This window comes from Pholis gunnellus, assembly GCF_910591455.1.
Source record: "Pholis gunnellus genome assembly, chromosome: 18".
Classification (NCBI taxonomy): domain Eukaryota; kingdom Metazoa; phylum Chordata; class Actinopteri; order Perciformes; family Pholidae; genus Pholis; species Pholis gunnellus.
Window position 1 is genome coordinate 14,287,296 of NC_136545.1, and position 121,340 is coordinate 14,408,635.

The 121,340-nt window shown below is 42.1% G+C and overlaps 6 protein-coding genes across 15 annotated transcripts in view; 5 read left to right on the forward strand and 1 right to left on the reverse strand.

Moving 5' to 3' along the window:
- Window positions 1-5,515, forward strand: part of lhx3 (LIM homeobox 3) — a gene marked incomplete at both ends in the record, with an annotated part of 7,229 nt that extends 1,714 nt beyond the window's left edge. The window contains 5 exons of the mRNA XM_079178452.1: window positions 683-854; window positions 1,012-1,214; window positions 2,909-3,060; window positions 4,132-4,303; window positions 5,082-5,515. Coding sequence (XP_079034578.1) covers window positions 683-854; window positions 1,012-1,214; window positions 2,909-3,060; window positions 4,132-4,303; window positions 5,082-5,515 — 1,133 coding nt within the window. The remainder of the gene's footprint in view (window positions 1-682; window positions 855-1,011; window positions 1,215-2,908; window positions 3,061-4,131; window positions 4,304-5,081) is intronic.
- A 31,317-nt stretch (window positions 5,516-36,832) lies between these two features.
- tmem250 (transmembrane protein 250) lies at window positions 36,833-38,600 on the forward strand. 3 transcript variants are annotated; one of them, XM_079179528.1, is made up of 2 exons: window positions 36,833-36,966; window positions 37,284-38,600. In XM_079179528.1, exon 2 carries the CDS (start codon window positions 37,453-37,455, stop codon window positions 37,870-37,872), a length of 420 nt encoding a protein of 139 aa, XP_079035654.1. In that variant the 5' UTR covers window positions 36,833-36,966; window positions 37,284-37,452; the 3' UTR covers window positions 37,873-38,600. The 3 variants fall into 3 exon arrangements, with proteins under 3 accessions (XP_079035654.1, XP_079035652.1, XP_079035653.1); XM_079179526.1 differs by having other exon boundaries at window positions 36,834-37,043; XM_079179527.1 differs by having other exon boundaries at window positions 36,834-36,995.
- A 2,995-nt stretch (window positions 38,601-41,595) lies between these two features.
- On the forward strand, window positions 41,596-65,748 carry nacc2 (NACC family member 2). The gene is made up of 7 exons (XM_079179493.1): window positions 41,596-41,749; window positions 59,324-59,507; window positions 59,605-60,369; window positions 61,952-62,128; window positions 63,571-63,676; window positions 63,921-64,018; window positions 64,120-65,748. The coding sequence occupies exons 2-7, from the start codon at window positions 59,396-59,398 to the stop codon at window positions 64,650-64,652; spliced, it is 1,791 nt and encodes a 596-aa protein (XP_079035619.1). The 5' UTR covers window positions 41,596-41,749; window positions 59,324-59,395; the 3' UTR covers window positions 64,653-65,748.
- Window positions 65,749-70,729: 4,981 nt separating this feature from the next.
- nup214 (nucleoporin 214) lies at window positions 70,730-93,011 on the forward strand. 8 transcript variants are annotated; one of them, XM_079179062.1, is made up of 37 exons: window positions 70,730-70,882; window positions 71,646-71,841; window positions 71,929-72,083; window positions 72,485-72,683; window positions 72,764-72,834; window positions 72,948-73,011; window positions 73,175-73,278; window positions 73,922-74,028; window positions 74,155-74,224; window positions 74,669-74,792; window positions 76,290-76,448; window positions 76,851-77,286; window positions 77,392-77,528; window positions 77,642-77,730; window positions 78,133-78,216; window positions 78,466-78,615; window positions 78,790-78,948; window positions 79,058-79,161; window positions 79,254-79,433; window positions 79,855-79,943; window positions 80,037-80,123; window positions 80,295-80,612; window positions 80,768-80,935; window positions 81,325-81,433; window positions 82,975-83,038; window positions 83,334-83,378; window positions 83,685-83,754; window positions 84,387-84,471; window positions 84,780-84,832; window positions 85,232-86,758; window positions 87,567-87,634; window positions 87,733-87,919; window positions 88,063-88,215; window positions 89,310-89,496; window positions 90,426-90,649; window positions 91,013-91,046; window positions 92,192-93,011. In XM_079179062.1, exons 1-37 carry the CDS (start codon window positions 70,841-70,843, stop codon window positions 92,226-92,228), a joined length of 6,135 nt encoding a protein of 2,044 aa, XP_079035188.1. In that variant the 5' UTR covers window positions 70,730-70,840; the 3' UTR covers window positions 92,229-93,011. The 8 variants fall into 8 exon arrangements, with proteins under 8 accessions (XP_079035188.1, XP_079035190.1, XP_079035191.1 ...); XM_079179064.1 differs by having other exon boundaries at window positions 87,736-87,919; XM_079179065.1 differs by having other exon boundaries at window positions 85,232-86,752.
- Window positions 93,012-105,291: 12,280 nt separating this feature from the next.
- On the reverse strand, window positions 105,292-110,803 carry fam78ab (family with sequence similarity 78 member Ab). The gene is made up of 2 exons (XM_079179614.1): window positions 110,408-110,803; window positions 105,292-106,015 (listed from the first exon to the last, which is right to left on the reverse strand). Exons 1-2 carry the CDS (start codon window positions 110,731-110,733, stop codon window positions 105,490-105,492), a joined length of 852 nt encoding a protein of 283 aa, XP_079035740.1. The 5' UTR covers window positions 110,734-110,803; the 3' UTR covers window positions 105,292-105,489.
- A 1,976-nt stretch (window positions 110,804-112,779) lies between these two features.
- On the forward strand, window positions 112,780-118,857 carry LOC306710871 (inactive phospholipid phosphatase 7-like). The gene is made up of 3 exons (XM_079179583.1): window positions 112,780-113,008; window positions 113,168-113,916; window positions 117,155-118,857. Exons 2-3 carry the CDS (start codon window positions 113,436-113,438, stop codon window positions 117,541-117,543), a joined length of 870 nt encoding a protein of 289 aa, XP_079035709.1. The 5' UTR covers window positions 112,780-113,008; window positions 113,168-113,435; the 3' UTR covers window positions 117,544-118,857.
- The last annotated feature ends 2,483 nt before the right edge of the window (window positions 118,858-121,340 follow it).

Consider the following 121,340-nt stretch of genomic DNA (forward strand, 5'->3'; position numbering starts at 1 on the left):
TAATTAGGTGCCTGAGTTTGGACAATGTGTTTTTAGGCCGACTAGAAATAAATGAATATCCTAATAGGGATATCAAAGTCCCTTCACAAACACGTGGGAATTGTCACTAACAGGCCCATGTAGGTGCACGTTCTATGACACCACTGTCATTTCTTTACTATTTATTTATGTTGTGTATGTGTGTGTTCATACTGTGCAATGCAATTGTATTTATAGTGGTATTTGGTTATTTTACTGCATTTGGGGAATACATTGATTTTGAGGTATATCTGAAACTAAAAGAGTGATGATGATGTAATGATGAAGGCGAAGGTAGAAAAGGTCTTACATGCTATTTATGAAAAACAAGACAATATAATTTGATCTCCTATTGAAAATTATATATTATTTTAAAATCGTAAAAAATACGACCAAATAGTCAACTATTTAAAACGCAAAAAAAGGAGAAAAATAAGAAATGGACAAAAAAACGGAATCATTCGTTTATTCACGCTGCTGATATTTATTCCAGCTAGTGTAACGTCTCCTCTACTTAATTAAACGTGTGTACATGAACATAAAGTGTGCACACAGTAAGAACAATAAGCAGGTTTAGTTGTCACTCTGCGTGTTTCCCTCACGCCATTTCTCAAAGCTATAGTCGACTAAAATGTTTTTGGTGACTCCATCGTGTCTCCTGCAGAAATCCCAGTATGTGCAGGCTGCAATCAACACATCGTGGACCGCTTCATCCTCAAAGTGCTGGATCGCCACTGGCACAGCAAGTGCTTGAAATGCAGCGACTGTCAGGCGCAACTGTCGGAGAAGTGCTTCAGCAGAGGCGACAGCGTCTACTGCAAAGAGGATTTCTTCAAGTGAGTAGCTTTCAAAAATATCTCAGGGACCATTTCAACCATTTCCCTTCGTAATTTCCTTTAGTAGAGCTATGGTTGTTCCTCCAAATATATTCAGACTCCAATGGTGTTTAGACAGTTATTATGTATTGATGGAAACCGTCTGATTTCCCAAAAGGAGATTCGGGACCAAATGCGCAGCCTGTCAGCAGGGGATCCCGCCCACACAGGTGGTGAGGAGAGCGCAGGACTTTGTCTACCACCTGCACTGTTTTGCCTGCATCGTGTGCAAAAGGCAACTGGCCACGGGCGACGAGTACTATCTGATGGAGGACAGCAGGCTGGTGTGTAAGGCCGACTACGAGACCGCGAAGCAGAGAGGTGAGCTGCACAATGACTGCCTCAACATCTCTATTGGTGGCCTGGAAACGGATCCTAACTCTGGATGTTATATGATACGTTTGTCTGCAGACATGTTTTTAAGTGCCTGCTTTGAGTTGTGCGTTTGACGTGACAATGAGGTCACCCATAAACTCTGACCCACCTGTGCTAATTGCGTCGTTTCCCGCAACCCAATCGATAGCAAACTGCGTAAAGTGGAGGCCTGGATGTTTCCACTTGCACTCTGCGGCTTGAAGGAATCAGCTTTCAATAACTCTTTTTATCGTGTGGGCCTTCATGGGTAGAGACAGAAAAAAAGAGGTGTGTGTGTGTGTGTGTGTGTGTGTGTGTGTGTGTGTGTGTGTGTGTGTGTGTGTGTGTGTGTGTGTGAGAGAGAGAGAAAGAGAGAGAGAGAGAGAGAGAGAGAGAGAGAGAGAGAGAGAGAAAGAGAGAGAGAGAGAGAAATTGAGAAAATAATATTGATTATGTGTAGTTACGTTACAGTTGCAAACTCTCATCAGGTATAATAACTTATTTAAATATCAAATGCTTTTAAATGCATACATGAAGGCATTTATTATTTTCATTAAATTCAAAATTTGCAATAAATTTACACTGTGGTTTCTTGCTTTTATTCATGTGTACTAAAGCAGCAAGAAAGTCTGGGAAAAAAGAGAATCTTCATGTATTACTCATTGACAAATTAACATTATTACAATTTCAAGTCACATCATTGAAAATGCATCAAAGCACTTATGCTTTACGATCATATTTTAGCTACTTACCCCAAAATAACTCTTGTATATTTTGTTAGTAATAATTATTCAAATAGATCATTTTCTTAAAGGGAAATTACACAAATGTTTTTAAGAAGTAAAGCCATATTATCAAAAATATATTACTACTAAAAACACATAATAATATCTGGTATTTATACTTTTTATACTTTAACATGTGTTGTTTGTGTTGTTTCCTCCAACACTATTTTATGCACAAAATATTTTCATTAGATACCCTGATTATATCAACCAATGCCACAATCATTTCCCAGCATGCTCTGCTCCTGATAGGGCCAACTGGTCCGGTCAAGTTTTATCTCCCCATCTGTTTGTTTGAATATACTGGCCGACATCAAGTGTTGATTTACGCAGCAACTTAACGCAAGTTTTCACTAAAAACACACACGTTTATTTTACTAATGAGAGGTCGCAATTACTTGGGCAGCATCCATTTGGATGATGGTTTTGTATTTTGCTGTGCTGGCCAACAGATGTGCAGACATGATGCAATTATGCACAGGATGCCAGGTTTTGGTTTATAGGCAGAGGGGAATTTATCCATTTATGGTAAATTAAAAAAGTTGTATATTATACAAGCTTGTTCCCTTTTTCGGTTGCTGTGAATATGTGTTTCTCTCAAAGATGTTCATGATACTGACCCAAAATATATCCGCATAAAAAAATTGTTGATAGTAATATTTTTAATCATCATACATATTTTGTTGTGTACAAGTATAATAGCAGCCATAAATGCTGCCACATTTACTGTTCCTATTTATTGTTAATTTAAGTATTGCAACATGTAACAACTTTTCTTGAGACCTCAGGCCTGGAACATAACAAAAATGGACAGCTTTGAGGCAAAATAACTGTGTCGCACTGGCTTACATTTTGTGATGTCAATTCATTTTTCAGAAGCAGACTCTACTGCAAAAAGGCCACGAACTACCATCACTGCTAAACAGCTGGAAACACTGAAGAACGCTTACAATAACTCTCCCAAACCTGCCCGTCACGTCCGGGAGCAGCTATCGTCAGAGACGGGCCTGGACATGCGGGTTGTGCAGGTAAAGTGTATTATTATCCATTAAGGGCTATTCCATTAGTGTCCTGACTTCATTATCGAGGGACAATTGTGGCTGAACTGGCACAAGCCTACTGTACGCATAAGTGTGTGTGTTCGGGGGGAATTTACGGCTAGATGGAGTGAAATGAAGTCCAAGTGAAAGTCAGCATGGTTTAAGTGCAAGCTCGTTAACAATGCTCAGAGGGCCCCTCGCATATTGTCTGCTGCTGAGGAGCCTCACGCCGGTTGCTAGGTGGTGGTCATATATATTGTTTTATTTGCAAGGACAAAAGTAGAGACGGAAGCCACTAAAATGCTGCTCATTATTCAGTGAAAGAGAAGGGGTGAAGCGGGTTCACTTAGGGCGGAATATCATTAAGGAGAATGTAAAACTGCTTTTTGTACTTGTGACTGAAATGGATTAATTTTGTGCGCAAGATAAAGAATAATAAGAAATGGGACATTTGCTCATTTTGTATCCGATTTCAGCGAGGTTAGTTGAAGTTTATGACTCTCTGTTTATGTTTTCCAAGGATAAAATAGTATAAATCAGATCAAAAGTGGAAATAGAAAACTTTGAATGATTTAAACCAGTGGCACTCCAACCTGTCTGCTCCCAGGGGTGAGGAAAACTTGTAGCTGTAGTGAAGTTAATTAAATGCCTGATAAATCTATTGTAGGGGACCCTGTTCCCAGGATTACTGGTCAGTGTCACTGTTTCAGTCTTCCACTTGGAGTCACAAAGGTGGGAAGCCGCGTCCCGACAGTCCTTGAACATTCATTTTGTTTAATGCATTAAAGCATAATATGTGCATCAAGGAAAGAGCAGAGGACTTTATATGTAGAGGACTTTGACTCAGGCATGATGACTAAACATTGTGTGCTACAGTCCTCAAGACCGAGAGGAATATGTAAATGAGGTGAATAAAGGTGCCGGGAAACACTGTGTCAAAGATGAATTTATCAGTTTTTATTTTAATTTTATACTCAACCCTAATTGTTCCTACTGTGGTAAGCAGTCAAATGCATGTCTAATAAGTCACCAAAGCCATCTCGTCTTTTCACCCTCCAGGTTTGGTTTCAGAACAGGCGAGCTAAAGAGAAAAGGCTGAAGAAAGATGCCGGTCGGCAGAGGTGGGGGCAGTATTTCCGCAACATGAAGAGGTCACGAGGAAGCTCCAAATCCGACAAGGACAGCATTCAGGAGGAGGGCATGGACAGTGATGCCGAGGTGTCTTTTACAGGTACAGAGTCAACAGCATGAAATGAATAGAGTGGGCACTTTTTCCACAGGAGACATTTGACTTGTCATAATAAGAAAACCAGACAGTGAGCCAGCATGCACGATACCAGGACCCTGAAACTGAAGCACTTGTTCTTTTCCTACGATGACTATTATCTGTAGGGAAAACACAAATAAAAAATGGAAAAAAGACTTTATTCCATTTAGGTGTGTCATGGCCGGGAGTTTTATCTCCTAATGCAAAAACATATTTACCATTTTTCCATGGTTGATAATCTCAAACAGACAGTTTGGACATTAATATGTTCTGCCATTTATGCACGTCTGTGTGAAATGTGTGGTTCCAGAAGCTTGTAGTGACTTCTCATAGTGTTAGTTCATGGATGTTTAGCTGGTGAATTACTGTAGCTGGTAAGCTAACTGCTAACACGTTAGCATCCCGGGAGCCTTGCAGTCACAATATTTCTTCGGACTTCTTTTCATTGTCCCTGCGTTTATGCCACCTTGACATTTTGCTCCTGGCTTTGTTCACTATTTCATTAAATAAAGGAGATGTTGAGGAGGGGATAAATCTAGCCAAGCTAACAAAGCAAGCATCTTAGCTCAGTCACTAAAGAACAATACATTTACAAACTGCAGTTAATTTGAAAGAAAAGAGACGGTATGAAAGGAATATACAATAAATGAATGTTTCCATTGTTGACGACTACAGTTTTAGTGAATGCCATGCAATCTGAATAACAAATATCACCTCTGTCCATCGTGTCCTTGTTGCACAGATGAACCACCCATGTCAGAGCTTGGCCTCACTAATGGCATCTACAGCAGCCTGAGTGAGTCCTCTCCAGCCATGGGGGGCCGCCAAGGGGGCAACAACCACAGCTCCTTCCCCCTGGAGCACGGCGTTCTTCCCTCTCAAGACCAGTTCCACGACATCCGCTCCAACAGCCCCTACGGCCTTCCTCAGTCGCCAGGGTCGCTTCAGGCGCTACCCAGACACCAGCCTCTCGTCTCCAGCTTGGTCTACCCCGACTCCGGCCTTTCTATCATGACCCAGGGCAGCGGGCCCGGGATCAACCCTGGTGTGAGGGGCTCCATGAGTGCCGCCAACGGCCCCAGCTCGGACCTCTCGACTGGCAGCAGCGGAGGATACCCAGACTTTCCTGCCAGTCCTGCATCCTGGTTAGATGAAGTGGACCACGGACAGTTTTAATTGGTCAACGACAAGAAATTTGACTTTTTCTGGGGGGGGAGGGGGGAGTTTTGTGTCACACATGACAGTGATTGTGCAAAGGAATAGACTGCTGTCCTTATCTGGGATCTGGATGGAAGGAGGGAGGAAAAGGTCCTTCATTAAAAGCACTTGGCCTAACAATTGTCCTTCAGAAGTAAAACCATCGTATGTAAAGCAAGAAAGCTGTCAAAGATGTTCAATTTCCAGATACCACTATAAGCTTTTTCAAACATTGAGACTCAATCATTTGGATTTTCACCAACTCCCCCTCTTTATTCTCATCTCTTTGTTTTCTACACTGTGTTCAGGTGCAGAATTCAGTTCAGAGTCTTTAAATGTCTGGTTGTTGCCAAATGTCTATATATATATATATATATATAATGGTTTATCATTGTGGAGACTTTATTTTTATACAAACCCCTTCCTGGACATAAATAGGAACCCGGATATGAGGACTTTGTACATTCTTAAACAGGGATATAGGCAAAAATGTAGATGTTGTCTTAAATGGTACCTAGGGGTCCAATTACTTCTATGCATTTGTGTGTTCTCAGATGTATCTTGTTCGTTTCGTTCTACCGAAAACAACCCCAAGGATGAACTTGCTGTAGCACCCGGGGTCTGATGTATATGTTTGTTTATGTGGAAAATGTTTTATGTCTTATTTATTCCCTCTGGTAATGATGACGATGATTCCTGATTAAATGGCAGGACTTTAATAAATTTGTCACCCAAATCAACAATGGAGTTTTATCCTTTTTGGTTGGACTAGTGGTCTGAAAACAGTGGTTAAAGAACCATGATACATTTCAAAGTAATTTATACAACTAGAAATGTCTTGTCAAAGTCAACAAACGTGAGCCAGGTCATCCTTGACATTTATCTCATACCTTATATCTTACATTTATATTTTCTTACAGATCTACAGCATATCACAGCACTGAGAGTGAAACCAGAGCAAACCCCAATGTTCTGGCTGTGTCTGCAAATTGAGTATCTGGCTAACTACCAACACTGTATCAGGGGTTCAACAGCTCTTTAGTGGAGAAATGTGATGCAGACAGAGAGTCAACCCATCAATTCAGAGATTACTGGGTCTTGTTTGCCCAAATGCCCCTATGGGAAAGGAATCTCCAATCCATTAGCAAAGAAGGGATCAAGTGCCCCTTGTGAATTTCCTCATTTGTTTAGTTATTCAAAGTCAGGTTCAATTAAGGAGATTAAACCGTATATGTGTAGGTAAGTGCATGAATGTGTGTGTGTGTGTGTGTGTGTGTGTGTGTGTGTGTGTGTGTGTGTGAGAGTGTGCGAGTGCAATTGCATGTCTATTTATTTGCCTCTATGATGGCTTGTGTTATGAATGCTTTGCATGATTGTCGGTGATTTTCAACTGATATATTGTAAACCTTTTACTTTCTTTAAAATGTGTTTGTTTATTTATTTGTAGAGTGTCTCCTAAACCGAGACTAAAGACTGTTTGTGCGACTACAATTTCAACTGAATTATATTAAATATCACATTTTTATACTTTGAACAACCAAAAGTGGAAAGTAACTGAGAACATTTACCCAAGTACTGTACTTACGTGCACTTTTGAACTAGTTGTACTTTACTGACACTAAGTATTTTTATTTTATGCCATTACGTTCCATTTACTGCATATTTGGGGGTAATACTGTACTCCACCACATTTATCTGACAGTTATAGTTATTAGTTACTTTGTAGATACAAAACATGATCAACAAATAACATGAGATACATTAGTATAGAATAAACTATCAAGTGGAATGTAAAGTATTTAAAATGTGCCTGCATTGTCCAGCAACAATAATATGTTGTTCAGACATGAATGCATCAACTATTAGAATCTAACGCTCTGAATGGGACATTTTTCATTTTGAGAATTTGTACTTTTGATACTTTATTGTGAGTATATTTGCCAATAGTCCTGCTTCTGTACTTTTTCTAATGTAGGAAATATAAAACTCCAAAAAACAATAGTGCAAAATCCGACGATTGTGAAGAAAGTTTCTTTTTGTCTTTATGTTCTGACAGTTATAGACAAAGCTTTCAGCAAATGTATGCTGTTGCATGCTTACTGTGTTTCGTTATGCATGAATGTCTGTCAGCATGAATGTGCAGCTTTTTGTGCAGCCATACGTGAAGCTTGAAATGCACGAAGGTGACAGCCAGCTGTCCTCAAACCTTTTGTTTTGGTGTACAACCTCCAACTTCCTCCACCGTTAATGGCCGCCCGCTCTGCTCCTCAGGTTCCCAGAACAAGAAAAGGAACACCAGACAGGATATCCAGCCGAATCCTCCCAGCTGAGTGGCAGGTATCATTGTTGCCTCGCTTAAGCGACAGGTGTGTAACTTGATCCAAGGAGAGTTTGGCGAAGACAGCAAGGGGGTGAGAGTGAAGTGTCAAAGGCTGTGTTAATCTCCTAGATACCCACCGTGTTCAGTGTACTAAACTGTTTGTATTTGGGGTTAGACAGGCTGATTTGTAGACATATACGCAAAAGGATACACGACACTTATAGAGCTTTTTATGAGTCTTTGAATTTGTTGACCACATGGAATTGAAAAGAAAAACGCAGCGGACAAGCTCTGTCACACAGCAGGTGTGAGATTTTGGTGGCCAATGGATGAACTCTTCTAAGCAAACATCTGGGATTACCCCGCCCCACTCTTTCAGATTGAGTTGGAAATCCATCGTTTTCTGAGTAAAGAATTAGATTAAGTTGGGTATGCAATTAGTCAGATGGGTTGTGGGTAAGAAGAAGGTGAGAAAAAGACAACAACATGAATGTAGGGGAGCGTCACAATAATTACGTAAATGGTGGGAAAACTATGTGAGAATAAAAGCTCTCCTTCCTGGTGGTGAAGAGTAAAGCTGCTGAAGGTGAGGATGCTGAGAGATGCACAATACAAGCGTGATCCTATGTCTAATATAATGGCATTTGCGAGGGTTATTGAAAGCAATTACATGTGCAGAGACAAAGTTAGCAAAAACTGTACCTGGTTGTGGACGCGATTAGAGGTCTGAATTAAAAAACATCTGAAAGCCAAATGCTTCCTGACTTCAAGTACGGCATTATTTCTACAAGGAGCACAGCACTTTTGAGATACTGAGCATTCATTTTTTTCACATCCCACATTTATAATCTGATAATAAATAGGGAATAAATAGAGACAGGATTATCTGAAAATCTTTGAATTAAATAACTAATCTACTTCTGATCCTTTAAGGTGTTTCAGTGGGAGACAATGAATGTGATTTAATGGTAAACTCTTTAAAGCAGTTGTGCAGCACATATCAATTGCATTACAGTAAAGATAGCATTTGTTAATATCACAGCAGACTACTGTCATAGAATTGAGTAGAATTGTTTTCACATTTAAACTGTGCATCGTGTCATTGGAAGATTACTTTTATTTACGTCAAATCAAGCAGGCAAAAACATTGTTTTTTCATGCACTGGTCAATTTTGAGAGTTTGGGATAATTTGTTTTTGCAGAACATGGAGTCTTTCAGACAGTGGAAAGAAAACATCCAACAAACACATTTAGGTATTTATTTTATTAGAGTTTGGCAATTTGTGGCTGCAGATTTCTCCTGATTTCATCAAAAGTTAACATTCGACAAATTCCACATTTGCATGTTGAAACATAAAATTCCAGAAAACTTGTAATACAAAAACAAATGTTTGTCATAATGTAAGTAATCAACTGAAGAGGTTTCATGGTGATATGTATTAGTTAAATTGTACACATGCTTCACCTTAAGTGACGACAAATATATATTAAAGGCCATTTTCTCTAAATGAGGTTATTCTCATGCTCTGAGCCAGAAATCTCCACTTCAGTAGCACTTACACACACCAATTCCAGTCTATATTCTAAGGGGTTTTTGCAGAGCGGTTTGTTCATATATCATTCACACCCTGATTTATATAACCCTATATTCCTAAAACCATTTTTTATGGCTTTTGACAATATCCTCGGATTTATGGAGTTGGAGATATCCAAAAGTCCCTTCATAAAAACCTTTGTCTCCAAAATGTTAAACAAGAATCTTGAACTTGGCTTTGTCCAATGGTCATATTTCTCTTCCCGCAAATCTATGTGATAAGATAATGTGTCATTTGCATATTCAACAATGACATTTTAGAAAGCTTTTAATAGAAAAAATAATTGTCTTAAATGATCAACAGGGGAAGTTTCAAGGTGATATCTATTAGTTACATTCTTGATTTTTTACCTTATTTAACTTTAGGGTCTTTCGTTTTGTCTTTGTCTAAAGCCCCGTAGCTATATATCTATACTCCAACGCCACAAATAGGCCACACATTTAGCAAACATAGTTTTTCTTATGAATCAGTGTGTCTTCGTTGTTTGCTGAAATGTTAGTCTTTAATATGCACAAAAATGAGAACATAGAAAAATAATATAATTAGTACTTCAATAATTATTTGAATGTTTCACCAAAATCTTATTAGGTATCTCATCACATGAAGAGATATAGTTACCTCTTTGCACAGCAAACAACATTACTGCAAGTTTGTGATGGGATTAGCAATAGAAATCTACCGTGCACTTTTTGAAATATTTAATCTTTACATTTGGACAACTCAATATTTCTAAAAGCACATAAATCTAAAGTTAAGACCTCTGCTTAAATCTACAGCGTATGTTCAGATGATATCAGATATAGTAGAAATTGTATATTTTGAGTTTAGATTATTTTAGAAAACAAGTGGTCTGCATGTATTGAAATGACTACTGTGAGATTTCAGATTTTAAAGTACAGCATGTCATGAGTGTATTAATGATATTTAAATTGATTACAGTAAACATGGTTTTTATGTTTCTAAATTACAAGACAAAAATGAAAATAGATTCCTCATAAAATCACCAGTGCTGACAGTATAACAATTAGTCAATATAAACGGCAGGGTATAAATCACGAAATATAAATTAAAATCCCAATGATTGTTGAGGTTGCCTATTTCTTTGCCGCTCTGTTAAACTGTTGCTTTTGACTGTCCTTTCTGTAAAGGACTCTTAGCCTGGCAGCATGCCTGGTGTCTATCTCACACACACACACACACACACACACACACACACACACATACACACACACACACACAAGCCCCCCAGCCCCATGTCAGATGGTGCTGAGTAAATCAGGTCTGACAATAACACCTCCCTTGGGTCCCACACATCACAGCTACAATTCAGACCTAATGGAGCGGCAACGGAGGGGAGGCCGCTTGGTGCGTGAATTTGTGTGTGTGTGCGTGTGTGTGTGTGTGTGTGTGTGTGTGTGTGTGCCTAATATATGCACGGATGCATGGAAGCAGCGTTTTATTTGGGGATCTCTGGAGGAAGGGAGGGATGTGGGAGAGAGAAGACGAGGAGCACAGTGGATTATCTGCGGTACAGATATCAATCAATTATGGCAACTTGTTAATGAATAAGATCCTGCAGTGGTTGGGGCTTTTTGGTTGTATAGAGAGGCAGATATGGGAAAGGAAAAGGTCCACTTAAAACTAAGAGAGACTAAGAAATAGAATATCTGAATTGGGATTATATTTTTCCAAGAAACTATCGGAAAAAAGTAAAATTTTCCTAATAACAACACAAACAAACTTAGCTTAAAAGCTGCTTAAAACTGAATGTAATCGACTGTGGAGTTAAAGAAAGAAAACTCACAACAGAGTGTCTCCAAGATGGCGCACACACAGAGTCAAACAAACTGCAAACACAGCACTGACCAACATGATACTTTTGTTTATGCTGTGTAGATTAATGGCAGCAGCAGCATTAAAGCAATCTAACTAATCAACACGGTCATTAGCGTGTGTTTTTACTGACAACTTTAATCAAATCTATCACGGCTCCACCTCTCCATCACCCGCCGGCCGCATAATTATCTCTTCATTTCATTCTTAGACGGGAATGCAATATCTGGTAATCTGTCTGGAATGGTTGACTGAAATGCATCCAGGGACATTCATATTAGAAATGTATCGGCTAATGTATCACTCGGCGCTTCTTCTCACTGCTGGCATGTAGATGTTTGTCATTTTTTATGCAATCTTCGTAGCAATTCATCCGGGCTTTACCCTGGAAGTGCTCATGAGAAGCATACTGATTTTCAGGTAGCATGTTTGTTCAAGTATCATCATTAACAGCTGCTTTACAGTTTCATTTGATGTGTATGTCAACCCACCAAACTGCATGAAAAGTTGACAGAATTCTAACAATTATTATTTTTTATGATCAAGTGTATCTTTATCATCAATTACAGTATGGATTGGATGAAATAAAAATGAACATAAAAAAACAGTCCATTTTTAATATCAGAAAGCAAAGAACGCAGCTATTTTGCATTTTGACACCGTTTTGATAAATGACTAAAACAAATGATTATCCAATCAGGATTTAATTAATTTTCCACGGATCAACTGAATAATTGAGTAATCATTTCAGCATTAATTGTTTTTTTATAGGTGATAAATCTTCCTTCTACAATTCGGTTGATTTATCGCAAACAAATTCTAACAAAACAAAAAGATTTAGCCGCTTGCTGTGGACAAACCTGTGTGTTCACAGCCACTGGCAGACATGTTATTAGAAAAATGTAAATACTGACGCTTTAAACATATTTGCGCTGGATTTTGCCTTCTTATTACTGTTGTCAGGATTCATAACAGACCTTGTTTGTATTTGCCTCACAGTGGGATAATCACCCGTTTTCTCATTAGGAGCCTTGGCTCAGCAAAGGGCCATCTTGGGGCCTTTCGGCATCTATGAGGTGTTAACAGCTCCCCACGGGAGGCTGTCTGGCTCTCACATAACCCTCGACCTCCCCGCCCACGAATGCAACACTCACCAAACCACTCAGACTCACAGATGGTCGCTATACCAGCAGCCATAGCGCTTTTCAATTATCGCTACGCCCGGGAAGGGCCATTGCTCAGCTGTCACCGCTCAGAGCCACAGCGGGTCGGGGAGGAGCCAGGGAGACATGGGAGATTGAGAATTCCTGCATCCAAAAGTTGGAAAACCCAAAGAACGGATAAGTATTTTTGGGAACACACATGATCATTGCTTCCAACAGAAATCCAACCAGCAATGCACTGTTTGACAACGATCATCAAAGAGGGTCTCACTGGTACAGTCTGCTCTGATCTCGGGCTGAAGGAGGTGATAAATCACTTAGTATAATTGTTGTTTTGAAGCCAGCAGTTGAAGTGGCAAAGGAAGGAAGAGGGTAGTCGAAAGCGCTCGCGGCTCACTTTTGTTGGCTGCATGAAATGGAGGGAGGGGAGACGAGGAGGGCAAGCCCGGCATGTTTGCTAGTTATAGAATATCGCTTCATAGCGGGGAAAAGAGGGGATATCAAGTTAGTGGGGCATTGTTTCCAGGTGGCTGTTTTCAGACGGACACATTTCTATTGGCTCTCAAAATGCATCACTTCATCTTATTTTCTTTTTGATACCTGTAATCTAGCAACCTGTCATCAGAGAGGTAACTTGATGGGCATAATGTCGAGCCAGTCAGAGTCAAACAAGTCGAGTGGCAAGAAGCAGGCTCATCCTTTGTGTGCACCATCCATCTACAATTAGGCAAAAGCATTTCAGAGCCTCTCCTAGTACGTCATTGGAGAAAAGAGAGATAGTGACTGGAAACTGATCAGAAAGGTCTCGAACAGTAACTGAGCCTGACAGCACCTCTAATGTTTAATCCATATTAAAAAAAACGGTAAACTAAGCTGTAGCTTCATATCTGGCAATTAGAAATGAGTCTTATCGATCTTCACATCTAACTCCCTGCAAAAAAAGCCAATCATTTCCAAAAATGTCCTCAAGCTTTTCTTAAAGCTTTTTGTGTCATAGCTGTCTCAAAAACGACCTAAAAGTGTAATAATGAAGCTATGTGAAAGTAGCAATAATGCTCTTCAGGTGATGCAATGCCTTGAGAAATGTGACCGCTCTCACCGGGATGCTCCGGTTCCCATTCAACACTTTACATCACCCCATATTGTGTATACTTTTCTTAATGTTTACACCTGCCGAGAAAACCAAGTGCATGTTCACTGACATTTTACAAATTAGAACGTCAATTTAGGGTTTTTCTTTTTACAACTTCCAAGTGTCTCCACCAGTTAGAGCTCACCTTATCTCCCCCCTGCTTATCCCTGTTGGGTTCAGCGAATGCGGGGGGGAAAATCAATGAGGCCAGAAACATGTGGCAGGAGTCAGGTCTTCTCTCATTAGGCCTGACAAAACAGGAAGACATCTGTCACAATATAAAGCAGCTGCAGGGCCACAGTTTACCTGTGATGTTCTACCGATTAGAGTTTATGGATTTATCCGTCTGTTTGTCATGGTTTTAACAGTGTTCAGGTGGATGGTGAGTTCCTTTTTGTGATCATATACAATTGCAGAATGCTTTCCACTTCACATCTAATCAATTAGTTATAATATATATAGTTTTATATAGAGTATTGTTTTATTTTTTAATATACTAATGGTATATTAAGATGTTCTAATGCTGTAATTTAAAGGTTTATATGATTTTTCTACATTTCTGAGTTGCGAGCATGTTGTAACCGTAGCACGTCTGTAAATTAATTCATTATCTGAACATGAGTGCCCAGGTTTCCATTTGACCGTTTCCAGCTCTGCTATTTGTCTTTCCCAGGGAGAAGAAGTAATCCTGCTTCAGCCCGAGCGCCCCCCCAAGGTCGCCGCCATCAGTCGAAAACAGTCAATCGAGGTTGGAACATTTGTCCCAGCCCCTCTCTCCCTCAACCCCGTTGTTTTCTTTCCTTTTTTTTTTTTTCATAATTCATGTCAAAGCATCTCTGGAGAGATGAGTGAGGGTGGTGTGTTGGGGTAGATGCTGGGGGGAGGGGGGGGGGGGGGATGGGTGGAGAGGACAAGGGGGTGGAGAGAGGGCACACACTTAATCCCTGGGTCAAGATGTATTTATTGAAGATTAATAACCGAGCGGCAATCTCATCATGCTCTCGATGATTTTATAATTTGGTTTCTGGGGGTAGGAGGGGGAACAGGGGGGGGGGGGGGGGGGGGGGGGATCAGGGACAAAAGCAAGAGGTTGAACGGCGAACTCTTGCAGGAGCAGAATACAGTACAGTGCTTGTGATTTAAAGCTTAGCTATTGTATCCGAAAAGGTTTATGTACTTTATGTGTTGCGCCTTGGAGCTTCATAGTTGATACACATTCATACAGAGCTGATCTCTTCTCAACCGTAGTGTAGTCTTTTCAAAAGACACTGCGTGTTTCCGCAGCACTGAAAGGAATATCTCCCAAAGTTAAACTACTATTTAACTTGTTGTAACCAAACCTTAAATGTATAAGACAGCATTATGCTCTCACCTTCTGTCCGGTGTTTGCAGTGTTACATCAACCAACTTCACGGATTGTGGAATAACCAGTATTTTCATCCACCCAGCCACCTTTGTTGTGTCTCTTTTTATTAAATAATACATTTTACAAAAGCTGTACTATAAATCCCAACTGACAAAACAATAACTATTCAACCACCTCGTGTTGAGGGGCAGATATAAGGGGTTTGAAGATGTATAATTACTTTTAGTGCGTAGTATTTCATGTCAGTGTAAAAATTCTTACATTTTACCAAGAATGAATAACTTTAAATGTAGATTATTATGTATCTGCTTCTATAATAAAAATAAAACAATATTACTGCCATACACTAATAAGATTATACATCCGTCTAGAGTGGAACAAGATATTTGTCTATGTGGAAGCTGCATCTCTTAATATTGCATATGTAGAGTGGCAGCATCCATCTCATTCAGTTAATGGATTTGTTGCCCACTTAGACCACAGACCACCAGAGAGCGAGCTGTAGAGAGGTTGAGGAAGAGACACCTTTTGTCACCAAGCAAAAGGAAAAGAAATGGTAAAAAGATAAATTTCAGCCCGGGGTAAAGGTTCAAGGTTCAAGGTGCAGTCTCCCATCCAAATTTATTTATACCCCTAATAATAATGAGTGGATTGAATAGATTGTTCGTCCCTGACCTTGGTGATCAGGCAAACCTTATGCCACTATATCAAAGCAGACAGGCAGACAAGTCTGCGGGATGTGACGGCTGCCGTCGTCGGCCCAGAGATAGAGGAAAGGATGGAAGGAAGGAAGGAAGGAAGGAAGGAAGGAGAGGTGGAGGGAGGGAGGTATGTAGAGCAGAAGCGATGAGAGGTGAAGGGGCACCGTGTTTGCATTTTGTATGGAATGAGGAGCGTGTGTGAAGGGCACCAAGGAAGGGCAAATGTGCTGTGCGTTTTTTTATTTTTGTGTATTTGCGTACCTGTGCATGTGGAAGTGTATGAATGTGTCTGTGCGTGTGTGTGTGTGTGTGTGTGTGTGTGTGTGTAAAAGACGCAGAAAAAGGAGGCCAGGAAATTCTTTGTGTCGACTAATTGCCTCTAACTTTATGTCAGACATATACAAAAGAAATATCATATCCTTTGAACATAATACAGTCCTAATGTTTGTTACATAAGAAAATTAATCTGTACGTAGTTTTTGGTTGATTTGGGGGGGGGGCTCAACAGGCTACAGTTTTTGTTAAGAGCTATTTCACTGGTTAAGAATACAGTATACAACCCTTAGCTTAGCCAACAAACTTACACAGTATGACTTGGGTAGTGGTTCAGTGTAAAAGCTGACTTTTTTGTGTATATCAGTTGAAAATATGATACTTACTTTTGCATAATCAAGTACAATTTTCCACTGAGAACAGGCTCTTATTGTAGTGCGTCCCACTAATTCCAACATCAAAACCCTTTTCCAACTTCCTCCTCCCACAAACTGAGTCCACCTTCCTCAACACATCCCTCCTGAGACCAGAGCGTCTCTTGAATCTCTGAAGCATTAGCTATCAAAGGGCCATCTCCAGCTACATTAAATGTATTTAGATCTTACAAAGTGCTCCCCCTTGAATCCATCATGTCTTTCAATGACTTAAGAAGCAAAAAAAAAATAATAAAGGAGGATGAGGGGGTGGCGAACAGGAGAAAAGGGAGCTCAGGGATTTACGGTGACAAAATGCTGGGGTCAGGCAGGGTGTGTGGCGGAGGTATTGATCAGTGAGGCATGCAGCGCACACGTGGCCCGAACCCTGACCCTTAAATAGCGAATGAATCTCAATGCAATAGACTGGAGTGTCTGGTACAGCTTACACACACACACCCACCACACAAATATATTTGTACAAATACACTCACGGTCTCGCTGCCATTGCTACTAAACAACACACCGCCCCAATCAATACCGGCAGAGCATGAATTCCACATTTAAAGATCGACAGATCCTGAATAAAAGAAAAGGTGTGCATCTGTGTATGTGCATTGATGTTAGCACGTGTGTGCAGTGTGCGTGCAATGTATACTTGTTTATACTTTATTAGAGAGAATATAAAAGATGCTGAGTAAAAAGAGAGTGGCATGACTATGTTTCCAGTTGCAGCTAAAGCTACATAACAAGGGCTTTTTTCACCATCCAAGAATTTTTCAAATGCCTAAAAAAAATCCAGAAAGGGCAAATGGGCACATCTCTAAACACAACAGGAGGAAAAACAACCTGTTCTCCCATTCCTGACACAGTTCAGTGCCTCACCCCCTGCAGGGGGGTGCTTCACAAACATGGAGAGAAAAAAGGTTAATGGGTAAAACAACAATGCAGGAAAAGATAAAATACTCAACCTCTAATTACACTAATTGAATGCAATCCACACAAGGACACATATGAGAATTATGGGATAAGCAGAGCAGCGTGCAGAGATATTAACCTGTATACACACACACCCAGACATGCAGAGTAGGAACAACACGCTGAAAGATTCATACACGAATGCAGGTAGAGAAACAGAGAAACTGATCAGGATACATTATTTTAGCTGAATTGATGAGAATGGGGAATGCACTACATTCATTTCTTATATGATTTCAGTTTGTCTGACAGATTTCTTTATAGCATGCTTTGTTTATTTTGCTGTTTTAGCACCATGTAAATATGCATCCCTCTTTGTTTTACTATGACATACAGTAGAGTACATGTCATAACAAACTATCATATAGAAAACACATAGCACATGTTTTTTTTTTAAATGGTACATTTTACAATATCCATGATTGTATATGGGGTTACTGGTATATATGTAAGTGCTGTTTTCAACAAACAACATAATACAATATACTTAACAAAATAAGGCATATTTCTAATCTTCATTTATGTTCCTCCTGAGGTTTATTGCGGTTGAGATCAGCCTCATTTCTACATTACTTAGAATATTACAAATTATTGGGATCTGACCTTTTCGATTCCGTCCCATATGTAGATTGCCTCCCTATATAAGTGTATGGTCAAATCTCCAAACAAAAACTGCTTGGATTACTCTAATGTCAATGAAAGGCTCTCCTCTTTATTTAATGCCTTAGCCCACTTTGCGTTTTTGTGATCTTGATGCTGACACACACTCACCCTCGACCCCGCACAATACGCACAGGCATGACACAAATAAGGCTTTACTTATAATCACTTCTTCTATCTTCTTAACCCCCCCCCCAACCACAAACAGTGCACGTGCCCACGCTCCCTCTCTCTCTCTCTCTCTCTCTCTCTCTCTCTCTCTCTCTCTCTCTCTCTCTCTCTCTCTCTCTCTCTCTCTCTCACACACACACACACACACATACATCCCACTCTCCAACAAACACAAAACCCTTTTACGTAATGAAATTACATAGAGTCATATGTTACACCGTCGACTAGAGTTATGGGTGCGTTTTACATAAAATTCACATCGGGGGCATTGTCCAGGATGCATGTGTGCATACGGATTTAGATTTTAGAGGGTATTAAAGAAATGAGTGGGGTGCCGTAAAAATGGGAAGGGGGGAAAAAATGAAAAAGCGGCCCAATTTCCTGTTCTATCATCTCAAATCCTGGCAGGCATAAATAAAATGAACACACACATACATGTTCTCTCTTGATCACCCTTATATACACACAAACACACGCACGCAAATAAAAAATAAAGACACAAGAAGTGTGCAAAAGGTAATTGTTTAAACTGCTTAAAAAAGGGTTATATTGTTAATTTATGCTTTGATTTTTTGCCAGGATTGTATTCAGTGTTTAAGATGAAGACACCTTTTCAATATGATGCCAGTCTCCACTGTTACACTATTTGAACGTGTGCTTTTCACACTTCTCTCCCCGTCTCTCCGTCCATCCAGAGCCATGATCACCAGGGGGCTCAGAGACAACGCCTGTGTCAGCCGAGGCCATCCTTAATCCAACATGGCTCGTTGGATTCCAACAAGCAAATCTGATATTTCTAAACACTGGATTATGCTTTTCTTTTATTACTGCTGGATCTGGAGGAGAGTTGTGGGGTTAGGGGGTAAGGCCGAACTGATAGGATTACCAGAAAAGCCTGTGGACTTAAATATGAAGGGAAGAATAATAATAAAAAATATATATATGTATGTGTTCATTAAGATGATGGCTGGATGAATAAAAGACAGGCTGAAAATACAGATAAAAGGTAAAAGTAGGTCTGACAGAATAATAATCCCCAAATAAGATCAAAAGCAGTTCAACAATGACAAAGAAGACACACTTGGTTACACACGGGGTGTGGAAACTTAGTGCACACACATCTCACATAAGCTCCCTAACAAAGAAATGTGCACAGGAGCTGAACCAAAGAAAATAAAACAAGTAAACACAAACACAGATAAACCATTGCTTGGGAATGTAGGGCAGACGCTGCGATGCTACAGATAACCTTGTCACGATGCAGCCCTCTGCTATTCCTGCTTGCGTATATTTTTTCCCATGTGTTCGCACCTTTATGGGCATAATAATACCATCACGTCTCGGTGTCATGGCGTGCTAAGAACAGCAACGAGGAGAGGCTGAGATAGAGAGAAAGAGGGAGCGAGACACTGATGTAGACTGTAAGATGCAGGGGAAGGGGGTAAAAATGACCTTGCTGGGAACAACAACAGCAACCCTTAATGTGTTGCATTACAAGATATGTGATAAAACACTTTTATGGGGAGGGCTGTAAATGCTGCGGTCTCATCCCGCACTGTGCCCACTAAACGGCCCATTTTGTCTGTGTGTGGGGGGGGGGGGGTTGGGTGTTCAGTGTCCAGTGATCCTGAAGGTGGGGGGGGGGGGGGGGGGCAGCACTGACTAATTGTCTTTGTTCTCACCTTGGTGCAGGTTCATTCTGGGCAAATTAATTTGTTGCCTCTCTAAAGTCATGCAAGCACTTGTATCTTATGTGTGCATCATTACTTTTAAGAGAATCTGTTTTCTCTTGAGGCATTTTAGCATAATGAGGCTGCTTTCTGCTGCACAGAGAGATGGAGCATATATGGGGCTTCTCAAGTTGGCTTGAAAAGGGTGTTTTTCATGTTTTTCTTTTCTGCTCTGTTTGTCTGTTGATTGAAGAGCTCCGAGACTATGAACTCACACTCAGCATTGCCCCCTGATGGATGGATCACTGAATAACAGCACATATATACTGAATACCAGTATTTATACACATATTTGTATACTTGTGTGTATGTGTGTGCGTGTGTGGATGTTCATTGCTTTGTCCTTAAAATGGCAGAAAATAAGGCAAATCACAATAACCGTAAAATTACCTGTTTTGTCCAAGCAACATTCAAAGCCCAAATACAACTGAGGAGCTGGAACTATATAATATTTGTTTTCTTTTTTGCTTCAAAAATATCTTGAAGGATTAATTCATTATTTATATGATTGTAATTTTTTTTTCTGTCAATTGACTAATTAATAAATGGAAACAAATTAGAAGTCATCTGTTAAAAAAATAGACATGGTTGTACAGTAACATGGCAGTTTGCTTTAAAGGCATCTATTCAAATTGATTATGACAAAAGCTGCAACACAACAGTGACTCATTGTATTTCCTTTTGGTCATATTCTCCACTCTCTCCACTTCAATAGTTTTATATCAAGTGCTAGAGAATCGGAGTTGTTCAAAGGCTTTCTGCAGTAAGTGCGCCAACATCAGCGCAAAACTAATCCCACCTCTGTTTTTCTTTCTCTCACTTATTCATGATGTTGTTCATCCTTTAGTTCTCTTAATGTTCTTGATCGTCATTCTCCTCGTACCCCACTTCCATACTTTTCGACCCTTTATTTTAGCATCTGAACAAATCTCGTCTTGTCATTTTCATTATGATTTTAGTCACCTTCTTGCCCGTTTGTGGACCCTGACACTCCTTCCGGCCCTCATTTCCAGGCAGTGTAGATGTTAGGCCAGGACTTATCGATCAGACTATAAATTACCCATGCATCACCTCTCCTCTCCTCATTGCGTGTCTCACAAGCCGTCTGAGACCTTATAGAGAGAAGAAGACAGGGGTGGGGATGAGGTATAGAGCGAGGAGGGAGAGAGAGTCTACAGCAAATTGTTAATTAAATACAAATCAATCCTCTGCCATTTATCAGGCCATGCATCCACCTCACCTTTAAGAGGGGGGTTGAGAAAGGTGGGGGGGGGGGGGGAGAGGGACGGGGAAAATCAATAAGGCGGACTGAGGGGAGGGATAAGTGTTTAATCCACCAATCAAACTATATCATGGCTATTATAGAGAGACAATTGGACATTATGGGGTGAAAAAGGTGGGTTCCCAGTTTAGCATCTATGTGAGAAAATGTTATCCATGCCCACTGGATTGTGACATGTCAAATATAATGATGTATTTTAACTTGAGAGCACTTATCAGACTTTGAAAGAACGCTTGGCAATTGCAGAGATAAACCAAAATCCATGTGAAGTGAGAGTGCAACACCATTTAATCAACAAACGTGTGTACTGTGGAATCATGTTGGAATGCAACACATTACTTCGTCATTCATAATGATGTGATTATTTTGTTCAGTAAAAAGTAGTGTAAGGGATTACAATTTGAAACGTATTCCTGTTGATTATTCACTCTGTTTTATCTCTTCCGTCTCCTGAGGGAACTAGTATTTGGCTCTTTTAGCTGATAAATGCTCCACTATGTTCCCCAGCTAGTTGTTAACTGTGTCCGTCTGCCATTTGGTGCTCAGCAGCAAGTGAACAGTGGGAATTTGTAAACTTCTTCATTAAAAACAGCTGCCCCCTCAAGCTGAAAATGAGAGCAGTGAGAGTGAGCCAAAACAGTAAAGCTGCAGGCTTTATTCTTATAATAAACACAAGTACAATTAATTGTCTCTGTGTGTGTAGGTGTGTGTGTGTGTGTGTGTGTGTGTCAGTAATGTGTTAATTATTTCAGTACTGGCTGACCAGAGAGACTCACCCAAAGTCCATAAATCAGTTTGGACTGAGAATAACAAGTCGTCTGACCCCCAAACTGTAAATCTGGACAAGAGTGCTAAAGTGAGCATGGGGCAGGAAAACGACCCTGATAGGAGTTTTAGCACGTTTACATTGACTGAATGTCTACCATAGTAGGTCATGCTGTGGTTAGAAAACAGCTGACTGATGTCAAGTTGGATCTGATGAAGCAGCAGAGAAGGTTTTCTTTTTATTTGAACTTTGTTGTGACCTTTGCCTGTTCCAACACAAAAATGCACGATGTAACTTTTGTCCACTGACTTGATTAATCCATAAACAATATGCTGATATTGTAATGCATGTTCAGCAATAAACAGCAAAATGTATTTATGGTTTATCATGATGAATTGGTTTGAAAATGGCTTTCAGGGCCTTGGCTGCAGAAAACAGCCATGAGTCCAAGCTCATTGTCCTTCTGCAGTTCGATAGACGGGACGTTGCTACACAAAGGTTTTGCCTTAAACCCCAAATTCAAAGAAATAACTGAGAACATGACCTTAAAGAGAGCTTCAACCCTTATCTTATCAGTATAATTTAAGGGTCATAATATAGAAACAATTGTCAAAACCAAGTTCAATACATAATCTTTCATTTGACGCCAACATCCACAAACCTTTTGTCATACTAGCATGCCTGATTGACCCAGAGCTATTTTAGAACACAGTTAAACCACGGGCAACGATCTCTTCTCCTTCCCTAAGAACCCTGGGAGCTTAACAATCAACCAACATCTGTCTGGAGCCCAGAGAAAGGCAGAGGCCCAGATGTCGGAGAGATTGGTCTTATGGGAGTAGGCTTCTTGGCCCCTTTACTGGGCAGCCCAGTTAGTGAACACGGATTAGAGTTACGACATGTCCTGGAGCCAAACATAGCCGGACTCTATCCTCAGATTTAAAGTATGCTGTCGTTAAAGTTTTCACTTCTTTGATGGAAAAAAAAAAGGAAAGATGAAGCATTCATGGCAAAGCATTTGGTGAAGTTCAGCCGAATTTCTTATAATCTAGTCAATGTTGTGTTCGGTGATGAACAGCAGTAGAACAATGTCCTTATCACAGACACATTAACAAGGTGTTCCAGATACAGAACAGTCAGGGTGATAAATAATCAGCCTGATTCATGATCTCTGCATAGACAAATATTTATCACAAATATTGCTCTTGGCCCACTGCCTCATTGCTGCCGATTCCAAGAATTCTTAAATCCTTGTATGTGTGTTTTTTAGTATGTAGTCTATGTCTCTGTATTTATTTTTCTTTCTTTTTTTATTTTTGAATGTGTCTTCCTGGGTGGGTGGCAGAGCTTGTTCCAGCCAGGCAGCCGGATTGTCGTGTATTAGTGTTGCTTCTGTTTCGCGGGCGTAATCCTCTCCACTGGAGCCTCGCCTCACTCCTAATCTGAGGCAAAATCTCTCCTGCAGATGGTTCTCTCCTTAAGCACCGCAAAAGAAGTGAGCTCATCCCTACATGTATCTCTCCTGTTATCTCTCAACTCTCTGATCCCTTTCTCCCAACATTACTCTCTCATTTCTCATCCCGACCACTTGATTTTCCACAGACCCATGAAGCACGGAGCACTTTCACGGTGTGCCTTCCGATGGTGTGAATGTGTCGTTAAAAACCCACACAGACTGCATGAACTGCAAGATTTCTCCAGCGTTTCTATCGATTGGGATTTTATTGTGCTCACCAAAGTAATCACTGACTTCTGGGAATGTGGCGACATTGCTTCAGTGAACTCAGGCAGGGCAAAAAAGTGGTGAGACAGGTTGTAAACAAGCCAAAACTTTTGCCAGAATATCTTAACCAATTTATTTGGGTCTAAAACCATAATGTATATCATGTGTAAGATGTACTTTTGGTAAATCCTTTGCCTATTCTGTATTTATGATGTTCAATGTGACTTTCATTCTTAGATTAAAAACAGCCTATATCAGTGCATGTTTCATCCAAATTACTAGAAAACACATGTTTTACATGCTTTTGAAAACCATGCATCTGAGTCTGAGAAATGTCAATGTACTTTTTCAGGCAGCCATTGGTACCCATTCCTTTTTGTGGAATATGAAAGTGAAGTACTCCATGAGTAACAGACTGCTGTGTGTTGTGCTACCATGGTGAAGGTTTTGTCTCACATTATTATGATAAGACATGCAGACTCACAATGTTCACTGTGATGGATTGCGCAACCCAAACAAGCTTTTTGAGTCATCTCATTGCTTTTCATACTGTTCAGAACAGACAATGTCTGCCTGGAATGCTGTGAAAATACATCTCAACTTGCTTTTACGATCTTTTAATCTATTTTCTCTCTTTCTTAAGGCTACTCTTAATTTCTACTTTGTTCACAAATGTGCCCAAACCTATATTATATAAAGGGTACATTAGAAGAATCTGAACAGCCTTTCTAAACTGTACGGCTACCATCATCCACCTCAATTAGAGAATCAACCAACCTCTCCCTGGAGGCCTTTTTACTTTTTCTTCCACTCCTCCCTGAACAGCCACACTAATAGTCCTTAGCTGATAGTCTCTGATAGGTAGTTCTCTCTAAATGCCGCACCAGGAGGGGCAAGGCAAAGAAGGGGATAAATAGTGAGGGGTGATGAACAATAATCCGAAGCAGGTTTCTATGGCAACAAGGAAATGAGAGCCCGGTATACAATGTGAAGGGAAAGCCATGAGGCCTGATGCGGTGATCAGCTGCTGTCAGGATGCCGGGGAGCGGGAAGTAAAGCTCTGGGTGCTGGAAATGGATTGCAGGGTGTGATTCACTGCAGCGAGAGAAGAGAAACCGGAGAGGGAGGGAGGAGGGGAGGAGGGGAGGAGGGGAGGGGGGGGGGGGGGGGGGGGGGGCAGGGGAGATGAGGGTTGCAGCACCATTTTTCACAGCAGACAAAAACATTTGCTGGGATATCAATTTGGAGCTGCGAAGCAGTCTTCCCCTCCTGCCCCATCATCCATCATCTTTTCGTGCTAACCACCACTTGGGCACTCCCCCCCCCCCACCCCCTCCTTTCTCTCCTCCACATGCACACTTACACACCCTCACCCTTTGTTTGCCTCACGACTACACAGGAACACATGAACACTTTCTGCAAGCCTCGTGCAATTAGACTGAACATACATGCATAAACACACACCGGATGCAATGCCAGGCCTGTCTCAAACTGGACATGAAGGCGTGACCCACAGATGCTGTGTGTGGGAAGAAAATGGTGTGTGGGAAGAAAATGCAAAGCAGAGCTGAAACGCAGCACCGAACGTGGTTGGGGTTGAGAAGGCGGGGCTGGACGCCCGTCTCCCCTAGTCTTCTCCCATTAGCGCCAGTAGGGGAGACCCCACCCTCCGGCTGCCCCCTTATTGGCACCTTTGCCTGCACCCCATCACTCATCTCCCAGCCATCATCCATCACCCATCGCGATCAATAGTAGGCCACGCATTCATCAGCCCCGGGGTGCTGATGGGAAAGAGGAGGGTCAGCGGGGGGAGAGATGGAGCGAGGGATCACATGGTACAGAGAGGGAGTAGAAAAAGAGGCGAGAATATTTGAAAGTGGGGGAAAAGGAGTAGAAAAGGAGAAATGAAGGAGGAGGAGTCATGTAGGAGAAAATGTGAGAATAAGAGCTACACTGAGAAGCCACAGAGGTGTACTGATGAAGCAGTAAGATGAGAGCAACATCTTTACTGCCATTTGGTGTCACCAAGAAGGAAATTAATATGTTTTTGGGAGTAAGATGTGAAAATACATAGAGGTACATTAAAATGTAAAAATAAACAATTATAGGAGTCTTGGGAAAGGATGAACGCCATTGCTGCAGCAATGATTAAAGAAGGCTTGTCTAATTTGCCACAGTCACATTTCCAGGTGACAGCGCTGAAGCCATCATAATGATAAGTGGTGGTTGTGCACATTGCTTCACTACGTGACAAGTGGCATAAAAAAAAAAAAACAGAAAGATCCTTTAAGGCAAAGAGAGAAATATAACTGAAGGGAGGTTTAATGTGCATGATTATACACACAAGCATACAAACATGCACACATACACATATATGGAACATAACGGCGCAATGTCCCTGTCAGTCATTCGGTGTTTGTCAGTTTCCGGCAAGGCTCTGCACTTTGTGCTGACAGCCCATAAGTTGTGCCGACACACACACACACACACACACACACAACCACACGCTGGCTCAGGCCTTTCCCTTCCTGACTGAAGGTGGACCGGAATAGATCGCACTTTAAGATGATGGATGCTCCCTCTGCCCAGAAAGGTTAGGGACGGGGCGATAAGTTACTGAGCACCACGTTCAGGGCGAGTCGTAGAGGTGGCCAACAAATATACAGTAATTGTGATTGCTTGACAGCTAGGACATGGACCTCTGTCATGGCTGGAGCACACCATGACGTATTTGGTGGGAAATGTATGAAAAAGGTGCAACATGGCATTTCGGAAATGCATATTCATTTATCATATAATTTATTTGTTTTAGCTAGCTATTTAGATTTGTTTTAAATGGCATCAGAGTTTATTGAATGAGGTAATATTGCTGCAGCCTCTTTAAGCATTTCTTCACCATATTATTTTATCAATAATATTGAATACAGATGCACACACACAGTAGCCACCAGTCCACCAGAAATACATCAAAACTAGAGCAGAGACTCTCAGGTGGAAACTAGAACCTTGAAAGCCAGGTGAGAGAGTGTGTTTATTGCAACCACTACCCCACTCTGCCCCATTGAGGCATCCACAAGGCAGACAAAAGAGCGGGGGGGATGGGGGGGGGGGGGGGGCAGAGAGAGCTGTGGGTTAGGTGACATGTCCAGAAGCCACACCACCACCAGCAGCACCACCAACCACCCGAAGTCATCCAGTCCCCAGGCCCTCTCTGTGTGTCAGATGTCGCTCTCAGGTTTCGAACCCCGGGCCTCCATCTACCGGATGCTCTCATTGGATTATTCAGGAGAGGCTAAACGCTCTTTGTAGCTTGCTGACTGGGACAAAACCCCACCTGGGCAGGATAAGCCACCACAAGCTCTTAAGCAAGTCTCCTCTTGTAGCACGAAAATGTTGTGACATCCTAGGAATTGCAGAGGGATTTATTTATCCTGGTAGGAGCCATTGCTTTGTGCGGAAATGTTGATTTTTGAACACCACAAAAAAGAAAATCGAGATTATTAAACAGAAAATAAAAAAAAAAGTTTTTTTATGAAGAAGTATATTTTCATATCTCAATGTGAGGAAACAAAAGGAAACAATAATTGACAAAGAAAAATATATCACAAGTATTGCTCACAAATATTGCGCTAAAGCACATGTGCTAAAAGCTAAAGCTAACACCAGGGATGTCCAGAGGAGCAGGAAACAACTGCAGGAAAGAAAAAGGAAGTGAATGTTGCCAGGACCGTTCCAGTTTTAAGCACATAACACAGAGTTTGATGTTACCTGTTTCTTCCTCTTTCTCCCGGTGATCTGACCTCTAGCACCTTACAGGCTGTCTGCTGCTCTTCCTTAATTAAATATTTCATTGTGAGCCCATCCATTGTCCTCATAGTTCACACAAACGCACACAAGACAACCAAGCAAAATACGTGCGCACGTGTGAAGGCGGACACTTGTGTATGTGCGTGCATGTGCGATGTCTCTGCGTGTGTCCCTGTGTAAAGGGAGACCAGTTGCAGATAATGGACGTCTGTGTTTAATATTGGAGGAGTTTGGATGGTAACCGCAAACCTGCAGACTTGGGGTCACCGTGTGTGAAGCTGGACACCTGATCTGCAGCACTGCTGAACACAGCTATTGTCAAAATGGCAGCCGGGAGGACTGATATCCTAAACCTGATTTTTGTTCCATTTGCTTCACTCACCGACACATTTTATGTGTGTTCCGTCCCGGAGCCAAAGGTGGAGATGGGAAATGTAGGAGAAAGGGGTGGACAGCTAAGCAGGAAGTAAACTGATAGCGGTGAAGGGTTCGTGGAGAAAAGGAGTCCCAAGAACGAGTGACGATGGAGCAGTCAGACGGGAATTCTGCAAAAAAACGAAAGACAGACGAGTCCCACTAGCTTCTGTAACTCCATGCAATACTTAATTGAATGTTCTTTCAAATTTGTATTATTGAAGTTAAATGATCAATATATTTATTTTAATATGGATGTGAAACAAGTGGCTCATATGACTCATTCACATACACAACTCTAAAGTTCCTCTGAGCCCCGAGCAGCTTTAAAGCATCTTTCAGGTCTTTGTTCTGGTGTCACAACTTACTTACACATCAGCATCATTTCCAGATGCAGCAAGAAGCTGTTCCTGGAAAAAAAAAAAAGCTCCAATAAACCCCCTGTCCTCTACCAGCCCACCACCGAACATCAGACAGACAAGGTTAGCAACTAGCTGTTGAACGTAGTGGAGCATTTATCTGCTAGAGACAGATATTTCTGGGAATGGGAGACCAGACCAGAGCCGTGAATGCTGAACTTGCATTAATCACGTTGACAGAAGCATAACTCCAAATGAATGCAAAGTTTGCTTTTTATGTGGTGGTTGCATAAATGTGCAACTGTTTGCTAACCTGTTCCCCATTTTAACTTTCTAAGATGATGATATGTCACCGTTGTGTTTTGGAGCTTGTTGCTCCCCCCCCCCCCCCCCCCCCCCCCCCCCCCCCCCAAAAAAAACAAGTCATGCAAAGTTTTGCTGTAATCTTTACTTTCTAAAACACCATTTCACTAACTGACTTGTCTAAACTAGCCATGGCCTCTCAATCACCCAATCACCCATTACTTCTGTCAAGCTAGAGAGATTGAAGTCAGATAATAAGAAAAGAAAAAAAAGGAGCTGACTAACAAACAAAAAAGGAAATAGAATTAGTTTAACAGGTACCCCCTTTTAATCCTTTCATTGGTGTGTTGATGGGAGTGATGCAATGAGGTGAGGTCACCTGCTTTCCTGACCCTCAACCTTTTGACCCCTGACACCATGTCGCTGGGAGCAGCGTGTGCAGGTATTCCTTTCTGGTGGCTCAGACGGATCTGGATCGGGCTGGTTAAAAGAAGAGTGGTACCCGAGCTGGGGTACTTTTGTACTTGCTGTATCATTAATGGGGCGCCGATAAAGATACGCAGATCTCCTGGCACTTTGCTAAAGAGTGGGAGACGGGCTTTGAAAACTGATGCGTTTATCTTGCGTTTTCAATCTAGGTCACGTTTTGGTTCACAACACATGTAGGTCTGGCTTCTTCTTTTTTTTAACTTTGAACTGATGCCTGTAATTGATAACAGTGAAAAGATGTTGACTGACAATTACAGTGTAGTGACGTTGTTTTAAGGAAAGGATCTGAAAATATCACACATAAAATACAAAATTTCTTAGGGAGTATGGTTTGAAAAAAATCCAACACGAACCCACTGACTCAGATGTCAGATCTCATGCACTCGTATTTTACTACTGTGATCCTGCATTAAAAATGTTCTCTTGAGCTGGTCAAGAGGGTTGACGGGGCAGCGCAGTCCAGGCGTAAATCAGCATAAGTGATCGGATAGATTTTTCTGTGTTAATGTAACGTAGCCCTGGCGTGCACAATAACTCAGACGAAGGGAGGGAGGGAGAGCGTGTCCAGCGTCCAGCCCTCTGTTTGCCAAACCAATGCGGTTGGGTCATCAAATCCACAATGTGATTGACCCATCAATTGACCCCTGCTGACCTCTCAGGCCAATCAGGCTAATGGCGGCTAGTGGTTCGAGCTTTAGCGCACTGGTATCCTTTCTCTTGCACTCCGTAAACACACACAAGCACAGACTGACGTCCAGTCCTCTCTCACACGCTAGGTTTCTAACCCATCTCCGTTTTTACTGCCTGTATTGGCACACCCTTCACTGAGGTACTCTCGTTAGCATTGACCTTTCTCTCTCTGCATGCTGGTTAAAATCAACAGGCCCCTTGATCACTTTTTAATACAATAACATGATAGGACTGCTTTGGATTTATGAATACCTTTTTGTCACACTTCTCAGTCATGTGTAAAATGTACAAAATACTACGTTTGGGACCACTTGTTTATATCAATCATTAAAATGCTGAATCACCATATTCCATCAAAACTTCCACAAGTGGATCAATATGTTTCTGCAGGCTGAATCTCCATAAATCAATGATATACTAAAATGCTGTGTGTGTGTGTGTGTGTGTGTGTGTGTGTGTGTGTGTGTGTGTGAGTGTGGGCGCACATGTGTGTGTGTGTGTGTGCAGATGGGAAGTGGCAGTGGGCTGTATTGATCAAATTCAGTATGTGTTAACTGTATCATGTTTCCACTTATTTGATGTAATGGTAGTGTATGGATCCTTAATTGACAAGAGGGTATACATCAGGGGTGATGTTCCAGACACTGTGGGGCGGACAGGTCAAACTCATGTGGGATAAAAAGAAGTTCACCAAACCCTCATAGGGCGTCTGTACCAAGGTTTTAAGTTTTTCATTTCCTAGACATGCCCATGTCACAGCGCCACGTCATACAATGGTACAGTAGCTGAGAGGTGCCGAATTCAGTGGATGTTCCTGTGCTGGGAGCAGCCAAAAAAGGACGAAAGACATCCATCATTTCTCACATTATATTACACAACATATATCAACCAAGTGTTGTTGAATATGTGACGTCACGGCAGAAGTCCTAATTTGATAAAAAGTGTTTACGTGACGGGTTTGTTGAGATGCAAAATGGATTTATGCTCAAAATGTTCTTGATTTTGGCCATTAGTAGTTCACCAGTACATTACTACGGGGAAAGTCACCTCAAAATGCACCATAACATATTCAGAATTTCCTCTTATATTTGAACTCTCATAAAAGAAACTCATCCTTAATTAAGAGATAAACTAAAATGAATCCGCATGTGTGACTTACCTAAAGTGAGCGCTTAAGAAAAACGCGTGTGCGACTTCATAAAAACATGTCCTCCATGTCACCTCCCAGGCTCTGTACATTAATATAGTTAAATAGCCACATTTCAAGAAGCAGCAATAAAAGACAAAATGGTTTAGTATTTCTTTGAAACTCATTGGTTCCCAACATTGTCATATTTTGACCTCAAAGAATATAATTTCACCCAAAAACGTTTGTGCACTTTAGCACTCTGCTAAAACAAGTTAAAAAGAAAAATGTCCAAAAACAGTTGGAACAATTGCTATCTGTTTCATGGATGTATGCTTATTTGTAGAAATAATCATCATAAGAATAAGAAATATAGGCTTCAACCAAGAGTAGAAAATAACAAGATAAATGTAATGATGGAGTTGATGGAGTTGGTTGATAACAAACTGCAATGTGAAAATGTGCTTGCACAGCAGTCTGGATGAGTGATGAGATTGTAGAAACCTTGTGCAATACTTCAGAAAAGCTTCCGGCATCACCTGTTTTTCACCGTACAATGAAAAATACCAGACAATATTCAGCCCACAACAAATCACTTCATAGTCTGTTTGTCACATAACTGTATGTATCATAGGGAGTGTTTTTTGTTTTTTTCAAAGAAAAGATGATTTTGACGCTGACTATGTGCAGACAAAGCCACCCAGCTGGGTCTATACACAAAGAATTATGTTGCATCAAAAGCAGTGATAAGGAACCTCTCTCTCTCTCTCTCTCTCTCTCTCTCTCTCTCTCTCTCTCTCTCTCTCTCTCTCTCGCTACAATATCCAACTGAAATAAATTGCACATCTTTTCCAAACAGAGCAATTTCTCCGCCATCTGTTCACCAACGTAAATCAGGGCTTGTTGATGTAAACCTCCTCCATCCTCAAACTCCCCCCAGTGACGACTGAATCAGGCCTAATCCCCCTAGTCTCCCCTGCCCTCTAAATCATCCCTGCATACTAATGGCTCTATGCAGATAGAATGGGTCTATATGCAAAATGCAAAACACAAAACCAATGATAGATTGGTGGCAGATTTTTTTTTTTTTATCAGTTTAACAAAATGGCAGCACAGTTAAGTTAAAAGGGACTTTAGATATCCTGATCCACGTAACCAAATCGGTCTTTTATTTCTCTTGGAGTAACCAAGTTAGTAGCACAATCCATAGTGGGTCTGTTTGAAAAGTGGCCAAAAAGAGTTTTCTTATTTCTTATTTGTTTGTTCTTATTTATTTCAAATTTGACTGAAACTCCTATAGTTGGTGACTGATGAAATATTCTGTTGTGTGCTAAAATGGCAAGTTGAGAGTGGATCTGGTGATGATCTTCATGATATGTGACGTGACATCTTGGAGATTCAAATGCAGCTTCACCACCCTCCTCACGCATGCAGATGTTTCCACAGATAATCGATAATCCAGCCTAACCCCCTTATGCCAAGGATTAACAATAGCCAGCCACAATCCAGCCGCATGTGGGACAAGAAGGAGAGACAAGATGAACCAAAAGGGGAGGATGTGTTATTTAATAGGTTACTATTTATAGGCAAAACCTGGAGGCAAAAAATGCAATGTTTAAATGAAAATATTGGATAAAATTCTTATATTTTAAACTTAAGCCTTTCCCCAAGGTGTCCTCAAAGCCCTAAAGAAAACTGTGAACTTATGTTTTTTTAAAATCAATTTAACACACTTGACTAAGCTGTTCAGCGGTTTGTGTAAAACAACCAGCAAAACTTTGAGCTATAATAGTTCAAAGCAACATCTGGCCAGATGAATACTTGGGATCTATGGAGCAACAGGAGCAGGTTTTAATGAAAACAGATGGCTTGACAGGATTATGAAACAAACACACACACACACACAGATGCATGCACTTCACAGACAGAAGAGATGATGAAACCACAAGAAAAAAAAACACTGAGGAAGATTGAAAGTGTTTGAACAGGCTTGGGGTGATTTCCTTAATAATTCAGCTTTATATAGCAAAGAAACTTGGAAGCAAATGTCTGACCCGACTGCCTGCATCATGATTTATTTTAATTCATTTAATTGGGTACTTAATTTGCTCTCCGAGGCTTGGCATCGTCTGCACACCTAAGTGGCCTGGAAATGGATCAGTGTTAGGCCCTTTTCTCATCTTTATTTTCTTCATTTTAATTTAAATAAAAAAGTTTCTCATTTATAATTTGATCCCTCTACGGAAAACACCTCTTCGAGACAAATAAAAGACGACAGAAAGCACATAAAACGGTAGAACACGCATATGTTTTCATGTGGCCAAAGTTTGTTCTGACAGGCTTAATGGATCTTTCTATAGGAGATCCATTGCTTCATAACGCAGCACAGCACAAACATGGCTTTGAAGAAACTTTCACTAATTAAAGTCTCCCTCATCTTATTAGCCCGGCTAATTGATTCAATTTGTCTTAGCTCAACTATTGGCTTTGACCTCTACTTAGTTAATGAATTAATTGATTTAGCCCAAGTGTATTTGGAGGAGTCAACGAGGATTTTGACATGTTGCCCCTTTAATCTTGCTTACTCCAGACACTCTATGGGTCATGACGGCAATGCATTGGCAAAGGTTTGAAAGGGTGGAGGCTGGATGGCCGTGGATCGCAATTGCCACTCCACAAGGCTACCGGTACAGAGCAGATTTGGCCTTCTGCAGTTTGTCAGTGCGTGAAGAAGCAGCCTTGGCGATGACATTTTAAAGGCACCATTCTTCAGCTGCTTTCAAACTTGGAAAGACACTTAAACCCGCACAGAGTCTGCTTTCCCTGACCAACCTCCACCTTCAGGAAGACGAGGCAATACTCCAAAGGTCTTCATGTTTTGGAGGGGAGTAATATGAGTCAATAATATTGCCGTAATGTATGATTACAACCAGTATACATCCTTTACAAGGGCACTTGGATGCCTAAATTGCTAGCATCGACTTTATTGGCATCGTTTTTCTTGATAATGATAAGAGACAGAGGAGCTTCCTCAGCTTGGATGCAGTTATTAACCAGATGAAGGGGAAAGGCAAAATCTAAACTTGGCACTATTTAGAAGCTTTAACAGTGCTGCATGTGTCCATTTATCAAAGACAGCAGAGCTGGATTTTGTTCAAAAGCGCCTATATAAGAAGGAAGAGATATAGCTTGGGGCCATGCACTTTAAATGTGCTGCTTCCTCATCAGAGCACGATTGGAAAGCACTGTTACATTTAGTGAAACCTGAACAAACAGCTCCCTCCTGTGGTGGAAAATCTAAATGTTTTCTCTAGTGTGCTCATCTCCAGGCCGACATCCCACAAGGGAAGTTTCATCCAACTGTTTCTCAAGAAAGAATAAAAATGCACTAAAACGTTTAAGACAATACAAACATGTGAAAAAGGGGAAAAATAACTTCGAAAAAATAACTCTTTAAATATTATGCACGGTATGATTGTTATTTATAGAGAAAACTTCTCCTGTTGTACAGCCTGTGTTCCATGTGAGCAGATTATGTCAGATCGCCGATTGTGAAACACCAATTTGGAACTTGGCATCGCAACTAAATTCAAACGTTGCTTTGTTCTGTTTCATCAATGAGCCTTGCAAATAGGTCAACTCATGTGATTTAGACTCATTAAAAAGAAACAGCTGATCTGTGTTGGACAGTAGGTTGTGTCTTGTCAGTTTTGAACAAACTTTTACAGATCATATACTTAAACTTGCGTGCTTTCACAATCAAAGTGTAACCAAATTAACAGCAACTTATCCTTCTACGTTTCCTCGGACCTTTCTGTTGTTTAAGATTTGTCCTCAACTGTTTTGGTTTAACATTTTTAATGCTCCGGTTTGAATTTCACTTGGCCAACATAAATGTGAACTCTTGTGGAGATCATTCTGATTCCTTGCCCTTTATCAACCAGTGTCCTTTTCTACTGGGCCAACATTACTTACAGTATCCTTGAGAAGGGGTAGTTCTTCACTATCCGACAAGCAAGGATAACCCTCAAGGTATTTTTTTTCTAAAAGACCACCATTAATCTTCTCACCAGAAAATACTGCAACCCATTACAAGAACACTTCTCTAGAGAGCTACGGAGGAAGACAGGCAGAGACGTTTCTTGCTTCAGCTGGGACAAGAAGGGCAACAAACTGCACTTCTCCCAAAAATCCAATTCAGAGCAAAGATATAAAAAAAAAAAAAGAAAAAAAAAAGGATTCCCGTTGAAAGAAAGTGTCCGAACCAAGTTACTGCTAAATGGGTGTGATAACTCAGCGATTTACAGTGTAAGGAAGCATTTTGTGAGTTTAAGATTACTAGGATCAGCAGTATCTGTATCTGAGATATCGAGTTTAAGAAGTTCTCAGTTTGGGATTTAGTGAGTTATGTTTGGTGTTGAAAACTGCAGTCTCAAAATAACAAAAAGTAACTTAAAAAGTAAAACCATACTGACGTTTTGCAAGCACTGGCACTGTGGCCACAGGTGGACAATGATTGAATAGTGATGTTAACTAGGCCATGAATAAGCTTTGATGGGATAACACATGATTTATTTGCAGATTGTTCCTTAAAATGAATAAGATATGGATGAGGCCATAATTAATGATCACGGTTCCTATAAATCCCCTGATGTAACTGTCTATTAATATAAAGAATGAAGAAGCTTTTTACTAAAGCAAGATTTCAGTGCCTCGGTCTAAGGTTGTTTGTCACAGTGATGGAATTGATAAGCCAAAAAGTTTATAAATAGGCTACATGATTACACGAGCAAATGAAAGAGAGTACTGTAAGCAGCTCTTCCAATGGATTCAACATAGGACCCCAAGCTTTAAAAAAAATCTTTATGAGAAAGCCTTCAAGGAGAATACTTAGAAAAATAAGCCACGCAAGATGGATCAACCATCCACAGTATGGCTGGTGTTAGGTGGGTGTTTTAGGCTGCAGCCAGTTACCACTTCATAGCTTTAAGGTTGACTAAGGTGGCAGTTGACACTTTGCTTTTAATGGGAATTTATCATTTAAAATAGTGGTGCAGAGTGAGCGCACTCTTGTGGACAGAATGCCCTCCATTTTATATACAGACATTTTACTTTATATGGTCCGAGCTGACTTCAGACTTTGGCCGCCACTCAAATTGTTATTTGATATATATGACCATAATGTGAAAGCAAAGTACACAGATTAATACATTCAGCCCCAGGAACAGTTTTATGAGTGTTTGTTGAAATATGATAAGGTTTGTTTTTCTTAGTTTGTATAATGCAGCTTTAAATTCCCAGCTAAGTGATCCAGCACACTATTAAAAACTGCCATAAACTCTTTTTTTCACTTTTATTTAAAGGCTGTATTATGATTTATCATCACCTGCTGCCACCCGGCTCGCTGACAGATAGCTGGCATGTAATCATTCGGCCAACCCATAAATCTGCACAATGAAGGTTACTTGATATACAGAGAGAGAGAGATGCTTCACACACTTGCGTGTAGACGCACTGTGCAACCTTGTGTGAGATTTACAGACTCATGACTACGGATGCACACATGACCTCTGTAGTGCAAGTCTTTTTGGGGGGGAAATAGAGGGGAAAAGTTACCCAGCCCTCTTACATAAATGTTGCAGATATGTGATTGCAGAAATTATGTTTTTCTTTTTTAAATACTGTGAATTTATTTATTTTTTCTTTATCATTTTCTGGTGTTTTAGTTTCTGAGTCGTGTGTATTTGTAGTCAATATTATATTGTGACATATTGATGAGACATGCAAATTAACTGCATATTATTATTGTTTTATGTCATTAAAGCTGTGGTAGAAAAATAGTTCCAAAAGGCCAAATGGTGGCGAAATCTACTCCAAAGCGAGCATCCTTCTTCAGGAGCACTTCCCCTTTAACTCGGCAGCTGTCGTCACAGCAGGATGACTCGTTTATTTCGCGACGCGACGCACACGCAACCCGGCTCGCCGTCGCTGCCTCACCTCCGCTGGCACGAAACAGTGCATCGTGGAAAAGAAAAAGACAGCAAATCCCGCCTGTTTATGTCACCAGCCCGCTGTCTATAATGTGAAACGATGCTCCAGTCGTCTGACACTCAAACGCCAGCTTTTTTTGTTTTTGGTGAGGAAGATGTCGTCGTAGTGTTGCATGTAAGATTACCATTGGTTCTGCACGATCACTTATTTCTAGACCACAATGTAAGTTCCTGGTTTTTGTAGGCAGGATATAGTGTGTGCTAGCTATGACTTAGCTATTAATACACATATTATTAGCTACATGCTCAGACAAGAGCTTACACCCATCTGTTAAAATATAGCGATACCCAACGTACGGGCCTGCATATTAGGTTTGCAACAATGTACTGTGCATGTGCGTGTGTTATGAATATATATATAAAAACATGAAGTGACAATGTAATTTTCTTGCTGCATTCAAAGGTCCCCACGTTGCTGACTAGATTTCACAGCAGACGGGCACTACAACCAGCTTCACCACATCCCTGGGCTCCTGCAAGAGCCACTCTTTGCTCCACAACCAAATGAAGCCAACGTCCTCCACCTGTCACTGGGACTCCTGTGCACTGTGCTGGGCTCCTGTAGCCCACCCATGCCGTTGATCCCCATCCCACGGCGGGTGCGCAGCTTCCATGGCCCCCACACCACCTGCATGCACTCGGCCTGCGGGTCGACGCACGCCTCCAAGCTAGTGCGCACCAAGTACAACAACTTTGACCTGTACCTGCGCTCCCGCTGCATGTACAGCTTCCTCCGCTTCCTCCTCTACTTCGGCTGCAGCCTGCTGACCTCTCTGCTCTGGGTGGCGCTCTCCATCCTCTTCTTCGTGCAGTACGTCAGCGTGCGCGTACTCCTGCGGCTGCAGTACAAGCTGTCCGTCATTCTGCTTTTGCTAGGGCACCGGCGCCTGGACTTTGGGGTGCTCAATGACCTGATCATCTACAGCATGCAGATCACCATGTTTCTGGTGGGGGGCCTCGGCTGGTGCTTCATGGTGTTCGTGGACATGTAGCGCCAGATGTGAACCACCGCAGGCGTCCGCATTTTGTGGTGTTATGGGACGACAGCTACCTTTCACGTGTCCCGTAGGACCGCTCTGTGTCACTGTCTGCTCGAGTCAAGAAGACCCCTTTTGACGTCAACTCAAAAAATCTTTTTGGTTTAGTTTCAGATATGATAGAACCCATTAAGAACCTCTGTAACAACTGTGTAGACAGTCCTTTTGAAATTGTTGGTCCTGTATAACTCGGAGAGAACCACCTGGCGGCTGAATATCAACACTGATGCATGAAGTCAGTCACGGGTCATCGTGTGGGACTCTCAAGAGACCGATAGGGTCACAATCGCTTCAATTTCAACTGTATTTTCGTGCCATTTGTAAACTGTTTTCACAAAATTTCTGAACCCTTGACTAGAAACTCATTTGTTTACGATAATGGAAAATGTCAATGTTGCATGTCAAAGTGACTGAACATATATGAATGATGTGCATCATGGCCGTCTGATGCAAGACATGTAATTTGTGCCAAAAATGCCACGCGCCGGGCCCCCCCCATTGGAAAAATATACCACGATTCCCAGGTTGCGATATATATATATATATATATATATACTACTATATCATGTAAACATACATGTACCACAGAGACTCAGTAACTTATGCCGGATAAAGTGACCAAAAAAACAAAAGTTGTCAACGGTTTGTGTAATGTGGTTTTGTGGAAATGGTGGGGAAGAACAAGTGACTACACATCAACTTTTGTTTTGTAAAGTTATTAAATGTATTTCCTGTTAATGAAATGTTTGGTGCTTTTGCAACGCATGGCCGAGTGAATGTGTTTACTGTGTTGGCCAACACCCATGATTGCATGCCTCGAGCTGTGTCACAAGAGTGTGTGACGGGTCAAATTGAATTTTGAGTGTGTCTTTAGGTCAAATGTTCCGTCAGTCACTCTCTTACACGTTGTTTTCAGAGCGCCTCTGACAGACTTCTCTGTTTAGCTTCCTCCAGCACGCAAACACCAGCCACGACTCTAGACCCCGCCGTGTCTGCCAAGCATAACAATGGCAATGGCTGTGTCCCAATCACCTTATATAGCCTCGCTTTTCACATGGCATTGGGTATGCTTACAGGGTCTAAGGAGGGCTGAGGCACTGAAAAAAAAAAAAAGCCTTTTAAACTTAACACGGCATAATTTACAAGGATAAGTGTGCCGTCATGTACAAGCATCACCTTTTAGGTTTCATCTGCTAGTGTGAAAAAAATGAGCAAAAGAATCTGGAAAGTATCTTTAGATGGGAGCTTTCGACACAGAGGCTGGTGGCCTGACTGCGACATGCTTATAACTGGTATGGCCTCGGGCTGTAATTAGATAATCAGGGGGTGGGGGGGGGGGGACAATAAGCTTTTGTTTTCGGAGGATCAACACATAATATGCCTCATGCTCTGAGCTGGGCCGATCCGACAGCCCAGTTACAACAGAGGAGCGCTAGAGAACATGAGTTGTCTTGTGATGTCAACATGGTGCAGAAGGTAGACGTGATGATTAAGTCGTGGCCTGCTCATTTTCAATTCTCCTTTTTTGTCCGAGAAGTCGATTGCTTACGTCTGAATGACTGGTCGGTTTCATTTTTTTCTTCTTATTTTTGTCCAGATCATTGATTGACGTTGACGCCTCTTTTGTGTTTGGTTATCTTTTGAAGTTCATGAAGCATGTCATGCCACGTCAACTTCATTCACCCAAAGTTTGATCTCCTGTGTCGCTGCGAGACCACGGTTGAGCGAACAAAATCCGCTGCCGTTTTATGAGGCCACAGTTACAGCTTTACAAGTGAAGCCGGACGGCAAGTCATGATGAAAAATCTTTAATTTCCTTGTAAACATTAATTAATTTGTAGTTACGCCACCGACCTACGTATAATTACATCATTATCAACTCGCTACCAAGTACCACAGACACATGATAGCCCATGTAAGGATGTTACAGCGCAACCATACACTGTCTAAATACCAAGAGGTACAATAAGTGCACTGTGAATTCTATCAGATGCCATCAGCACACTGTAAACCCATGTGGGAATATCACAGGACTACTTATCCTGGTACAGATGGGACTTTATTAGAAATTTCAACAAAACCTTTACACCGTGAGATGACAGAAAGTTACAGATGAGCTATAATATAATGTAACATAATACAATAAGGAGAGAGAGAGAAATAAAGATAATCCAGTGCCATCATGAATGAATCGCAACAAACTGGGATATGGCCTATAAGTTTACACAGGAATAACCACTACAGTGGGAAGTGACAAAATGCGTTTACTAAATTGGTTTGGCCACATACCAGGAAGTAAATCCATTTGATCATAATTTATAAAAGTAGTCGATTATGTGTTTTACTCAACATTTATCTGAAACGATTTGATTTGCAAAACAAATGATGAGCTAGTAAAGTACGATAGATTGCTGTATTGTTTAACCTCGATCACTCACGACAGTGGTCACATGATGATTAAGGAGTTAGGATAATTATGCAACTGTGGCATGTCTAAATATGTTCAGTTTGGCGAGTGGTTGCAATTTGGTTTCAAAGGGTCGCAGGCCAAAAAGTTGAGGGATACTGGTGAAAATACATGTTTTTCCTTTTCTTGTTTGCATGTTAGTTATAAAAAGCCCCAAAACTTGATAATTGATAATGAGCATCCCAAGCAGACAATTCTTCAAAAATGTGCCTTTCTTGATATGAAATATTTGCAATCACTAATGGATTTTAATATAAATGTTCCACCACTGGGTATAGTCTCTTGAGTATGTAAATGTATGTGGGTGCTACCCTGCCATGGACATGTAGGAAAGGTGAATCATGAGGTTGAAATATACAAAATACATTCAAATGTTTAATATAATGTCTAATATGTTTAATATAATGTATAATATAATAATATAATGTCATATAAACATTATAAATATATAATGTTGCATTATTTGTGATAACCATGGGGATCATGAAGAACTTCCTGCCACCGTGAAGTACAGTAGACCCGGTAGCAGTGATTTATTTAGTGAGCTGTGTCACTGTGGTGCCTGCAGTAAAGAAAAGTTGACTTGAGGTCACACCGCCGCCAGTTGGCGCTTACAATTTAGCAGAACAGCGCACATGCGCACCGCGTAGCGTGAGCTGTCATCACATTGGGACACGTGAGGTAACCACACATGTACATGTTCTTTAGGAGCACAACGAGCTCCTGTCTTACTCACAGCTGCATATGAGGCCCCTTAGTAAGTTGTCTTTTCGTGACATTATCACACCCAGCGTCGGCATCGGGTTTAACTCGCCGCGTGGGTGTTGGTACAGCACAGACAGAAGTCTGCACCTTTAAGCCCCGCAGAGTGCACCGAGTTCGCGTGTCCGTAAAGGCGGCACGATATGACCGAACGCCGCTGACGGTCCGTTTTGCCGCGTAGACTACAGTGTAGGCCTACCTACAGTAACCCGGGCAGGTCCTCCTAAAAAAAAAAAAAACACGTCTGCGGCTTTAAAAAGAACTCTTTACCGGGTGGTGCATGATGTCAGGCTGCATGCACTGTTCATGTGAGCGGCGTTCACTTCCTGCAAAGGGATAGGAGCGGGCAGAGAGACAAGAGAGAGTGGGATAGAGAGATGGGGGGGGAGAGAGAGCGAGAGAGAGACGAGCAGCCAAGATAGGACTGGAGTGATATAGAGTGAGCCAGCGGACGAGGGGGGAAACCGGGCCCTGCTGTTGTTGTCTGGGGTGTTTGTTTTTTTTTACACCCCGCAAACTTTACAGGTTATCCGAAGAGAGAAAAGCCTGCCACATCTGCGCCAGCTGACAGCCGCAGTTTATGGAATAGCGACATATTTTCGGGTAAATATATCCCCTTCTGTCTTGGCTTGATGTTTACAATGCCTGATTTGTGTGACGCATAGGTTTTCATTTTTATTTTACCGTGCATTATTCCCTCGCTGCTCCTTCTTTAGAGCCACGATAGGCAGCCGCACACCCCGACTATGTGCTGACATTACAGCATGGGAGTTAATTTAGGTGAAACTACCAGCTAAACTAAGTACGACTCCCGAACTTCCATGAAGTGATATCGCGAAACGTGAATGTTTCCACGCGGAGGATAATAGGTGTACCATGCGGTGCTAGAATAATTGAATCCGCTTTAAGGAGTAATATGTGTACCTCTTTACCGGCCAAACATTATTGTAGTCTAATTATAAAGCCGGGGCAGTACTTTTAAACTCTTAACCACAGGAAATAGCGGTGTCAGTAGTTGCAGCTGTATGAGTAGAGAAAGTGGCACGATATTATCGGTCTTGCGTCACGATGAAGCCAAAACAAAAAAAGAAAAAATCTCTCCGCCCATAAGGATCCATTGTAGTGCTATATGTTGCATTGTTGCGTCAAGGAATGGGCCTACTTTACAGGAATCAATTGAAGTTGCTGCTGCTGTCTGGGTCATTATTGCACAAGTGTAGTAATCACTATGCAGCTGGCTTCTTACATTCTCAACCGTAAGCATTTCCACGCATTCAATTGTCAACATTGTTATATATAAGGTATTTCTTTAAATTGTGGTTTCATCTTTAACATGTTTCCTACTGTACAAGAGACAAAACAAGACATGATGCAGGTTATAAAGTATTTGGGCTGTGAGGATTGTGAACCTAACAAATGTGGTTCATACACTTTACTGTTGCCAGCTATGTCAGCTGTTTACCTCACCTGAACCCTGCAGGAGTCATCTGAGAATACATGCAATCCCCCCCCCTCCCCTTTCTCCTGCATATACATACATGGGTGCAGTGTGTGTGTGTGTGTGTGTGTGTGTGTGTGTGTGTGTGTGTGTGTGTGTGTGTGTGTGTGTGTGTGTGTGTGTGGTTGTGTGTGTGTGGCTAGCCGGCATGCAACTTGTGGCAATTTTCTTCATTTCCTGTCACTTTCCTTCCCTCTCACACACACTCTCTCTCTCTCTGTCACCCTGCTTTTATTCGCTAGTCCGCCATCAAGCCGTGCGTTTATTCTCAATAAAAAAAAAAAAAAAAATCCAAAATATTTCCAACTTAGTTATGGTCTACACACCTTAATCTCTGTCATGTGGCTTCGACACAGACTGAGTGTGTAGCTTACAGTATATGTAGCATCCCGGTCCCCAGACAGGTGTCGCGCAGGTTGGACATTAAAACGACAGCTTGGCTTATGGCCTCGTATGAATCATTTAGGTAGCGTAGTGTGAAGTGTGTGTTGTTGGCGTTCCTCGCCATTTTACACTTTTGAGTCCCACTTCAGAGTGTTTGAGTGTTTTTAGTGCCCATCTGTCCCCTGTAGAAACATCATGTGGCATTACAAAGTGTATCGTACTTCCCTTTTGAATTACTGAAACCGTATGAATCCATAGGTGTGCCTGCCAGACTTAAGGCAACACAAAGGTAGCTTTTACAAGGTTGTTTACGATATCCCTCCCCCTTAAATACGGGGAAATCAGATTGGGCTGCCAAGCTTCTATCTTCAGTGTTTAACACAACATACATGGAAAATGTGGGACTTTTTTCTTTTTTTTTCCTCTTTCTCTCGAAACGGAGGCCTTCCAACGCCACTCGACTTTGACTTGGACGTCTGCCAAAGGGCTGTGATGGCTCTCAACAGCTGTATTTGTCTGTGTGTGCGTGTTTGCGTGTGTCGGTGAGTGTGTTAGCGCATGTGTGTGTGTGTGTGTGTGTGTGTGTGTGTGTGTGCTCTCGCTGTGTCCCGGGATGCCCTTCCTCCATAGGCCTCACATTATACAGCATTCCACAAGGGGGCCCGGGGCTGTGTGCAAGTGGGGAGTGTCAAGGAGAGAGAGAGAGAGAGAGAGAACGACAGCACAGTTTCAAATATAACTGATGCGGATACTGGCAGAGAAGGGTGAAAGAGGGAGAAAGTACAAAGGCTGCGAGAGACTTGCCTCATCTCTTGTTACAACCCCTGAATGAACTAGAATTGAGGTTGCCTCGACACATGAAAGGCATATTCAGGTTATACAAGCTATGATATTCTTAATTTCTGAGAACACAAATATTTGAGGACAACAATAACACACTTGGAACATTCAGAACCTGGAGTGTTTTTTCCCCTTCATTTGCTCTGCGTGTGTGTGTGTCTGCTTGGTGCACTTTTATCTGCACTCTATATGCGTGTATACTCATGTGGGGAGTGTGTTTATGTGTGTTTGATTTTCCTTTCCTGAGACAGTAATGAGTCATTGCTGATGGTATGCGATACAGTGCACCAGTCATGCATCATATTCTCATACATTCTTCTATCCACCATGTAGCACACAACTACTGCTGCTGCTGCTGCTGCTTGGTGTGTTCAGGCACGTTGGTTGCTGCTATTGGAACAGTTTAGGTTAACTGTGACGAAATGTCTTTCAGCTAAATTGTCAGAAATGTGACGTGTGTCTTTATAAGAAGGCGATTCTAATTGTAATCAGTTGGTCTGCACTCCAGCGGTTTGTAAGGTGTCGAGGTGTTTATTTCCTTTGAGTTGGCGGCAACTGAAATCTGTTCTGTTTGGTCAACGTGCAAAGGTTTTGTCATGTAGTATTTCGCAGAGCACTTAAACTAATGTACCAGAGAGATGGAATGTAAAAATATGACCGTTTGGTTCTCTTCTTAATGTGGTGATGGTGTCTCTCGGTATCTGGGTAGTTCAGTATAAAAGCCTGGTAAGGTCCATAACTCTGAGATGACTTTAGTGTTAGCCATCCAAAGAGGTTTGAAAGATAGAAACAGAAGAAGAGTATCCAACCGACACTCTGTGTGGGTTTAGAGGTGCGAGATCTGGGATCTGGGAGCATTTCGACTGCCTCTCGAAGGATCTCAACGTGTCGACGGCGAGCCGGCTCATCTAACGGCTCTAAAAGTGCAAACTATTGCGAAAAAGTGCTGACAGAGCGAACAGTGTTTACCTGAGGTGGAACGGGTTTATTCAGGTAGACATGTCTTTCCTTACGTAGCAAATGGTTGTTTTCTGCTATATTAACTCTGAATGTTAAATACAGCTCCTGTTAAAGGGCTATAAATCCTCATCTCCTGAAATGCAGATTAATAGTAAACAAAGTCGGTGACCTTACCTCGTCCACCTATTTTCTCATCAAAGACCCAAATTAAGTTGGGACTCGCATCAAATCAGATTGACGGCTTTATAGGTGAATCTGTCTGCACTGCTGATAAAATAGATTAACTTAGTTCAACGAAATTACGTCCAAAAGACTAATGTTCCCTGGTCTGTCTTCTAACTGATATAGCTACCCGGTAGGCTACGTTTTCCACCTAAATCAATAGTTAAAAAAAAAAAAAAGGGTTTTGATGATACATGTGTGTAGGACTTCATCGACAAATTTGGAAGCAGAAGATTTGCATATATCTTGCATGACACTATTAGTTTGCAGCCAGACTACATATTAAAAGGTGATTGCCAAAAAGGGTTGGGCAGTTCCTCAAATGCACTGCTCATTCCAATGGATAAGTCGTGTAGCTGGCTCTTGGAATTCACTACTACCTTTTGTCAGTCCCTCCCACTTTCAGTCTTTCACACAGATTTGAGGCAAAGATAAAACATAAGGAAATCTGTTGCTTTTTGTTTATTTATGCACCCTTAAAATTCATTTCTTACCCCCCCAGTGGTTTGTAGTCTACACGGCGATGGTAACATTGCTATGGATCTGAGTTTCTACTACCATTTAAGTACTTTGTTTGTTGTTCACTGTGCACAGACACACGGGCACAGTGCATTTATGTGCATGCTGAAGTACAGAAACGTGGACAAAAAAACAAAACGAGGGAGCAAATGTGAGAGAGTATCAGCAAAAGCCATTAGGAACCTTAAACTGCAGCTCATTTGGGCTACTTTGGCTCGCTACGTTCTTTTCAGGAAGCCTTCCAAGAATTCAGACAATGAACAGTAAACATGGCATGTTCCTCAGAACAATTCCACATTAGATCTCAGAGATCACGTGTCTCTCCTTTTCTCAGAATCGACTGCCCCATACACACACACACACACACACACACACACACACACACACACACACACACACACACACACACACACTACATTGCTGATAACTGCAGCAGCTAAATCTCATGTTCCTTGTGTATGTACTGTACTTACATTCGACAAGAAGGAGCTCTCACAAACTGACAAATGTGCAGAATCTCTTTCTCGTTCTCTCTCTCTCTCTCTCTATCTCACTCTCTCGCTCTCTCACTCTGTCTCAGAGATTTCTGGTAAGTGACATGTTTGGCCGTTGGCATAATGCCTAGCAAGATCACATGGCATGAATGTCGTGCCTGTGTAGTGTGAGTGTGTGTGTGTGTGTGTGTGTGTGTGTGTGTGTGTGTGTGTGTGTGTGTGTGTGTGTGTGTGTGTGTGTGTGTGTGTGTGTGTGTGTCTGTGTGTTCATTTGTGCTTGAGTAGAAAAGAAAAAAAAAAAAAAGAAAAGAAAGGGAGCATGTGCACATTTGATTGTTCCAAGTATTTTCAGCATGAATAGGAGCACGTAGCCGTAGCGAAGAATTATGTGTCGAGAAGTATGATGAGGAAGTGTTTCTGATAGTCATGAGATTTCATTCCCAAATTGGATGGAACATTTTATTTAATACTTCACAGTCGAAGCTATTTTGCCTGATTTTTACAGTATTTGTGGCATCATCACATAAAAAAATGAATGGAGGTTGTGTAGCCTTATAGAGCGCTTGTTTCACTTGGTATTGTAACATGTATAAGGGGGCGATTCTGAAAAGTCAGTATTACCTGGCACATGATTTACATTTCGGGGAACTCTGGTTGAACTCCTTTTTTGTGTATTTAGTTTACACTACGTCAGGGCTCACAACCATAAGGTCACTTGCATTGACTTAAATATATCTAAAGAAGAATGTGTGACCTTAAATAATACAAAATGTTAAACCCCTCTATTCATTGTAACTGAAGACTGTAGCCTGATCAATTTTCTCAGATCCTTCGAGTTCCAGCGAGGGGACATTCGACTTACTGTGAAAGTCAAACCTATAATTCGGGGGGGGGGGGGTGACGCACGCAGACATGCACAAACACACAAATTCAGAAACACATGAATAAAACCCACAGAATCACTCAGATACACACACACACGCAGAAGTAGAGAGAGCGAGCACTGTGGATGGCATTTATCCTTGCAGCCCACCTCAATTTTCCATGCTCTTTTCGCTGTGTGCTGTACATAATTAAATCGCTGCAAACTTCAAGTCTCTCTAGACTCGTGCCAGTAAACAAAGCATGCTAATTAGCGCATAAGGTAGTAAGCGAGGAAAGCAACTAGGCTGACCCCTTCTCTGTGGCGATGACCTGTCCTGTATGTGATCTTCATGTCCTAATAGCCTGGCAGAATGCTGGTCGGAGCCAGTGGAAAAAGACAGGAATCTGAGGCGGGTAGTTTTCACTACACAGCCCCACACACCCACACACACACACGCACACACACACAACCCTCCCCTCCCATTTCCCCAGCTAACATGCGTTTGCAATTACTGTAAAATCACAGCATTACTTACCTGATGCTTGCAATTGTGTTCCCTGCAGAAGCCAGTCTGACTGGAAATCGTGCCTGGGAATGTATTTGTTGTTAATATGCTAAATTATAGAAATGTCCCTTGTTTTGTGGTTGTTCTGAAGGCTAAAATTAACTTACTCATCCCTTGATGTGCTATGTAGCTACATCCGGGGTTAGCGCCTTTAGCATTAAGACTCCAAACGGGGAAAGCAGCTAGCCTAGCAAAGATTTAAAAAAAGACAAGATATCTCCCTACCAGCTCCCCTAAAGCTCACTATTTAACACATTATTTCTCGTTTATTTCATCCATAAATCCATTGCTCCTTACATTAAAAAAAAAGGTCCAACATGTAAACCCTCGTAAACATACAACTTGATGTTTTAGTACTTGAGTGTTTGTTTTCTTCAAATGAGATACAACGTGTTTATTAGTGAGCTTTAGAGGTGCTGGTATGCAGATTTATTGATTTTTTTTACCATTGGACAGAGCAAGGCTAGGTATTTCCCCTTGTTTCCAGTCTTTGTGCTAAGCTAAGTTAGCCAGCTGCTGTCGGTAGCTTCATATTTATATATATATATGAATGTGAGAGTGGCATTTATTTTCTCATCTAACTTTCAGAAAGAAACCAAATAAGTGCATTTCCAAAAATGTGGAATTATTACTTAACATTAAAAATATACATATTTTAATTGGTAGATTTGGTGCTACATGAAAAACAGTATAGGCCATATTGTCAGTCCATCAGCAAATCAAAATAACCTTTACTAAAAGTAAAAAACAAACGAAAAACATTCTGTGTGTGAGTGAGAGTTCATTCAGTGGGTGTGTGTGTGTGTGTGTGTGTGTGTGTGTGTGTGTGTGTGAGTTCATTCAGTGGAACTACCACATGATTTAGCAATAACACTCATCCTCATTTGACCCCTGTCCATATGTACATATGACAGTGAAAAATGCCCTTTTCATTTCGTAAATGTTCTCTCAACTTGAGAAAGAAAGAGATAAAAAGGCTCTGTGTGCATAGGTCAGCTCGGGCCCTTTTCAGTGTTGGCCGTGAGGTTAAGCAAGGTGGCATGTTATTTGATCACATGTTTGCTAGCTTAGTCTGGTGCTGACTGGGAGACTCTTAGGTCACAGTAATGGGTGTTTGCGTGTGAGGATGAGGGTGGGCATGGGTGGGGGGGGGGGGGGGGGGGTAATGCACTCAAAATAAATGTGAACATATTGCTGTGCACTTGAACAAACAAGGCTTTTATATCACACAACACTAGACAGCATTATATATTTTTTATGACGGGAAACGTCCCATGTCATGAGACGGCCTGTCGATTCACCTACCCTGATGATCATATCAAACAGCATTTCGTTCCCCCTCTCCGGTTATTTTTTTTCTCTTGCATGCAAGATGATGAATTAAAGCATTCTGTCTGCTCTGATTGGGGAAAAAAATAAATAATAATGTACATGGCTGAGCCGATGTGGGCGCTGCTCTCTCTGTATATGTCTTTGTGTGGGTGTGTGTTTGTGTATGCCTGTCTGTAGACAGTGGGGCACTGATGCTGAAAGATGTGTCCTCATTTTCTTTCTTTTTTTTGCACTGCGCTGGGCTCCTCTGGCGGTCATGTTGGGCTACTCTGATGTCACGCATGTGTCACTGCAGAACATTCAGCACAGCGCGGGGTGATCAAAATGGCATGTTCATCATCTCCATATCCCCCCCCCCACCCCTCTCTCTCTCTCTCTCTCTCTCTCTCTACTTCTGTGTCACTCTCTTCCTGTCGCTCACTCTTATACTCACCGTGCTATATGCACTGGAAACTTTAACATACAGTTTGTCGTAAAGGTGCCACAATCCTTCTCTCACCTAGCCTTGCCCCCTGTTTGATTGACACTCTTGCTGTAAGCTGCTATCCGGCATTTTTAATTGTTCTCGGATGAACATTCACTGGCATAATGTGTCACATTCTTCCAACACATGAACGTCTAAAGACCTTATTATTGAAATGGCTTTGCAGCTGGTAAAAACCTATAGACCGGCAAAGGAGACTTTATTTTTTTTTTCTCAGCGTAAATGAGAAAGGGAAGAACTTGTGAAGCTCCTTAGTCACATGGATGGAGCTGTGCCTCAGGAGCTACAATAATAGGAATTTGGTACCAGCCCTTCTAACAATGTTCGCTATATTTTCCAATATTTAGCTGGATAGCAAGTTAGTTATTCTTTCCAAGGCACTCCCCCAAAATGTGCAGTTGCAGTCATTTTCACATTACTTAAATGTTGGTAGTTAACAGGGCTTGGATTGATGAGGCTGTGAAATTGATAAATAACTATTTTGCTCAGATTTATTTATTTTGTAAAAGAATTTTAGCTAAACACTCTGACTGTTTGAAACCACATTACATTTTTTATTTGTTTCTGTTATCAGCTTGAAACTCCCCCAGCAAAACTTAAGCTCTTTGAGATTCAAACGCCCGGGAACTCCCCACCCGCCGGAACCTTTTGAAGTTCCTTGGATGAGTCTGAAACGGCAAATCCAGCCCGCTTTGGCTTCTAGATCGAATTTGACCTGGATGACTAAGAATCTTCATAGACAAGAATCACAAACGCTGACATAAAGACGAATATAAATTCCAACCACACTTGGAGATAAAGTGTGAAGTATAAGGGAGGAGGGGAAGAAGAAGAAGAACGTTATGGTGAATCTGAAAACCTAAAAAGGAAAAAATAATCATACCCTGTCGAGTTTTTGACGACTAGTAGCAATGTTTTTATGAGTAGATCCCCGTTTTTTGTTTTTTTCACTCGCACATGTACAAGCATGCACAGATGCGGGCGACGCAATCCACACTTCTTCCACCGGTTTCACGCTATTCCACAGTCGGTGGCACTAAAGCACAAAGAAACACAGCAATGTGCCAACCGAGGCAGGATGGAAACGATTCAAGATTTGAAATCAAATAATTACTATAAGGAAATGCCCTCAGTGGGTTTATTAGACCTTAAGGACACGCATTATGGTAAAAAACACTGAACATAAAACATTTTTTGATTATTGTTTGAATTTTTAGTCAATCTGTTCAACAGATCTATGTTAAAAATACATACGGTTTGTACAATGAAATATTTTCTCACTCAATCTTAGTATCTCTGTTCTGTGTAGCGTGTGCAGGATCACCACCGATATGCTTTCATATCATACTGATTCACCCCATTTCCCATTTTTCACTGTCTCGTTCAACATGGAAATCGAATCAAAAGAAATACAGTGTCGCCAGTGACACACATACACTCGCAAACATGCAGACCTCCTGTGAAATCTAACCTAATTGTAGTCCTTGTGTGACAGTCAGTGACACTCGGCAGGCCCACTCATGGCCCTTGTCCCCAGATGAAGGTCACGTTAAGGAGGATATCAATGGGGTTTTAGGGCCCTGTGCTTTTCCAAACAAAAGTGCAAGCAACTGCACAAATCCGCTGTGTTTTTAGCATACTTGAGTATCAGATGTCTCGTGGCCAGGAGCGCGAGCACAGCAGTAACACCCCTGCTTTGTAATTGTACTTGCAAGAATAAATTATCAAGGAGCTCTAAAGGCAGGCGTCAACTCCAGCCAATCAGCTCCGCCTCCAACCTGTATACTTTTCCGTGTACACGAATGAGGGAGCGCATTTGAGATGCAACAAAGGCTTCATAACCTTGTAAAAGCAGGAGTTCAACACCCCCGCTGTGATGCCAAGGGCAAACGCTGTTCTCTGTTCACATACACTTTGTACCGTGAAAAACTTTCGCAATTTGTATGCATTCACACTGCTCCGACAATTAGGTACACCTAGATGAAATTAGCCTTGCAGTAAACCCTACCTTCATGAAGGTAGGATAAGAAAAAACTGCATAACCCTGCCTTCTTTTTTTTTTTTTTTTACAGAACAATTGTTTCATACAGTCCCCAACTTTTGCAAGGAAACTGTAATTAAATATGCCATGCATACCAAAATTGAGACCAATATCAGTTGATTTTTAAGTAATGTCACCACCAAAAGGCAAATCTGCCTGAGCCCATCAAAACTGATACTTTGCTGGCAGAAGATAACTGCACACCAGCATGAAATTAGCACCTTTAGGCTCATGGAAAATGTACAGTTGTGTGTTACGCTTTGGACACCCACCAGTCACATGCCAGCTGGGAGCCGATGCCAATGTAAAGGATTTATCAGTATGAAACTGGCCCCAAAAAAACAAAATATCCCATGGCCCTCGTGGTGCAGTATACTGTATCATTGTGTTCACACACAAATGCTGCTGCTTAACATCCAAACACTTGTTCTACTGATGCCTCCTGAATCGTTTCTTGTCTTGGTGGACTCTCTTCCCTCCTTTTTCTTCCTGTGCTGGTTTTCGTAGCTTCCTTTTTAAGTTTGAGATCGGGGGGGAATTTTCGATCTTGTGTCAGTGTTTGTTCAAAACATCTCAGTCTTGCGTGAGTTTCCCTGCTGCTCCAACGTCACACTTATGTGTTGCTATAAACTGGAACGACCCGCTGGCCCCTGTGGTTCTGCAATATGAGTATTACTGAAAAAACCCCAACTGTCTTTGTCCTTTTAACATTTTCCCCTGTTGTTCTCAGGTTATCTTGTTGTCTTCTTTCCTTTTTCCGCTGTCATGTAGCAGGATTTTGTTTCCCAGAAAATAGCAGTCTGAGAAGACTCTTTGGAACTGACATTTTGGCGTCGGCAATGTGGAGGTGGAATGTCTTTTGATTAGAACAAAGTGTCAGTTTGTTGATATCACTTGGCTTCATCTGTTGCCTTCCGAATACAACGGTTTGACATTACACCACATACCAAATTATTGGACGCTGATCATTTTTTGAATGGTAAAATGATTGATACAGCCATTCAGGTCTATTTAGCTTAATAGTATTTGATATTTTTTTTCTCCGGCATTTGGTATTTTCTTTGTGTTTTTTTTGTCGTTTGGCTTCTGCTGTTTCATTCCTCATCCAGACCTCTTTTTTTCAGCCTTACCTTTCTCTATCATTCAGACTGATTTCCCTATTGCTCTCTAACTCTCTTCTCCCTGTGACTGTGCTTTGTCAACTTCTCTCTTGTTCTTTTCTATTTGCATCTTTCACACACACTCCCTCTCTCTGTCCTCACTCCTTTTGTTCGTCTATCTCCTCTGTTCCACCCCTCCTTTTTTCGCCGCTCTCAATTTATTCTCCCCTAATGTACCTTTTCAATTTTTCTCTCCCTCCTCGATCTCTATCTCTTCAGCTCTCAACTGTATGCCCAAAAGCCATCATATGTATATTCAAAGGGTATATGTGAGTTGACATGGGTATGCGCAGCAATCCCAATGATCTAGTCGCCGGAGTTTGGTGCGATATAGTGGCCGCTGCTACTGTTTGTTTGTTTACCTCCCACAGCCACTTGGAGTTCATTAGCAATGCCTTTGCCTCAGGAGGATCATCAACACACACACACACGCGCTCACAAACGCACACACACACGGACATGCTCGTCCTCTGTCTTTCCCACTATCTCGTTTTCTCTCACGCACATCACCACGACTACAAGTTACACAGACCGGTAGCCCACCGTCACAGGAGTTTCCTGTCACAACTATGTGTTTGGTTAAGTCTCCAACCACAGCCGTGTCAGAGTTTAAGCTGCAAAAAGAGGTCGTTAATTTGCTGCAGTGCTGTCTTCCTCCATAAAGCGGCTGCGTTTCTACATATGTTTTGCTGTACGTGTAAACAGGGTCAACTAATTACTGTAGCAATAAGAATTAATATTGCGTGTGATAGGGGTGGGCACCAAACAAAATGTATCAAATTACCAAAATGATGAATGTCTTACCAAGTCTCAAACTGCAAATTTAATTGAGTTATATTATAAAATTGAGAATTGCTACAAAAAACGGTATTTAAAAAAAAAGAATCGTTAGTTTCCATCGTTTAAACGGCTCCTAATACAATACTTGTTAGAATAAATTTGAACACAACCCACAGAGCGTGATCCTAAATGACCTCGTACAATTTGATTTTGTCCGCTGCTAGCAAACAATCTGTTAACACGCCCTGACGTTTTATATGCTAACTTGTTAGCATGCAGTAGCCTATTTACACTTACTGCAGATTCCGATTGAGGATTTATTTGGAGTTGTGTTACTGGACACACGGCGGACGTTCGATCTCCTTTAGCTCGTTTTTTTTTTTTTGGTCTCTAACTACTCCTGAGAAAAATATCTGTCTCTTTTGGTTTGGTCACTTCGAGCTTCATTGTTATTATAAAGATGTGGATTTGTTTTTAAGTGAATAGCTAACTTCATACAACCAGAGATTCAACAAATCAATGAGCTTACGTCCAGTAAACTGTACGTGGTCATACTGTTTCCAGCACAAGAAATACAATCTCAGGTACTGATGTATTAAAAATAATTGTGAAACAATATTATGATACAGGTTTTAGGTCAGATCATCCCGCCCTAGTATTTAATTAGTAATGACTTACTATTCACATTGTCTTATTGCCACGGACAGCATTGTGCCATTAGTTTTACCTGAAATTCAGCCTCTTTTTTTTTCTCCTACTCAGACCACAAGTTGGTGCATATTAAGTGAATACAAGTGGAAAGATACCAGACAACATTCAGCCCACAACAAATCATTTCATAGTTGTCTGTTTGTTACATAACGGCATGAATCATTGGGAGTTTTTTTTCTTTTTCTTTCTTTTTTTCTTTTTTTTTAAAGAAAAGACGGTTTTGATCCTGACTATGTGCAGACAACGTCACCCAGCAGGGTCTATACACAGAGAATGATGTTGCATTAAAAGCAGTGCTAAGCAGCGTCTCTCTTTCTCTTTCTCTCTCTCTCTCGACATCCCATAATGATACTCAGACAGACTCAGTCAGACACCCGCTTGGTCCCGATTGGTAGAACTGTTGCCAGGGAGCGTTGCCGTCTCAACGTGGATAGAATCTGTTGTCTGGTACACTTTAGACATGAGAACAACTGCAGGATCTGAATATTTATAACGAGGGGACTGTTCATATTGAGATTGTATAGAGGGAACGTAAGCGAGAGAGGAAGGAGCTGTTCCTATTCAGCTCACTTCAAAAACGTCTTCTAATTTCCTTTTATTTGTGCATTGCCGTACTGTAATAAAATATGAATTAGCGTGATCACTTCTCTGTATTAGTCTTCTGAATGTATGTTCAGCTTAGTTAGGTTTTTATTATCTGCATCTTGATTAAAAGTTATTACGACACCAACTTAACTTTAACATTCAACTTACTCGAACTGTTCTATAAAGTACTAAATGGCAAATACATGAGTCATAATTATGCTTGACTTTTACAGTCTTGTGTTTGAATGATACCCTATTGTCATTTGGTATCGCTACAGTGTAACTAGTAATTAAGTCTGTGTGCATGTGTGTGTGTGTCTGCCATCTGGCGAATCGTTTAATTTCTTCATATTATTCAAATATGCCTGGACCTGCTGCTACAGTTAATAACACTGTGCGTAGGTATGAATCCTTGAATAAAATGGATGTAACGCATTCCAACAAAGCAACCAACAGCAATCAGAACAGCATTCAGATCTCATATCTTAAATCACAAACCAGGCTGCCCACACACACACACACACACACACACACAAACATACGTGCACACGCCTGGCAGAGTGTCTGTAGTGCCAAAAGTCACAGCCGCATATATAACGTTGATTATCAAAACACACCTAGGTATGCGAGAAACTTTGACATGGAAATGCAAACACAGAAGGAAATGAGGACACAGGCAGCAGAGAGGCAGGCACGCACGCATGTAATCACTCGTTGAGGGAGTTCATGCCTGTATATTTTTTCATCACGGATGTGCAAAGTCTATATTTAATGTAGGCAGGAGGAGGCTGCAATTTCCGTGTGAATGTTTGTGTGCGTGTGTGTCTGTGTGTGTGCTTTTATGGGCTTGTGAATGGGTAATGTACATGTGCATGAATATCCGTTTCAGATTCAGTGGCGCATACATTTACATGAGCATGCGGCCGCGTGTCTGTGTATGTATGTGCAGTGTGCCACACCGCCGTCCTGTCTGCCTGACTCAACATATTCTCCGTTCACTCTCCTTTGCTCGTTCTCGCCCCCTCCCTCTTCCTCTTTTCCCTCACTGCCCCCCCCCCCCCCCCTCTCTCTCTCTCTCCTCCTCTCCCCTTCTCCCCCTCTCCCCCCCCTCCCTCTCTTTCTGCCCGGCTGGCACGTACATGCATGTCTGTAGACTCTGTACTGTGCTTGCTGCCGTGGCACGCGCCAACCTCACTGCAATGCAGCCCTGTGTGCATTAATTGGCAGAGAGACAGTGGGTATGTGGTATGCAGGGCGGGAAGGATAGAGAAAAGGGAGAGGCGAGAACCAAGGAGGCGATGTAAGGACACAATAGTCACAATAACGTATTGATGGGCCGATGGACAAGCGATCCAGCAGGTTCACAGAGGGACAGACAGACAGACAGACAAACAAACCGAATGTGCATTGCTGAGTGTGCACAGGGAGATTACCTGACTGTGTTGGCGTGCGTTTAGGAGAACGGGGAGGGGGGGGAGAATGTGTGTACGTCTGTTTCCATTAGTGTGTTCGCAGAATTGTGTCTCCTGCGTCCGACTGTGCTTGTTGTGTGCGCTCACTCATGTGTGGCTATATGTGTGCCATGCAGATATCACACTGCTGGGGCAAAGCCCTCCAAACCGAAGTCTGACTCACTTTATTTAACGCTTTGTGATATCCTTTGTGATTTCCGCTGTGACTGAGGAGTAAAAGTTTGCTCAGTTTAGCACAACTTTCTCCACTTGAGGTTTCTTTGGCAAAAGAATCACATTGTGTCTTTCTGGGGACATTTTTTTTTTTTTTTTTTTTTTACAAATTGTGTGCTGTGAGGTGAAAAGATGAAATGAGATTTCGAAATCACTTGCTGAAACGTTTACTGTCTTCATGTCTCCTCAACCGAAATGCAGTGCAAAGGTCAGGGAGCTTCCTCCATTGTGTTTTTGCTCCGACATGCAAGAATTGCACAACATTGACATGTGTATGTGTGTTCGCACATACAGTATTGTACAAACGCACTTACTCATCTGTCACAGCAATTTTGTAATTCTGATCCTCCCACACACATCTTTCTGGAACGTATCCTTTCTGTTAGCCGTTGTCTTTTATCTTTCCTTCCCTGTCACAGGCTGCGACATCTGGCTCCTGTCCTCCCTCATCCACGTCAAGCACCATTTAGGGATGCCTTCCATGTGCTGGTCAACACAAAAGTGTCACCTCAGTAAGCTGAGCCAGCAAAGTGGAGGCGTGAATTAATCATTTAAATCACCAATTCATGTAGGAATAAAAAAAAATACAAAATAGTCTTGCGTGAAGCCAGAACTTCTCTCCGCTCGTGTGTAGGTGTTTGGCAGAGAGGTCCTCGCATGATTCAGAGAAAATACACAACACTTGCTCAAAAGTAAAAACCTTTTTCTTTTCTTTTTTTTAACTATTGTCCTCCGAAATTTGCAAGACAATGGGAAATACCTTGAAAATGACAGCTTGTGTTTTTGATGAACCTTTTCAATTCTACAATTGGAAGGATTAGAGGATGTATTAAAGCTTCCAGTTTAGTAAAGCGCCGCTTTACCAAGACGCCGTGACGCATTCTCTCTATAGACTTGCGTCAAACAGGGATTTCAGAAGTTTCGCTGTTCTATGTTTTAATTAATTAATGGTGGCTGTGACCTCTGTAAGCTTTTCTCATTTCCCTTTTGTCTTAGTCATCCACCCCCTTTCTGTTGGACCATATAGGCATCTGTGTCCAGGGGCAAGTGGCAGAAGTTGCTTCAACCTAATTGTCTTTCTCTGCTCGTACTGTCCTCAAATGACTTTCTCTCTGTCTCAACTCTCCCCTCCCTCCCTCCCTGCCTGCCTCCCTCCCTCCGTTGCTTCTCTCTAGCTCTGCCCAGTCTCTGTCTGTAACTGTAGCCTGTGTTTTTCTCTCCCTCCCACTCCCTGCGACGTATAGATACTGCATTGATCAGACACACGCGCGCAGACACATGCACACACACACTCGCACAGTGAGCCTCCCACTCCTTTCATCATTGATTCGCTCTGCTCTGCTCTCCTTCTCCCTCCCCATTCTCTCTCTCTATCTCTCTTTCTCGCTCTCTCTCTATCTCTCTCTCTCTCTCTACAGCGGCACTTGTTGAATTCAACCCTTGGAGAATAGAGAGAGGGGAGAGAAACAGAGAGAGATAATGACAGGGAAGCAGAGGGAGGCTTTGAGACGGCGCTAGGACAGACAGTGAGCAAAGAGAATGGGGCTTTGGAGGATATAGAGATAGAGGATAGGCCGGGGGAAGACAGACAGAGGAAAAGTCAGTCAGACAGCAGGGAGAGAATCATCTTCAAGACAGTGGGAATGACACTTTAAGTGAACGAGAGAGTCGACCAGACGGAGTACATCAGAGTGCTTTCCTTCCATCTCTAACTACTCCTCTTCTGTCCTGGTCCCGGCTGCTGCATGGTGGTGTGTTAGCGAGTGCCACGGCTCCATGGTGTGTTTTTACCAGAAGACTGGCTTGCACAGGTCAGAACTGTCTGGGATAACAGTGAGCGCTTTTCTCTGCATTTGTGCATGTGTGAGAGAGTGTCGTGTGCTGGTTTCCCCAGGTGAGTGCTTGCGTGCCAGAGTACACAGTAATTTCCCTATGCAGCCTGTAGTCTGTGTGTGTGTGTGTGTGTGTGTGTGTGTGTGTGTGTGTGTGTGTGTGTGTGTGTGTGTGTGTGTGTGTGTGTGTGTGTGTGTGTGTGTGTGTGTGTGTGTGTGTGTGTGTGTGTGTGTGTGTGTGTGTGTGTGTGTGTAGGCATTTACACTTTTATGTAAGTAAGCCAGAGTGCATGCCTGTCTGTATGGAGTGCATGAGGTGGGAGAGAGAGCGAGAGAGAGAGAGAGTGTGTGTGTGTGTGTGTGTGAGAGAGGCGGTGACGGGTTTTTTTTTCAGTTTGTATTCCTGGAAACTGTTCTGCAGCATTGCTTAATAATGAAACCAGTGCGTATATGTTTGTGTGTGTGTGTGTGGGTTGGTGGGGAGAAAAAAAAAAACAATGACACAAGGTTCAGGGAGGGAAAGATGGCGCAAACATGCCGAGAGTGTTTTACTGAGACGGATGAAATCAAAGTTAGTGGGGAAATTGTGTGTATGGCGTGAGTTGTGTTGTTTGGTTTCCAGCTTTAGAAAGAGGATAAATGCTGACAACGGTATAAAGAGTCAGCAAAATCAAGAAGTACCTCTAAACTCTGACATGAAAAACTGGTTGTATTCAGTGCGGTTTTCCTTCCTTTTAGAAAAGTTGTTGTGAGGGCAGATTTACAGGTCGGCAAAGCCCGAGCTTGATGCACTAAGTGCAATACATGGAATGAGTTCAAGGTTTTGGGAATTTAAGTCGAGTTAAAACAACATAGCCTGAAGGTATTTCACAATGTCCTCATGTACAGTAGGCACGGCATTGTATTGGTTTTGTGTTCTATGAGGACTGACTTGACTCCTCCTTTCTCTCTCTTGCCTCTACTGTCTCACCCACTATCTCTGCTTATCCATCTCTCTTTCACACACCTCTCTCTTCTCCCTCAACCGTATTCATTTTCTCACTTCATCGCAACTCTATTTTCCTTCTTGCTCTTTCCCTTCATTTTAAGATTCTCTCCCTTCTCGCCTGTCGACCTCCCCCTGGCATGTCTTTTCATCTTTCACGCTTTGTCTTTGCACTCCTTCCTTATCACTGCATTTCGTTTTTAACCGACGCATTCTACATGCCTTCTTCTTACAGATGCCTCTCTCAGTGGCGGAGTCTGCAGTGAATATCTGAAACCCCACCTTCCTCTCTTCCTCTGTGGCCAACATGTCCCAGCTGCTCCATGTGGAGATCCCAAACTTTGGAGCCACAGTTCTGGGCTCCCTTAATGAGCAGCGCCTGCTGGGACACTACTGCGATGTATCCATCCTGGTCAAAGGTTTGTTTATTTTAGTTCCAGTAACTTTGAAAAGATACTAGAATTTTGTATCTCAATTTCTTTTTTTCTTCTGTTCTCTGTTATTTCTATCAACCAGGTCAGGCTTTCAAAGCCCACCGGGCCGTTTTGGCTGCCAGCAGCCTCTACTTTCGTGACCTCTTCAGCAGCTCCACCAAGAGCCAGTTTGAGTTGCCCTCCTCAGTCACACCTGCTTGCTTTGAGCAGATCCTCACTTTCTGCTATACAGGGAAGCTAACAATGGCAGCTAGTGAACAGCTGGTGGTCATGTACACAGCTGGCTACCTCCAGATTCAGCATATAGTTGAAAGAGGCATGGACCTAATGTTCAAGGCAAACTCGCCTCACTGTGACTCGCAAACCGCAGGGTCTTTAGAGGAAACAGGATCCGAGCCGCAGAGTCCTTGTAATAATGGCAACGGGCTAGCGGTGGCTGCCCTTTTGGGAACCCCGGGCTGGTCTCCATCCCTACTCATGTCGCAACGTAAGATTAAACTAGAAGGGGGCGACCCGACGCCCCTGACGACACATTTGGCGCAAAACAAGATTTCGTCTTCGGAGTTGGGGAGTCGGCTGGCGAGGGCCAGTTCCCTGTTCTACACGACGGCTGGTGGGACCGCCATCCCTGGTTTGCCTTCTTACCACCTTCAAGGGCTCGGCGGGGGTGGAACAGGAGGCGGAGCGGGAGTTGAGAGGTCCAGTCCTGGAGCGTCCAGCCTGCCAACCACTGACAGTCCTACATCCTACCAGAATGAGGATGAGGAGTTTGAGGAAGAGCCCTATGATGGGATCACAGAGGATTCCTACAGTCATCTCTATGCGCGTTCAGCTAACCCTTACGGGAGTGAGTATTATGTTGAATTGATGCTTTTATGAAATCTTTTGTGAAGTGTTGCAGTGCTTTTGGTGTATTTGGTGTAGAGCACTCATCACTGAAGCTTTACTCTTGAATATTTGTCATCATTAAAAACTTCTGAAAATACATTATGTTCTCAGTTAAAGTCAAAACCTAATGTTACTTTGGTAACTTCCGACAAACGAGCAAGAATATCTTATTCCTCTTCACCAACTGTTATAGTATTTACTCCAGTAATTAAAGTCGGTTATGAGAAAATGCTAACAAGACAATTTAAATGTCAAGCTGGCATCGATATTCTCTCACCAATATCTTCAAAATCTTTTCATGTAAGATCTGAGTCGGTGAATTACTTTCTCAGTTGCCCTTGGCTCACATGGAGGAAATTAATTTGATATCGGACCGACGTAAAAGTAAAACTCGACATGACTTGCAGAAATATAGACCCATGAATGTACGATTTATGGAACATAGTTCCTCATTGTCCAGAAAGGAAAAAGACTGATGCACATACATTTCATCCCAGTTTCATTATTGAATCTTTCATAAATCATGTATCCTGAGCATCTTGGAAAAAGCAGGATGTTGTGCCTCCAGTGTGTGTGTGGGTTCTCTCAGCATAAAGATAGCTTTATGGAGTTATGATTGGAGTGCATCGTGACCAACAACACCCTCCTTATCACAGCTACAACAGCTGGTCTGTACTGCATTTTGTTATAGTTTTCATGTCGGTGCAGGTTTGCCTACACATACAGGCATAGATGCTACAGTATATTCACACTTGTGTTTGCATTCACACATAAACTGACGTACGCATGTGTACACACACACACACTCCATCATTCTTAGCATCCTGAAGCTTTGTCAAATTCTAGAGTTTCAGATATTTATAAAAACCACTCTATCTGCAATCAGAACACCCCAGGGTGACATTGTGGGATATTTGAGAACCATGCACGTCTTTCCTGTGTGTGTGTGTGTGTGTGTGTGTGTGTGTGTGTGTGTGTGTGGTAGGTTTAAGTGTGAATGCACATGCAAATGAATTAATCAAACTTTTCGAGATGCCGTAGGTGCATGCGCAGGGCATTTAAAGGATTTATTTCTCCTGTTCTCTGTGTGTGTGTGTGTGTGTGTGAGTGTGCGTGTGCATGTGTTTACATGTGCGTGCACAGGAGGTGTGTGCATGTGCATACTCTCACAAGTCATCCCAGAGGTTAGGGGAAATCATTTTGTGAGTAAGAACCTAACACCCAGCTTCGGATCTGTCCCCCCCCCCCCCCCCCGTCCAAAAACTCAAGTTGCGGATGCAGCATCATGACTTATCTGGGATACATCTGCAATGCTCTAAAACATTTATGAAACACAACAAGCTTGTCTGAGATGACACAAACCTGCTTTACTAATTAAATTGTGTAGCCTCTCTTTAGATAGCGGGCACGGAAGGGTATGGATGCTAGTTGTTTTTCGTAGTTTATAGTCATTATATGGACGCGTCCATATTTATCTGCTTCTGTTTCGCTGTGTAACAAAAGCTTTCATATCCCGTTCTGTTCTCGCTTGCTTTTATCAGTCCAGGACAAGCCAGAGATGGCAGCGATGCCCTTGGCCTTGGAGAGCCGCAACTGTGTGCTGATCCGCAGGGACCTGGTGGCGCTGCCTGCGAGCCTCATCAGCCAGATAGGCTACCGCTGCCACCCTAAGCTCTACACTGAGGGGGACCCTGGGGAGAAGCTGGAATTGGTAGCTGGTAGGCACGCACACACTCGCACGCATTGACTTGCTCACATTTGACCACGTGCACTCGTGCAGAGAGTAACTTGTATGCAGTGAGTTTGGAAAGTATTCCTACCCTTTTGCACATTTAGGTCATTTAAAATTCGATTGTTGGTCAAATAAAACTAATGGTCGTGAAATACAGGACATGAGAATAAATGCAGGTATTCGTTTGTGAAACAGAAAATCTTTCAAATCAAGGCTTTTGTGTAGAGCCGATTATTCGCAAAAAAATCAGTAACTGTGGGGGGTTCCCCACATCCGAGTGACTGTTACCCTTTTATGCAAGAGACCTGTATTTGACCCATATGAGACTGCCATCAAAGATCTACTCATCTCTACTCATCACCGTTTACAGTGACTGGACTCTAAATTATGAGGAAAATAAATTAGCGCTAAGCCATATAATTAGGACATTTTGGTTAAACCATGTTAAGGACATCAATAACATTCAATTGACTTCTCATCACTAATGAAAACAACGTTTAGTAGCGCCTGACCTTCGATTCTGATTGGCCGCCATGGTAGTTTTGAGCCACATCACTTGTGGTGATGTGAAAGGGACAGAACAAAGCTGCAGAGCTTCTCTGCAGAGATTGAGGACCGTGGCAGAAGGACAACTACCTCTGCAGTACTCATCAATCAGACCTTTACGGTAGAGTGACGAGACAGAAGTCACTCTAGAGTAAAAAGCATATGACGGCCTGCCGGGAGTTGGCCCTTACAGGGCTCTGAGGGCATTTTTTTTTGGTATGATGAAACAAAAACTGAACTCTTTGGTGTGACTGCCAGACATCGCTCTTAGCAGTCAGACCAGAGACTTTCAAAGAGACCAGGTACCATTCAACATGTAGATAATATAATTCACATAAAGGAGGTTTAATCAATTTAGTATTGAATCTTTTCAGACAAAAGAACAGAGCCTGAACACTGCAAGTTGTAGTCAGTAATCACTCAAAAAAACGTTCTGGTACATGAGGTCAAAAAGTTACCGCATGCTCAGATTCTATCAGATTCTGATGTAATTTAAAAACACAATGGAACATAGCAGAACATGACACATTATTCAGTTCCATAGTCGGCATGAAAGATACAGAATACAATACACGAATGTGAAAGTGATGGTTTTCAAAAGAAGGCAGAGCCAAGTAATTTGATAGTGTGCTGTTTTTATGGCCTTCAACATAAATTCCTCTCCCGATTTCTGATTCTACTTTTCACAGCTGAAGCTTTGTTTAACTGCGTGAAAGATCTCCTTGGAACATTAATTTCAAACTGTAGCAGAAAAATAATGGATCAACTGGCAATAGGGCCAAAGAGAAAAAGGACAAAGCCCTAGAATGTGAAAAGACAAATGGATTGTAATATGAGTAGGTTTCTCAGCAAATCCTTTTTTTTTTTTTCTTCTACACCCAGGTACACAGGTGTTCATGACTCGAGGACAGCTGATGAATTGTCATCTATGTGCTGGTATCAAACACAAAGTCTTGCTTCGCCGTCTGCTAGCCACGTTCTTCGATAGGTGAGTGTAAAGATATGCACAACTAAGCTGAACAGTTTGTACGAGTCTTTAAGGGCTTACTGTAAGATCTGAGTTATTTGTATGGCTCCAACACTGCCGCTGTTGTCTCAAACCAACTTTCACACTCCATCTGTGGCCATGTTGTGCAATGCGGTTGGTTGTGTGTGTGTGTGTTCCCATGTTTGTCTACTGTATGTGCCTGCTGCTGACTCTGCCCCCTGGTGTTGACTCTGTGTCCCTGCAGAAACACTTTAGCCAATAGCTGTGGGACAGGTATCCGCTCCTCGACTAGTGACCCCAGTAGGAAACCCCTGGACAGCAGGGTCCTCAACGCTGTCAAACGTAGGTTCACTGTCTAAATCGTCAAATATATGGGATTTGAATTGCAAAAGAGCACAAGTTGTCAACATGGAGTTTGTTGTTTTTTTTTCTCTCTTTCACAGTCTACTGTCAAAATTTCAACCCTAACTTCAAGGAGAGTGAAATGAATGTGATTGCTGCTGACATGTGCACAAATGCGAGGCGTGTCCGCAAGCGATGGTTGCCCAAGATCAAGTCGATGCTGCCTGACGGCATGGAGGTGTACCGTGCAGGAATGGGCATGGGTGCTGCTGTGGGTCTGGGCCTGGCGCTGAGTGCCTCTCAACCAGGGGTACCCCTCCCCTTCGAGCCTGACTTCAAGGCCCTAGAGCAAAGGTTGTATCCCGATCGCAAGGACCCTCTCAGGACTCACCCACCGCTGGCAGACAGCAGCCCCGGGTCTGGGGCAGCTGGAGCTGAGGCCGAAGGTGAAGGCGAGGGAGTGGTCCAGGAGGATCAGGAGGAAGATGAGGATGATGCTGGGCTAGAAGGTGCGGACGGATCACTGGGGGCGCCAAGTTTGATCCCAGGAGCCGAGGCGGGCAATTCTGGCGACACGCCGCCCGAGCAGGAAGTGGAAAATTTTGGACAAGGTCTGAGGGTGAACGGACAGTGAATGTCCCTCCGGGCTGCCTCTCACGTTGTGAAATCTGTTTAACACCGCATTTTCTTTGGCTTGCTCTCCTACTCTTAACATCTCGTCCACCACTCTTTCTTCTCCTCTGTGCTTCCTCAACGGGAATTATTCAGCACAAGAAGCTGCGCTCGTAGATCTTACTATACAGGAATTTGTCACACATGCATGCGCACCCGTGTGCTCGTGTCCACGCATACTTACTGATAGTGGAAGTAGATCATTCATAATAAAAGTAGACACAGGCATGGCATTAGCACATTAAGAAAACCCACCCTTCCTGCTCCACCCTTTTCTTAGTATACTCAGTATTTACTCAGTATTTGGGCTCCTGCAGCAAGATGTCAAAGAACTGATAGCAGAACAAATGGCTGGAATGATTCATCATTTCGTGTGTTTTACAAACGCAACGGCTGCTTTGCTGGCAGTTTATGGATTGTGGTATAATGGTTTATAAAATGATTGTTTTTTTTTGTTTTTTTTGCCACATCTAAAAAATGACCCAAGCAACCGTTGGAAAAAAAATGAAGCTCTTTTAAAAAGCGGCTTATTTGTTGTATGATAAATATGTATGAATATATAACGACGACTGTATTATAATTAAAGGTCATCTACTGCATCGTTAGGCAGAACAATTTTCCTTTGTGTTAAAACGCCACGTCGTTTTTTAGGATAAAGACGGGGAAACGTTTTTTTTTCTGCGAAAGCTAAAGACTTCCTGACAATCCAACAGATAATCTATCACATGGAGTTGGGTTTTCATGCATATCTGGCCGTGACGTATTGGATTAGATTGTCAATGTGATGCCTGTGTCTGCTCCAGACTGCCCCTCCCAAACACACACACACACACACACACACACACACACACATACAGATCCACACACACATATGTGCACATTTCTCACCTTATGATACTTAGCCTTTTAATACCTGCATCGAAGCAGTAAAAAAATTCACTGTCCAAAAAAGAAAAACCAGTGCTTTTCATCTTTGAAAAAAAAAAAAAAAATCCTTTTCGATTACATCATTCTGTCTTGGAGATAAAGAGAGACACGGACAAGAACATGCACTAAAACCCAAGCTTGCATGCATGAATACAAACAATGGATACAGAGAATTACTGCAAACATCAACAAAGCCACAAACCTGCATCTAAATAAGCAAACAGCTACTGTTTCCTCCAGATATGCCGTTCAAGGACTTCTTTTCCATTTCTCACTGGGATCTGACCTCAGTCTGACACGTGTCACAACTGACCGGGGTGTGACGCGGGATCGACTGTGTTTCACACAATACCGATTGGAGTTTCTTTTCTAACTATGGGGCGTGCCGTCACCACGTGTAGAGATTGAATAAATGGAGTAGTAGGAGGAAGCGCACTACACTGAGCGGTAGAAGAGAGAAGCACTGTTTCACCTTGATGTGGTGGTGTGATTATTGGCACCAAGACTACATAGCCCTGCTTCCATCCTGTTTGTTTTGTGTTTTTTCCTGGGGGGGGGGGGGGGGTTGGGGTTGGGGTTGGGGTTGGGGGAGGGTAAATTATTGAATAAAACTTATAAGAGCAATTTCTGCTGGCTTATTGCATTTGCACTCGAGGTTAAAGGGTGGGAAACTAAGGAGTTTAGGCAAAATGTGACTGTACTAAAAACTGAAAATGTCCTCCACATCACCCTGATTGTTTATTTGATGAGAAGATTGTGGGTTTGTAAAGAGAAAAGAGGTCTTTCTGAAAGATAACTTTCTATATTTCGGAAGGGGTCGGAGTGAAACAATGTCGAACAGGGACAAAAACCTGTATGTGTCATACTCATTTTCTTTCTTTTCTTTTTTTTTACATCTGTTCTGCTGTTCATGCTTTCTGCCACGCATATAGGGACATAGTCCAAACAACCTTCCTTTATTGTTTTGTGCATTGATTTTAAGAGATACACTGTTGTATGTTTTTTTGTTTTTTGCGTCAAAGCACATTTAATCACAAGGTCAGACCATCAAATTTAATGAGCCCCAAAGTTTTTGGCAAAATTAATACTTTTCCACTGTAAAAATTGATAGCATAAGCCAACAACAAAGCAAAAAAAGACAGTATATGCCCAAGATATTTGATCTGTTTGTTTATGCTTCAGTGCGGCGCCGCCTCAAAGGTTGTGTTTACGTGACTTCTGTCGGCTTCTTAAGAAGAAGCTTCAAGATGCACAAGAAACAGAGTGATAATTGCACTAGGTAATAATAATATTAACGTTTACAGTATCTAGCTTTCTTGTTTTTCTTTTGGAGTAAATGTGATCCACCATAGATGAAGCACGGCTGTGATAGAATGACTGGGATGATGGATGAATGTAAACTGTAGCACTGCTTAGGGGAGGGGTCCAAGCCTTGATTGAATATGCTCAAATACTCGTTTTTTATATGACTCACTTTTTCCTCAATTGCATGAGGCTGTAGGATGTTCAAGCCTAAATTTTAGTGATTTTTAAACTGGTCTTCCAAGGTAGTGAACAGCAGGGAGTATTTCTCTAACATAGTAAACTCAGTGAGGCTTTTATTACTCTATGGTTTATTCTATATTATCCCAACAAGCTCGTAATTTGTTCACAAATCTGTACGGACTTCAAGATTCAACAAATGTTAGTTTTTTGTTGTTTTTAATTTATTGAGCTCCAGTTCCTAAAGTTGCTTCCAAGAAAAATAAAGATATTCTTTATTACTGGACTTGATGAGATCACCTGCACTTCTGATTTGTCAACTAAGGTAACAAAATGTATATCATTTTGGAAGTTAACCAAATTCACAGTTATTACTTCAGATCACGAAATAGCTTGTAACGTAATCAGCCTGCTTCCCCCAAAAATCAAAACCTGTACTGTTAAACTGTGCTAACATATCTATTTATATTCTATTTTCTCCTTGTATGCGCATGCACAATACATTTTTGCACAGGCAATTTTGCACGGCCACTACTTTAACTTTGAGGAATATGAAATAAACTCCAGTTAAAAACTAAGCAGTAAATAATATAGGGTGGGGGAAACATTGATATACTCCCCTGTAGGGATAAAGGGGTGTGGAGCAGTGCCTTAGACTGTGACTGTGTGGATGTTGTTGTGATGTGAACCTTTAGGATCGGAGACGAACAAGACAAAGTACATGTAGGGGTAGGATACAGACATTGACTGGTGTTTTCCCTTTCTAAAATTGGAATCAAAGACCCTTTGCTCAGTATAATTTAATATTGCATCCGCTCATCTTCTCACTTTACGTTTGCCAGTTGAACTCATAACAGATTTACTGTACTTGGATGCATTCAACAGCTAATCAGCAACAACCTCCTGGACTGACATCCTCACATTATTTATACAATTGACAGACCTCCGAAAAAAAGTATTTTAAATGATATCTATTGCATTCCTGTGTTCAAATTTATGATGAGGCCGTTGAGAGACTTCACTTTGGAATAGTCCTCGCAAAATAATCCCACATGCATAAACATTTATTTCCCGTGATACATTCATATTTCAGCTTTTTCTCTGTCTGTCTGCCTTCAAGCTAAATATGTCTGACTCTGTCTTGGCCAACACAAAATTCCAACCTTTTTGGCTTCTCTTCTGCTTAAGGTCTATTTTTCTTATGCAGGGTGAATTGAAAATTGAATGATGTTGCACTATAAACTGAGATATTCTCAGAGAATGTCACGGCTAAGCCTTGGGAAGGGTGAACTGTTTGAAGTGGCTAAAAGCAAAAAGTCATGTAAAATGTATGTAATGTTATGTATTTTACAGATATCTTGGATTGAACCAGTGTCTCCTTCACAGAAAACTCTGTAGTTAAGAATTCTTCTTTTTTTTAATTTAATGACAGAAATGTGTCTTTTGCAATATCTGCCATTCACCTAGATGATCATTTGGAATAAGTAAATAGATAGAATGGGATTGTTGGTTGAAAATAACCTGTTTTCACAAACATTTCTTTGCAAATAAATTGTTACTTACTTTCTAAAAACCTTACGTAGTGCTCCGTTCATCCCCATGACTGTAAAAACTGATGGGCACAGTAGGTTTTGTTCCATTGACTGGTTTATTCTGAAAACAAAACATTTATATGCAAAGAGACACTTGTATTATAAAAATGCATGCCATTCAGACACTCACTCTAACCCAATGAAACCTCTGATCTTTATGCACCATGTAATTTAAGCTGAATAACTGTTGTCACTGTTAGCAAAAAAAGACTTTGGAGTCTTGCGACGAGTAGGGTTGTATTTTTATCACACACCCAGGCCTTTTATTGACTGTTTGCGTCAAGTTTAAACTATTATGACAGCAAAGTAGTAATTAAGAGTGGAATTCATAGACTAACTACCCAGTTGAGTGTGCATTTGAACCTTCAGCAGACTCAGAAAAAATGCACTAAAAGTTTGTATGTGTATGTATGTGTCCTTGAACATAATGCCAGCACTTTAGAACTACTTAGAAAAAAAATTGTAGGAAAGAATGACCGAGGGTTTGGCCAACGACGAGAAAACGCAACTTTTAAAGCCATGTGTTCAGAGCGCTGACAATCAGAATAGGGATAAGACCCAAAGTGCATTATGGGAGATCTGACATAACTTGCTGTGCTCTTGCTATTTGCTTTGTCTTTCTCCAGCTTGCTTTGGTCTGTGCTAGCTTACTTTCCAGAGGGGAAGGACATGATAAACTCTAGCCTTCTTGGTCATAAGTGTGTGTCTCTGTAAGGAGGGCTGACTGATGTTTGACTGATACCTTGGTGCTTTGTGAACAGAGCTGTCCTATGTTGACATGGACCATATCTGTAATGCTCTGGTAAGCATGTGCCGGACATGATCCTAAGTCTGGGCTAATTGGTAACCTCTCGATGGACAATAAGTCCATATGGCAAAAGATCTTATCATGCAACCCTACACTTTGATCGTGGCAACGTTCTTCACTATCGACAGGGCTTGGACCAGGCAAACTGGGATGGGACAATTTCAGTGTTGATACTGCTTTATGTTTCAAATGAAAAATGTTAAAATGTTTATGCGCCTTCTGACTCAAGCATCAATAATATATACAACAGAAATGCAAGTTGCCACTTTTGATGTTGCATAAGAATCTACCTTTCATTCCCATCATGGTATTTGCCATCACCAGTTTCAGTTGTGTAGTCCAGGAGTACCTGATTTCTTTAAATGCAATACAGAAAACTCTGCTTTCTAATAAAAGTCCTTACTTCACCATATGCTGCCCTCCTCTTTCTTTTGTTTCTGTTTGTATATGCTATTAGGTTGTTTCTATAAGAAAGCTGCGTACCTTCGGGGATTTGGCCAATGCTGACTCACAAATATCCTTTACACAAGAGGATCTCATTTCAACCTCGTTTGAAAAGTGTTTGCAAGTTGTGATGTATTATGGAAATGCATTACATTTGGATTCACATAAAATATAGCATGACATTTTCAAGGAGGGCAATCACATCATCTTGACAAAAGTTAGTTAATCACAATCCTTAATATTTCAGTCCTGGTCGATTTAGAATGTCATTTTGAGGGAAAGAAATGTATCTGTGCTTAAAGTTTAGCAGTCTGGAGTCTTGAACTGTGTCCTATTTTTGTGAAGTGTGCATAGTTCCATGTTGTGTGTATTCAATGTACCCAGTTCGTAGTAATATGCAAATATATAACAAATGCAATACTTTCATCAGTGGACCATCAAAGCAATCACCATTGTATAACTTCCTTCGGTGATAGATTTCACCTAACACACAAGGAGGACAGAAAAGTGTAGTAATGGCTTGGTAATAGTGTTCTAGGGGGGGGGGATTTGTAAACAGAATTTCTTCATAAATTCTTCTTTTTTGATCTGCATTGGAGCTTGATCTATTTTGTGTTTGTCTTTAAATATTACCCTACATTATTTCAAAATATGCCAGAAATTGTCACCATTTTGAAGAGGAAGTGTAGTCGAGCTCGTGTGGTCTCAGGGTGCTCTGGGATCTACTTGTCATCCTGCGTGGCTGTGACGTTTTTTCTATGGCAAAATCGCGCGGCGTGTGCTCAGCTGCGCTGACAGACTACAAGTTGATCTGAAAAGTGTCTCAGATACAGACAAGGAGAGAATAAACCAAATACAAGAGCTCTTCAGGAGAAGCAACAGCTTCTGTCCCTCAAAATGAGTGACGACACAGACTCCCCTCCTGAGAAGGAGATGAAGGTATGACGTTATCCACAAGTTGTGTTGACAAGTTAGCATGTGTGAGCTAATGTTAGCTCGCACTGAGTCAGTTGGTTTTCTATGGTTCCGGCTAGCTTAGCTGGTTGGCTAGCTGGCCTGGTTTCTGTTTTCTGTTTAGATAACTACACCACAAAGCATACAGCGTTAAGGAGCCATATTAACCTGGACACAAATAACAGTTAGAAACGTTGGTAAACGCTTAAAAGTAAAGAGAAACCTACTTTTATCTTCTGACTTTGTAGCCAGCTACTTATGCTAACACGTTAGCTATTAGCACATCCGCCATATCTTGTAACGTTATCCTCATTGAAGAGTTGAACGTTAACGTGACAGTATGGGACTTAACAATCTCCTGTGTGTGAAATGAAGACATTTAATACTTGCCATGTCCAGTAACTAAGATATAGCTTAGCATAATTAGCTAACGTGACGTACATGCTCAGCATGTTTCGCTATCAACCGAGGTTTAAACTTTCATTTTTGAGACTCTGCGTCACTTAACGTGACCCGAGTTGTACACAAACCAGTCAAGTTGAAAGTAGGTTAGCTACTTGTTTAAAAGCAAAGCGTGCCGCTTCATGTTTCCCACAGTTAAAGAAATGTTTCCTGTACAGTATTGCTTTTCATCCTAGAGGGATGTACGGTTTAGTTTGCAGTTATTGAACTGGAACCACATAACGTGAACCACATCTAACTGTTCACCCTAAAGTAACAATCAGTACTTGTGTGTTTCCTTCTTCAGGATTTTCAGTTTCGTCAGATGAAGAAAACGAGAGTCTTTGACCCTGCAGAAGATTTGCCAAGAGAAAGAAGCAGTCTGCTCACCATCTCGAACAAATTTGGTTTAACTTTCGTCGGGCTCGACAGAACATTCAAAGTTTACCAAACTCGAGATATCCTGTCTGCTGATACGTTTGACGGCAACGCCAACGAAATAGGTACTTGTGTGACCGTTCAGGTTTGAATTTGAATATTCTTCCAATCTCTTTCCCACAATGCAATCAAATGTTCCTCTTCTGTTCTAGTCACGGGGAGAGTGGCGTTGGCGGAGGTGGCTGTGGAACTGTCTCTGCACCACTTGGCTCTCAGCTGTGATGAGCTCACTTTGTCAGTGTGTGGCATGTCCGAGGGGGCGGGCTTGTCCCTCACGTTCTATGACGTCCGCACCTTCGTGAACAAGGTGACTGCTTTAGTATCATGCTTATTTTCGGGATTTTATATGCGTTTGTTTACTTAACAAACATGAACAGATGGTTGAAGATCGGCTAGTTGTGCGGCACTGCAGGTCTCGGGATCACCACGATCTATTTGTCCGATGTTCTGACTCTGTTCTAATGAACATTTGGTGAACATTTTAACCTTTTTAAGCTGACATTATCATTCAGAGCTATACAATTATGTGCAGCAGCAGATTCGCAGATGCCCCAAATATTAAGAAAATACATTCAATTATTAACAGCAATTATTTATAATACAAAGTTTGTAAACCTCCACTGCAGATGGGCATAGTCTACATTTTAAATGTGACTACTTCTCTTTCCCCGATGTTCATTTATTCAACTTTTCTTTTTGCCTTTCCAGGCGAGACCACAGAAGCTTCCTTTTGCATCCCTGCTGCCAGCAGTACACCCCGGCACCGTAGTGCAAGACCTGAAGTGGAATCCTGGACAGGCGTCCATGTTGGCTGCCTCTCTGTCTGACGGCCGTTTGATGATTTTGGATGTTACCGACGGTGTCAAAGTGCAGGCTGAGCTACCAGCTTCAAGCGGCATCACGTGTAGTAAGTTGGAAACTGCGCATAATCGTTGAGTTCACTTGTTCTCCTTATATCTTTTAGTTAATGTACTTTGTTTCACACAGTTTGCTGGAGTCCAAAAGGAAAACAAGTCGCTGCCGGAAAAATGAATTCCACAGTCAGTCAGTATACACCAGTAAGTCAACCTAAATCACCGTGATTAAGAATAAAGCACTTATTGCTCCGTCAGAGCTGCAGCATTCAATGACTTGACAAGATGGATAACCGACTTTCTCCTCCTCTGAAAAGGCACTGGAAGAGAAAAAATGTATCCCATGTCCACACTTCTACACCTCTGACCAACCTGTCAAAGGTAAGACCAATAAAAACGTATTAACATCCGTGTTGTACGCCCGAAAACTGAGCTTGACTATGAAATGCATATAAGACCAGTTTAATACATTTAGTTTGACTTTCATGACTGTGTTTGAATCCCGTCTGCGGCTAATGCCTCTCCTTCCCGTTGTCTCTCACAGTTCTGGATGTGCTGTGGCTGAGAACCTTCGTGTTTGCAGTGGTTTACGCTGCTGCAGATGGGTCTCTGGAGACCCCTCCCGAACTAGTGTTGATCTCCCTTCCTGTGAGTACGCCCCACATCCACAGTCCACCGACTCACATTTGGGTTATTGTCGGGTTTCACCCCTCCAGTCTTCAACAGAGGGGCGACGAATTTACATTTCCTTTTGAAATTCACGTGAATGTTTCGTGTTTGATTGAAGATATGTTCTCCACATGGCCACAACAGCAAGGTGAAGAAACAAGTGTAGCATTAGATGCTCTGCCAGATTCTATATATTGTAGTTTTAAAGGCCACACGCTTTGTGCTGTCGCCATATTCTTGTGTAGTGGCTCTGTAGGTACATATAGGCTCCTCCTGCAGCTCCCATGCACCTCTGTAAGTATTGTAATTTGAGTCGGATGCTTCATGCAAATGACGGCTAAGCCATACAGTATGAGGCTGTTGTTGGTTTCATGGAGCTACTGAGGTCTCCATGTTCATTTCAGCTGTGTGACTTGAGTATTTTAACATTTTAAATCACAGCTGGATGTCAATGACCAGCGTGTACTTCTCAGTATATGTAGTGGCTTTCTTTCTGGTAAAATGAAACTATTAAGCAGCTAGTATGCTTCCACCATACAGACGTTTCATCTGTTGTTCCAGCGTGTGAATGTACATGATGCAAATGTGTTGAAGTGTGATTTGTTTATGTTTTCTCTTGTAGAAGAAGGATGAAAAGATAGAGACAAAGTATCTGAACTTCAGTGACACGGTGTACGGCAGCTGCACTGAGCGACAGCACCACTACTTTCTGAGCCATGTGGAGGACTGGTAAGAATGACCGCCATTTATAGGAGCCACCCAAAAGCACGATCATTGTGCTGTTTATCAGCTTAAGTTTGATTTATTTCAGTGGAATTGGTGTAATGTTTTGCTTCACCTATTTATTTCATCCAGGGACCTTGTGTTTGCGGCATCAGCGGCTTCCATTGAAGTCAGCGTCATAGCCGCCAGACCAGAGGACAAGGTACCTATACACTGTTTTGACTATAACTAGAAATGAAAGGTGTATTTTTCCATTTAAAGTCCAGGAGTGAAGTAAACTGAGATCCGTATAGTTTTGAAAAAAAAGAAACGTACAAATGTTGGTGCGCCTAAATGAAAAAGTTGTCCTGAGCCCTGTATTATGACATGCTCCAAAGTGTTAGAGAGTTACATAACTGCTCTACAAAGTTCTTCTCACTAAAAATACTTTAATATAATTTATACTAGCAGAGCTTCCCCCACATACAGTCAACAAACCCAATGCCGATTGCTTAACTAGCCCTCTTAAGGACAGTGAGGACAGCTTGTGGATCTGCTGACGTATGAGGTTTCCACTACAAAACAAATAGTGTTATCTTCGGTCTTAAGTGTAGAATTAGACTTGTTCAAAGACTGTGATGACCACGAGTGATCGTTGTCCTTTTAGAACTGGGAGCTCTGGATCCTGGAAGATGCGAGTCGGGCTGAGCTTCCAGTTACCGAGACGAATGAAGACACTCTGCCCCTCGGCTTGGCCATAGACTTCACCAGCCAGCAGGAGATCCACATCAGTAAGTCACTCTCTTCACTTGCCTGACCAGATTTGCACATTGACACAATACGATTGCACTTTCCCCCAATGGCCGACACTAAAGGTGGTCGTCAGTTGAACAATTTGGCCCAAATAACACCAATTATGGAGCCCAGTAAAGTCTGTTTTAGCACTTAAAAGTTTCATGATAATTTCATGATAGTTGGTGTCTTGAACAGCATTCTTTTGTCTTTGTTTGAGCTCCAAAACATGTTCTGTTCAATACTCCCCTAAATGATCAGATGAGGCTGAAATCCATCAGGTTTCTTTGTGCATACAGCATCCACTGCAGTGCTGTATTGCAGCGTGTGTAAAGAATATAGATAAGCTGCCGTCTCAGTACACTGTTCTATCTTAAATGCCTTCGTCTGCCAGACGCTCACGTAGAGCTGCTGTTGCTGTCTCGCCCCATCTCTCCCCGTCACTCCCAATAACTCCCTCCCCAGCAAACAAAAAAAAACCTGCAATTGGAGCAACATTTTTGACACGATTATAGTCTGATCAAAACCTTTATCTGAAGAGAGACGTTAGAAAGGGAAAGTGAAGGGAGGGAAACAAGAGTTTGCGGAGAAAAAAAAAATGGCCTCATTAAAATGGCTCAGGCACGCTAGAGGACCACAACAAACAACAAAGCCCAGACGATCCTGTTGCAGAATGCTGATGAGGTTTACCATGTGCCGCTCCCTTCTGCTCACTCGCTGTCACCACTTTCACTTCTCATTAACTTTGGACTCTAGTTCCATAACTGAAATACAACATAAACTGAACATAGGATGCTATTTGTTTTTTGTTTTTGTTCTCTGCGTTGTGTGCTTATTTTGTGTATAGCTTAGGATCATTTTATTTTGTGAATCCGTTTCTGTATTTTGCATATTAAAATATGTAAAGCACAGGACAATAGTCAGAGAGGTGAGTCAGCGGTAATGAATCAAACACTGGAACATCTTTGAAGAGCAGCTACTGTTGTCATCCACAGATGAAGTGCTGCTTGAGGAAGATATGAGAAAGCTGTAGAGAGGACAAAGTGTACTTTTTTTTTGACGCGTCTCAAATGACTTGTGTCAACTCTGACTAATGCATCTTTAATTCGGAGTGTGAACACTCAGTCATAATTTAAATGTTGGTTTTAGGCTGGTTTTTGCCATTTGTTTCTTCAGCTCACAGCGCACTGCATGATTTTTGGAGAGTGCAGGGAAGTGGGTGTGAAGAGTGGGAAAGAGTTTGGGGCGATGGACTGTTTTACCAAATGAGGCATCTTAGGACGGTTGTGTCTGCACACGAGTACAGTTTCTCTTATTTGAACTGAACTCTGGGTACTTCTTTTAACCACTGGGGGGCAGAATGAGCCACAAACAGCATCTTGAACATGGCATAGTGAGCATACAGCACTTGCTGTTAAGTCTTTCTCTGCACATCATGTAGACTATAGTGTTTCTCTGTCTGAATGTCTGCATCCCATCTTTCCTCCCTCTCACAGCTGATGAGAAGACCTTGCCTCCAGCGCCCACGATGCTGATGCTGTCCACGGAGGGATTGCTCTGCCCATTTGCTCTGCTCAACCTCAATCCTGGGGTTAAGCAACTGGTCTCAGTTCCCACTGTCCTCGCCTTGGAGGGGGAGAGACTGCCCAAGCCTGGTGAGAGAGCCAGTGACGTGAAGTGATACATTTCCTGAAGACATAGTCATCTAATGCAGTCTCGTCAGTCAGTGTTTGCAAGATTTTCCTTTTTCTGGTGTGATGCCATCAAAGGCTGTTGAAATTCATGGACGTATCATCTGACATGCCACCCGTTGGTTTCTAAAGGGTAATTTTTAAGTGGAGTTTGGTTTCACAGCTCAGTTTAACAGCCTGAGAAGACCCGTCAATCAAGCAAACCATCTTCGACTAGACTGTGAAGTACTTGCTTTTACTCCAAAAGGGCTCAACACATTTTGTGCCAAAGAAAGAACCATGAGAAAAATGACTTGGTCTTTGTCGACACAACTTGCCCAGCGTGTGATTAGGTCAAATGAGAGCCACTTTCTTTTCTGTTCACAGGTTCTTTGGCAGCCCAACCACCCAAAATTGCTGCCTCCGTCCCATCTGCCCTCGCACCATTCCCGAACCTCGGTCTTCATTTAGCAGCTGCTTCCACCCCTCCAGCCCCCGCTGCATCGTTCCCCGCTGCCCCGTTCAGCATGGTTCCCGCTGCTCCCGCGACGTCCATGGCATCGCCATCGGGCTTCAGTTTCTCGGTCCCAACGACAAGCGCCACCTCTGCTCCGCCACCTTTCTCAATGGGGGTGCCCGCACCTTTTGGCTCGGGGTCCCTTGGCTTTTCGTTTGCCTCCAAACCTGCCGCTGACGCTCCTTCGGCGTTTTCGTTCACCCCTTCCATCAAACCGTCTGCGGTGGCAGCCCCAGTTCCAGTTCAAACACCCCAGAGCATTGCTGCTGCCACCCCATCAGCAGTAAAACTGAATCTAAATGAGAGGTGAGTCATCATGGACCTGTCATTTATCACGGTATTCCAATGGAGACGTTGAAGTTTGTATACATACATACAAAGACTCAGAAAATTGGTGTGCTCTTTCCCTAGGTTTGCAGCACTGGAGACCCCAGCACCGTCCCCGCAGTCTTTCTCCTTCAATCCCCCGCTGCCCAAAACAGTTGCTCCCAGTTCCAGTAGTCTGACCGCCCCTCCGCTCTCAGTCGCTAAGCCACCAGCTGTATTGAGTAAGCTTGCCTCAGTACCTTCACTTGTTACGTCTTTGCACAAGTTAATTCTTTAAATGGTAAGTGTTTCATGGCTCGGGGTTGTGATTCTAATGCTGTTGGTTGTGTCTCAGCCCCAGTGCGTCCAGTTCAAACCAGCACGCCGCCCGCAGTCGTCCAGAAACCTGCTCCTGCTGCCCAGGGCCGTGTCCACACTCCACAGGTCCTATCTGTTTATTATGAAGGGTTTTTATCTGGTCATACATTGACGAGACCTTCTTTGTTATTTGTAGATATTTTACTCAAAAGGTAAATATATCTACCATAGAAATAGGATTAGAACGGACATTGAACCACTTTCCGTGGTCATCTGTCTCGTACAAAAGAAAATGGCGCTCTAGAGAGCGTGTGTGTGGATGAAGCATTAAATTGTTAGAATTACCCTTCTACTCCTAATCTATTTCTATAGTATCCACCGTAGGAACACGCTGAAGGCACTGAGCCTCCGTTAGTACACTCACCCTAGTATTTAAAGAACCATAGTGTTAATTAGATTACAGAATTTTTTGCTTTTTTGTGTGTGTTTCCTACTGGTTTTAATCTACTTTATTACTTCTCCATGCAGGCAGCTGTTAGTGTGAAGGCCCTGGAGAAGCAGCTGCAGCAAAAGAAAGACTCCGATCCCATTATGGCCGGTATATTGGAGGAGGTGAGACACATCATCCAGTACACACTAGAGTACCATGCACCACTTCTCCTCGTGGCCCAAACCATATGGGGACAAAATAAAGCATAATGACATCAGACTAAATGACTCAATAACATTGGTTAGGTTAGCTTAATTGACTATTTCCTGCTCACTCGTAACTGCATAAATACTACAACACATGAAGCAGTCATGCTTACATTTACATTGCCAAGTTAAATATAGCGAAACATGTCTTTGGCTTGTTATCAGATTGCACACTTCCAGAAGGAGTTGGACGATCTTAAGGCACGAAGCGCGAGAGCTGACTTCAAGGTTGGCACCAATGAGGAGATGAAGGAGTTAAGGAAGGAGTCAGAGGACCTCCATATATTCACCCTGGAGATTAAGGAAACGACAGAGGTAAGACCATGGTTAGAAAACCAAAACACACTCGGATAAAAACCTTGTTCGCTAAATCGCACACCCAACAACTGCCTCCTACCCAGAATGCAATGGTCTTGCAGTCACTGTCATACGTTTGCTGTGGTTATGTGGTGTCTACTCGTTGAATTAATGTTATTTTCTGATTCACAGTCTCTCCATGGGGACATTGGTACACTGAAGACCACCTTGCTGGAGGGCTTTGCTGGTGCAGAAGAAGCCAAGGCCCAGAGCGAGCTGAGCAGAGACAGAAACTACAGACAGCTGCTGTACAAAAAACCTCTGGACCCCCGCAGCGAGGAGCAGCTCAAGGTGAAATGTTTGCATGAATCGATACGCTTCATAAAGCCTTTTTAAATGAGTCGCCTACACACTCCTAGCATTTCTTCTATTTCATTGATTTTTTTCTTTCCTTATTTAGGAGATTCGCAGGCTCTACCAGTACGCTACGTTTGCTGTGGAAGACGTCAATGACGTGTTGGATGTGGAGTGGGAGAAGCACCTTGAGAAGAAGAAAAAGCAGAAGTAAGCACAAAGCTTCTGCTATTTGAGAATTTTGTACTGCAAAGCTTGTTGTTTGAGTATAATCTGTTATGAAATGATGATCTTCTTCTCAGACACATGGCCGTGCCGGGGCGTGAGGGTCTGTTCACCACGCTGGCCAACAACCTGTACATCATCAACCAACAGAAGAACCGATTGGACCAGTTTATTAAGCAACTCACCTCACTGCGCCTCTACAACAAGACTACCGCTCCAACCATAAACCGCAGCGCCGCTACCGAAACCACTGCTGGGTAGGAGCTGCCAAAGAACAGTCGCAGAGATGGAGGAATGTGAACATTTCAGGGATAAATGAGTTTTGCATTTTTATTGATTTTTTTAGATTTTTTTTATGAGAAGAGAGACTGGAAAAGAGAATTCATATTTCAAGTTAACATAGACTTAACTTGGGCTGCAATTTGAATCTAGAATTGTTTTTTTGATAAGTTGAATATATTTATCTTTAATTATTTGTTTTCTTAACAGTGTGGTATAATTACTAGCAAAATAATCACCATTTTCCAAGAATAATAAAGATTGCACTCATTTCTTTCAGTGTGGAATGGGACATTAACATTGATTTGTAATTATCTGCACCAGTACACTGCAAACAGCTCTTAGAAAATGTGTTGTTGTTCCCAACCTAAACAACTTTGTATCTGTGTTTTATGACAGTTTGGAAAGCGAGCTTGAGAGTTTAAGGGATGCACTCCTGAAAGCCAGGCTGGACACCACCTCGCCTAAAACCAAATCCAAGTCTCCAGGTATCAATCTTTATATATTTCTGATATAAAAAAAGAATGAAAGCTATCAAATTTCCTAATTTAAGCATATACTACATATATATGTTTCTCCAGCAGTCAAGATCTCACCAGTGAAACAGTCCCAGCTGCGCAACTTCCTCTCAAAGGGACAGATGCCTCCTGTCCGCTCAACTGCACCAGGTACACACACATCCTGCTCAAACTGATTTTTAACAAGGGTTACAAGTCATTACTACTTGTTTAAGTTCGGTCTACTGACTTTATATTTGTCGTCCCGTGAAACCATACCATAATACAGCTATACCACAGTTATTGGTGAACTCGATGTTCTTCATCTATTCTCTCTTCCAGCAAACCTGTCTCGCTCGGCCTTCCTTTCACCTAAATATTACGAGGACTTGGACGATGTGAGCTCTACGTCCTCCCTGTCCCAGTCCCTGGAGCCTCACCCAGCTGACTTGGAGCTGGAGGAGGAGGAGGAGGAGGAGGAGCTACTACTGCCAGAACCCCTTCCGATCATCCTTCCAGCATTGTCCAACCCCCGCCACCCCGCAGTTGTGAGGACCCCCTCTATCGCGCCTGGCTTTGGGGCCATCCAGTCAACTCCTGTAACAAAAATCCACCCAGGACAGGGTATGGCCTTCGGACTCAGCCCTATTGCCAGCCCTAGTGAGTACATCACACTAACTATTCCTCTAAAGTAGTCCTTCAAAGCCAGCAGATGACTGCTTTTAAATGTCACATGAAACACTGAGTGCAGCTGCCAAACACGAGCAGACATGTTTTGTTTCATAGCTGTTTTGCTAACTGTATTGATATTTCAGTTCCAACCAACAAGATCAACCTCAGTGGGGCTGAAAGCACTGCTCTCGCCACAAAGACGGTAAAACATGGAGCCCCACCATCTGAGAGGACCATCCCCGTCACCATCCCCGCCCAGCAGGCTGCAGCCACTGCTGCTCTACGCAGGCAGATGGCCAATCAGAAGACAGGTAGGGGGAGCAGTTAAAAATACTACTTAGTTTATTTTTAAATGGTAGTGGAAGATGTATTAACTTGTTCTGGGCAACACTGTGTCTAAGAAGCTGTTTGTATAATATTGCATTGCTGTGCCCACTGTAATTCACCAGGGGGAGACACAGACTTCTTGCTTAATGACTAAGCACAGTGCTTGCCCCATCATGTTTTAGAATCACTTACTAAAACTGTTTCAGTACAATTCAAACCAGGCATAAATCCCCATGGATATGTTGAATTCATATAAATACACCTGCCTGGTGTTTTCCTTTTTAAAATATAAACATGTTTATATTTGTTTTGTGTGTGTATATGTCCATCTGTGTGTGTGATTTGGTTACATGTGCATTTCTGTGTGTACCAGCTGTGGTCAGTACGTTGACAGAGTCCACTTTGAAGACGGTTCCTCAGGTGGTCAATGTCCAGGAGCTTAGAGACAAAGGGCCTCCTATGCCGGTTTCCAATATCATCAGGTAAAAACAACAATTATATAGATTTCTTTTGAGTTATGTCTTGAAATTTCCTTAACTAAGTGACAGTTTGTTGTGTTACGGTAGGGGAGGTTTTGAATAAATGTAGTGTAAACTCTATATATATATATATATAGAGAGAGAGTATATAGTAGTATGTATTATAGTGTATATATATGTCTTATGACAACCACTTTTATAAGTTTCAGGCAGTTAAAGTCAGGAATATATCCAAAGTTCTGTGGTGTTTGCTTAACATTCCAGGTCTGGATATGGCTCTTATGATACAGTGACAATGATATCAACAAAACAGACAACTACCATTGTCTTATTTTACAGAATAACTGTAAACAATCACACAATATTTGTAGTTTGTGGGCACTTACTGATGACACGTTTTAGCCGTTTTGCCTCTGAATCGTTATAAAAGTATTTCAAAGCTACAAAGTCAATATATGTCCTAACTGGTTTTCATGCATTCTACATTGAATTGGAATAGAGTTTAGAATAGATACATTTAGTTCGTTTTTTGAAAATTCAAATTTTTAAGCAGTTTATTTTTTGTTATCTTATCTGTCTAATATTAAACATGTAATATTATATAATATTATATATATATTATATATATATATATATATGAGGTTAAATCCTGCCCGTATCCACATGGATCTCTCTGATACAGCGAGTAGACAGTCTGTCACTGTGAGTCCTCGAGGGGTTTGCTGCTTGTTTTGAATGTGCAGACATTTATCAGGTCACTGACTCTACCTAATCTCACGAGTCTCTGCATTCTACCCTGTTTTCCTCAAGTATTCCATCTCTTCCATATAATTATACACTTATAAACATCCCTTTGTATTTAGTCTTACCTTTTTTAATGTTCAGTTAAAAATTCTGCTTCCATTTCCTGCATTCTTTTTATAAACCTCCCTTATTCTAATATATTGTGTATGATCCTGTCTTTGCCAAATACTGTATGCACACTGTCTAATTGTCTCTTTTAATACCGTTATCCTTTTCACTTCCATGTCTTTCACTGGACTCTTAATTCCCTGCATGACTCACACACTCTCGTTCTGCCCCCTCCAGTCTCCTGCACCTTCCTCTTTCTGCCTCACTGGGCTGTGCACCACCTTTTGTGCTTGATATTTCGGCAGGCCGTCCGCCCTTGCGGCTTTTCCCCAAATAAAGCCTGCTCACAATAACTAACGAGCACAGCAAGGCATTGTGAGAGTAAGATGATTATGAATGTGTGTTTTCTTTTCTAATTCCAGCCTAGTCTTTTATCTCACAGTAGTGTAACGGTTCAGACGTTTCTTCAAATGATTCCCACCTCGATATATTTTGTTTTACCAAAATAAAATAAAAATACATGCTCCCAAGAATTTAGAAATTACCTTTGATTTTGACATTGAGCTAAGGAATCAGTATTTAAATTGTCCCAGAATATTATTATATAGAGAGATGATAAACCACGTGGACAGAATTTTAACAAACCAAACACTGAACCCTCTCTCCACTCTTCGTTCTGCTCTGTTTCCCAGCTCATCAATACCAGATCCAGCAGCTCCCGCCTTTACAACAGTGTCTTCCAACCAGGCCAAACGAGTGAGTACTACATCTACCCATCACTCCCCAAGCTGTCAATCATCTTGTCATACGTTTGTACACCCACACAGCTATATATCCTTTAGTACACAATCTGACTCTTAAAAAAAAAAGCTTAATTGATTAAAAGAAATATGACAATATTGACTTGACCACCGGTAGTGTTTGAGATTGTCTTCAATGTATTTTGTCCGTTTTGCATGCTGTCTTTTAAACACTTAAGATTAAGCACATTCAGTGTTGGTATCCCTCTGCCTGCAATTTTAAAGATTGTTCAACTTGTGAGAATTCACAGATTGCTGACAGTTTTACATGCGAAGACGGACCATTAACTACATGGGTGAGAAATGCCCCAGCTCCCTCCCATGTTGATGTTACAAATTGCAGTTTGGTGACATGGGAACTCCTCGCACGAATCTTCGTCACTGTTCAATTTAATGGGAATGACCCAAAACATACTGATCTCCAGCCACATGTGTGCACATAAACGTCTACATCTGCCTTCAAATTGCTGCAGATATAGCAGTGTGTTCAAAGGAACCTGTAGTCTTTTAATCATACACAATAGATGTACTGTTTGTCTGTATTAAGACTTTGCAGAATTAACCTCTAATAGCCGATGCCTGTTTAAAAACTGTCTTCACAGAATCCTACCCAAGGTATCCAGAAGATGTCCAATGAAAGCACAACCTCCCCACAAACAGGCTTCGTGTTTGGTAAGCACTGCTTAGATACAGAAGCATACATAGTTTCCTCTAAGCTGTGTTTTTTTTTTAACGTAAACCAATCAGCACCAGAGGCGGGTCTAATGCCGCTGTACACTGGAACAGAGGAGTAATAATAACAGCAATGGAGGCCGCTACAGGCGACACTGATGCTGCTATCGAGGCTGTTCTGAATCGATTCAAAGAACTGATATCTATGAAATTCAAACAGCACTCTGCTTTGATGTCTGGAAGAAAATGTATTATGTACCTCTGTCGTACTGCTACAAGATGCCGGGTGGAGACTCGTAGCATAGCGTCTTTTCTGTGCCGTCTTTGTTGGCGTATCACGGACATTGTTTAATCTCCAAGTCTTACAAACAATTTAAAACATTTACACAAATCCTCCCAGAATAGACACGGAGTCTGTACGGGAGAATTACCCTGACATCTCTGAATCATTCTGAATCGATCTCCCTCACTTTTGGGCTGCTGAATAATAGTTTTGAATATGATATGATGTGGTCTCTAGTGGTTGGAAATTGATTAGAGTGAACGCAATGTCAGACTGAAGATGGAAACAAGAGTGTAAGGAGTTGACGATTCGGTCTTGATAACGGGTAATAAACTCTTGTGTCTTTCAGGTCAATCGTCCAAAACGGATGCTTCAGTGGCTCCTGCTTTCTCAGCAGAGCAAAGCACCAGCAAAAGCTTCTCCTTTGCATCAGGGTGAGTCAATTATGAAACTTAAAGAAGCATTCTGAAATATAGAGTATGCAGAACATGTTGCATATTATATGTTCATAATCAACAATGTATGTATCCAATCAAATGTGATCTGGGGAGACCAATGTTTAAAAATGCACTTGGCCATCAGCTTGTGGGTGGAAGCAGCTATTGGTTGCATTTGGCTATGGCAATATCAATCCCTCTCGAAATAATACTCTGCCCATATATTCTGTTTCACTTGGAAATGTGTGGCATTACAGAAGCTACACATGCTCTTGGTTCATTGTGACTTCAATTTTCTCTTGCAGGTCTTCAGGCTTCAGTTTTGCTTCTGTTACTCAGGGCACTGGAATGTCACAAGGTAAGACGATACAGTAGCTTGCTATCGGACAATCTTAAGGGCAGATCACAGCGAGACGCTTCAGAAACACACCTTGGCAAAGCGAGTCAGGCAAAACCGCTGATGAGCCGGGGGGAGCGGCGATCAAATGTAAATAACGGAGGGAAAAATGATTAAATGCAGACATCTCTTGCTGTTGCTCTACTGCTGAATGAGGAGGAGGGGAAAATTCAATATATCATCGAAATTAACTATCGCTAATATCAATGTCCGTTCCAACGCTATCTACCGGCATAAAAACAGGAAGTCAGTGGTAAATTAGTAAAGCCGGCCTCTTGCTTAATTGTTTTTTTCTTGTTATTTGACTTAGGATGATGTAAAATGTACACGCACTCATCCTTTTCTTATTTGTCTCTCCAGTCAAAGATGTGAGTAAATTCTCCTTCGGTGGAAATGGCAAGATGATGTTTGGGCAGGCGGGAGAAGAGCCATTCGCCCTCACCCCAACATCCACCTCCCCTGCTCTTGGCACAGGGTCTCCTACCCAGCCTCCAAACACATCAGAGGACAAACCTGCCTCTGCCACATCTGCCCTCAGGATAGAGCCACAGCCCCTTAAGACAATTGGAGGAGAGACTCTGGGCAGTTTCTCTGGACTGCGTGTTGGCCACGGAGAAGAAGCTAAAGATGCAGCCGCCAAACCTGCTACTGGCTCATTTAGCTTTGGGGAAACGGGACTTGGCGTAGGCAAGGGAGCGGCGCAGTTTAGCTTTGCTTCAGGTCCCCAGAAGTCTGCAGAAGATTCTACAGTAGCAGACTTGTCCATGGGGGCAGCAGGGTCAGGCAGTTTGTTCAAGCCTCCTGAACCGAACCCCAAGCAGGCCTTCTCTGTTCCCCAGTCTAGCGCCATTGCCTCAGCTTCACCTACGTCTTTCGGTAGTCTCCTCGCGGCTCCTTCAGACTCCTCAGGGGAACCAAAGTTTTCCCTGCAACCTTCAGAACCCACACCGCCCCCTGAAACAGAACTTGCTGCTGGAGACAGCGGCAGTCCCCTTGTAGTACTCGAGCCTGCAGCAGACACAACTGCGACAGAAGCCACAGCAGTTCCAGCACCAACACCTCCTTTGGCCACATTTGCCCCGGCCGCAAACCTTCCCTCCTCCATCACTGCACCAACTGAAGCCACCGCTCCAGCACCAGCCAGTGCGGCTCCCGCATTGGAAGCCACCCCAGACAGCACCACCGCCACCATTTCTCCTGTGCCCACTTCCGCTGCGGCCACCCCTGCTGTAGCACCCGTCTCCCAGGACGCTCCAACAGCATTCCAGGTGCCCAGTTCTGACAAACCAGGTTCCATTTTCACTCACCCTGCTCCTGCAATGACAGACAGCAGTTCCCTTGGTATTATACCAGTTATCACCACAGTTGCCGCCGCAATTACCACCCCCACCCTTACTGTTGACAGTACAACAACTACAGCTGCAAGCACTGTGTTTGGACAACCTGTTGCTCCTCCAGCTTCTTCAGCCCCAGTAGCCCCAGCAGCACCAGCATCCACCGGTTTTGGCTCAGCTGCCTTCGGTACACCAACTGGAACTGGTTTTGGCAAATCTGTGTTTGGCCAGGTGAGTGGCTTTGGTCAGCCTGCCAGCAACACCGAAACACCCAGCGGCTTTTCATTTAGCCAGTCGGCCTTCGGAGCGAGTTCTAACAGTGCGACTACTGGCGGTGGTGGGTTTGGTGACCCTACTGCTACCAACGCCAGTTCCTTCTCCTTTGGCACAAGCAGTGCCAACGCAGCCAGCAGCACTGGCTCGGGGCTGTTCGGACAAACCACGGCACCGGCATTTGGCCAGAGCTCAGGGTTTGGACAAGGGTCTGTGTTCGGGAGTAACACCACCACATCCTCGTCTACAGGATTCAGCTTTGGACAGCCGTCAGGTGAGTGTGAGTATGTGCGTCTTTTCTTACTGCTCATTCTTAAAATATGGTGAGAATTTGTGTAGTTTTATTTCTAAAAATCCAGTGGGATGCAATTGGGATTGTCTTCCGTGTTCTCTGGCATGTGCAATTTACAGTTCCAATGTCACTAATGCTACACTGAACCTGACGGTCTCAAGTCATTACATTATTTCACCACAACACAGCATTGTATTGGAATCCTGTGACTATTTATAAATACGGAAAACGACACCTCCAGGCTTTCAAAGGCATTGGGTGCACAAGGTTCTCAATTTCAAACCAGTCAGCTGTAAAAAACAACAAGTCAGCTGGAGACGTCTCAAAAGTGCTGTTGTATTATTCCAATCAGAACTACACCGCTACAAGTAGTTAAGTTGTGTCTGACGATGTTTAAGCTAACGTCAGACGTCAAATGTGACACTTCTTTTCAGATGGAAAGCCAACATCTTGCAGCAGAGATGACATCCAATTGTGTCTGTGGTTTACTGCCTGCCTGAGGGGGGGGGCTGGCTGTGGGATTTGGGGCGGTGTGGTAGTCTGAGTAAAGAGGGTGGAACGAGGGGAGTTGTCGCATTCCCATAGATTCTCTGAATACCCAGCATATTATGGGAATGTCTTTGTCTTGACAGCTGATGTTTATGTATCGACTCAGCAGTAAGACGCAGCCTCTCCTGTCTCTCAGAGTTTCCAGAGTTCACGTTGTGATATATATATATATATATATATATATATATATATATATATATATTTTGAGGATGTCTCTGTCTTGACTCTATTTTTCTTATTATTACAGCTTTCGGCTGCTCTCCCGCCAACCCTGTTTTTGGCCAACAAGCTAGCAGCGGAAGTGTATTTGGACAGGTATCATCCACTGATTTATTTACAGTTTTTTTATTAAATAATAGAGCAACCAGTTCCATTCTTCTGGACACATTGTCTAACTAACATTTCTCTCCCAGCAGCAGCAGCAGCAGCCGTCATCTGGTGGGACTCTGTTTGGCATAAATGCAGCCAGCCCAGCGGGCTCGGCTGCCGGTGGAGGCTTCTTCACCGGCCTCGGAGGCAAACCGAGCGAAGACGCTGCCAACAAGAACCCATTCGGCACCAACGTCCCCACCGGAGGGTTTGGGCAGCCCGCTCAGACAGGTACGCTAACGCAATCTGTGCAAAAAAAACAAAATTAAGATTGCAAAAAATATTTTTATTCCAACTTCTGTTCACATATTGTTGAGCGAGTGTCACAGCTGAAGCAGAATGACACATATAAACTCAACTTTAATCTCCTTTAGGTGCACCCAGTCTGTTTGGGAATACCAGTGCAAAGACCTTTGGTTTTGGACAGTCGTCCTTCGGTGAGCAGAAACCTAGCGGGACCTTCACCACCGGTGCAGGGAGTGTCGCATCCCAGGGATTTGGCTCCTTCTCTAGTCCGACAAAATCAGGTACAGCATCCCCCATGTTCCTTTTTATTCTAATAGTTCTTCGGTCCTTGTTGGCTCACCCTATTCTCATCCACTCTACGAAATTGATGCTTGCTTGCACTTTGCGGTTAGCGTTTTATCATGCATAGTGTCGTTCATAGTGCTGACATTTTCAGACCCAGACTAATGTGATTCATACGTCCTCAAGGTAGGGTTTTATTTTCTCAATTAGAACTGAGCTGAAGGCCAAGCAAATGTAAATAGTGGTGTAATTACATCATTTCATAATTCCACACACATTCAGCTGATATGGCTTGCACTAGAGGTGTTTGATATTCTCAGTTTGACATTTTTTGGGGGGGCTCTGGTTTAGCGATGTGTGAGGTTCAGTGATAGTGGGAAGGCTATAATAGCAATCCTTGGCCTCTACACATAATGACATCTTGCACATCAGCTGACATGGCTCTCTCCTTTATCACCTGAGCTTCAGCAGGGGCTCTTATCTCCTCACCCCAGCAGAGCAGACGGGGAGCTGGTCGGGATGTGTCATTGCCTGTTAGAACTCTGCTGATGCAGGGTTACCTCTCAACACACCAAGTCACACTGCATATGCACATTTGATACCCCAAAAAGTTAAAATTTGGTCACTGTGGTAGCCCTCCCAGCTATTTGTTAGCTCTACTGGGATGTCAGTACCACTCGGCACACTAATGCCCCGTCACTGTTCTACGTACAGGGAATGTAATCTTGTTACACTAGCTCAATCAATTATTCACTGCGGGCCTGCTTGTTAGCCTGGCTGTAATTTCAGTCCACCCTTTCTCACCCCGGCCACGCCCACCTCCGTGGCTTTGAGTTGGTGAGAAGTATTCCTCCCGTCTTTAAGCTGTCACAGTGTGTCAATGCAAAACGTGCTGTACACAACAAGACGCATTGTTGTCACTGTATCTTCTGAAATACAATAGGGAAACATTTTGACTGGTATTGGAGATATGAACAATACTCGTTTTTATATGTATTTGCTCGTGAAACAGTGCTGAGGACCATGTAACTCCCTATACTGTATATATTCTGCTGGTTTCTGTTGCAAAACCTTTCTATTTTCCTCCCTGCAGGTGGTTTTGGCAGTGCCCCGGTGTTTGGAAGCCCCCCTTCCTTTGGTAGCTCCCAAGCATTTGGTGGCGGAGCAGCATTCGGCTCGAGCCCTTCCTTCCCCAACAACATGGTTCCTCAACAACATATTCCCTCGGCTGGTAAAGTGTTTGGGGAGGGAACCGCGGCAGCCAATATGGGAGGATATGGGTAAGGAACCTAATGTGCTCTGTGAAAGGTTTAGACTGACTCTAAATATCTGTCTCTAATTATGAATTCAAATTGGTCACTACAGATTGAATATACATTTTTTCCCTCCTATGTTCGTACGAGTGTTAGAATTACAGCTCTGTTATACAAGTGTATCTATCTTTTTTTTCCTTTTGGTTTAAATCAAAATCAGCAAATGTTTAATGTGGCACAACGTTTGAGTGGAACACATAAAACCAACTGTTTACTTTGAGAATGTCGGCGCCATTCTCAATTTTTGAGCCAGAGGAGTGAGCAGAGGAGCAGATGTTCGCTTGCAGGGAACATCTGCTTTGTCTCTCGCTCAGTGCGCCATCACTCACACAAAACGCATAAAGCTACTGAAGAGCACCATTCACCACAGCGTTAAACCCTCTATTAACATTATAGTTATGGGCAAATTTACCAAATGGAGCCAATTTTAGTAGCCCCGTTGAAACCTTGTCCATTTACTGAGGGAGGCTGCTTTCACACTGCAACACAGACACGTTTGTTTCTTCCAAATTTAAATTTTAAATGGGAATTTCCTTACAGCCCCCCACCAAGTCAGACTTATTCCAAATCAAAAATCATGTCATTATTCCCGCTCTAATGATTTCTCCAGCTTCATCAACATTGTGTGTCCACACAAACCTCTGGAGCACTGTGCAGGACTAGATTATTCCCCCTCCGATAATCTGCTGCCTGCAGATTAAGCTGGCCTGCTCGCTCCTCCCCCCTCTGTTTTGTTTATTCTCCCCCATTCTTCCCCATGGGAGTCAAGGGGAGTGGGATTACCTCTTAAACCCCTGTCTCGCAATCCACACACAGTAGCAGCTAGACTAGGAATATGTACAGGTTTTTTTTGCTGTTAACCACATCTACCCTTCCGTGTCTGCTTCCGTTTTCAGGTTTGCCTCCCCGCCCAGCGGCCCGTCCTTTGGCGCTCTAGCCACTCAGAGCGCTCCGTCGTTCGGGGGCCTCGCTCAACAGGGCCTCGGTCAACAGGGCCTCGGTCAACAGGGCCTCGGTCAACAGGGGGGTCTCGCTCAACAGGGCCTCGCTCAACAGGGCTCCGGCTTTGGAAGTCAGCCCAGCAGCTTCTCAGGCTTCGGACAACAGCCACAGGCGGGAGGTGAGACGGCTACTTCTTTTCTTCCCTCGTCATCTTCAAATGTCCTCTTGCTCACCAGCACTCAGTTAGATATTGTTAAGCAGCACGGTCAGTAGCTCAAGTGGAGTCGGTGTGCAATTCTTCTTTAGTATATTAATAGTAATGGCAACAAAGCATTTTCAGTCTAGTGTTTTTCAACCTTTACATTTATACAAGCAGTGCAAATCCTAATTCTAGTTGCCCACCCAGTATGTAGTGACTCATCGTACGTCTGAAATGAACTTCGCATTACAATTGTGGGTTTTCATCTTTTGGCGCAAATTCCACAGTCATAATGTTCTATTGCTACGATCACCCAATTAATCACTTCTCTCCATTTGGTAGGATTCTCTGGAAACACCTTTGGGTCTACAAACCAGTAAGTGAGGTCCACACATTTCATGTCTTTTGTATGTGTGTGAACCAATGAGTGGACAGACCCACATGTCCCTGTTCCTCCCTGGCAGCGATGTGTTGTGCCTCGCATCTTTCTACCACAACACGATTCCCCATAGAACCTTTCAGTAATACCACCTCGTCTATTTCGTTTTATTTGCCTTTTCTCTTCTCTTCATTCATTTAGATTCAAACTGAGCTTTATTGCTATTTCACTGTATTTAAATCTTGCTTAGAAATGTCCAATAGATCAAATTTACTTTACAACTTATACATAATTCTCCTAGGTCTTCCTTACTAATTGCCCCGTTGTGACTATAGTTTCATTCCCATCTCTACTGCTTCTCCCTTTCGGTCTTTCGTCCCTCAATCCCACTTCCTACCTCTCCTTCGTTTATGTTGCTTCTCTCTCTCTCTCTCTCTCTCTCTCCATTTGCTGCTGTGTGTCACATGGCAGCCCGAGTTCCCCGGGGTGTGTTCCAGTGAAATGCTCTCTGAAGTGTGCCGGAGTGTTTTCGAGACGAGGCTTAGCACATTGGACATGTTCACATGCTGTTAATAATCCTTCTCTCCGTCTTTTTTACTTGTTCTTTTGTGACTTCCCTGCATAGTACATTCATATCAATGCAGCTTGGCTAATATCTATATATAACCACAATTTAAGACCACAAAACACCAGACCACAAAATAACCACATCAAAATTAGATAACAAAGGAACAGAAATCCCCGGCCCATCCTAAATCCACCGTGTACAACGTTGTTCATTGGCTGAAAGAAAACATTAACAAAAATCATATTTCCATTTCAATGATAGTGATATTTGATAAATTGTTCCTGTTTTTACGAAGCTGTCCAGCTCTACTGCTTGTTTCCTCTTTAATCCCTTAAAATGTCCCCTTTTTGTCCTATTTAAATATATCAGCATCACTTAATATCGGTCTTGACACTTTATTGAAGCCGTATCCATCTCATGCTGACAGAAATATTTCAATCCAATAGCAGCGCCGTAACTTCAAATGAAAACAATTGTACAGAGCTTGTGATAAATCTAATAATATTACGACTGGCATTGAAACTCTTCTCAATAATCTCTCCCTCTCTGCTTTGTCTGTCGTTTCTTCTTCCAGATCAAGTCCACAAACATTTGCCAGTTGGAGGAGCTAGTTTTATTAAACGTCCACGTCACTGCTACAGTGCTCTCTGCAATCAAGCTCTTCGTGCCACGTAACGTGTGAAGGGAATAGGGCGGAGATTGTGTTGCATTCGGGCTAAATAAAGAAGATATACATGCATTTTCTTTTCTAGAAAGGTTTTGTATATAATAGAAAAGGTTTTCTACCATCTTTCAGTTTGCAATTTACTTATATATATTCATTTGGGAACTTTATGCCTGATCTTAATATGTTCTTAGGACAAAGGAGAATCGAGTATTAAACATGTTTTTTAAAAAATCATAGAAAACTTAAAATCATCTTTTTATAAACGGGTCCTTCTTCAGAAAGTGTAGTACGTTGTTCCACATTTCTGAAGTTTACAGACGTAGTCATTCTTTGTTGTAACATTCATACTGCAGGGCGATTTTGGTTTCTAGTTCATTTTGTGTCCAGCATTTCTAAGTTTTTGTTTTTGCACTTTTAAGCATAGAAATGCACAAAAACTTTAAATCTTTAAGTTCAGTCTTTCGTTGAATGATGGGAAATGGTGTCCTTTGCATGTCTATTCAAATTCAGTCCAGTCGCATATGTCAGTACGGTTGTAAATACATGTCAAAAATGTTGCCTACAACCAAAATGAAACAAGCCCGACATGCTAAACTGTAACACAAAGGATTGTGGTCAATGGTGAAAAAAAGTTCTATATTTCTTTTCAGATGATTTTTGCAGTAAATCGCCCCATGGATATATTTTTTACATGAAAGTGTGGAAATAAATGAACTTTCTCAAAATATTTGTCTTTTCAAAATTGTATTTCTTAATGCATCACGTTAATCGCTTATTTATTATGTTTATTCTCTCGTAGTTATGAAACGGAACAAAAACAAACTGTCTAATGTGTCTTATGTTCATGGAAACAGTAAAGTGTTGAATGATCTAAAGCCTTCAGCATGCATGCAAAGTGGAGAGATGATACTTTGGTTTTATACCATTTGATTGACTTTAATCTTTACCAAAACTGCTTGCCATCCATTGTAACATCATTTCGCAGCATCACAGGGCATGGCTGTGCTTAGTATTTCCTGAATACAGAGGAGAATCACCTCTGAAGGATAGTCATACAAAACTAAATTCTGTTTAATTCGAGGTGGCATGAAGAAACAGCATGGCACCTACACGGCTCACTAATTAATGCTAAATCCTTGATATGCAGCTCATCCCTCCGTCTTCAGTGAGGAATTCATTGACTCGCATGCGGAGCTAAATTGGGCTGTGGGAGAATGCTGATGGGGATCCGCGGCGCTGTATCGAGGGACATCGATGTGGTGGCATTTGGTCCACCACAGACGGAATTACATTCCCGGCTTATGGCTGTGGAGCATGTCACTGTCACTCTGTCCATCCTTATCTTGGGTCTCTCACCGGATGGGTCGCTCTGAAGTGGGTCGGGAATGTCACGGTCATAAAGAAAGTGACCTGAACTCACCCACATGCTGAAATGTTCGAATCCTTATTCCCCGAGAGTCTTTAATATATATAAACGGTAGACTTCCTGCAGAGAATTGGCTACAAATAAATGATAAATGTGTTTTGTGTTTCTGTCTGAAGACGCATTATAATAAGCTGCGTTGTCACAATGATGTTTGATCGGCGTCAGCTCTGTTTGATGTCTCAGGTAAAGAGTTACAGTTGGGACACACTGGCAGATTACGGAGGCACACGGGCAGTTACAGAGCCCAAAGTCTGTAATGCTTTCAGCTAAACCGGATGAGATTATGAGATTTTCTGCACCCAATCCACAACTGGCCTCTATGAAAGCATTAATGACAAGAGGAGTTTTTATTATCATTTCACCACAAATGTAACAGAAAGACTCAATAGTGACAGTAACTTCTTTCTTTGTGGCGCTGTTCCTGGTGATGGAAAGTCTCACCGACACTCGGGAGGATGGCAGCTGTCTTCATGGAATCCAGATAAAAATAGCTTAGTCAAAACCACTTCCCACCCCTCCCCCAACCACACCGTCATTCTCTGTGGCCCCCCCCCCCCCCCAAGTAAGTGATGATTAGCAGCTCTTAAGCACATCCTGTGTCGCTTTGCTGACACATTCATCATCTCTACATGTGCCAATTCACTCCCCAGTGGGTGCACCTTTTGGGTCTTTAAGGCATTCCTATGAACAGTGGTGAATGCTACTGATTCCTGTGTCTCGGGTGTCTGCCCTGCTGTACACACTATTGTATGTGGTGACCAGCAGCTCCCCTGAAAGAGCGTGCTACAATTTTCCCTAATGGGTAATTTTGTCTGCCCAGATAATCCAAATCCACTAATCCACTGACGGACGAGGGAGACCTCGCCCCCTGTTTCTCTTCTCTCTGCACACCATGCTGACATGGTGGTGCACTGCAGATCTAAGGTTACCAGCGTCCATTCTTTTCTTACTCTGCAGAGCAACAGAATACGATTCAGACAACCTGTATTCGTAAAGGAAATCTATTTGTAACCAGGGACGGCAATGTTGATCGATCGGTCCACCACTTTGTTCCAGACTGAAATATCACGACAAATATTTGATGGATTGCCATGAAATTTGATACAGACATTTATGTTCCCCTTTAGAATAAATATCCTTTCATCCACCTTTCATTCAGATCAAAATGTTACTTATTCTTATTGGTTTGTGACCAAATACCAACACAAAACTATCGACATTCCCAAAGGACAACATATTTGCTTTATACTTTGCCTTTGTCTTGCATCGTCACATTTACTATTAATATTTATTTCAAAATGTGATTGTGTGCATATTACAACTCATCGCCCCCAGCTGCATGTCTGTCCCTTCTTTAACTGCTGTTACACAGCCCTGTATACTGATACTATGTAAGGACATGATTACTGTGTGTGTGCCAGTATTCATTATCAAATACTAAGCACAGCTTTGAGCCTTATAGCAGCTCTGACACAAGCACCATGCATGATAAATAACACCCGAGCGATACAAGTCAGTCCATCCCAACCTCACAGCCTTTAATTGCCTACCTGCCTCAGTTCCTCCTCTTTCCTCCTCTTTCCCTCTCTGTCTTTAAGTCACTCACAGGGATTACGCAGTTCAGTGTCATTACTTATCCTGATACTTCAAAGGAGCTTTATACTGAGAGTTTGAATTTAAATCAAACTCCATTTCGTCTTCCAAGTATCCACAAAAGTGTCCAGAAAGAAGTGAGCCCTGCCTCTGCAGGGAAAGTCGACACCCCCTCTCCATTTACGTGTGACACAACGAAAAACATGTGCATGCAACAGCAATTTCCACACTTAGTCCGCATGTGAATGGATTACTGAGAATGGGTTCAACGTCTTAACAGACTCGACCGTGGATGTCAGGCATTAACACAGATGTCAGGGGGGAAGGCATCGCCACACCGTTTCCTTTTCCATCATTCAAATGTAAACATCGGGGAACATCTAAAATGACGGACAACAGACTCGTTTCAGTGCATGTCTTGCTCTGACAGTGTCTCAAGCACACTTGACATTCGCCCCGTTTTGCTTTTGCCACAAAAGCTGTTTTTCCTGTTGAAGTGTGTGAGCTGAGCCACAGCTGGCTTCCCAGCGTCACCTCTAAATGTCCCACTCAGGTGAGCATTCCCTGCTTCTATAGCGCTGGCATTCGGTTTGAGCTTGAGCTTACGGTCTAAGACATCACTCAACTTTGTCAGAACTGATCGCAAAAGTAACTTTGTGGTTATCTTCTCCAACCTCCTGAGGTATAATTTGATTGCGGTGGTTTTGGTATCGTATAGAATCTGTTTTGCAGCAGAAGACTTGCATTATTCCGCCAATAACCCCTCTGGGACTATTTCAGTTTGAGCTCTTGAATCTCAGTCAACACTTGCAGTATAGTTAATTCTCTCATTTGCTGAATCGAGGACTTTTCCCCCTTTTCACTAAGCAAGCGTCTTGCATTTTGGATGCATGTTAAACACTGCTGGTGTCAGCAAATACTGCTCAAATGTAGGGTACATGAATTAACTGACTCCATATCCAGTTTTTGGTCATCAATAGAAATCTGAAAGTCTGCTGATGAGACATTGCAAAAAGATTCAGCACAGATGGTTTGACATGTTTGTCATACGTACAGCTCTCTGGTCTGCTCTAATGACGCCACTTCAACTCAAACATGCCATAAAGATTATGACAATGAACTTTAAAGCGAGTTGTTTTAACAGGCTCGTGGTCAAACTACCCGTCACCAATGGCCTTTCTTTCTCATTGGCCAAAGAGGATAAGCGTAGGAATCATCGGCTATGTACTCACCATAAGCTTTTACATTAATTACATCCATGTTTGATTGCGGATAACGTCAGCCAGCCGATGTGGGTACTGATCCAATCTGTTGTCGTTTCTTGGCTGTCGCTCCGTTAGCGAATGCTTAAAAATGATTTGCACTGTGTAGCTTTAGCCTTTGCCCGATAGATGTGTATTCTAAAACCCCACCTACAGATATAGTATTGTTTCTATTTTGTAGCATATTTGAGCGATCTGACGTAGGATTCAGAAATTATTTGGTGTGCTGCTGGCTATATGCTCAAAGCCTATATTTAAATTGTATATTAATAATTAAATAAAGTGTACCTGATACAAGTTTTGTAGGCTGAACACTTTCTATTAAGGCGCCCTTATAAAGTATAGTATTAGTTATACCACTAATAATTAATAAATGATGTAGACTTGATGTTTATTATAGACGTATTAACATGAAGTGATGATCCAATTGCATTATTAAAACAAGAGAGGATAAATACCAGCCATTAGGATTGTGGCAACCCAAAATCTGTTGTCATAAATGGCTTGCAACTGATCTATAAAACATGAATATATTATTTATTGATTAATAAAGCTATTAGTTACAAATACAAAGTGGTACCCGGTGTATTCAGTGCATCTTTGTTGGAGAATGGCTTGTTGTAGATATATGGAGGTGCTACACGTGGCACAGCAGTGTGGACTAACGAGACGTGACAGTCCACATCCATGAACTTTGTTTCACTCGCTGTCCTTACTGCTGTCAATCTAAATGAAATGTGTTGATGCTTTTTTACTTTTCTCAACAGTCAGAACACCACATGAGCGATTACAAAGGGAGGGGGGGTTCATCAGCCGAGACGTGTGACCGTATATATCACCACGAGAACACACATCATCACCCCGGGACAATAGCACACCGGCAAGAATGATCAGTGTAGATGAGTTTGTAATTTATATCTTTCAAAAAACTGTTGCTCTGTCTGCTTTTTCTTACCTATTTTAGACCTCACCCGACCGTTTATAAGCTCCTTTAAACTGTACAGAGAAATTAAAGTAACTATGAAATGAAAGGAGACTTAAGTCTTGTGTTTTATTCATGCGAGTGAAGGTATTAATATTTACAGAATTTAATTATGGACAAGGCAGGCACAGGTCAGATGAGGTGTTCATTTTAACTTTTCATGAAGTAGTTCACCTTATGATTGTGTAAATGATGCTTTCCCTCAGGAGCTGCTTGTGATGTCTGCGTTTATTACAACAGCCTTGGCAGAGTGTGGGAGGTGTAGGAGCCAACAGCATCGCATGCTTTAATTACACTGATGGCAATTAAAGTTTGCCTATAAGTACCCTTGTCCCCGCTTGTGGGATGTTCAGTGTTTAATGGCTGTCGTTAATTTAAATGGTACTCACACCGTACTGTATAGTAAGCAGTTGTTGTCCTTATTTAAGGTTTGGTCTGTCCAGATGTAGTCCACATGTGCTTGTTGTTTAAACACCAATCTCGTGTAACTGTAGGGGTTGCCATGTGAGTGCCTGGCTTGAGCGCAACAATGGTTTATATACTTAAAAAAAATCTACAACACATCAAATTAAGTTCCCTTAAAAAGGCCTTAGAAGGTATTAAAACGTTTTAAATTTAAATATTGTTTTCTTGTCTGCCACAGCAGTGATATCAAACCTTTTTGTGTCGACATTACCTTGTATCATCAGTAGTTTCACACACGGTCACTACCGCTAACTGCAGTTGCCTGGAAAGTGTCAATTTAGAAAAACTTAATTGATTAATGAATCCACCCATTTTCTGACACTTATATTAGCCCAGGTTGTGTTGATTAATTATTGTGATATAATGCTGCAAAGTACTAAAAAACAAAGGATTTAATCATACTTTCACTGTGGCCATAAACTGGATATTAAAGTGCATTTTATGTGGTAGTGAAAATGACTCAAGTCTTCAATTTAACGTCCATAACTCTGCAGAAAGCCTGTGAGTGATGCTATCAACAGGGATATCAAAATCTCGTGACTGAAGGAATGTATGTCGCTTAATATAAATCTTTTTTTTTTTTGTTCCGTTTGTGTTGACATGCCAACCAGGATATTACATCCTTATAAGCACACAAGGAACCAAACACGATGCAGTTTTGTGACCTCATCAGTCTCTGATCACTTCATAACAGACATGTACAGCACAGTGCTCTGAGAAAGTATTCATTCCTGGCCTTTGTCCACACTGCATACAAATAATGGAATCAGGAAATAGTCGGAAGCTGACATTTCCATCAGACTTATTTTCCCCATTTTTCATTGATAGATTCAATATTTGCCAATATTAATACATCCTCACAAATATGCCTTTGAATTCTCTATATACTAAAATATGAAGGTGACTCAAAGGCATTATACTTCCATGTTTGCAAGTTCTGTAACGTTGGCGGTGAAATAGGGACATAAAGTGTAAAGTCCTACTCCAAACAGAGTGATATAGAGGTCTATCCTCGTAAAGACGGAGGTCTTTTCATACCAAAATAGCCGAGCCGGTGCATTTCTGTGGATCAGTGGCTAATAAATCCCAATATTGTCCCAGAGATCACAAAGAATGATGGAGAGCTATTTCACCTCCCAACATTTCAACCATGGGAAGTATTAATAGTGATGTCTGGTGCCAGAGATACAGTGGCACAGTGATCATTTAGTATTACAAATAGGGACAGGTGGATGTATGTCGGGAGACACTGCAACATGCTCACAGACTCTGAGTCGAGTAAATATAGCTGTGAATGTAAAGCTCAGGAATGTGACCAGGATAGCACAGACAGTCCAACCAGGCACGCAGAAGCTGCTGCTGGGCGAGTTCATTTGGTATGTGTGTCATAGGATCGATCGTTTTCAGTAAACCGGACATTAAACCGTAAAGCGTCACTTTACCTCATCAGCCCCTCTGTCTTCTCTACTCTACTGTTAACCAGACTTTCCACAGTTGTCATTAAAGCCACCAGTGGCTAAATCCCAAAGTTGTCTTAAGATTTGTGAGTCACTGTCCTCCATATCTCTGAGCCTGTACCAAAAGGGACGATATCAGCTCCACGCTAATGCTGTAGACTAAAGATTAACTTTAAGTTCTTACCTACGTGCTTAATGTGGTAATAATATAAACCAAGAGATGAACTGAAAAATTAAGCAACCCAATAAAGCGCTTTGCAATCCTTTGAGGACTCCTTAAAGAGTTATAACGGAGGTGCAGGCCAGACGTGGTGGGAAATAACTCATCTGCTATTATTGCTGTTCAGCTCTTGCATTCCAATGACTTAATTCAGATTCATAAGTTTTGACATTTGGAAGGATTTACCTGCCACAGACAGGGGAGGTAAATCAGAAAAGTATTGGTCTTTTAATGGGATTAACAGACAATAAGAAAAATATGATATATTGCCAGTTTTATCTTTCAAATAAAATCCAAAAACCTATAAAAGAATAAGATTGAAAGGAACTGTGAATGAGTCAACAATGAGAGATAATAAAAAGAGTCACTCTCCACACAGACGCTGGAGTATTTCTTTCTCCCAGCTTTCACAGCTGTAAAGGCAATGTCTCTAAACCGAAAGGCAGACACACTGCACACCCCTGGAATAAATTGTGCTGCAGATCAATTCTAAAATCGTCGCAGTTTTGAGGTTCATATGCAAAATGGGCATTTCATTTATTTGTCATTTTTACTTAACAATTCAAGTTCTCTCATTCTCCCATAGGTTTTCCCTTATTTATTTTCTTTTTTTTGTTTATTTGTCCACTGTATGTCAAATCAACATAGTCCTTTAAGGCTCTTAACTGTATTTTTCTTTCTCTTTCTTTCTCCTCCTTTCATTTTTCTCCCATTCTGTCACTCTATTACACGTCCTTTCTTTACTCTATCTTCTTTCATTGCTTTTAATCACTGCCGTCGACAAAAAGAGACTCTATAGAACAGAGACATCTTTTCCGATGCTGTAGAAATCTCTTGACAGGCTGAGGCATACAGGACAGCATGTGCTCATCCATGTATATGTAGCCTCAGGGGTTTGTTCCTATGCAGGCTTTCAAGATTTCTCAGTTGGGCACTCAGGACTACGTTTCTTTCTGGCTCGGAAGCTATCTGGTTCTTTGATTTGTGCAGTGAATGAAAACACAGTCCAACACGTTTGGAAAGGACGCCCCCCCCCCCTGAAGTGACACATGTTTGGATGAAACTAGTAGATTCATTCAGAATAATTGGTCATTAAGGAAGGCAATGCAGAGTGTAAATCTGCCAGACAGCACAGGAAACTCGTTGTTGCTTTCAGTTTGAATATCACACAGGGAAAAGTACATCTCCACATTAATAAAGCTAAAAGGAAAAGGAAAGACAGATAATGTTTGTACATTTTATTAATTCATGAAAAAGACCTTTTTATATATTCATTTTTTTCTGGGTTTGTTTCCCCAGCGTTGTGCATTTTCACAGTTTTAAATATTTGCCAGAACTGACCCATTTTCAAGTATTGGTGTAAAAGTCAAAGCTGAACAGAAGAACACAAACTGCTTTAACTATTTCAGTGCTGTATTTGCAGAAAAGAAACCAAACAAAAAGAGAAACATACAAAGTCGCTCATTTTATCTTCTGTGCTACATTTGGGGTTGTATCTTAACCACGGGACTGTGTTGATTGGATTTTTGAAGGAAAACAGCAAGATGAACTTTTAAATTTCATGGGAGAGAATCACAAGTCAAAGTCAGAAAATGAAGGCAGGCGATCGCGATTGTGAACTTGGGCTGTCTTATTGGTTTAAATAAAGGGTTTGTTGATTCACTGAAGTTTCGTGGGAGTTCAATAGCTACATGACGATCAGAAGCAAAGGTAGCAGCCCTCCCTTTCATCCACTTGGCTCAGCCCTACAAGCAGAAGACACGACAACAAAGAATCTTCCACATGGCTACATTTTGCATTTGCAATGTTTCTCAGTGAAATACAAATATGCGCGATGCATTTAATGATCAGAAACAACTGAAAACAGGCCTGGTATTAAATGCCAAGAGTTCATGAGTTACTAGCAATGTGCTACTGCATAGTTTTGGCTTTGTCCAATTTTGGCACCTTTGGCCCTCCATACAGCAAACAAACAATGTGCCATTTAGTTTTTCTGTGGCTTATTTAAGGAAGCACATAAAGCATTTATGAAGTTCTTCTGTTATGTTAACATAAAATACACATCATTAACACATCTTAACAGATTCAGACACACACACTCACACACAGAAGACAATTAGTGCCCTTATCCTACAATATATGCTGTTGATAGTTGACAGGCACCCACTCAATGACCTCAATACTTCCATTTCTCTTTCACATTAAAGCATGAATCACTTCCTGATTATTAGTAAACAGGTGTGTTTGTGCAGTGCATATGGCTTTGTAGCATGTGCATGTGTTCAGACGGTCCACGTGCAGGGCTGATGAATGAGTTCTCACTGCCAATGTACTGCTGTGACAATCAGATACACCAGGCCGGCTCCTTCCCCCCAGGGTGTTTATGTGTGTGTGTGTGTGTGTGCGTGTGTGTGAGCGGGCAAGCTCTGTCCCTGTTTTATGAGAAGGACGTAACCTTTCATGCACTGTGTTTGTGCGAGAGAGAGAAAGAATCATGACTCAACAACAGCAGAAGCACATCAGTGGAACTCCTCATCCTGCCTAAGTCCCTCAAATGGGATTTAACACACACACAAACACGCTCACATGAATACACACACACACACACACACACACGTGCATGTTGTGAGGGTGGGAAACATCTGCGTGTCAAGGTTTAATAACATTAAATGTAGTCCAGCTCAGGTACTGTCCACGGTGTCCACGGGTCATTGCAAGACACTACGAAGCAGATACATAACACTACGTCAGGTGAGAGGTCGCCGAGTTTATAACATGAGCTTTCTCTGCTGCACTCAAAACAAACCACAAATTGAAATAACTTGTGCTTGACATCCAAGTTGGGCTTGGTAAATGTCACTGTTATTTTAGGCTGGCTATAATGTCTGAATGGATTTAATTTGTTGTCACCCTTCATATTCATTTCGCCACCGCCGCTCGACCGTCTGCAGTACACTTTAGGACTTTGACAGCTCGCCTGACCCAAACACTTTGACTCTGACCTTTGCTGTTTGACCTCACTTAAACCTCAACCGTGACTTTAGCCGGCCATTGTGTTGCATGACACCGACTCGGCACAGTTCAGCACATCTAGGGCATGCAAGTGTGTCACTGCAGATCTAATTATGACAGCAATCCCCCAACAGCCTCTTACTTCTCTTCTCCCTTCGCCCTGCGACCCAGCCTGGAGCAAAGGCTGTCGTAGTTGAGCCGAGCAGGAGTGTCTACATGTAGCCATGTGTAAGCTGAAAATGTAGTTATGATGTGAACAAAGCAGTTCAGTTTGTGGCATCAAGTGGACATCAGGAGTTGATGTTTGAGCTCTGGTTCAGCTAAGCTCTCGATATTGCGTGTTAAATATGAAGCTAGAGCCAGGACGCGCTTAGCTTAGCATAAAGCATTGAAACACCCGCTGATTCCCCCCCTTTTCCAGCCTCGTTATGCTAAGCTAACTGCCGGCTGTAGCTTCATATTTAGCTTACACATGAGAGTGCAATCAATCTTGTCCTCTCATTTTCTGCAAGACAGTGAATAAGCATATTCCCCAAAATGTCAAATGATTCCTTGGTAGAAATATCGGCCAAATCATAGTACTTGCCTAATGAGTTATTTCACAAAATAATTTAGTTTTGTACAGTTTTAATGTCCTAAAAAAACACAAAACCTGCACAGAGTTTGAGGGATAAAGGCTTTGTACAGTCGCTAGAAGGAGATGCTGATGAGCTGAAATAACAGCAGCTTACTGATCTTTGTGAAACACATGAGCAGGTGAGACTTGCACGTAAATTATTTCTTTGGTTTGAGGCAAAACACAGAACTTGGTCACAGCAGTGAGCTTGCAAGATGTTTGTAGCATCTGAAAGTGTAAAACTGTCCATTAATAGAAAAAGAATTTACAGAGCTCATTAACAGATTCTAAAAGCTTAAGTGTGCATAAATAACTTTATACCCATATTTTGGCTTCCCATGATGCCAAAATCATCTTTTCTCTCTGCTTTTAAGTGGTTGGAGTTTGCAGCTGATGCACTTTTCAAAGATTAACAGCCGAACAGGCATCATCTCATTTAATGCTGGTGCCTAGCTGACCAGAGCTCTTTCTGTATGCGTGTTTGTGCCTTACATTTGCTGGCGGTGAAATAAAGGGAGACAAACCCCCACGTTTCTGCAGCGAGAGCTACAACTGGCAGGGCAGAGAAGTGGGTCATCTATATGCCAACCGAGCAGTCAGGATGAAACTTGCATGCCTCCTGCTCTGCTCTCCAGCCTCGACAACAGACCAAAAGAACGAGAGAAAGAAGAGGGGAAGTCAGGGGGAGGAAGAACTCCGGGGTAGATGAGGATTACAGATGATTGAGGATGAGGAACGATACCACCGTTAGCATGAGAGACGTGTTTTGAGTTTTAATATGACAGAAAGAAAAGGGGTGTTATTGATTTGAAGGAAGGCGACAATTATAAATAAAAATGTGTGTAAGATTGCCAAGACTGACAGCCCAGCAAATATCCTGCTGTTTTCATTCTCCTGTTATCAAGTCCCCAGTCTGTGGCTGCTTATTAATCAAAGTATTGATCGTTCAATGTGAGCAATGCAAACACAGTTACTCACTGTGGCAAGAAAGAGCAGGCCAGACAGGATGGATGCTACGAGAGAAGGGAAGGAAGTGAGGAAAGAGGCCCTGAGATGGAGTGATACAGAGAAAGGAAAATAAGTGTTCTAATGTTGAAAGCAATGCCTATAAACAGAATCAAGTGAATGAAATGAGGTTAGCTGAGGAGTGCCATTGAGTACTTTGTGCTCAAGTTGTTATTGCACGTTGTTGTGTTGAGTGCTATTGACGAGGGTTGGCTTCACTGGCGTTCTCTGTTATCAGTGCAGAGCATCACTTCTGTTGCATAATGCACTTGAAACACAACTAGTTAGTCGGGTTGTATAACTGTGTCTACGCATAGTGCTGGTTGTACTCGTGAGACAATACATCTGTCATGTAAATGCACCTGAACATGAAAGCCTTCAGACCCGGGTCTTCTTCTGTGGTATCGTCCCTGTTCTAAACCCACACATTCCAGCACCAACATGTCTGGAAGAGACTGGACAATTGAGCAAAAATACTGCATTGCACTGTGTTTAAGGCGAAAAAGTTTGCAATGGGAAGCAATGTAAACTTAAGGCAGCATGGATCTTGCATGTTTTTTAAAAAAAGTCCTAAAATCTAGTATGTCACCCAATGCAACAACAAACACAATTAAATGCACTCTTCCCAGCCCATAAATAAAAACACAACTGGTATTCATACACAAGGTTTGTGCATTATCCATGTGTGTAGCATGTGTGCAGACATGGTCGTGTAAATACTTAAATCCACCCACACTCACAAACCCCGTATCACTTGGCCCAAAACAGCCAAAATATAAAACTGAAATGAAAAAACAAAAGAAATTCTTTTGTTTTTCATTTTTGCAATGATTTCATTTAGCACAGTGCGACCCGACCCAGTTTGAAGGTAGAATGGTTGCAGTTTGTTCACTCCAGTTTCAAAAGTGTGTTCAAGCCCCCTCCCCCCCCCCCCCCCCAAACACACACACCTCAAAGCAACAGCTGGTCTTTTTCTCAGAGGTGGTTTCGTTTGCCCGTTTTTCTGTCTCTTTTGAAACATAAGAGAGACGAATATAGAGGCAAAAAAAAAAGAAGGGAAAAGGGTTAAAGCAGTGAGAGCTGGTGACGAGCAGGAACAAAAGAAAGAGAAGAAATAAGAGATGATACGGTTCAGGTATCCAAGGCCAGTCAGGTCAGTGAAGCAGGTCAGTATTTGGGTGGGATCACCACCATGGGGTCACCATTCTTTGGCCGCCACATCAGCACCTGGGCGTCATTGGCGTTGGGCTTGACCATGGCGTTCGAGGAGATGGGCTCATTCTTGCCCAGGATCTGGGGCTGTTCCTGGGCCACGGGCTCGTTCAGAGCAGCCCTGTCACCCAGAGGCTGCTCTGGGTCCACTTTGATGTGAAGCCGCATCCTCCAGCGGATTGTCTGCAGCACAAGTGTCTCTGAGGTGGCCTGGTTAATGGCCACCAGCCACGTCGTAAAGCTCTGGTCGCGGCGGATGCTGCTAAGCTGAGGCACGTTGCTGTCGCTGACGGGCACGCCCCAGGTCACGCTGGGGTAGAAATTGTCATTCATACTAACAGTGAACTTGCTGTCCTTCTTGGTGGGGCCTACCACAGTGCAGGTCTCCGTGGTGTTGCCGTACCACGGGTAGTTCACCCCATCCGAGTCGCTGATGGCCTGGATTTTGCCATCACGCAGGTCGGGGAGCTCCCAACTCGACCTGGAAGTTGAAAGTCACAGATGAGGATTTACCCAGAAATGGAGCTTATAGACATTTAGTGTTTGTTACAAATTTGGTCTATTTATAGTTATAGTCATCATGCCTATCGGTTTTGATAACTGACGGGGCAAGAAACACTAGCGAACAACAATCAAGCTTTTGTATTCAAACCACTTCCTTTGGAAGCGGGCAAATGTGTGAAATGTATAATAGTTGCACAACTGCATGCACACACAAGTGCAGTAAGCCAAAGTTAAACCAGGAAATTGTAAACTGACATGGATGTTTGAAACTGTTAGTTTGTTAAAAAAAGAATTTAAATCTGATGTCATCATTTCTGTTGCTGACATGAATCATGGCCAGAAAGTACAGAAATAAGACCCAAGTTGTAACAAACCAGAATGATCCTTTAAGTTTATCTCTGGCACACTAAACCAAACCAAAGGATCCCTCACATAAAAAGCTCTCCAGTCTAATCCTCTCTGTATAATAGCGGATCATTTGCATCTTAATAGTGTGACAAGTCTCCTCCTTGCTATCGTTACCAACAACACATGACGGACACAAGGAGTTGACTCAAAGCCTCACAGTTGGATCTTCTGGAACTGCAGAGAGGAAAAACAGAATGCAACAATAAAATACTGTGACACACACAGTGGGCGGCACTGAACGGCTCAAGTGACCTGACACCTCTGGTCTGTCCGTCTATGGATTTTCTGCCCGCGGCAGGAATAAGATTACCTTTCATTCACTGAGGCCGAGGATCAGCAGGACGGACGAGATAACAGTGTGATCACCAGCCACATGACTTCCTGCCTGCTTGGCCTGGTCTCGCATTCTGATTTATGTATTCACCCAGGGGGTGAGATTAGCATGTCATGCATGATAATAGCTGGCCCTTGTGCGTGTGTGTGTGCATGTGTGTGTGCGTGTGTACGCGCGTACAGTTCTGTTCTTTAAAAAAAATCCCTTAATCCTCTCAACGGATGCCTCCAAAACAATTTGCAGTTCTCCATTTTGTCAGGAACTCAGACGATATTTTAACAGTGAGCACATCAAGCAGAGCCGACGGCACACAGGTGCGATGGGGAGTCGTCCACCCGCTGAGAAACTTTAATCATGAGTGGAGAAAGCGTTGCAGGGATATGGCTCACTTCCTGTTTTCTGTCTTCACTGCCAGCTTTGTCACAGCGAAATGGTCTGACATAAGTGTCGTGAGTGTTTGTGACAGAACCGCAAGGATGTTGAAAAAACACTCATATATAATCAACTGCATCACATTGTGACTCCTGAAGTCAGTTATTGCAAATGTTGCAATGCACTCGAGCACAGTGATTCCCAACCAGAGGTACTTGTAGCTCGGGGAGTACTACTGCAGCTGCCAGGGGGTACCTGGAAAGATCGTGTATTATGATTTGACAAAACAATATATATATATCCACAGATTGATTGAGCTATAACACCTGAGCACTGTGACCGAGAGTGTGTGCAAACTAGTTAGCGAGAGAGCAGTCTAAACAGTTAGCTCAAAGTAATGGATGGCTGAAATAGATAGCAAACATTTAAAGGATTATAGAGAGTTTAAAGGGTTAGCCACACATGTTGTGGTTGGAATAGTTAGCCAAAGAACGGATAAATGGTTGATTCGTCCAGCTTCAGCCACTGGTAGTACATTGTAAACTTGACCAGACTAAATGAAACACTGAAAGTTCAATTGTATAAAATATATATATTTTTAACAATATCCCCTTTTATATAGTTAATAGTGTTAACTAACATCCAGTTTAAAATCAAATGAACACATCTGGAACATGACTTTCATTGAGAAATCGTGTATCTACTGAGCAACATGGAAACACAGCTCATTTCCTGTTTCTGCATTGTTGCCGCAGCGTTCATTTGCATGTTGCGAGCAAATGGTTTTGAGTATTACAATTCTGTTGATGAAGCTTAATGACAGATGGCGAAGATTGGACCAACTTTGTAGGAGTAGAAGTGAAGAAATAGGGTGCCAGTGCAGTTAATGAATCAATTACAGCATGCTTAAGCCTCACCACCTGTGTGTAGTGTGTAGACTACCACACGGCTCTACCAAGAATATTGGCAGTACGTTCCGTCTGAAATATGAATGTACATGTCTCGCCTTAACGTTCATTTTAAGAAACATTACAGCTAATGCAAATCCTATCAAACTGTTACAACAGATACACACTCGCTTCTTTTTTAGTTTCACTTCTGCCACAGCTCCTATTTTTAGCACCGTGACATTTTTAGGGCAACACAAGACGCCTCATGTAATCAACATGCCCGTTGATAAATACACACATCCTGCTCCACCGTTCAAAACCGTACCACAGTAAAGCCACTCTAAAAGACGGGTGTACGACAAACAGGGAGGAAAGATGATGAACGTGTCCAGAATCCAGAGCACGTCATCCGAAGCCAACAGAGAAATCATCCACATTACCGTCTTCAGCCGTTCGGTGCAATTACAGCACGCTGAAGCTTTATTGCCATCACAGAAACTACTTAGTATGAGAGTCTCAGCAGTGAGAGCAGGTCTCTTGCATCCTAAGAGCGGCTTCAAAATTGAACATAAAGAATAGGTGGCCTTAATGTGGTTGTGAACTTTAACGACTTTAATACCGGGGTATGCGATGAGATAGAAAGTACATTTTTTAAGTGTGACGGCTACGTGGGGTAGAATGTAGATGTTGGTTACTTCCAGCTCAGTCTTCTTTGTCTATGTGGGTTGTCTGTATTTATCATTGTGCTGACATGATTTTGGAGAATGTTATCTCTTAATTGTGTATTGTTTGGACAGAAAATGTTCTGCCTTTGGAGCTTTGTTCCATAAGCACGTATACTTGCACGCCTACTTTGCAGCCCGTTTGTTTGTAGTTAATACAATCTTTAAAGGAATCTTTTACACCTTGAAAGATGAGAGAAACTTTAAAGTGGGGAGCTATTCTATTTTCTATCTCTGTTTCAAAATTCCATGTTCCTTTTATATGAACAGCACATCACTAACAAACAAAGAACTTGACAAGAGAGCATGGCAATTCAAGATAAAAGAGTAAATATTAACGCTTGGATGAAAAAAAAGCTAATTCTGTAAACACAAACGCAGTTTACACAAGGCATTGATCATACTGGACTTTTAGAAAGTAATGGAGGACTTTCTCTCTCTCTCTCACTAACACAAACACTCACACACACACACACATGTAGGACTATACTGGGTTTGGGGTGTTGGGGAGGGGACTGTGTCTCTAATCTTAGACGTGCAGCTGCAATGTCTACAGATAAAGCATGTTCTGGGTACATGTCAGCTTGTGGTTGCCCACTCCAGGATATAAGAATGCAACTTTTCTAACATTTGTGTAGCAATATCGCACACACACACTCTCTCACTTTGAAAAAAGAGGAAAAGAGGCCTATTATCTGTTTCATGAGCATTTTTTCTTAAAGCTGATTTTGCCCATGTTTGTCACGGCTAATGCAAGATAACTGTGTATTGACAAGTGCCCTGCTCTCATATCTGTCAGGTTTTGAAGTAGCCCTGCAGGCCTGCAGCCACAAGCCCACATACCGAAGATAGCTCAGCTACTGATTGAACATTAAAGTTCACTTCTAGACAGTTCAATTTATTTTACTTATCTTTCTAAATACAGATATTAATGTGTAATATGTTGATTGCACGGCACAGACTGATGCTGGCGTTCCACTGGGCAACTCAGATGCAACCATAGACAAGTTTCACTAGAATATTTCCATTGAACAATGTGTTCAGAATGATGTCTAATACAAAAACAGGAACGCCAACACACTCACAATGACTCTTTTTTTGGCCATGGGTGCCTCGTGTGCTTGAGTTCAAACAAACTATCTGTGTAGTTCTCTATTTTTGGGAGATTTCTCCAAACGTGTCTCGTGTTTTAATCAGAGTTTGGTGGTACAAACAAATATATGGTATAGGTATTTGGTACATCGTTTAAGTCATTTTTCAAGAACATGTTTTACTCTTTCTCAGGTTACGGCAGAAGTTGCTGCTGCTCTTTGTCATATTTAATAGTAATATGGGTACATTTGAAGAGGTCTCCTTGGCTCTGAGATGTTTTGACTGCCATTTCTTCAAAAATATTTGATATTTCATGGAACAAAAAATTAATTAATTAATAGAAGCAGAAAAATTCTGAATTGTGGAAGAGGTGACAGTTGCAGCAAATGAACGTAACCGAGCTTTAATGGCTTTATTCACCAGTTATCATTCTTAAAACCGTTATAATTCTCCTTAAAATAATATTTGTCATTATTGCCTGGTCCATGAGTCTCAACCAAATGTGCTCAGCACATGCGCATCCCCAACCATCACCTAATGATGATACTCACATCCCCTTGTTTCCATACGTATTGTAGAACTCCATGTGGTTACAGGCTTGAATCCAGCCAATGGTCCATGTCTCTTTGCCGGCTACTGGCGGCACAAGGACCCGGGCATAAGCTCGGAAGTGCGGTGTCCTGTAGCGCAGGACCACGCTGGATGACTCGTCGATGCTGGTAGGGTTGGGGTCGATTGAAGTGTTCACCTCCACGACGATGATACTGTCTCGGAAACTCTTGGGCTTACACCTGATACTCTGGATACAGCCCATTGCATTAAATAGCAACACAATCCACAACAACGTCCAGAGGTCTGGAGAAGAAGAAAGACGCATGGAAACAGCAAGAAAATCACCACAGGTGGATCCACATCACGTTTTCCAGAAAAAAGCTTACCAGTTTGAAAAGTGCTTATTCATAGCAGACTGTCTCAGAAAGCCATGCATCTTTGATGCAAAAACTACTTTCAGAGAAGAAAAAGAAGACCGGCCTAGGAAATCTTCGTATTTGTTGAGCGCATGCTTTCCGGTGCGTAAACGCAACTTCATCAAACAAGTGCAGGTACAATAACTTTCCTTTATCCGTGCACTGATGTTTTCATGCTGTCAAGTTACAAGTCATCGCCTTCTTAAGGCGCTTTTATCACACAAGGACTTGACCTTTTTTTGGCGACATGCATCCATTGGAAAGATGCGCGTAAAAGGTTCAGGTTAATTATGAGCTAAATAATTAACAAATACTACTAATGTTACATCTTGGCGTCATGTTCTCTTTTGTGTGGTTCTTTACGTGACCAGCTAATCGCTGGACCATTCAAAGGCTAATGCTCTCTGTCCAGCTGGTGACAGGAATCATAATCAAAAATGTTGTACTGGACAGTGCACGCGGGGACAGTTACAAACGACTAATGGCAGCGCAGGGGTGACGCTCATATTATGTGGAGCAGCCTTATGTCCATTTAATCCGCAATAGCCTCAAATCCTCAAATAAAAAGTATAATTCAACGATGGAAGCGCGTTATACTGAACGATTTTATACATGTGTGGATTAACGGCTCGTGCAGTGCAATTGCATGAATTTATCTATTTTTGGCTGACAAAAATAACATGCAAAAAAGTCTACCTATAAAACAGTGCACTGGAAAGTGCCCAGTGTCTGTAGCAGGGTGAAATCCTGGAGAAATTCAGAGTGAACGGCGGCACACACAGTTTCTTCGGTCCGAGAGGTAATTCCGTTATCTCTTTCACAGTCGCTCCCGTTATCTGCAGCTGCAAATTATTTCACCGTCCCAGAGAGAGAGGTAGCCTTTCCACAAGCATTGCAATCTAGTCGACTTTCATCCACGCGACATCCAAAGGACACCGCCGGGTCAACTTTAGCACCCATTTCACCGGATCCATTCTTAGATTTTACAAAATAAATAAAAACAGCATATAATGCCTCGAAAGGGAGCAAAAAAGGCCAGCTGTCACATAGTTCGACCGAGCCGACAGTTGCAGCCCTGTCTGTGATGGGATGCAGTTCAGCCGAAATTCCTGCACAAGCTGTCATTTCTCCGTGCTCGTCCCATCGCTGCCACGGCAGGTTCACCCCGCTACGTATTGGTCTATTTCAGCTGCCTGGGAAGCAGCTTTATAAGTATCGTTGAGGCGACACTTCCGCTCTGGGTTGCAGGCATGCCGGGAAATGTAGGCGCAGGGGATTTCAGCCTGATGGAATTATAAATATTTTAACAGTTCACCTCAAACCACCTTCTAGGCTAAGAGCCTCTGTGTGATGTCGAAAATTATATGTTGTCCCTTTACATATGCACGTTATAATGTTAATAATAATGTATTATAATTATTAAAGGCTATAGTATTCGTGTAGAGGCATTTTTTTACTAACTTCACATTCATTTAAATAATTAACTTGGGGATACATATATAATAATATGAACTTGTGCATATTTATGCATTTCATTTATGTTATAAACAATGTTTATATGTAATGTCATATTAAACTGTAATTGTCATCAACATTCATGCCAATTAAGTTTATTTGAAGTTTATTTATTTCTGCGATCAGTTATGATAAGTAAGAAATAATTAATATGGTCTATGGTCTAACGATCATATTTTGATTATGTGGTGTGATTTTATTTTGTTATTGGCTTTTTGTTTGGGAGCATTGCAGCACTTTGGCAATCATCTCTCTTGCTCTCTCTCCCCCTCTCTCTCTTTCTCTCCCCCTCTCTCTCTTTCTCTCTTTCTCTCTCTCAATAAAGCTGACATCACAATAGGCTGCTCCTCGGTCCTGATACTGTCTGTTTAAGCACCTTGGAGAACTCCGCTCCACAGCAGAGAGAGCACTGCAGAGGTGGAATCGGGTTTATACGTAAACTACGTCAAATCCGCACGGAAGTACCGAATGCTGCACTGTGGCTGGGCTGCCTCGTCTTCGCCCTTTGTTGGGGATGTTGTGCTGACGGTTAACCGTTTCAGGGTTTTACCCGCGTAGCTTTATGCTAGATCCCCCCCCTCCCCATCTCTCCTCGCCGCCAGGATATCAAAGGTGTTATGGAGGCAGATTTAGAGTGATACGTTGTGCTTCGTATTCATCCTCCGCTTGGTAAGACGACACCGTGTGTTGCGTATTTCTTGCACATTTCCTACGCTGAGCCTGTTGTTGTCAGCAGTGCGCGCAGTAAAAGCACCTGTTTGCCGTGTGATTGTGCCATGCTGTGGCGTAACGAGACGCTCATGTTGTTATTTTATCTCCATGCTGTAGATCGGGTTTCACTGGATTGGCCGAGGCGAATGCCATTCAATAGACTCTCCCAGCGTGCATGGGCTGCGGTATAAACAGCATGGCCATCGCACATTCCAGTGATTCTAAATATATCTATTAAGGCCACAGGAGGGGGAGGACTTGTGTAGGGGGCTTTATCCTGGGACGTTTCACTGTCGTGGTGAACTCGCACCAACTTGAATCATCTTCCGGAGATTGACAATCGGCTGTTGCGCCCACAGAGGAGAGCTTGGCCCTATCCAAAACAATGCCCTCGAGTTACAATGTGAGATCTAGGGCGCGGGAGAGAAACAGCGTCCTGAGCAGACCGGAGTTCGTATCCCTGAACCAGCCTCCCCGCGGTGGCGGCGCCGTCGGTGGTGGTGGTGGCGGCGGCCCCTCCGAGAGCCGAGGCGGCGCAAGGCGACCGGGTCAAGTCAAGCACCAAACAAGCCAGCCGAGTGAAGAGCCCGACGACACTGGCAGCAAAATGCCAGAGGAAGACTGCATGCTGCTGAACCCTTCATTCAAGGGGATAGCGATTAACTCCCTCCTCGCCATCGACATCTGCCTGTCCAAGCGCATGGGGATGTGCGCCAACACGTCCTCCTCCTGGGGTGGCTGCCGCTCCATGGTGGGCATGTTGGCGCTCACCGGGCACGGCATCACGTGGATCATTGGCACTATCGTGTGCCTGACGAGGAGTAACACTCTGGCAGGGCAAGAGGTGCTGGTCAACCTGCTGCTTGGTAAATGCCACACCACACTGCACCATCTAACCACTCCAAAACTTTCAGTAGCCGTTCGGTACCCAGAATGCACCGCACAAGAGAAGCAAGTCACTAGAATGGCATGCGCTCACAACCTTCTTTCCCTTTTCTGGATGAAGCTATAATTCACATTCTGTCTTTGGCCTGTGAAATCAGCCAGCTGTGTCAACCTGCACTGTGTTGTAACTGCAACAAAAATGCTCCAGCCATACAGTTTCATACATTTGCAATAAGGGTTCATAAGTTGTATTTTGAATGATTAATACATCCTTTGTTTTGTATATACCTCATAGATTAAAAACGGGTCTCCACAACATGAGCACCTACAAATTGTAATTTATAACTGACTTATTACTGCTCTATAAAGTATATATGAATGTATTATTTACCATTATAAAGCCATTGGCTAAAAGGTTTAAATATAAGGTATGGCTTGTTAGAAAGTACCAGTTTGTGTTTTCAAACTCAGACACTTAATGATACAAAATAGTCCTTGTGCATCATTCTGATTGACACGTTATATACACATGATTGTCCCTCAGCAACAGAGAAAAGAACAAAAATCAGCAAAATTCAGACTTTGCAAGAAGAACAAGACAGAACGTCAATATTTTTGTTCAGTAAAGTCAATATGATGTATTAAAGGGGAGGGGTTTAACATTGCGCTTCCTCCTGGTGTTGATGCAACTTCTTGTGAGTTACACTGTACCAATATGTACTGTAACAATAGATGCCATCCATCAAGTAACAATAGATGCCATCCATCAAGTACTGACTCAAAATGACAAATATGTCCAACGGTAGTATTTTCTGCAGAGTTGCTTCCGATTGTACACAAACACATGCACAGTCTGGGACCAAACACAGTTTAATGACAAAAGGGGCAGTACAAATCTCTTGGCTGTGGCTACTTTAAGCTCTGATTGGAAGCCAGTAAATCTCTGGATTTAGGAGACTGTTGCATTGTGTTTGGGACATTGTTCAGCCCCAAATGCTCGTTCATTATTTGTCGCTCCAGGATCATTTCTAGTCTATTGAGGTCTGTCTGGAGAAAATCTATGAACATGCTGAACAGTGGTGGGGAATTAATATTTAACGCTGACTGAAATTCTGTTTTGTTTTCACCTAACAGGAAAGTAATCAGCCCAGACTGGACTGTCAGGTTTGGTTTAATTCAGTCTACTGCCATCAGCGTATAAACTGCAGTGCAGACATATTTTCCCATACAGTGTTTTGAAATGACTGGGACTGTCTACAAGACTACTGAACATGTCCGAGACTCCCGAAGCAGACCTTGACTGTGCAGAGGATGTTCTCATCTTTATCAACCGAGGTGTAGCTCTGCTTTGGTTTCTTCTTCTTCTGTGTAACTTAGTTTCCCCATATATATATATATACATTCATTCAAAAAGGAAACATTTAGCCAACTAGTAGATGCTTCAGGTATGCAGATGTGATTGCAGCAATATCCATGACATCACACAGCTGTTGTCTTTAATTCATCTTTCATTATGCTGTATGGAACAGATAGGGTAGCATTATATTTCGAGTGGCTTACCTGTGTCCAGTCCTAGACTTTCTATTAGCAAAAGGTGGTGACAAAACCACAGAGAACTATCAGCCAACTCTGCAGTGCCTTTGACTCATTTCGGATCGCTCTCACCACTCTCATCAACTCTTTTTTGACCACATGAGGCGACTTTCTTCAGTGCAAAAGCTCTAAAAACCCTTCTGTGTGCTATACCTGTCGAGCACCCAACGGCAAACAGTTTGTGACTAGCTGGGGAACACAGTGGAGCATTTAGCAGCTAGAGAGACAGATTATTAGCACAGGAGTTGGTGGAGACCAAAACAAAGCTAAAAGGAGTGAATTTACTTTCATCAGGAAAACAAGACTCCAAATGAGTGATAATGTTGCGCCATATGGGCTGGATGTGTAAATACAGCAGTTCACCATATTGACTTTTAAGATGCTAATATGTCAGATTTGTGTTTACAGCTTTTTAGTGGCCTAAAACTAATTTATTCTATCGTCTTTGAAGAGCTGAACACTTTTCTGAAAGTAAATTGAAAGAGCAGCAAAAGTAGTCTTTACAAAGGGTCTGAGATTTGTAAATGATTTTCTGGCCAGAATGAGTCAATTAGAGTCAGTGACAGACTTGCTGTCCCTTGCTGAAATTGGAAAGAAAAAAACAGCATAAAGCGTTGTTCTAGTCCTCTTTCGTCATAGCTCGGTGACATGATACCGCACTGTGCTGATTGTAGCCAAGAACACTGAAGAACATAAATTCTGGCGGGCAATGAAGAAGTCACACAATCAGCAAGTTTTTTTTAACACAACCAGGACTTTTCAGGGGGGAAAAGAAAACTGCAAAAAAAAAAAAAAACAGAATTTTGCTCAATAATCCCCATCTTCCTACTCTGAAGTATCAGTCAGTTGAAGGGCACCACAAACAGGCTTGAATTTACAGCTGATAAAATTCATTATCATTGCTCGACTCACCTCACCTGGGCCCTGCAGCAAAGTCCTCCCTCACATCTCACCGGTTTCATTGTCTGCTTAGCTTATGTCCTGAACAGTTATTACTTTTTGAACACAGCCTGCCCGCTCACCTCTCTTTTGTCCCTTCACCACTTCCTCTGGCATTTAGATTTCTCTTCCACCCCACTAGCCTGCCTTTAAGGAACTGGAATAGAAGTTTAAAATAATGGCCCTGTTAGGACAGCCAGTGGATGACTCGAATGAGAATTAGTCCAGCATAACCAATCTGTCAGACAACTGACAGTTATTTTGCGCGTGGCTGCTAGAGTGTGCATAAAGATGGCCGGCTTGAACAGAAGTTAAAGACAGCAATGGGAGGGATATTTTTGGGAGTGCCATGGAGCTATAAAAGGCATCTGCAAATGTCCGGTATGTGGACTCAAAGCAAATGCTAGACGGTATTGTATGCCTTATTGGTTATTCTTGGTCACCAAGATATCTGTTTACATATGTACTATAGTTGTTTTCTGCTTTATTTGAAGACACTGAGGCAGTTTGTTACTCTTAGATGTTAATTATCTGTACAATACCCTTCTCACTATTGTTCTGTCCTGTATTGTTTACAGATTTATCAAAACTCAAGAGTCTTAATCTTTCACCACTGGAATTGTCTAGGTTATAGCATTTCATACATTTATTTTTAGCCTATATAATAACTACCTTTTCTTTCCACAGCCCTCATTGTTGACATCCTGACGGTGGCTGGAGTCCAGAGGCTGGTGAAGCGCAAAGGACCTTGGGAGATGACGCCGGGCTTCTTGGACTGCATCGCGATGGACATCTACTCCTTCCCCGCTGCTCATGCCAGCCGGGCCGCCATGGTCTCCAAGTTCCTGCTGTCTCACCTGGTCCTGGCTGTGCCGCTACGCATCCTGCTGGTGCTGTGGGCCCTCCTGGTGGGTGTGTCCCGGGTGCTGCTGGGGAAACACCACCTAACTGATATGGTGTGTGGCTTTGCGCTGGGCATGCTCCACTTTAGCTTGATGGAGACGGTGTGGCTCTCATCAACCACCTGTCAGAATATTATTTCCATCAGCACGCTCAGCTGGAGCCCCTTTTTCTGAGCTTTTGATATAAGGCTATGCTTGCACACAAGGCTTATTTGATACACTAACCTCACAATGTCAATGACTTAGCTCTGATGGAGTTATTTTTGTAAGGGTTTGAAGTTTGAAGCATTCATATTTAGGAATCAGATGCTGGCTTGCATGTAACACCCAAGAGAGGCGGGTCGCAAGACATCACGAGACCTTCATAATGCTTCACAAATCCTAGTAGCTTCAGTCAACCCTACTAAAACGCACCTCTACTGCTCCTTAACATCAATTAAGTGCTAACGATAAAAGGAGAATTAAGACAACTGCAAACTCACTAATGATTTGGCGATTTTTAAAGATTTCTTTCCCTGTTGTTTTTTTCGATTTGTGATTCTCATGCAGTATGAAAGCTGATACCATTTATCCATAACTGAACCCCTTTCTATTCAACAAATTCTCTCATGAGTCTCTGTGCCGCTTCCTCTTTGCCATCTTACTTCCTTTTACGTCCTCCTTCCCTGTTACCTCTTCCTCTTTTCTCTTTTGTTTTGAATATTTGCGTTTTTCTTTGTTGGAATAGTGATATAACTAAACTACGTTGGACACGGAATAGTTTGGTGTAAGGCTATAATATTGGATGTAACACTAAAATATACAAAGTGGATGTTGCTTGGATATTCCACATTCTTCCTTCCTTGGCATGACTATTATGTTTGTATATTTCTGATGGGATTCTGTTCTTCTTACCGAATGTTTATCAAATATGGACTTTTTGGATGCCACTGAATTTAGCTGCTCGTGTAAAACAAATGTCACACTTGCGCAGAATTGATTCTTTTTCTCATGGGGTCAAGTATCATTTCCTAATAATGTGCCATTTATGCTTTAATGAGTTTAATGTTTTTTTTATCGCAGATATTTCTCTTCAGCTCTTTCATTTCAGGCTGCTGCAGTCAGCACATCAGCCTAACAGATGCTTATGTGTGGTCAATGATGCTGATTCTGTGCCCCACAAAACAACTGAAGCGTGTGTGGGTGTGTGTGTGTGTGTGTGTGTGTGTGTGTGTGTGTGTGTGTGTGTGTGTGTGTGTGCGTGTGTGTGTGAATATTGGCATACAAAGTAAAAATGTCAGTTAGAAATTAAACAAATTATACTTTTATTTTCCAAATGTTTTTATGGACCTTTGAATGAAACCCGCTGGGTTTTTTTTTGTTGCAAACTTTTTTTGTGGTTTGATGTGTAAATACAGTTTTTGTCGCCTACATTAGTTTGCGTAGTTCTGTATAGAGATCTGTATGTCATGTTTGTACTTTGTCTTTTTCCAGCATTAATAAAATGAGGCGGGCTGTCAGTAAAACGTGGATGCCTGTGTTTTTTTTACTCTTTTTTTGTTTATTTTTATTTTAATTTTCAGGGTGAATGGTGTAGGTGTGTGGTGTTGTCATGCATCTGTTAATCTGCGATACTCAATACAATACAAGGTTTTACGAATGTCTTAAATTTCGATTTGGGTGAATCTGTGTGCAAGATAGAATGTGGAAAACATAATTTGTTGAATGTTAACGAATCAGCCAAATGCTATAGGAAGCTTAACTGCTTTATTAGGCGGCTTTCCGCAACAAATTGTTTTGATCGCTTCAATAATCACATGGACTGTAAAGTATCACATGGTGAACTACTTGGTCAGTAAAAGAATAAAGAAGTATGACACCCAAAGTCATGAGACAGCTCTGACATGGGCACTATACACTTTCTGGCTGTGGTAAACAAAAGGGGAAATGATTGCTGCAACAACAAAAAAAATCCTACTTGTTACACAAAACAGAAGCTAATGAAAATGGTTAAAAGCATTACATCCTTACATCAACCTAAAAAAGAATTTTGAAGATCCTTTATTACATCTCAGCACTTGCAGTGCAACTGTGAAGCCAAAAGAGTGCTCTGTTCAGTCTGCAAAGTGCTTTTATCGACATACAGTGTTTCAGCCTTAGTCTCATGATTGCCTGTTAACTGCATACACATAATTGTAGACCAAATAGTTTGTTTGACTGGGAGAGCAAACATGAATGTATCGATCCAACAATATTTCTGACTGTCATTAAGTCTGTGTCTCTTCACAGCCTTTAACTCTAGTTTCCTGTCACACAACTCTTACCACAGGAAACAGACAGGAAACAAGGCCAATGCAATGTTGTGTGCCCTGAAACGGTTCAAATAGCAGGAACGGAAACTGCTTAAAACAAAAAAACGTTGAGCGGAGTCAGAGGGGAAAGAGATTCAGCAGTCAAAGCTTGGTATTTATTACCTGATTGTGTGCATTGTTAGACATCAGAAAAAGGTGTCAAACACCAACTGTATGTTGAAAATCGGGTTCGGATAAAGTTCAATCAAAGTCAGTGGTCTGATTGGTACACAGCATGATGTAATGTCTTACAATACACAGCTTTAATAAATAATGGATGGATTTCCATGAGATTTTTCTGTGGACACTGAGGACGGTTGTTCATGTTTGCCACCATCAGGACAAAGTTTCCACATCAACACAATTACCCAAAATCTATTATTTTCTATTCATGTTTCAAAGGCTGCAATGTTCCAGTTCTACAGAGTGTGCTCACCTTCTGACTAACTGTATGGTATGGTGATTCTACAGCCCACGAGAAAAAAACAGTTGGAAAGGGATGTGCGCTTCAAAACCGTTTGGCTGTACTCCCCACCATCTCTGAACTGTACCTCGTCGGCATTGTGTGTGTTTTTATTGCGTGTGCTATGTGATTATACGTTTTGTGGTTGAGCGTATCGAAACAAATTCCAAATCGGCTGCGGTTGATAAATATTTGAATCTTGAATCTTAATACCAATATGCATGTACATAAAGAAATAAAGGGAGATTTGCAAAAATAAACAGTGACAGTTATTAAGCTGCAGTAGCCTGACTTCCCACCATGGTATATGAGGACTCTTTCTCTACGGTTCCTTAAGGTGAAAGAGGCTTTGCTGTCATGTCGTGACCACGCATTAATCTTCGCATGGATGTTTCCTTACAAAAACGTGTTGCACTTCAGGGGTTTGTCCTCAACGTTCAGTTTTAGGACCCACCCTTTTCACTAATCATGTAAATGGTCAACATATTCACGCATTCTGTCCATCTGTATGCTGTTGCCTTGGCATTTGAACATCTGCAGTCTGCATTTGACAATATTCAGTCACATCTGTTCTCACCTGCATCACGTCTTCACGAGGTACCCCTATTGAGGTTGTGACCACCTACAAATATCAAGGCATCACAAATAATGAAAGCCTTTCTTTATCATCACATATCCCTGTGGGTCAGAGCTGATAGTGCTTGCAGGCCTGTTTCTGCACTGACTCAACAGACACCACACTTCCTGCTGTTGTGTCTTGATGCTCTGTTTGTGTCATGCTCTGAGGAAACATTAGACTCCATAAGTTCCCAGTCAGTGCCACTGACCTTTGTGTATGCTGTAGGTATGTAGCGCTGAGCATGTTGTATTGCCAAACGGGTATTCTGGAGATTGTCAGTGACATTTGCATGTTCTCATCTTCCTAAGTACTTTCAGAAAGATTCCTTCACTAAGATAAGACAACAAACTGCTGTCACCCATGTAAGCATTGGTGGGCTAATAAAAGCAGTTGTCACTAGTCTGCAAAATAGCTTTATAAAGATTTAATGAACTTACAAAAAAAAAAAGGGTTTGGGCCCCATTGGAGTTCATTATGTGTTACACTAGAAACATCTGATAGGCCCACTGTTATCTGCTTTAATAAACATTTGTTTCAATTCATCATTCTTAGCTTGTGT

Bases quoted from the DNA above. Each gene is read 5' to 3' on its own strand.
- tmem250 (XM_079179528.1), top strand. From the start codon at position 37,453: ATGCCGTTGATCCCCATCCCACGGCGGGTGCGCAGCTTCCATGGCCCC.
- nacc2 (XM_079179493.1), top strand. From the start codon at position 59,396: ATGTCCCAGCTGCTCCATGTGGAGATCCCAAACTTTGGAGCCACAGTT. The intron at 60,370-61,951 runs GTGAGTATTATG...TGCTTTTATCAG, and splicing joins TTCAGCTAACCCTTACGGGA to TCCAGGACAAGCCAGAGATG. The intron at 62,129-63,570 runs GTAGGCACGCAC...TTCTACACCCAG, and splicing joins GAAGCTGGAATTGGTAGCTG to GTACACAGGTGTTCATGACT.
- nup214 (XM_079179062.1), top strand. From the start codon at position 70,841: ATGAGTGACGACACAGACTCCCCTCCTGAGAAGGAGATGAAG. The intron at 79,434-79,854 runs GTAGGAGCTGCC...GTTTTATGACAG, and splicing joins GCTACCGAAACCACTGCTGG to TTTGGAAAGCGAGCTTGAGA. The intron at 91,047-92,191 runs GTAAGTGAGGTC...TTCTTCTTCCAG, and splicing joins ACCTTTGGGTCTACAAACCA to ATCAAGTCCACAAACATTTG.
- fam78ab (XM_079179614.1), bottom strand. From the start codon at position 110,733: ATGCGTCTTTCTTCTTCTCCAGACCTCTGGACGTTGTTGTGGATTGTG. The intron at 106,016-110,407 runs GTGAGTATCATC...TTCAACTTCCAG, and splicing joins ACGTATGGAAACAAGGGGAT to GTCGAGTTGGGAGCTCCCCG.
- LOC306710871 (XM_079179583.1), top strand. From the start codon at position 113,436: ATGCCCTCGAGTTACAATGTGAGATCTAGGGCGCGGGAGAGAAACAGC. The intron at 113,917-117,154 runs GTAAATGCCACA...TTCTTTCCACAG, and splicing joins GCTGGTCAACCTGCTGCTTG to CCCTCATTGTTGACATCCTG.